Here is a 144179-nt window from a genome sequence, read left to right as displayed (position 1 = left end):
GGACTATTAAAATCAAATGACAACGGGTTAACTCAGATTTACCAAACGACCATTTAATTAAATAGAAAAACTGTTGTTTGAAAAGATTGTGTGGAAGTGTAGTGTAAAGAGTTGAAAAGTTAAAAAGCTATTTCTGAATGAGAAATTGAATGATTTACAAGTGAGGAAAATAAATTATACACAAAAGTCACGGTTACAATTACATTATGGGTATTCTAGAAAAGGGGGCCCACTGCATGACTGCCTAAGAGGGGGCCTCTCCAGTCATCCTTCAGTGATTACCTAAATAATTAACAAAATTTGGACCCCCTGTCACCTAAATCCATCTCTGAAAAAAATCAAGTTGCAATGCAATTTCACTGCCGATATGATATACTATGGCTAGAAACGTATGTGTTAACGGGCAATAAATTCTCACTGTTTGTTAAGTTGTCTGTAAGAGCTATGCACTTATCTTTTTTTTTTTTAAATTGTTATAAATGTTTTATGCAATTGACATCTAAATAAGATGTCAATTGCACGTCGGATCAACATTAGCTTGGAAACATACAAAAGGATGAAGATTTTCCTATGAAATATATGTATGGGTATAGGATCAATATATTTACGGACCCAAACCCGAACGTCTGCATCGCATGCCCCCCTAAAAAAATCACACAAAACACAAAAAGTGAGGTAATTTTGACACTGTGAAGCTCTCAGTACCTTCTTTAGAAAGGTTAAACTCGTAAAGAATTATTTTCATTTGCAATCCAAGTTGGCAAAAAAACTCCCATACTACACTTCAATAAACATCACATTACTCGCTGGCGACATAAATTGTTGAAGTTGTACATGGACTATATGACCTTGCATGGTTAATCTCCTTTATTAGCACTGCTTGTTTATCTTTCATTTAATACTGTTCAAGTGGGAATATTCCTTTTAGCAACAACTATTGGTACTTTGTAATGACCGGGGAGTGAAACGACTAAAATTGACCCAGTCACATCATTGACAGTATTCTTTGCCAAATAGGTAACCCGAATAATTCATTCGGTATATTCCGCTGATCTACAATTACTCCATTATTCCTCGCAAGAGAGATCGATTATGAGGAGGGACTGAATTATTCGGGTTACCACATAGGTCGGCAATTTATAATATACGTTTTAGCTACAACTCAATTTCCGGAGAAGTATAGGTATTTTACTTTGATCGTATTCAAATATAATAACATACCGATACATATTTGCCCGGGGGACAAATATGCGTCAGACAGAATGTCATGGGGTGTCGATATGGCACCAGTCGCGTGTCTTGTATCACACTACTTGTCAATAGAAATATATCGTGTCTATAAATCCGATTGTTTGTAACAAATTATTAGCAATTATCGCATTACGACTACAAATGAGCGTTTATAATTGAATGAAATTGACCACAACCCATGGTGTTGTAAGTGTGAAATAATTACTGCATTACAAAAGTCAACAAGTGATTAGAAATTAATTGGCAGCATCTTCATTTATGAGTCATAAAGAAAAATTTTACCGTTATGTAAATAAATGGATAGTCAATAAAGCAATTAAAATTGACGTTAACATATGTTACAAGGAATTTTACTCTTTTGTGTGCAAATAGTTTTAATGAACCATGCTAATCTCCAATACTATATGTAAAGATACGTTTTGATAACTGTATTTCAGTGTTTATCTAGGTCAATACTTGTACATAAAACTTATTTTTACTTTAGCTTGAAAGATTTCACGTATCTTTTGTTTTTAATTTATTACTATGTAACAGTTGCTTAAAATTGATTCATGAATTGGTGGCTGCTTAACGTCCAGTGGCAAATACTTCATACATGCTTAGGACGATAAAAAAATTGACAACCAATTGTAAGCTAAAATCCTATCGCCAAATGAAGAGTATGTACAACAAGCTTTTAATATAAAATGGTCCAGTGGCAAATATTTCATGCATGCTTAGGACGAAAAGCATGAGATACACGGGTTGCGCATTTGTATTTTGCAAATGAACTGAATACTGTCAGTAAAAAAGTACTACCAGAGCTTGTTGAACAGGTTGCATACTTGTATTTGATAATCGTGTATGTATATATTTGCCCTATATCGAATCTTATTATGTCCTTTTTTTTTACAGCGGATTCCATTGAGTGTGTATAGCAAAAGGTAATATCTTTGGTTAGTTGCTTGTTAGCTGAACCGTGAAGTCATTATAAGGTCAGGTATACTATCCTCCTTTCCAAGTAGCTTAGTCCAACAGACAGACTGGTTTTTTGTCGGACTAGTCTATTCTTAAAGTAGGGTAGTTTACCTAAGCTAACAATGACTTTACGGTTCAGCTAACAAGCAAGCTAACCAAAGATATTACCTTTGGCTACACACTCAGTAGAATCCGCTGTAAATGATAAGAAAAGTATATGACACTAACATATCATAATAATTTTTGTTCTTTCGATATAGACAGTCATCCGTCTGAAACAGTGATTGATTGCCGTTTTCTAAACATCCAGCGGCAAATATTTCACACATATTTATTACAACAGATTTACAAAAATGTGGAATTTACGAAGCAGATTATCGTTTCCACTTACAACGTTGAAACAAAAGCATCGCAATAATGTCCATGCACACAACAAATATTTTAATTCAAGTTCACTTAAAAATAGTATAGTAATACCATTATATAAATAAAATTAATTAAATAATTATGATTCTTTTTTAAATAATAAAAAAACCGAGATTTTTTTATACCTAATTGAATATGTTTGATTCAAGGCAGTTATTTGATATTTTATATTGGGACGCCGGTACACAATGAGGACTATTTTCATCGAAGGTGATTTATCGGGAAAATATATCACGATATATAATGTAACTTTGTTCATCTAACAATTAAAATTAATAAAATAGATTCATTAAAAGTCTTTGAAGTAATAACAAATGAAATTAGTAAGTAGACCAAAATATTAAAGGGAAAAGTCTAGTTATTGGAAAAAAAATGTATACAATAAAAACTTAATATTATTATCTAGATAATTTAAAAATAGATTTCTTATGATCTTAAACTTCCTTCTAATTTTGTTATCAATTTCCGTTTTAATTTAGTGATTTTTTTTTATAGTTTCAACAAGCTTCAACATCGCAAATTATTTATGGAATATAAAGATAACATAGCAGAAGACAAGAGCAATTACTAGCAATAAAATTGAGAATGGAAATGGAGAATGTGTCAAAGAGACAACAACCCAACCATAGAGAAGACAACAGCAGAAGGTCACCAACAGGTTTTCAATGTATTCATATATGTTATACTTTATACTTGGTCTTGTCTCACGATTGTGTTATTTTAGAGCAGGTCCCGTAAAATTATGACGGAATAAAGAAAACTAACTTAGTAACTTTTTGACTTTTACTTTGTCGTTTCGGGGCCTTTATTGCTGTCTATGCGGTATGCGCTTTGCTCATTGTTAAAGGCCGTACCGTGACCTATAGTTGTTAATTTCTGTGTCACTCGGGTCTCTTGTGGAGAGTCGCAATCATGCCACATCTTCTTATTTTTTATTTGTCTTTGGTATAAAGTGTAATTATAGTCTTATGTGTAAATGCAAGCCAAATGATTGCTGGTTGCCCGCCCGTTCGATTCTTCTATATTCTATATCCATATAGAAAAAGGACATGTAACTCATTTGTACATTTAAGATAAAACTTACCTGGTTAAGCTAGTGCCGGATTTCAATACATGTTTGGCCCCTATCAAATACAAATACAAATACAAATAATTTTATTTTGCAATGAGCGCCTCAAAGGAGCAGAAATATCAAATACAAGCACAAATTATACAAAACACAAAATTCAATATGGATTGGTACAATATTGATAATGTTATTTATATTGATATAAAATATAGCATTAGTTGATTGATAACCGTTTGCTTAACGTCCAGTGGCAAATAATTCATGTATGTTCACCTATCGTGACTGACTAGTTTTACATCGGATTTGTTTGAAATCTTTTGAAAACTGTGTCATAGATTAAATCCATATCTTACAATAACAGACAAAAGACTCTTCGAAACATTCCTATGTTGTACTCAAATTCCAAGCCCCCCCCCCCCCCTTAACCCTCATATAAAAATAGAGAGGACAGTTTGCTTTAATTTAGATTCACAATAGATATAAAAAGATGTGGTATGAGTGCCAATGAGATAAATCTCCATCCAAATTACAATTTGTAAACGTAAACCATTATAGGTCAAAGTATGGTCTTCAACAAATTAAGGAGTCTTGGCTCACACTGAACAGCAAGCTATAAAGGGCCCCCAAAACTACTTGTGTTAAACCATTCCTGATGCAGATCAATCTAGAAAGACAATTCGGACTCACCAAATCTATTAAATGTTATTTTCATTTGATAAAAACGGGGATAGTTTATGGTGCAGCTAGGATAATACATCAAGGATATTTTATAATATTTCTTTTAATGTGCATTTGGTGTCGAGGTGTCAAGGAACATTATTTCATCTTATTGCGATCATAAATAGCCGATACTCACGAGTCAATGACTAAACTCTTCATAAATGGGTGAATAGATTGGTCAAGACGGATGCAGAAATAATAAAAATAATACCTGCAAAATGTATCCGATAACAAATATTTCATATTCAGATTTCTGTCAAAAATTTTGAAAATAAAGTAAATTTAGCATTACTGGTTTTCTACAGTATTATGTTCGTTGCATTGTGTTGGGTTATCTGGGGTCAGGTGAAGAAAAGCTAATAAAGGTCGTAATTAAAGACGACGTGGACAAATTAAAGTGGACTTTGGTCATCTCAATCGCTACTGAGATCAGAGATGTTTCACTGGACATCATTAAAGTTGATTTATGATAAAAATTAATCAAATTAGAAATAACGTTAATGCTAGTTATCAACTCGATTACATGGTGATCAAAGAAGCTTTTCTCCCAGAAACTAATTGTTGGGCATGGATTTGTCATTATAATTATCAGAAAACCGTTAACAGTTTAAAGGAGTATATTTAATATGATACTTCAAATTCTTGAAATGAGGAAAAATATGCATGGAGTCAAAGTTTGAAGTTGTTTAATTTGTACAATTCGTAATTGTGGTATCCCCTGAGATCTTTTGATTATTCTGTAATTTTTATATAAGATTTATTGTTTATAAAATAATATATAAAATTTGACAAAATCCCCCAAAAAATTTAGCCATTGCATTAATAAAGCAATTCTAAACAAGTTATGAAATAACATACGGTTTTTATTTCAATTTGTTTTGGGTTTTGCTTTTCATTTCTTTCTTTTTTTTTTATATATTTATATATATATATACATATTTTAAAGGGGATATGGTTTTCATTCTTTATCATTGCATTATTCATATTTTTTCTATTATTAATAATATAAATTGTAGGCTATTTTTAGAAACTCTCTTTGGATATCTCGTTACACTTACTTTGCTGTGGAGTCAAATTTGTTATTTTACAGTTTAATAAGCAAAACTTTGTAACGATCTTTAAGTAATTAATAACGACCCAAAAATATTTGACCGTATCTATTATTTTGCAATTAATCAATGCCAAAATTATGACTATCACACTATGTAGTGCATAAACCACGAAGTCTTCTGTAAACCAAAATTAACAGCATATATGAAAATTGGTTCCGAGTTTCTCGTATATTCCCATATTTTGAACTATGTTTAAAATCTTATATTTTGTTTTTGACAGAAAGACAACAGTTTCTTTTAGACATCAACTGCACGAACAAAGTTTGGAAATTAATATGAGGCTCCAAGAAGCCCGAATCGTTCGCCTGGGCAAAAATGTACAACATTAAAAACATTCTCATCTTTCTGAGACGCTAAGTAAAAAAATAACCAGATTTTATCCAGATCCACACGACGAACATTAATATAATTGACAAAGCAGTCGATTGTCGTTTAAGATAAGAGGAACACCAACAACAACAAAACAACAAAAGGTTGCCAATTTCATTTTTAAACTGGAAAAAACTGGATGAGAAATCGATTCAAAATTTCAGTCATGTTGACATTTAAGGAGTCGGAAAATTAATTTAATAAGGTTTACTTTATATTTTACATCTTATATTGCTGATCATTTGTGTTGTTTACAGTTCTTATTTATCCATTTTATTTTTTCCGAGACAAAGGTACTGTACAATTCTCTTATAGTTCTTAAAAACATTTTTTGAAATGCAAAAGAGTATAGAATTTAGTCATTTATAGGCAATAACCATTTCTGTTCGTGATGTTTCACTTGTATATTTGGCTCTTTACCATCGATAAGTGCATGCCATGTCAGCGAAGTCACATGGTGTGGTAAACTAACATATCGAAGAAACAGTCGTATTCGAACATACCGCAAACCAGCGTTTCATAAACTGTTATTTTTTCTCCAAAATTTCTTTGTTCCAAATTCAAATGAAAGTGCAAGTACCTCTGTGATATATTCAAAACCGAAAAGGAATTTGTTTGTGTAAATCCTTTGGGACATTGTCGTGTTGTTTGCTGTTTTTAACAGATGGTCTTGTGACTGAGTCACGTGGTTTTCATACCCAATACATACTACGAACATACGTACCCTATTTCTTATGACGTGGAAAGCAACTGGATTCATACCGTGGGAACGCGTGCTATTTGTACGAAATTTGGCAGCGAATTAGATATGACAACTGAACAACAAAAACATCGTATGTTTAAGGATAAATACAAGTTGACCTAAAGTCAAATTGCTTAAATTTAGCCGAATATCTATAAGAACATGACAACATGCTATAATAGAGCATTAGACATTCTTGCTTATAAACATTTCATTCCTTGTTAACCTTTGTGTGATAGTATAAGTTAGTCTTTGGTACTGTGTGTATGCACGAGTGTCTTGCTATCATATTTTCTGACTCAAAGATTACACCCTCATATATATAACCATGTCACTGTGACCTATATTGAGGCCCCTCATGGGGGGGTCCTAGTAATCACATAATCACCATTTTTTTGCCAATATAATCACATAATCATTAAATATTTGCTTATCTTTAGTAATCAAATAATCATAAACTAAAAATACAGTCCTAGGTAATCAAATAATCATGAAATATTTGGCTTAATAATCAAATAATCATTAAAAAAACGGCCAAGTAATCACATAATCAAAAACCCCATGAGGGCCCTCTATATTTAGCAAGACACCCCATGACTTAAAAAAATCAAAGTTTAACCAAACGTTTTCTTTTTTGTGATGTTTTCCTTTGACATCTGGTTCTTTACAGATGAAACCGTGATAAGTGTATGCCAGGTGATCGATGCAAGTTGCATGGTTTGTTACAGGTAAACTAACATATCGAAGAAACAGTCGTATTCGAACAAACCGCAAACCAGCGTTTCATAAACCGTTGTTTTTTTCTCCAAGATTTCTTTGTTCCAAATCAAGTGAAAGTGCAAGCACCTCTGTGTTATTAAACCGAAAAGGAATGTGTTTGCGTAAATCCTTTGGGACGATGTCTTGTTGTCTGCTGTTTTAGATGGTCTTGTGACGTGAGTCACGTGGTGTGCATACGCAATACATACTACGATCATACCTCCAACACTTCTTATGATGTGGTAAGCAACTAGATTCATACCGTGGGAACGCCTGCTTCTAGTAGATAAATTTGTAAGAAATTTGGCTGCGAATCAGATGTGACAATTGAACAACGAAAACATCGTTAAACAGTGCACTCTATTTCTTGATGATCTTAGAATAGATGGGTACATACGATTGACGTTCTGTCGTAAAAAGACAAAATACACATGACGAACCTTAGTGTATAGTCTGCACGAGTGTACACGTCATAGTATTGAGAATTGAATTGATTTCTTGACATTATGTCCAGTGAAAAATGTTTCATGTAGTATTCAGGACAAAAGTGACTTAACAATAAATCAATGAAGTAGGTTCTGCAAGGTGGTTGGACCAGGCTGAACTCAAGGGCGGGAAAATACTACTGGAAAAAGATGTTGTGCTTTATAGTAAATGCAATATATGCCAACTATATTCCTATATAGATCCCTCGCCGAGTGTTTCAGCGGCAAGGGTTCTCTAACGAGAGGAACCTGTGCAGCAGACTATCAGACTTACCGTTTCAAGCATTGCAACAGGGCGTGGCTTCATTTTAATCCCCCCTACACAGTCATAAGGACGATGCCTTAATCAATTTCTAACTGGTGCAAGCATTATTATATTATGGGACTAAATTTTATTTTTAGAACCCACTTTATAGGCCTTACACTGTAAAAATTGTGCTTAGAAGTTAAACGTGTTCTAAGACTTATGTGCTTAGGAAAATGTTTAATTTCTAAACATAAAAAAATAAACATGTTTTGGCTCTCAGCACTTCGCAATAAACATGTTTTGGCTCTTAACATTTCACAATAAACGTGTTGCTGTGCTAAACATGTTTAGCTACTTCGTCAACTAAATGAAGCTAAACGTGTTTAGATTCTTAGCACTTTCAATATTTAGACACTTTCCTAAACACGTTTAGAATTACAACACATTTAGGCCGAAGACGGCATTCATATCACGTGATAATGTTTGAGCGGGAGGACAAAACAAAGAACACAAAGTCAAAGGCCACGCTGTTTACTGCTGACCATAATGACAATAACTTGACTGTTTTAGAAAGGTAAGGAGTTATGATTATACTGTCTTTTAATTTTTACTGCCAATTGTAAATGAATATTGACAATTCAAAACCTTATTTACAAGTACACTACCGTATAGCCAATGCAGGAGAAAAAAGGGGGTGGGGTACCATCTCACGAAACCTCGAAGTGCTTGTAGGAGCTTTAAGTGTTCAAACTATCTTGTGTAAAGATATTAGGAATTGTTTATTGTTCTATCGTGCAAGTTTTCACTTATATTTGATAAATGTGCTTGGAAAAGGAGTTGGTGAGGCTAATTTTCGTTCGGTACTCCTCGTCAGTTATATAATGTAACAGGAAGGGTAGCGGAATCTACAGATTCACACCGGGATGAGGTGCATCATTTGCAAATCCAGCGTCATTTCGAGTTCGTTGTTTTCATGAGCACTTCCAAAATGGAGAATAAGCACTTCAAAATATAAGAATTATGCTTGTTTAATTCAATAGATAAAAGAGGTTTTGCTTTTCTTATAATTTTATTTTCATGTGTTATGTGTTTTAGATTGGTAGAAAAGTGCAGAGGAAATCATCATCTGTCTTGACATGCTACAAGAGGAGATAAGAACAGTGACAAATCTGTTGCCAGGTAAGAATCAGAAGTGTATTTGATTTTTAAAATGCCAATATATATTTGAATATTAAGCATGAACAGAAGTTTTATATTAAAGAGTATATATCAATTGATACATCACTCAGTTAATTTATGGTTTTATACAACTTTGGTCTAAACATTGTTATATGGATCATAAATCCTGTTTTTGCTTTTTGGTGATGTAGTTCTTATACTTATGTTTTAAAATTTATTCTACTTAGTTACTTGTCATTTTTTTTCTATATTCCAGGTCAGTAACCAGCAGTTGGGTACTACGAAAGGAGAAGTTCAGTCCAGTAAAATGAAAATATGACAGTTTCAAATTGTTTTGTTGGAAGTGATTTAGAAGCAGGAGAGTTCATTGACAATATTTTACAATAAAGTATCTTGTTATGAATATATGTTTGATTGTGTTCTTTGATTAACTAGAAATAAATGATAACATAGATTCCTTTGTTTTATATGTTGTAATTTTGTTTTTAAAGCTAGGTATGGAAACCTGTTTTCTTGAGAGCTATCATAAGAGTTTGACTGTCTAGCCTTCCGGAAATTTAGTTAAATTAGGCCGAATGAAGTAACGGCTTTTCCACTCTAAATTATAAACATGTTTCTTCATGAACCTTTATGGTCTGAACATATTTAAATTCAAAACACTTCACAGCTAAACGTGTTTCCAGACAAAACACTTCACAGATAAACATGTTTCCATATAAAACACTTCATAGCTAAACATGTCAACAGTCTAAGCACTTTTCAGCTAAACACGTTTCTGGTCTAAACACTTTACAGTTAAACATGTTTACAGTCTTAGCACTTTAAAGATTGACACGTTTAGGCTGTTAGCACATTAAGTATTAAACATGTTCAGATTTTAAACATGTCAAAAATCGGTTTCATAAATGTGTTTAGAAAAGTGTTTATGCTCTAAACACAATTTTTAGAGTGTAACTGCATTGAACATCATTCAATAAAACCAAGTTAGTAAAACAGAGCTCTACTGTCGCGATATATACATGATATAGATATAGCATAGATACAATTACATATATAAATGAAAGAATGACAAACAATGCCGTATCAAGATATGCTCGCATATGCTGAAAGCCAGCTCAAAACACTTCACCTGTATGTTCATGTCAAATTACGCAGTACATTTTTCATACAGCATCGTTATATGTACACGTAAAATAGAACCACTGTAATGCCCAGAGCAAAACGAGCTGCTCCTAATTCCCTCGAACATGAATGAGAAATCTGACACTGGACGTTAAGCAACCAATGATCAATCATTCTTAATCACGTACTTTATTTCGATGCAGAAATACAAAAGGAACATAAATATGTCATGATTATCCGATTTTACCCCTATATGTGTCGTTCCAGTTTTTACTAGACGAAATTTTATTTCCTAATATGCAATGAATATTGAATGTGCCGGACGGAACACCATATATAAAAAGTTTCAAATGCACAAAAATGGACCGATTAAAACACATATGATTAAAATCAGATGTTAAATAATGAGCCAGCAAACAAACTATACAAAAAGCCATCGACTTCAACGCATAAACAACTTTAAATTCTTGGGTTTGAAAATGAAATCAATATAGTCACAATTGCTTCCTTTTTAGCTCACCTGGCCTAAAGGGTCAAGTGAGCTTTTCTCATCACTTGGCGTCCGTCCTCCGTCGTCGTTAACTTTTACAAAAATCCTCTCCTCTGAAACTACTGGGCCAAATTTAACCAAACTTGGCCACATTCATCATTGGGGTATCTAATTTAAAAATGGGTCCAGCGACCCAAGCAACCAACCAAGATGGCCGCCATGGCTAAAAATAGAACATAGGGGTAAAATATCGATTTTGGCATATATCCCTGAAACCAAAGCATTTAGAGTAAAATTGTTTATCAGGTCAAGATCTATCTGCCCTGAAATTTTCAGTTGAATCAGACCTGTTGTTGGGTTGCTACCCCTGAATTGGTAATTTTAATAAAATTTTGCAGCTTTTGGTTATTATCTTCAATATTATTATAGATAGAAATAAACTGTAAACAGCAATAATGTACAGCAAAGTAAGACCTACAAATAAGTCAACATGACCAAAATGGTCAATTGACCCCTAAAGGAGCTATTGCCCTTTATAGTCAATTTTTAACAATTTTCATAAATTTTGTAATTTTTTGTAAACTTTTACAAAATTATTTCCTCTGTAACTACTGGGCCAAGTTCAGGAAAAGTAAGATCTACAAACACCGTCATCACCATCACCAAGACACAATTTTGTCATGAATCCATCTATGTCCTTTGTTTAATATGCCCATAGACTAAGGCGAGCGGCACAGGTTCTTTATAGCCTCTAGTTTAAATACAATATCAGGGGCGGATCCAGCCATTTTAAAAAGGGGGGTTCCCACCCAGGACGAAGGGGGGTTTCCAACTATATGTCCCCATTCAAATGCATTCCATTCACTGAATTGGGCTTTCTGTTTGGTCCAGGCGTCATTTCCGGAAACAATGAAATTCACCAGGACGGAAGATTGCAATCGGCAATCCTCGGGTGACTCCGCTTCTCCCTATGTCTATGTCTATGGAGGTACGGAATCGGCCGAGTTGGTACGAATGGGAAGGTGCATGGTTTTCCTATTTTTTAATTGTTTTAAACAAACATTTTTACTTTGTATTCTCTATGTCTAGCGCAGATGTCTCCCGACAGCATTTCAAACTAGATAAAAAAAACTTTGGGCCATTTAATTGTTGCCAAATATTTAACCAGCAGAGTATTGGCACTGGCTTTCATGCAAAGAGGTTGTCTTTGGGGTGTAATACATTTCTGCTTTAATCATCAATTACATGTTACATTTCCTTTACTTTGTTAATATATCATTGTATATTGTTTATCACTTACGACAAATAGAATAAATGTTATTAACCTATAAATAAGTTTAATGTGTCTACCATATCAAAAGATGATAAGAATAAAATCAATATTATTATTATTATCAATATCTATAAAAACTAGATAAATATATAAGAATTCTCTTTGATGGTCACTGCTTGGTTTCTAGCCTGCATTGCTTTAACAGAAATAATAATAAAACAAAAGCATGTATTGATATATATATATATATATATATATATATATATAGACTTTTGTGGTAGCGATAAAAGTGGGTCTAGTTAGGCACATTTCGCCTTTTTTGTGTCAAAAAATGCGAAGTCGAAAATGCGAGACCGGAAAGAAAATGTTTTTGCGTTTTTGACTTTTCGATTTCGCTTGTTCGCACTATATAATATGAATGGCGAAAGCGCGAAATGGCCTTAATCGGCCACCATAAGTAGGTGATGAATAAATATAAATGACATTTGATTAGAACAGTTAAAATTCCCATCGTGTTTCAGTGGAATTCAAAACATGAAAAAATAGTACAAGCGTTTGTGTGAACGATATTTTCATGCGATGCTGATAATTACGGCCTGAAATGATTAAGCATATTATACTTACATTATCAAACCGATTATTATTTAGATACTTTCATCTTTTTGTTCACATTATTAAACAATACTGATCTGTTGAAACTATTTCAAGAAGATTTAAGCCTCAGATCTCTAATAAGGATTAATATTATTTTGAAATTTATTATACAATATTTCGTACATAAACGACACCATAAGCCTCAAAGCAGTTAGTATACATGTTTATTGACATATATGTGTATGTTTAAACCTGTAGTGTATATATAAAAAGAAGATGCATGTGGTATGATTTCCCGAATGAGACAACTCTCTACAAGAGACCAAAATGATACAGAAATTAACAACTATTGGTCAACGTACGGTCTTCAACAATGAGCAAAGCCCATACCGCATTATCAGCTATAAAAAGCCCTGAAATAACAATGTAAAACAGTATTTCATGAACATGTACCAAGTTGTACTTTAAAAAAAAATATCTATTTTTACTGATGCGACCTAGAAGAAGAAAAGTATATATGGAAAATATATTTAATCAATAAATAAATTTTTATTAATGCAGGATGTCATGTATATTAAATTTTGGTATACTATAACGGTAATAAAATAAATATAAAAAAAAAAACACATAAAATTTATTTGCATTTTTTTTGTAACATTCTTTTTTGATTTATTAGAGAAGATAAAAATTTAATGCACATTTAAAAAAACAACACGAAACATGACATGCACATTTTGATACTTATCAAGGGCGATAATTTGTCGTGTGATTGAAATAATTATAATCGGTTGATTGTCATTTTATTATCATGACACACGTCAGCAGTTAGTGGTTGATCATTATCTTTATCGCTCATTAAAATTGTCAGCGTTATAATTAAGAGTACCGTTAGACGAGATATGTTCGGACAGATGACCATCTTGTATTGTCCACTATTGTCTTGTAGAAGTCTTTGATCATATTAATATTAAAACCAAAGAAACATTTATGCATTTTGTTATATTATAAAGTGACCTCTTAAACGATATCCATGAAGTGACAAGGGCCCGTGTCCTCTCCGTGTCCTAAATCAAAATATGACTTGACCTTAGGTCATTTGTATGGTGTAAATCTAGGCTTTATGGAAGATACGGCAGGTCCGTCTGATATCGATATTAAATGCCATATTAGAGAGAGTTGCTATTCCAATATAAGCATGGAGGGTAACACTTACCCCTACTATATAGAATATTGAAATGCACCCCTTTCCTACCTCGAAATCATGTGTGCATGGAATGTGTTTAACGAATTTGATGGGGAAAAATCTACATACATGTACACATACATTCATGTCGATGTATTGAATTTTTCTTTAAATATAGATGTTTAATGTGTCTTTGAATATGATCAAGGATTTGTATAGTGTCACTATACAAATCCTTGATATGATTTATATTGTCTTCTTTTATCTTTAAATAGCTATATAATTCCAATTCCAAACAGGTCCGTATCTAAATCAATTATATGTCACCAGAGAACGGTTAAACCATCATAAATAAGTTAAATGTCAGACTACTTATAAAGTATTATTTTTTTAACCCAGCTTCTGTGGATTTCCACTGTTGCATCTCAATCTGTGTATAACGTGGCATTTCTTATGTATATGGAAAACCCTGTACATTAGTTGACCAGCGAACCATGAATTTACTGATTTATTTATTCAGGTACTGACGCAATTATCGCCCCTTGGTGTGGTTAATATTATAAGTATTAAGATATATCTAACAGTTACAAATCACTATTTAATTGATGAATTATTTGATCGATAAAATGACAGCTTCTGGTGATCTTCACAGGGAATATAAGAGATGAAAAGACCCTGCATCAATTAAATCATTATTGGTCTTAAGTAAGCAATCATTATTATCTAATCTTACAATCATATAGAAATAAACAACTGTTTGTACACAAAATAAACTAATAATATTGATCTCTCCGCTATCATCTGTACTATATTATAATACATCGGAAAGCTTAATCACTAATTTAGCATCTCTTTTCAGACTTTCAGGTGCAGACGGTTGCAGGTGCGGGAAATCATTGGACCGTAAGATGCTTCTTCAAAATGTGCAAAACAGTTATGAGTAATATGTACTATGCTTTTAATGATTGTCCTCTTTTGAAGCCAACTAAAAATAAGGGATAATCCGTGCACTTTTGCAGAAACAAACAAATTTCCATTTTAACGAAAATCCATTATTCCATCAGCCCAATGGAAAAGCTTAAATTAAAAAGTGCAAACTCATTTGCGCACGCATCATTTTCTTTCTTATGAATTAAGGAAGTCTACATTTATAGACTGTGGTTGCATTTGCTTATTCAAAATACATTACCATTATGCATTTTTCATTGTTGTTTTTAAAAATAGAACGCCATAAAAGTTCAAAACCCATAATGATTTCTTTTTTGAATAAACTTTATTCTTTCGATGAACTCTAGTTGCTTACATACAGGTGTTTTGGAAATCATATCAACTCTAATTATCTTTATATTAAAAGAACATTTTAAAAACCAAATCAAAATAACAGCGAAAGAGAAGAAACACAGAAGACGACGGGGAAACAACAGCAAATGTATAGATGTCATGATGCTCAACTGCTAAAAACTTCATTTTTGAAACTCAACTGAAAAATTTTATGAAAACGTTTATAATCAGATGTAGATTCGGGTGTGAGCATGAGATGGCGTATCCCTTTGAACAGAAAAAAGTTTGGCATAACATCGCTCAAATTATTTTCTGGCTGTCCGCTCGTCGGTATTCCGTTTTATGGAATAACGTCCCCTTCCAAATTATGGATCCGCGGCGCCTCTGAAAATTAATAACATGTAGCATAATTCTGTTTGATGTTAGAGACGAGTTTTCGTTATTTTCAATTTTAAACTGTTATAGCTATTGCGTAAAAGTTCTATTTGTCATTATACCTAAAGGGACTATAGTACTTATTCACTTTCATTATATTTTTTTCGTTCGCACTGGACTATGTAGGTGAATATACTACAAAGTCGGTGATGATAGTACCTCAAACTGATGTGCATGGAATTCGACAAAGTTAACTAACTGTTACGTAAATAATATGCAAGGGTCCAAACTTGCATCGACACTAAAATGTAGGGTAATTTAATAACTGGAACCTACCCCAAAATATGTCTTCGTGTCTTGTTTCATTATTGGAGATCACATGTATTGAGCATTCTTCATTCACAAAACTGTTTGAATGAAGACAGTGACTCTTATTTATGTATGTATGTAAACGAATATGTACTCTGCATAAATAAAAAATAAATTTCATTATAATAATTGCAGGGGCGGATGCAGGAATTTTCGAAAGGGGGGTGCTAAGGGTGCTAACCCAGGGCAAAGGGGGGGGGGGGTGCAAAACATATGTCCCGATACAAATGCATTGATCGGCAAAAATAAAGGGGGGGGTGCGCACCCCCGGACCCCCCCCCTGGATCCGCCACTGAATTGATGTCACAAACCATAATCATATTTTTGGCTAGTAGAAAAATTCTTGAGCTATCCGCCATGTCAAAGAAAAACCCCGTCCTTTTAAAATTTTCTTTAAAAATAATACCAAGACACCGACATTTTTTTGGGGGTGTGAGGTTGTTTAAGTTTTACATAAAGAAAAAATTCGCCAAAAAAAGTCGGGAAACAATATGATGATCCAAACATAAATTCAATATTTGTATAATATTGGGAAAAAAGGAAAAAAATTATTTCAAAACAGAAAAGAAACCATTTGTTCCTGTTGCATTTTTTTTTTTTAGACAACATTGATTTGGAAAAAAAACTTCATCCTTATCTTAAAAATTAATAGCGTAGTTCAGTGGTGCCTAATCAAATGGTTGAGAAAGAACACGGGTACTGTTTCAGCGGTCGACTCGATTTATATCTCCAGTACAATCCAAGGCCGTAACTAGGCATCTTATTTTAGTGAGGCAAAATAATTGAGCCGAGCGAAGCGAGGCGAAAATTGTTTTTTTGGAGGGAATGAAATGAATGGTGCAAAATCCTGCATTCTAGGCATTTTTAGAGAGTTTGATAATGTTTTGAATTTGGACACTTTTTATATAAATTTTTCATATTCTAAGACTTTTACTAACACCAAATTTTTAAAAACTTTATTTAAATTTATAATGTAAGATAATCATCCAAATATCACTGATTTGAGTCTGCTGCCAGAACATAGAACAAACATCGATTCAGTAGAGTTTGCCAAATTTTTCTATGGCCGGTTCAGTCAAATCGTTTCAGAATCATTACTTGTTCTGCTGATATTCTTATCGCGATGAACATGGCAATCCCGCACAATCTCTCGCCACTCATACATGCTCTTTTCCAAGTTTTCAGTCGTTTCAGGGCAGTCTGTGTTTCTAAAGGTAGCATATTATCATCAACACAATGATCAATGTCTTCTTCCAATTCCTTCCATCAGCAATTCGGTAGCAGCATCGGTAGTAACATTTTTGTTTGCAAAAGGGAATTAAGCTTTCCTGTAAGCACCATCATACAGTTGCAGTTACAAAATATTAAACTCGCTTTTATACTGACAAAGAGTAGACAAACTAGGGATAGAATGAGATAAGATAAATGTATATGATTCTATCTATAGAGTGTATATGATATGGGTACAAGGGAATTGGAATGGAGTTTTTGACGTTTACATGTAGGTCCATAATTTCAAATTATTTCTGGAAATAGTTGGTGGTATTTTAGTTCCAGAATCTATAAATTTAGGGGTTAGGGGTATGGGGTGTCCGATTCCGAAACCCCGAATATAAAGAAACTAAATTCCGTAGTCTCGAATAAGTAAAGACAAAATCCTGTGTTAAAGGTTCTACCATTCCTCAATAATATCAAATTGGAATATGGGATATTCTTTCAATTTTTAAGGTTAAAGAAACTTTTAAGGTTAAAGAAACATGAATAGAAACTAATCCATGCATGTTTCATATTATTTATATTTTATTTATCTGTAAAGAGAAAGATTAAAGTTCGTGAAATGAATACGCAGACAGGACTGCCCCCTTGCGATGACTTTATTTGTCAAAAGTTAGTTAAACGGAGAAATGAATACGCAGACAGGACTGTCCCCTTCCGAAGACCAGTACTTGATTTGTCAGTCTACTTATCGTTTTTGGATTGTTCTAATGAAGTTATATGCAATACTCAGACTCTGTTCACAAAAAAACTAGTTTACTAGAATTATTCCTTCTTTACCTTCGGTGTCGCTTTTCCTTTTCTGCAAGAGCCTGTGTTTAACTAGAGATCCATGATGACTATCGTCACTAGGTTAATGTTATCGAGAAACATCACCCGTTGAGATGCTGAGTTATATCCAGGAAGAATAGTTTAAAAGGAATGATGACAAGTTATATAGAAAGGTCGAGACAGAACAACAAATGACTATTATATTGATACATGTATAAAAAAAATAATCAGTGTGGAAATTTTAGTGAGGCAGTTGCCTCACTTGCCTCAAGGGTAGTTACGGCCTTGCAATCATCATTTTTGTAGCAATCCTGATAAACTAAGAAAGTATCCTTTAACTGCAAGGGAAATATATGACAAGATATTAAAATTCAATTTGTAAAGTTCTGATGTTGTCATGTCATTTATAACTTCCGATCAACCTGTTATCAGATGTGATATATTATTTTGACGTTCGTGTTATTTTCGCGGTAATTATCGGCTCTCTGAATGTTAATCAGACGACTGACACACTATCTTAGACAACTTGATATATGACAGTAAATGCTGTTGAAATTCACTCCATTTATATTAATGTCATGTTGTCATATCATCTACTTCATTTAAAAAACAAATAAATGTGTTTTTATCTTGTTTTTACTTTTTTTCCCGCGTATTTTATCAACGTTATCAAACGTTTTTTTTCCAGATAATATATCACTACACTTTCACACTTACTTTTTACTTTTATAGTTAAACTGTGTTATATTTTAGTGTTGCAATTGATCTTTAAACATCTTTTTTTCAAGGCTGAATTTAAACGCAACAGAGCGAAAGTGTAACATGTAGTGCTTTAAAAAGGGTGATCGATCTTCTATGGACCATTTCACTCGCTTGTGAACAAGCAATCAGCTGTGAAAAGTGTGGATCGAATTAAAGGATGAAATCATAAGTTTTGTAAATCTTAGTGTCAATATAATCACCGAGTGACCTCAGAACGAATTTCAACAAACGGTCTCATTGTAAACCTTTGACATTGGGGTTCTAATTGAATGACGAAAGTAAAATATATCCAAAATGCCATTAATCATGGTGTACTGTTTTGTGTGTATATATGTGTCATTCTACCCGTCAAGGGCCTTCAATTGGAACAATGATATCTTATTCTTATTAAATGAGCTGATGGCCTATCTAAAATCAAAGATGACAGCAACCAAAGCACCAACTAACATTTCAGATCCGCTTAAATTGCATTTAAACTCTGCTTTTGTTGATTTTTGCTTTGTTTTTATTCTATTTTTTCTTGGTATACGACTATAATGGGATAACGTTGCGTACATTTTTTTTGTTTGAACATGCATGGCTGATTAAAAGAGGGGCGAAAAATACAAGAGGGAAATTCAAACTCATTGATAAAAAATAAATAAACAACGCAATGTCTAAAAAAGATAAACCGAAAAACATGCAATAGTACACAAGACACAGCATAAACAACTAAAGACATAGCAACACAAACCCCATCAAAAACTGGGGATGATCTCAGGTGCTCCGGAAAGGTAAGCAGATTCAGCTCCACATGTGGCGCTTGTCGTGTTGCTCATGTCATGATTATGATAATAATTCTTTTATAAATAAGTATTTCATAGAAATGATTAAAACGGTTAAATTGGTACTGATCTGAATTCCAATATGGCTGCCATCTACATGTCATTGTATCATCTATTTGTACGGTAATGTGATAAAACCTCTCTATATATAAACAGGGCCCTTATTTGAACATACTTTAGCGCGTCGGACTATTTTAGATTTAGAATGTAAAAAAAGCTGAATGTTATATCACATATGACCTAAAAACATACTTGCAATTGTTCTTAAATTTGCTTGTAATGTATTTGCGACATTTAGTTCTGTGTCTATCAATAAAAAAATCAATTAATCAATTACCATTTCATGCGACCGACACTAGCACCAATATTGATCCATGCAGTTTTATTGCTAGACCGCATTTTTGTATAACTGCCTTTTAACTCGACGAATCAAGGACTAAAATTACATCTGCATTACAATAAGATATTTATCGTTAAACTTAATAGTCACATGTATTATTCAAAAAAATTGAAATGTGCTATAGTTCACAATTATTCTGTACGCCGGAAATGTAGTGCGTCTGCTCTTAATATATAGATATAGAAATTTCCGGAATAAATATTCCATGATAAATTTCAAATGAGCTTGGTCAATTCATTATATTATTGACAACAATATGTGTAGCGAACATTCGCCTGATGATGATGCGGACCCTTCCCCTTTCGAATAATATGGGGACCATGATTTCGGACTTGAATATTTGAAAGCATGTTATCAAAAGTTGAATAAATTTTCAAAATTCCTCTCTACTGTCAGACTTGATGCCATCATTAATGTCATTCCGATTCTTTGCCAAGTCGCGATATATATAAATTGCACACCATCATTCTTTCATTAATTAGCATTCCTTCATTAACTTAATTAATTTTTGATACATAGTGTAGTTTGATTTTGGTTTGTTAATTTTCAAACTTGTTAAAAAAATGTATCAAAATCGTTTTCGACGGAATAGAGGGAGGTTTATCATTCTTTTTACTGCATTTTTTGTTTTGTCGTTTATATGTTGTTTTTTTTTTAACGAATTAAAAATGATGGGACTATTCATACGCCGGCATGCATACAATCATGTCCATAAAATTTAATAAATTGCTAGATTGACTACTCTGAAAAACATGTATTTTGAAAAGTTGACAAACTTTATGCATTTTTTTTCCAACCCTTTGTATAAATTTCCCCTTAGATTTAACAAATTATTTTTGCACAGAAACTTTACTAGTATATCCGAAAACGGGACATTATAACCAATATGGGTAATTGGTTTCAACCAGCTACATATGTTTTGTCATTATACTGCAATCTAAAAAAAAACATTTTAAATTGTTGTTTAATGTGTTAATTTTATTATTTGATTTAGATATTGGGAAACTCCCCCTTTTATAAAAAGGCCTCATATCATGCAGGCGGAGAAATGTGCAACACAATGAAATGTACATTTCCTGATGAAACCCTTAATCGATGGCGAAGGAATTGTTTGAGATGAACTAAAATATCAACAATAAGCATAAAACATAATGATTTAAGTGAAATATTTTTTTTCTAAAAATTGTAAAAGAAATAAGTTTGAGTCGCTGTATACATTGGAGACAAGAACAGGTTGAATAGGTCGTATGAATTATTAATTACAATTTCGGCAATCTCTATTTAAATATTCATAAGGAAAAGTGATATCGCGTCAGTGAATGTGTACGATATAGAAATATACAGTCAACGCATTTTGACTGCTCAAATAGAACGAGTGCAGTATAAATCTGTTTATCCTTTTTATACACCGAAGCTGTAATAATCACACATTAAAAAGGAGAGTTCTAATGACTCCCACCACATCAAATATTTTATTTCGTCAAATACATAACTCCGATCCTGATTTTTTTTTTAAACGTAAAAAATAATACGAAAAGAAATATCAGTGTCCATGATCTCAAATTAGATAATAATAATAATAATTTTATTTGCAAAATACACCCATATGGGTCAAGCAAACACAAATACAACATTTAATACAGACAGTGAAGAATTACAAATATAAACATAAAAAAAAACATAGTTATAAATGGTAATTAATGTAAAGGAAACAGATATAAAATTTTATATATAGAAAGAGACCAGAGGCCTTTTTAAGAAATGTATACTATAAATTTGGTTGAAGATATTATAATTTCAGTGGCGGATCCAGAAATTTTCATAAGTGGGGGCCCACTGACTGACCTAAGAGGGGGCCCGCTCCAGTCACGCTTCAGTGATTCCCTATATAAGCAACCAAATTTTTTCCAAAAAAGGGGGGCCCGGGCCCCCTGCCCCCCCCCTAAATCCGCCTCTGAATTTGTTGTCCAGCATACAATGATTGTAGAGAGATATTTTTCAAAGAGATAAACAATATTTGACATACCTTTTAAAATGTTTCAAAAAATCTTGCGCTAAAATGGGTTATACTTTGGCGTAAAACGTCATATTTTTTCGCTAAAATGTCCTCCGCCACTCAAATATGGAATTTGTTTGGTTTTTAATATTATGAAATTTTGTCGTCACAAAGTATTTAGGGATTGACGAGGATTATTGTAACAATTTTATGGTTCTGGACCTGTCTAAAATAAAATGTACATGATTTGTATAAGGGAAAGATATATTTGCAAGTTTATAACTATATGATATAAACATTAAATATTTCATTTCAGTGTAAGGAACGTCAATGATGCATTCGAAACCCGCAATGAAGAATAAACAGTGCAAACAAATTTTGGACGGACAGACGGACGGACGGACTGAAAACTGGCTATTGGGTTGCAAAGCTGTTACTTTATCAAATAGATTACATATACTTTCAGTACTATATATATACAGGCGCGGATCCAGCCATTTTAAAAGGGGGTCCCAACCCTAGATAAAGGGGAGTGATAGGGATTCCAAACACATGTCCCCATTCAAATGCCTTGATCGTCCAAAAAAAAAGGGGTTCCAACCCCCGGACACCCCCCCCCCCCCCTGGATCCGCTACTGATATAGACTAATTCTTACGATTTGTATATATAAATAGACCGAAACATTTTCACAACTCAATTGTTTGCCTTTTTAACTGTTTGTATTTCCTTTGCCAATGACTCTCATGTTTATTTATATACATTATATTTCCTGTTATTTTCACGCTTAAGCATCAAACACTTGCGTGTAAGATATATATATATATATATCTTACAGTCGATAAGTAGAATACTAATCCTATCTCAATGAAGGAACCAGTATAAAATGACCACAACATTTATAGAGCAAGTATATATCAAGTGTAATTAATATTTTAAACCTAATACTTTGTTTATGAGTTTGGTCCTTTTAAAGCTGCTATATATTTATGTGGTATCGGTTTATCTCATTGTTGAAGGCCATAAAGATGACGTATATCTAGTTGTTTGGTCAAGTGGAGAATTGTCTCAGTGACAATCGTATTCAACATTTAAAGAAAATTATTCTCATATAGTTTTATATGTTGTTTTTTTTTAACTTATCTGTAGAGACCCCTCCTGAAGACATCACCTCTTTATTCCGTCTGCTTTTTGTGTCATAATTAATACACTTCCCTGGTGCCCTTTGGCCAAAGTCAATATAAACATCAGGTGAAAATTTTATGATTTTTGGAGAAAATAAAAAACGTTGGCACCAAATTGGATCAATGAAAAAATAGTTCAATTCGCGCAGTGCTGTGCTAATCACCACAGTTTAATTTTGGATGCACAAATGAGTTTAATTTTGGATGCACAAATGAGTTTAATTTTGGATGCACAAATACACAGCCTCTGTTGTACATTATTAGAGATGAGTGAACCTATAAATTTGAGAATTCGGTTCGGGTTTTTAATTTGTATTGAAATCAAGATTGTTTTAATCAAATAAGAACAGATTGATAAGATTATACTGATGAAGGATAAATTTTATCCGACTGATATATATCTATATAAAGTATTTAAAAATGAAGACCGGAATGGGGATATAATAATAAAAAGATGGTATGAAACACAATAGTTCGGCTTGCTTCATATTTTGGAAACCTTTATTCCACATACATGAAGCCCTTGAGTGCCTGACCGGCCATTTGATATTCTGAGGAGGGAAAATATTTTGAAATTTACTTTACTGGCAAAAATATAATTTTTAAAGGACGCTTGAAAATAATATGTTTACCCACAAAATGTTGGGTTTAGTAGCAAGGAAAAAATATTCATGTGGCAAAAATAAGTTATTGTTCATATTTTGGGGAGTTTATTCGAACGGAAATTAGTCCCTCCCGCAAAATATCAAATCTACATCCCATCAGTACCAGGAACATATATATTAGATATACTGTTCCCAGATCAGTACCAATGATTGACATATTCTAGATGTTATAAAGATTCTCTATGATGATTTTAATATCGTGACACAAAAAAAATGTTTCGGTTCTCTTTTTCATTTCAGTAATGGGAGGCGCTACGATTTCCAAAATCAATATTCCAGTGTTCGTCAAGTTTGAACCATAGAGATCATATATAGGGAACCAATAATTTGCGTTCGTAAACTCGACAGAATGGTCTTTAAACTCTGTCCCTGCTCGTTATTTTTTTTTTTCAAGCTTCATTATCTACTTGTACATTCACGTAGAAACGTGCAAGTTCGATCTTCTTTCGTGTACAAGCATGTGTAATCATGCTCCAGTTTCTTAACCTGTCTGCAAAGCTTTGCAAAGTCATGTACTAAACGTAATCTCCAAATATCGGGTCAAGGAAAATCAATAAACTTTGATTTTAAAAAAGATATATCATAACAAAAACATTGTGCTTCTTTCATATCTCAATATCATATCAATATATGTAGATGAGTAACGGGTCACCGGGTCATATTTCTAAAATATACTTTTGTCGTGTCCTATTTCGTGTCCGATACATATCTATTTCTCTTCTTTGTTTTTACATTTAATCACATCTGCATTGCATAATATTTCAAAGTGAAGGACTAAACCAAAGGTACACGAAAAATGTCTTCTGTTCTGGAGTCTGCCCTGGAGGTTGATGAAATCTACATCATTTTCTTATGTAAATTAGAAATCGATGGTTATACACTCTGTGCGACGTTTCTACCTTTTTTAAACCAATACACGAATGACTAAGTTACTATTTTAAGTTGTTGGACCAGTGCCAAGTGTGTTGGTTTTATTTTAGGTCTGTAGATTTGTTTACATTATCTGTAGTCAATGGGTCACCGGAAAATAAATTAACAACAATAATTCATATATTCACCTGGCTGATATAAGTAAATTAATGTTATGATGTAACTATATAACTGTCTCATTTCAACCGCAATCTTTTCATAGTCATTCATCTAGATAATTAGTCACAGACATATAGATTGATTCAATGGGCTGAGAGAATATAATCATTATCTCTTTTCTAAATTTATTTACATTCAAATAAACAATAAAGTATATTTAAAATATACATAATTACATACATTTATTTTTAGTAAAACTAAAAAGAAACGATATGGAAACAGAGGTCGCTGAGCTGGAATGTCACTCCATCAAATGGTCAGATAAAATCCAAAATCATATATTTGTTTTCAATAAATAATATATATTTAGAAAGTCAAAGAAAAACTATATCTACGTGTATGAAAATATTATTTTAGACAAAATGAAAGAACAGAAAGAAAGAAAAGAAATTATTCTAATGCACCAAATTAATGCTGATTAAATCATTACCCCTTTTCAAATATAAATATACAATTGTTAAAATAAAATCTGAGATCATTTGAAAACTGATTTACATTAAATGTAAATAAATCATTATTTTCAGAACAAGAAAAACACATTAATAACAATAATATTTTAAACATGATTGAAAATTATGCCTTCTTTTATATGGTATGTCATACCATATCAATTAGTAAAAGACATGAAAAAGGCATAGATTTTAAATCGTAAATGGTTAGTAATAAAAAATCAAATAAAAGCACTTAAGTGACCACCAAGAATATATGAGATCGCGGGCTTGGCCCCCATCTTGAGCAATCAATCTTGTGGTCTGATTTTTGCATAGCACCAAACTTCCGGATGACGGCAAACATCCTATTATATAGTCATGTAAAACATCGGAAAATTGTCACAAAAAGTATCCGAACATTGTCAAAAAAAATATCCAAAATTGTCATGTATGTAAACACCCGAACACATCCGAACACTGTTAATAAAAGGCATTGTATCAATTTTCTGATGGGTTGGTAGGACTAGGCGTGAATAATTGTCGTAAACTGTCCCAGAAGCCGCCGAATCTCCAAGTTCCAGGGAAAGATCCCGGATGTGGTCGTATCATGATTCTTGCCTGAAAATATAAGAATAATATATCTATTAAAAACAAGTTTAAATAAATTTCAGTGTCTATAAAAAGTAACACAAAGAAACACACACAAATTTTCTGTGATCAGGCAAGTGAAAAAAGAATAGCAAATGACCTTCGTTTGACAATGGAGAAGATAACGCACACTTCAGAAATTAAACCGTTTTACAAATTAAACTTAATAGATCTAAACTGGAAACTATTCTATTTTAGGCCAAAATTAACGTCTCGTATCACAGGCACTTGTCTCAGAAAATTTTTTCCTATATACCTTAATATCCTTAATTAAGGTATATAGGAAATTTTTTTTCTGAGACAAGTGCCTGTGTCTCGTATGTCCCATTTGTAAATTGACGTCTGCATCAATTCATATAGGATGCAGTAATGTTTTATGTATATATGCTATTTAATGAGAATTTAAATTTCAAAATATCAAATATTTATCTCGATATGTTAATTTTTGGTTATTTAAAGCACTTCCGTATCATTAAAGTTCTTGAAGATTACGTAATGTAAATAAGACTTAACTGAAAATGAGAGTTGCTACAAAAAGGGTCAAGCGATAATTTACAAAAAAAAAAAAAAAAAAAAAAAAATCAAAATTAAAAATTCAGGGAGCACACCCACTCTTAATTGGCTTTTCTCCAATTGGCAACATATACATCGATATAAAGACATGTTCATAAATACTTAAGTACAACTATAAAACTATAAAAAAAACATCTTCTGTGTTTGTTTACTTTATCACAAGTGCTTATTAATTTCAAAAAGGATTACAAAGGCAACATGTACTGAGTGTATCTTTCCACTTAATTAATTTCATCGAAAATGCACTAATACCAACATCGGGCATCACATATACCTTTATTTGTGGTTTAGATCATAAGCCGTTCAATAGTTGCCAATAATGTACTTTGTAACCTTTTCTAGCCTTGACGAGTGACAATGTATTTATTAGTAACAATATAATTATACTGTCAACAAGCAAAGTGCACGTAACATACCATGCACTTTTTAATTTTAATCACAACTGGCACTTTTCCAAAACTTTTACTACAACCGAGACATCGGGGTCAGGTAGTAACCGACCCGACCTCAATCTGTCAAATCAGACGAAACACATCAGTTGTAAAATATACAACAAAGAACCTAAAAGAGTTTCAAAACACGACACAGTTACTTACATTTAGGATAATTGTTTTCTAAATATCACAAAAGAGCGTACCTGTCTCGGAGTGTGGTAGGAGAAATGAAACTCGTCGCTGATGCGTCGAAGCTCTTTGCCAACCTCCGTTTCTTGGGCTTCCCTCAATGCAGGCACATCTGGCAGTGAAATGGAACGGTCTCTTCCCCTGGCCATGGGTACCAAATCTGGGAGGGGTTCGTGGGGAACATAGTCATCTGAATTATGACGGAGTCTATTGTGTACCGTACCTATAAAGAAAAGAAAAAGAAAATGAAATAAAACTTTTGATGTCTGTTATTTATTTGACGGATGATAATGAAATTTTTTTTAAATAACTTGAACTTGCATCCATGATAGCACGTATATGATTTTCGTATATGGACAATCATAACAAGTGTTACAAATCCTTTTGTATAGTATACAAATCCTTGGTCATAATATTGGGACACACACACATAAATCAAAACAAAAATAGGGAAATGGAAACTGCACCTTTTAAACCACAAGCCAAGGTTCAGGAGAGTAAATAATGATATTACAAATTAAACGTAAATTTTATAATAAATACATGTAGATAGAAAACTTGACATACTGAAATATAATTCTTTTAGTTTGTTTTCGTCTTAATTAATTTAAAAATGGTGTCAAAACTTATTTACTTATATATTGAACTTTGATCCTTCATCCTTGATCAATGTCAACAGGGAAAAAATGACATCAATGAGAATTTGTAATATCTATATATAAAAACATCACCTGTATATATTTATGTAAGTAATTATAATTGTTTGCATGTACTTGTGGTGCTGTTTCCGATTTCTCAGTCATGCATGTAATTATGAAAGGGAACAGTTTCGCTGTCTATTAAAGGGGCAATACTTGTTTATATAATAGGTGTATTTGAGTACGACATCCCAATTACCCCCCCCCCCGCCCCCACAAAAAAAAAAAAAAAACCCAAAGTATTTTCTCATAGCAGTTAATAAAAAAAAAGTAGAAATGAATGAACAGAAATAATTCGAATTAAAGAAAAATTGAATATAGAAAAATAATATTTCTCATTAATTGCAAATTAAATGGCCAATTTACAGAAAATAAACAAACATGCAGATAAGAGCACACGCGAATCAGACAGACATTATTAGAGCACATACGAAAAATATCAGAAGAAATGACCATCAAAATTGTAAATCTACACAATTATTCAAGTACAATTTAATTACTCCATCTCACCATCAAGGACGTATATTAGTTATAAATCCTTGATCTCATTATAATTGTTTACATATGTATTATCGCTAAATGTATATATGTCACGTTTAAAAGAATGGATGATGCAACAATAATAAGAATAACTCACCTCTTGCCAACGGTGCATCATAAGGATGGAATCTATCAGACAATGTATTTACAGCCTGCTGAAGAATCTGGCTATTTTGATGAGGAGTCTGGGTACTTATTGTTCTCTGACCAATAGGTCTAAAATGACGTCTTTTATAATGATGACTTGATGACCTTAATGGTGATCCTCTATTGAAACTATATGCTGTGAAATGTAGAGTTTCGGAAATGCATTCTAAATTTCCTGGAACGTCATTGTCTAACTGGGGTGCAGGAGCACTTGGACGGACTAATATTGGAATAGGCACTGATCTAATGTTTTCTAACGACATAGCACATTCTACTTCTTTATCCGTATTTTCTGACATTTCCTCGGCATCATAAAAACAATCATCAGAAAGTTCTCCGCTATCCTCGAATTTATTAAACTTTGCACTATGGCTTATAGAATTTTCTTCACTAACTATATCCTCGTCGAAATTAAATTGAAGATTGTTATTTGGTGTAGCTGGCGTCGCTGGTGAATTTGTCAAATATCCACTGTCACGTTTCTTATCATATAAATGAAAGGCAGAAGAATTATCCTTGGGAATTTTCAGTCCATCCGATTTGCTCGATTCCATTTTATTTTTCATAGGTGACATGTGACTAATCCATTGTTCACAAAGGTGTTTTTCTATATATTGCTTTTGTAATCTACAACAATAAAACAATAAAAGTTTTGAAAAAGTATACATAGTAATACTAGAAAACAAAATACATCAAAATAAATTATTAATTATAAAGTGACTTCGATTTCGTAACACTTATTTATAGCAAAAATCACTATGGATAAAAATATTGACTTCCAAAATAAATTTACATTATTTTTTTTATTGACAACTTATTTTGTAAGAAATAAAACATACTTAGAAAAAAGTTAAACAAAATCCACAACATGAATTTATATAATCGTAAAAAAGGTACTCAACACTTACCGTCTTGTGTGTATCACTTTTCCCGCAAAATAAATCTACTACACTAAAGATTATAGTAAAATACGCGTGCCACTGTTTTGATACATTGCGTCACAGTCATAATAAGGAAACAACCAATCATTTTACAGCCAATATTAAAAACTTGTTTAGACTTGTTAATCATCACATTTTAAAGCCACGCCTATAAACGGTTGAAATGTTTCTTCGTCATATATTCGGAAGAAAAAATAGCTTTACAGTGATAAAAACATTGTAACATTGAACAAAATGAGTTTGAACAGCTGTTAAATAAAAAGATATGGGCACTTTATATAGATTATACCATAAAATAATTTAAAGGTAGGCGGGGCTTTAAATGACTGTCAAATCCGTCTTTTATTCATGCGTGTTGACGGAAATCAATCAAAGGGAGACAACTCTACACGAGAAGGCGCGATAAACAAACTACAAATTATTTATATTCCCCTGTTTAACTTTTTAATGTTATTGTATGGCTTTTAGCTCAAATATTTGGTGAGATCATATTCAAAAGATTTACTTCACAAACACTGCATTCACATAGATTAGACACACAAGGCAAAAAAATGTATTCGACCATTTCTCAAATTTGCTTTTGAATCACAGGCACTTGTTTTCTATCCATGACAAGATCTACTATCCCTACTATAATATATTACGATATAGGGAAATTAGATCTTGTCATCGATAGAAAACAAGTGCATGTTTTTTTAATCCCTCTTTCAGTTTCACTGTATACTTGTTGATAACATCATTTTCGCTCATTTCCAGGTACAAAAGACTGAAAGAAAAAGTTAAATGTCTACAATTTAATTTGTTTTCAATGACCTGACTAATATGAGGCAGGCATTACCTGTAAATGAGGACGAAGTCTGTATGAATTATTTTTTTGTAACTTAAATATTTGTTTGAAAAAAGAATGGAAAAACCGTAACGTTTCCAATTTTGGTTCTGTTGTTAGGGATTTTAGTTGTACGTTATTTAAGTTATGACGTCATATGCAATATAAACAAAGAAACGCTATCATCGGGTAACGTTTTTTTATATCAAGGAATTATTAAAAATGAATTTGGTATTGCATTCCTTCCTATATATATTCCTAATATATATTTTACTCAAAGTTTCATACAAACGAGACCGGTAAAAGGAAGTACATTGTAGATTTCTTTGCAGATGCGGGAATTCTAAACATGACATCAAAAAAATTGAGCGATTTTGAGTTTATTAGTACAATAAAAAATTCGGGAAAATTTTCCCGATTTTTTTTTTTTTTTATTGATTTTTCTACTGTTATTGGGGACTTTGTCCCCATATCAAAGTGTTTAATTTTGAGGGTATTGTGTCTGTTCCACTGTCTGTTTGCCCTCTTAATTTACATGTTTGCCCTGGGTCCCTTCACCCTGAGACTGGGTTCATTTGACAATATAGTATGACAATATAGTACATGTATGTTCTCCCAGGGTTTGTTTTCCCAAATTTTATTAAAAATGTTAATATGGATTGTATCAAAGTTTTCAAACTTATTCAAATATGAAGAATAGATGGTATAAATTCTTGAAATTCATGGCAATATTTTAAATAGAAGCAAATAAAGGCATGTTTTGGAGCGTGCAATTGTTTATAATGATAATTCTTATATACTGATTGTTGTAATAATTGTCTTTGATAGATTAATACAAGAAACAACATTTTGTTTTTATAAACTAGTTGGCTTGGAATGAAAAAAAAACTGATGGTGTATGAATTGAAAAACATAAAAGGATTTATAAGTTTATTTATTATTATACTATATAAATTGATGGACTAGAATAATTAAAATAAGGTAAATTGTTGTATTCCAGTACTATCCAAATTAAAGAAAAATGATTATCAGGTTGCTGAAATACAAATATTCAACAAATTTTTCAACAAACTTTTAACATACTCTGTTCAAATAATAAACATTATGCAACTAGACAGCAATAATAAAAAAATCAAATCAGAGTGAACTGAACCTGGATTCATTATTTGAGAAATGTATTATAAGCAAACAAGTGTAACCTTTTTAACTAACTTCTAATTGCCAATTATTTTACAATGTGGTACCTTTTAGGGATGACATCAAAAGTATAATGTAGGATAAAAAACTTAATTCACATAGTTTTTTCACTGACCCCCACACTCCCCCCCCTCTTAACTTAATTTGGGAAAAATTGATCTACCAATAGAGATATATGTAAAAATCAATTTTAGATATACAAAGCTTGGAGAATTTTAACCCCCCACCCCAAACTATTTGATTTAAGTTTTTTATCCTACATTGATCTTTTGATATCGTCCCTTAATAGAACTTTAATTCCTTTGCACATCATCACTGGAATTTTCTGTGTTATTTGTTAGGTGAAATGTTGCAGAATTACAGTGTTCTGACCACTGCAGAACATGAATGCTTTATTTCTGGCTGTAGAAAAGTTTCCCTTAGCCTTAGGTCTTATTTTATAACTAAATAAGGTCACCAGGTCACTTTTAAACAAAGTACAAAATGTATCCGCTATTGTCTGATCTGATTCTCAATTTTGAACATTTTAATGTTCGCAAAAGGTAAATATATAGAATACCCACCAAATTAAGATGGAAATGTAACTGATATGCATGTGAAAAATACAGAAAATTGAACAAAAACAAAAAAAGAATACTTGTGTATGTTACATACATGTGGATGTTAAAATAATAGGATGTGGTATGATTGCCAATGAGAACTCTTCAATAAAGACCACAAGATGTAGACATTTACCACAATGATACTGTACAGCCTTCATAAATAAGTAAAACTCAAAACACATAGCAAGCTATGAAAGCCCAAAAATGACAGATGTAAAACAATTCAAACAGAGACTAATGGCACGACTTGAGTACAAAACATTTAACCAAAAAAAATATGATATACAGCAACTAACAGCAATCAACGTACGTGCTCTTGACATTGGACATGAACATACAGAATGTGGCAGGGGTTAAAATGTTTGAAGCCACAAGAAAAAATCAATGCATTAGACGAAACGCGCGTCTGGCATATATACAAAATTTAGTCCTGATATCTATGATGAGTTTATTTACAACCACTGGGTTGATGCCACTGCTGGTGGAGATTTATTTCCCCGAGGGTATCACCAGCCCAGTAGTAAGCACTTTTTGTGCGGACATGAATTATCATTTATATGGTTATATTTATAAATTCATTGTTTACAAAATTTAGAATTTTTGAAATACTAAGGTTTTTCTACCTTTGGCATAGATTACCTTAGCTGGATTTGGCAAAACTTTTAGGAATTTTGGTCCTCAATGCTCTTCAACTTCGTACTTTATTTGACCTTTTTAACTTTTTTGGAATCGAGCGTCACTGATTTGTCTTTTGTAGACGAAACGTGCGTCTGGCGTAGATACAAAATTTAGTCCTGATATCTATGATGAGTTTATTTAGAGACAAGGTATGAATTTGTAGTCATTTATTTAGTTTTCTTCTCTTTTATAGGTCTAATGGGCAGATAAGGTCAGTAAAACCACCCAGAATACATCTGTCATCTTACCTGACTGGCGGTTTAAAGAAGTTATACAGCCATTTAAAAAATGACTGCCTCAGTCTTCCAGTGTACAGTTAGTCAATCTAGTATTTTACAGTAAAAATGTGTTTTTATAAATGAACATTTATATTAATGAAAAAAGAAAATGGAACGAATTATATTAAATTATACATTTTCCTTTCAAATTTATCCTTGTAGCACTCTAATTATTCAGAATTGCAGGAAGAGCATTTAATTGCTGATATATTTTCAAGTTTTCTCTAAAACTGCTAAGCCAAATTTATATTTTTATCACCAAAACAAATATGATAGGCATGACCCTACAGCAAACGCTGAACTTCAGGCTCCCGACTTTGGACAGGCACAGTAAGAATGTGGTAGGATAAAATATGTTTGAGGGTGCCAACACTGACTATATATAGGGAAATATCTTTTACTTCTTATAGTGCTGAACTAAAAATGTTTATAAATTGTGTAAGGAAATATTAATATATATTTTATTAGCCATATCTTTTATCTTCTAAGATGTTTCAAATGTAAATAATGTAAATAAATGATTCTTTTCCAGGGAAAGGTCAATTTACAAATGATGAAGGTCACTTTTACATTAGTGGATCCTGTGTTATGGCCTCTAGATATAGGATAATAGACCTAATAAGTGAGAAAGGCCAGTCAGGTGTGTTGTTAAAGGCAGAGGTAAGAATCCTCCAAACCTGCCCAAGACAGGGGAGATAATTTAGAATATTCAAACAAATGAACTTGAGGCTGATTCATTTAGGCATATAATATGGTACCAAGATAATGAGATAACCACATGTAATTTTAGAGCTTTTTTTACATTTTTACTGTACAAAAAAGTAAATTGACACCCATTCATACTTGATTATTATGGACTCCTGAACAATCCTAAACCTCAGAAATAATAAAAGTTGAAAGACGAAATAACTGACCATTAAGCTAGCTGTGTTCACTCACTTTTCATTTGCTACCAGAATATGCATGAAATTTTTGCACTGGATGTTTATCTGAGACTAAAGATGGTCACAATAAACTTAATGCGTGTTACACCCCATTCTTGCATCCTTTATCAAGTTAAAACTTTTTGTTAAGGAAGTTTACTATGAAGTTGTGGTCATATTAACTTGAAACTTGGTGCACATGTTTTATATGATATAACCTTTTTTTTTTATATCAAATTAGGATTTTGACCCAGATCAAGTCATTCACTGAACATGCACATGTGATTGTGCAAATGGGTCATGGTGTCCTGTTTACACATATTTTTGTTATCTTCCTAAATGCTTGTGTATTGATATGAGATTATTTTTTCTAATTTTATGTGTGCAGTTCAATGACCAATAGCAATGACCGACCATGCGAGGGATGTATATCCAGTCAAGGTCATTAAAAACTTCCATTTGTACCAATAGCAATGGCCGACTGTGCCAGGGATGTATATCCAGTCAAGGTCATAAAAACTTTCCATTTATACCGATAGCAAATGGCCTATAATTTTATGCTAAAAAATGCTTTAAATGAACGATAAATAACATGGATAAATAAATGGAATAAAGTAGTAAAATCTGTATATAAGGATTTAACTAGAAACTTCAAGTGTAATAAGCAAACTAGATTTGACAGGAAATCGCACATGATAGTCATGTGCTTTTCAGGAAGGCTTATGCAAGGGTGGGAACCAGTTTAAATGTACTAAGAATTTAAAGAAATATAATAAATTTCAATACTTCTATTGTTGATAAGTCATGTACTCTTTTATTTTTGGAGATTTTATCAATACACGTTACTACGAAATAATCACATTTTTTCTTCATTTTTTCATTTTTTTCATTCAACATGTTTAAATTTTAACATGATGTTTTGTCCATTTTTCTACATTATATCTTTTTTTTCTTACACCCCATATGAATAAATGGTGTTGGTATTTAAAATCTGTTTACAAGTAACCAATTCTTCTGAGAAAAAAGTATAACTTTTCAAAGTTTATCTGACCAGACTTACAGTACATTTTGTATATGCCAGAACTTTGCAAGTTCTATATCTCCGCATTGTTTCTGTTCAAAAGGAGAGGATTGGTATTGTTCAATAAGACATCCACCCAAAGGCACAAAAAATCATAAAACATTTATCTTTTTAGATTTTTCACTTTTTTAATCTTTCATAAGGGGAGATAACTGTATCATATTAATGAACATTCATGTCCTGTTGTTTATGATAATGTCAAAATGATAAGATCTAATAACAGGACACAAACATTTAATTATAGAAAATTCTATAAAATATTCTATTGAATCAGTTACAATAGAAATGTTTTGTTTTTCCTAAAATGAAAATAAGGGCCTTTATGACTGAGTGGTCTTAGTTTCACTAGCCTGTCAACAATGAGGTGTTGAATTAAAAAAAATTGCAATTAACCAAGATTGTCAGCCATCCTGCAAAAGATCTTGGTTCTCTCCAGGCACTCCAAGCTTCCTCCATTAATAATAACTAATTATTGACCACCAAGAAATGGCATATAGAGCTGGAAGTGGCATTAAAGAGTAGACCAATCAATCAATTGATAAAATGAAACTGGAGACGAATAATTTTTAGTCAAGTTGTCTGTTCCAATTACAAAGTCATTTAAAGTTTTTACCATATTATAACTTCTGTTATGTGGTTTGTAATAATACTGTTAGGTTGCTATCTCATTGACATTTACTACATTTTTATTAGTTAAGGAAGTTTTTTTAAAATTAAGGCTAATCTCATTGTTTTAGCCCATAAAATGACCTTAGTCACGTTCAACTATTTGATTATATTTTTACTTGCTTGTAATTTAATATTGTCTAGCGTTTACAGGGCATTTTGTTTTATTTACAATTGCACTTATTTACTTTTATATACTCTTTCTCTGGGTGCACAATGACATAGACATCACACTCAGTGACAGAGATGTTGCAATGTATTTAAAAATAGGTACATTTGAAGAAAGAATACATTTCAAAGCAACAAAGAAAACATAAAAGAGAATGGCCGTTTTCATTAAGAATTGTTAAAAAAAGGATGAGATTAAATCTTATTTTAATAGACTAGATTAACCTTCCATGTCACGGTGACAGTAGCCCCAGGGGTAACATTATGAGTTGTTGTACTTATTAAATTTAAAGCTTAAACTGTTATTTTTAAATCTTTAAATGTATTTATCTGATCTGTTACTTTGCCAAAGGTGATAGTCTAACGTCCTATGATGCACATTTATATTATTACGATGTGTTAACGATGAATATTGCGTTGACATTTATGTCCCTGCTGTGCATTATGTCACACCTGAGTAGTTTTTGTGGTTAATTAGTGACAAATTTGAAAAATTAACCGCAGACTTTTTTTTATGTTTGATTTTGAAAAAAAAGATGATACAGATTTAGGACATGATGTAAAGTTTATCTTTATCGAAGAGGTCATGACCATTTTTGTTAAAATATGATTCATGGGTATGAGTAGGACTGGGTGGGGGTAAGCTTGCTTACTATTTCTGGTAGTGTGTAATGCAAAATTTTGCTTGAAGGCTTTCTGGTGTAATTATCTTCTATAAAAAAAATTCTTAAGCAAATACTATTTTAGTAACAGATTATGTATGGAACAATCATCATTATCTCTTTCTAAACTTTTTTAAGCTCACCTATCCATTTAATTTTACATTTTAATCTTTTGTGAAATGAATTTTGTCAAATCAGTGTTATTAAAAGAACAAACTGATACTTCCTAAAAAGCATCTAGTACCTACAATTGTGACCCAGCTTTGTATCTTTACCCAACAGTGACCTGAAAATATTGGTCAGAAAAGACACAGGTTTGCAATTACATTACCTGTTTGTACCCATCTTGGCAGATATAATGTACATCTTGTATGGACACTGTTTATATTTTTTTTAGGCCCCACCTATGATAGTAGAGGGACATTATGTTTTGGTCTGTGCCTCCGTTCGTTTGTTCGTCCGTCCGTGCATCCGTTCGCCAGTCTTCAGGTTAAAGTTTTTGGTCAAGGTAGTTTTTGATGAACCTGAAGTCCAATCAACTTAAAACTACGTACACTGGTTGCTTATGATATGATCTTTCTAATTTTAAAGCCAAATTAGACTTTTGACCCCAATTTCACGGTCCACTGAACATAGAAAATGAAAGTGGGAGTTTCAGGTCAAAGTTTTTGGTCAATGTATTTTTTGATGAAGTTGAAGACCAAACAACTTGAAACTTAGTACACATGTTCCCTTTATGGTATTATGATCTTTCTAATTTTAATGCCAAATTAGATTTTTTGAACATGGAAAATGATAGTGCGAGTGGGGCATCCGTGTACTTAGGACACATTCTTGTTCCATCTGATTTCAATTGGGTTGAAAACATGACTGCTAAAAGGCAATTTCGGATTTTGATTGACAATTTTCAATTCATATTTGCAGAAACTACAAATTAAATCAACATTTTTTCTAACTTGTATCTATTTGTCAGCATATACGTGTAGACTAATTTTGGTACCACATTCATAATAGAACCCTGTTGAAGCTTAAGGAAAAGTCAATGTACATTTTTTCTTCTAAATTAATTACTGTCAATTAAGAAATTACTGCGATGTCTTTATTATTGCAAAAAATGTGACAGGGTTATAATCGCAAAAATTGAAACTCATATTTTGAAATATTTTATATGATTTAAACAGGATTTTTCTAAATATTGCAAAAATAAAAATCGCATTTTAGTCTGAAATTACAAAATCGCTATAATAAATGCAAGCAATAATTTCTGAATTTACAGTAGTTATTTTAGATCATTCTTGGAAGTGATAAATGGGTGTCATATAAAAATCCTTTATTTTATTCTATTTTTTTAAAGTTTGAAAATAAATAGTTCTGACTGACTGGCCGAAAACTTATAGTCAATTTATGAATAGCTTCCAGATTTTTAATTAATTCTGGTCTAATCTCACTTACCAAAAGTTATGAAACTATAAAATTCCAATGCTGACACTGCATTTTTAATAGTTTACAAAGTTTGACATGAAAGATGTTATCATGACCTAAATTTGATTAAATAATTGCATAATTTGGATAAATATTCTGGAACCATTTGTCATGAAACCTAAGATTTGAATGTCTATATCTTTCTTATTTAATTAATTTTATTTTAGTATCTAAAATCCTTAATATTTTTTTACTTCAAAATATTAAAATAAATTAATAATAAAATTAATTTTATAATAATTTAAAAATTAAAAATTCTTTAAAATCTTAAATGAACAAATCTCTCCATTTTAGGAGTAATGATTAAAATGATTTAATAATAATATTTATTTTATGATAATTTATCTTAAAAAAATTTAAGGAGCATATTAAATCTTTCCATTCTATGAGTGATTATTATGATAAAACTTGTGTGCGGTATATGATGACAACTTTTACATAACATTGTACTGAATGACCCCCATAACCATTCATCATCTTGAGATGAAAAATAATAAAATAAAACTTGTTTGACACTCATGCTAAATTTTCTGTGGTGAATTTGAAAAAAAAAAATTGTAATTAATTCTTTGTCATGTTTGTGCAAATGCATGTCAACAAACAATATCTCAGCTTAGAATAGATCATCTTATTTTGTGGTTGGGTGTCATGTCAGCAGTAGGTCGATGTGACCTGTTTTTCATGCTTCTGTCACTTAAACTACATATGATCACTAGGTTTTGACAAAGTTGTCTCCCTTTTAAAGATGTAATGTCGTTTCTATTGCAAAGTAAAACAAGTGTAATATTTCTTTGAATAAATGTATATCAAAATTCTGAATTGTAAGTTCTATTCTATAATTCTTACACGATTTATCCTTCTGTTGACCTGTTGATTATTTTTGTTTGATCTCAGTTCTTCATTTAATTTAGTCAAAATGGTTATTTCAAATTTTCTTGCTTTCTTCTGAATTTAAAAAAAAAAGCGACCACAGCGGAAGATGTCACATAGAAAGAACACATCTTTTTGCAGATCATTTAAAATTCATTAGAGAAATTTATTCCACCATCATATTTCTGCAATACAATATATATCCACTCTCAATGGTTAAATTTTAAATATTTAACCGTCTTGAGTGGATAAATATTGTATCATACTTCATTAGGTGGTAAAATCTATTCTATATTTATAATTTTCCTCATTAATATTTTCAATTTGCTGAAAAAAAAATCAATTGTCATCTATTCACAAATAGATAAAGCTACCCAATTATGCATTTTAGGGTATAAACAAAATATTAAGTTGACGGAAAGGGAAATAACTCTTGGAATTATGAAAAATAGTAAAGTTCAATCTATTTTGTTGTTTCAAAACGATCCTACATTTCAATTTTTTCTTGTGTTCGTTTAGGTACACTGTAAGGCAAACGTTTTTGTATAGACATCAACAACTTTATCAAAGCTTCATGAAAATTTTACCAAACTTGCACAGAAACCTTTTTAAGATCAAGAAATAGCATCTGATGTGTTTCCACCCAAAAAACAATTTTTCATTACCTTTTGATAATTTGTTACTATGAAAATGATATTGCTTAGTAAGCCTGGTAGAGATCTGTAGGTGACTTTTTTTAACACAAAATTACTGCACCTATCAGTGATATTGTTTGCCTTAAATTACTGGAGAATAAAGGCTTTTCCCCCTGGTGAAGAATCACAATTTGGAGAAAAAAAATGGTTTAAAATTATTCCCAAAAAGACAACTCTTTTCCCAAATAGTGCAGTCTCAATAGTAATTGTGCATGAATGCAAACTGAAAAACACTTATTTATACATTTTTCATGCCTACAATGACTATATGTGTAGATTTGAGGGTCTATTTATGTATCATCACTGACCATAAGGGGTTTTGTTCCAAAGCAGGGTTTGACTCTTGAAAGGGGGTCTGCAAATTGAAGTTTCAGTCAAATTCATGGTTTATTATAAATTTCCCAATTTGATAAAAATGACACATATTTTCCCAATAAAAAAGGGTACAGGTAGTTTTGAAAAAACCCAACAATATCACTGCCTACATAACATTGGATGATTCCCCATTTTGCTAATGACAATTTAAATCCCCCTTTTTTAAAATTATCCATTGATCAACTTTGCAGAACCTTTTTATTGATATTATTGTTTTTTGTCCTGTATGTGCATCCACTATTTGCCACTGCCAGTAAGCAATTTTTTTCATTTATGCAATGTAGGTCACTAGAAGAGTTTTGTATAATTTTTTTTTAAAACTTTTATGATGGAAAATATTCAAAAGTTTTCCTGCGTAAATAACTAGGGATAGGTCTGTTGTTAAACTTTATCTGTCCAAGTCTTATCTCAAGACTACTTTGGCTGAACCTTTGAAATTTTAGCACAATTTTCTGACAGAAATCGAGGAGATCGTACAAATGTTAAGACCTTGGCTTTTACAATAAAATGCCTTTCGGCACGTTCCGTTTCAAAGGTTCTGTTTATAGTTTTTGACTCTCACACAATCATTAAGCATGTAAGGTGAATGTCTTGTTTAAAAGCTGCAGTCCATTCTTAAAAAGAATTATAAAAAAGCTTAAGATATAATAATAATAGCCTAATTAGGTTATGTTACTTTATGATTGAAAATATACTTAATCCTTTACTATAATACGGATTAAAGATCATGACCAGGAGCCCAGTTTTTCTTATCAAAGTTTAACAACCTTGTGATCACATTAATGGATAAGTATTGGTAATTTTCTCTGTGTGTAGGCATTTAACCACAAATTACTTGTGTATTATTATTTATTTAGTTTATTTAGAGTAGAGCTTAGTAATGTAACAAAACAAAGTCAGTGTCCTCACTAAAAAATTAAATAAGGCCACATAAGATATTAATCTTTCAGATTCTGTTTCCTGCTTCAAAAATTATTTATAAAATGCGGGGGCAGTTAAAAAAATATTCAGATTTTTTTTTATTTTAAATTTTTTTAAGAAAATGTGTTATCGAAAAAGAATAAGAATTTTTGTTATTCCAACAAAGTGCCCTTGATGGGCAGCATGACATGTATACAATCAAATCAATACATTGTGACTTATAACAGAAAAATATAGAAATGAAATATTAAAGATTCATATACATATTATCCTGATAGAGCTACATATATTTCTTCTTTTTATATAAACAGTGGCAGATCCAGAACATTTTCTAAGGGGGGCCCACTGACTGACCTAAGGGGGGCCCGCTCCAGTCATGCTTCAATGATTCCCTATAAAATCAACCAAATTTTTCCCATGAAAGGGGGGGGGGCCTGGCCCCCCCCCCCCCCCCCAGAGCCCCCTGGATCTGCCTATGATAAATCAGGTACATTTAATTCCAGACAGGACCAGAACCATAAAATCATTACAATAATTATATATTAATAAATTTAAATTTCTGAAGTGAAAGAAAGAGTCAAAAAAGGGATGATTTGAAAATCAGATAAAAAATTCCATGTAGCCTTAAAAAATGAAGTGCAGTATAACTGTACCACCATTTTTATTATGATAACAGATTAGTGTTTTATAAATGCTTGTCAATGAGATGGAAGAATTTTTTCATAATGGAAAAGAATGTTATTTCTTTCCAGCTCAAAGGAACTCTGATAGGATAAACAAGACATTATCATATTATTTACATTATATCGTCACACGACTTGTTATGATAATGTATTTTTGGGATATTGACAGATTTTAGTCCAAAGTATGTTACATTGACCTTATTGGTACACTTAATGCTTCATTGAATAAGGTTAGGTAGTATTTATGGTTGAGTTGAGTTCAAGATATTTTGTGTCCAATCTAGTCATGAAAATTTGAGCTCATTCAGGAAGCATGCAGAAATGCCTGACAATGAAATGAAAGTTGACCACCCCTAAATAAATTAGACACTATATACCGTAGTCGCCATTGGGGTTTCTGTTGGTTTGCTCATCCATCCATTTGTTTGTCCTTCCATCCATTGGTTTTTCTTTCTTCATCCATTCCTTTGTCCTTCCATCCACTGGTTTGTCTTTCTGCATCCATTCCTTTGTCCTTCTATCCAACTTTATAGCCACTTTCCCGCTTAACCCTTTATTGGAATTTAATGAAACTTTTTCTCCTTACAATTACTATAAATGGGATTATGCACGTTTTATTTTTTGTTCTTTGACCTAAATTATTTGGGGGTTTAACTTAGCGAATCATGGAATTTACCATTGCTTATCTAGGATGTACCCAATTTGTATTCGAAACTCCTCCTGAATCTTATATTAGAATTTATTGTAACTTATTCCTATTTAGTTTCTATATGTCTGTTTATAATTAAGACAGGTGGATTATGGTATACTAATGTGCGTCTGCCCTTCCGTCTGTCACCACTTCACACTCATATATGACTTTAACACAATATAAGAATTGATAGCAGATATCTTCTTATCAATTTAAAAAAAAAATATTTGTCACTCCAGAATTACAGAACTTTGACCCTTAGATTTAAGTTTTGCATAAACTGTGCTCTGGCTCAAGTATTCATCAAATACATTTCATCAGAATTTTATATTATTGTGAGGATTTATGAATGGAAACTTTCATGTGATTTTTGTCCTACCTGCGATGAAAGTCACAGTACACAAGACATAGATATTACCGAGGAGGTTATATGAGAAGGAGAGTGAACACTCTGCTTGATACAAAATTAGCATCACCAGTATAGCAGTTCGATCAGAGAAAAATGATAATAATATAAAGAAACCGACATGTTTATCACCTACTTGACTAGAACCTCTGATGTACCGGGCTGTTACCGCGAGCAGTTTGGGCTATTAGATAAATCGCATATGTCACATGATTTTTATCAGTGACTGGGTCATTAAAGTTCAGGTGTATTTTCGGTAACAATGCAGGGTATAGGTGTTTATGATATGGAAAAAGATCGGACACACAAAATCAATCGTCTGTCCAGGCCTCTACAATAATTTTTTTTTCAACTTGTCCAGTAGGACAAGTACATACCAAAACTTACTTGTCCGAATGAAATTGTTACTTGTCCAAATTTTGTTTAACTAAAAATAACCTTTTTACATTTTAAGTTGATTAAAGGAACAAACTGAATTTAAATAATAGAATAGAATTTGATGAATTTCTTTTGAAATACTTTTCAAAAATATGAGTCAAGTACAACTGAATCTAGTCATGTCACAGGACTTAGGTTCTAGTTTTCACCAATGCCAGTCTCATCATAATCTAAACATTATGCACCATCTGATAGGCCTGTACACTCATTGGATTTGTATCCTGTTTTTTCAGTTGAAAAAAGTTTTATTCAAATGCAATCAATTTTACACAGAGTACACAAATTTTTATTGTACAATCAAACTTACTATCAATATTGATTTATTTTGCAGGATATGTTTAGAGAAGATACAATTGTAGTGATAAAAGTTCTCCATACAACATTTTCACAACTTGGCATTCAGGAAACTCTCTGTTTACAACAACTTCGCACTGTAGATCCTGATAATATCTCACATACACTCAGGCTTTTGGTAAGTTTTGATATGTGTTGTTTGTGGAGTCTGATAAAATTTAAAAACACCTCTTAAACCCTTGTAGAACACATGAGTGTTTTTGGTTGGGTTCTTGGCTACTTTGTATCCTAACTTAGTTTTGCAATTTCTGAAGCAATGAATAGACTTTTTCGTCTAGTTATATTTTTATCATGGAGGAGTAAATTCAAGAAATTATGTCCTCAAATTGTTATCTTTCACATTACATCAACTTTTAAGAGGACTTACCGGCTTAATTTCCAAATAAAATATGAATGTAAAAATAAAAGAGTTTAATTACATTTTTTTTGCTGTTTTTATATAAATTGGAAAATGTGCATGCAAAATAAGATATGGTCCATCAATCTTTTAACTTTTCTGAGTAAAATTTTGCAGACATGTTGCATGCAGACAACATTTTTTTCTTTTGCATAATTAGTTGTTGCATAACTCTATAATTAAAACTTATTAAGTGAAGTAATATATTTGGCAATAAAATGAAAAATTGATGCTATGCATTCCAAAGAAAATCTTTTTAAGTATAGTGTTATATTTGGCACTATACTGAAAAATTGATGCTAATAGCATACCAAAGAAAATCTTTTAAAGTATAGTGTTATGGTTGGTGATTATATGAAAAATTGATGCTAAGCATACCATTAATTGGAATTTTTTGCTTTTTATTTAAAAGCTTTAAGCCGACAATGGACATGCAGTAAGTTATAACATGCACATTTTTCTATTATCCTAAGAATCACATCCTAGAATTATTTAACAGCACATGGTTCAGTTCAGTTCAGAATGATTAAAACCGATCAGGAACAATTAACATTGCATAATGAAAAAACTACATACATATAAAGTGTAATGTTACAAGCTTACTTCAATCTTCATTTTTTTTTTGATGTATGGATCTGATAAATGTGAAGATATGCTTAAATAGCCACTGTTAAAATTTTATTATTTAGTGTCCAGTTGAGAGTAATACACTAAATCATGTATATTTGGTGTGTATGATATTATACAATGAACACATCTATGTTGCACATTTCATCTGACCTTGACCTCATTTTCATGTAAAGTTTAGAAGATAGGTCTGTTTTTTCAGATACTATACACACAAGTGATTTTGATGAATTTCACTTTTGTACATTTAATAAGAGTGAAGGTCCTTGATTTGTGAAATAAATCTGCTTCATCTTGTTATTCTTCTTTAACTCAGAAACTTTTTAACCAATTATTATACAAATGTTGATATCTTTTTCATGTCAAAATGAAGGTCAAGTTTGATATTAATGATATTCCTTATGCTTATTAGGAGTTAGGACCCTTAATTAATTTAACATGATACTAGTATGTGAAAGGAAAATCTGGTTTGCTTTGACTGCCTCTTGTTTAATTTTTTTACTGTAAATTGCTTGCACAATTTAACTGCAAAATGGATGATTAATACTTTATAATTGAAAATATCAAAGCAACTTTGATGTAAATTGTTAAGTAACTTCACTTTAGGAAACAAAATTAAAATCTAATAAATTTAATTTTCTTTACTTATGTCACAAAAATGATTTTGTTAAATTTCATCAAAGATATTTTTGTAAATATAGCTCTTTCATGCAGTAGAAAACTTCTCCTTAAGGGAACAATTACCTTGCTGCTATATTTCCCCATAAGATCAAACCCTTTGTGAAACATACATGTTTAGAAGATAAAAGTGCAAACACTTGATGACTTAATGATAAAATCTTTTAATTATGGTGATGATGTAATTAATTTATATTTCGGAAAACCATGTAATTAGTTCATGGTTGTGTTTTTTTTATTGTTTATTTGCAGAATATTTTCACATTTGATGATCATTACTGCATGGTATTTGAAGCTTTATATCCAGAACCGATCAATCGGATATTTCATCAAATTTCAAGAGATAAGGTAAAAAAAATATATTGTATCATATTCAAGCTATTATGATTCAATAATGTGAACAAAAAATATATTTTCTATCTTCAGTATGAAAACAGACTCCAATTTGGTTCATTTTATCAAAAAGAAGTGTTGCCGAAAAAAAAGAATCAGTTGAGTCATTTAAATTTTAAATGATGAACAGATGTTTTTTACAAAATGGCGGGATTTATAAATTTTAGGTATAATATTAATAGGAATTAAAATAAAAAGGCAAAGTAAGAGGTTTTGCCATTCATTAGTTATTGTGATTGACGAAAAAGAGAGATTAATTATTTCAAATTGTGGAAATGCTCCATCAAAATAATTCAACAAAATATAAAGCATGCATTTGTATTACTGCAGATTCATTGTTTTTCGCTGGATACCAATTTTTGTGGGTTTTGCAGGTACAGATGAACCATGAATTCAAATGTTCCACAAACTAAAATGCTCAACAAATTACAAATTTTCTATAGGCTTTGTATGAACTGATTAGCAAAACCACAAAATCAAATATACACGAAAAACTTAAGTTTTCCTTAACTAGCAAAAATTGTTACCCATGAATCCACAGTATTGTGAAACAGATCGAAATTTCTGTTTATCAATTCTTATGCCTCATTCACACGGACATTTAATTCGAATTGAATTCGAATTGAATTCGAATCGAATTCGAATCGAATTCGCTAATTGGTTCACACACTCTTCTTTTTTAATTCGAATTGATTCGAATTGGCTAATTCGAATTATCCAATTCGCATTAGAAATACGCTTTTGTCAATGCGAATTTAATGTTAACATCATTTGGACAGTAAATTGAGTTTGACGCGCATTGTAATTCGAATTAAAATTGACGTAAAACGTTTCGAATGCGAATTAAACTAATTCGAATTAGTTAATGCGAATCAAATTCGAATTACGTGTGAACTCAGCATTAGTAACACATAAACAAAAAGGCTGTGTTTGAAATTTCCTTTGCATTTTTGTCAAGAACTAAAAACGAAGGTGCCCTGAAATTTTGATCATAGGTTCAAATGAGATATTAATGTTTTCATTAGTGATGGGTTATCATATTCATCACTTAAAATTTCAGGTATAATTGGTGAGCAATGGGTTCAAAGTTTTTGATCGAAAGAATTTGATTTAGATGTGAAATTGCTATTGGGTTCTTTTTTACCTCCAATGTTTACCAAAGTTTTTACAATAATTCACCATAAGAGAATACTGTTGTTTAAAGGCATAGGTCAAATATTACTTTGGGAAATGTTTGTTGGTGTTAAAAACATGTCACCACTGACGTCTAATCCTCACTAAATTTGAAACAACTTTTTCCTTTGAGAATAAGATAAACCACCATGTATATGAAACAAAATCATAGATCGAAGGTCAAGGTCACCACTCACCAGGTAGGTCTATGAAGAGACATTGTTGTAAAAAAGGATCTGGGCAACTTGTCACTGTAGAGATCATTTGTAGTTGCTACAAGGTCATTACTTACATGTGATCTTCACACAAAGTTTTTAAACACAAATAGGGCCAAATAAAAAAGTATGTGCGGTTCCAGTTGCATCTGAAAAAAAGTTAGGGTAGGTAGGTAGGGATTTTTTATTTTATGTTTTTTTTTTACATTGAGTCTATTGGAGCAACATTCTGACTTTAACAGTGCTTAATGAAAAATGACAATAAAATCTTAAGGGTAGGCTATTTTTAAGCCGAAAAAGTAGGGACGGTAGGGTTACTGGAACCACACATATATCATTATTTGGCCTAGTCCATCTGGTACAATGTATTCTGTAAATATCGTTATGTAATTTATTAATTCTATACTGTAAAATCGTAAAAAGTCTTTTCGATATCGTTTGATTTATATATATCTGAATGTTCTTATGATGTACTTAAATGTCATTTGTACAGCTTAAAGGAAATTACTATTTTATTATGTAATTATCTAGAACTAATGAGTCTGGTTAGTGTGGTAGGTTCAAAATATATTCTACTTTTTACAAATTGTACTAGACATCCATCTGTTCACCAAATGTATACTATTATCATATTGAATATGTATTTATTATTTATGTAAGTTTGATATTTTTGCCCTATTTTATTTAATGTTTTCATGTATTTTTCTTTTCGTAACACTTACTGTGAAAGAACATATCATATACATTGAAAAATATGACCTTGAACTAGACTTGATACAATGAATGTCAATGAGGAGATGATGAAGTCTATTTGGTATCAAGGTCAGAGTTCAAAGACAAGGGTCACCTGATAATATTTTGGAAAAAACTTATTCATTGTAAAAGCTATGCCTGTTGCATTCAGTTTTCATAATGCTTAGTACAATTGTGTCTATTTAGTTACAATGAACCTTTTTTGATGTGAAGGTTACAGGTTAAAGGTCAAGAACGTTATGGCAAAAAACCCAAATATTTGATTGATGTTGAATTTTATAGGGATGCACAGCTTTTGCTGTGCCCTTATAAAGTTAAGAAGATGTGGTATAATTGCAAATGCCAATGAGACAAAGCTTTACTAAAGATTAATTGACATAGAAATTTTGTAACATGTATTTGTAGTTTGTTTTAAACAAAGTCATAGGTAAATATAACTTTCACATGTAAAAACAAGATATAAATAAATGTCATTGTACATATATCAGGGGCGGATCCAGCCATTTTAAAAAGGGGGGGGTTTCCCAACCCAGGACAAAGGGGGGGGGGTTCCAACTATGTGTCCCCATTCAAATGCATTGATCCGCCAAAAAAAGGGTGGGTTCCAACCCCCGGATCCCCCCCTGGATCCGCCATTGTATATATGCAGCTTATATTTGAAATTGAAGTTGCATGTACATTTAAACATTTGCTAGAATGAAACTACAGGTAAATTTTAAAGGAGCATAATAAAAGAATTACATATTTTTTTGCAGTTAATACCAAGCATTAGGAAGGTAGCCATCAGACTGTTGACAATTCTTGGTTTTCTACAACAACAAAATGTTATCCACGCTGATTTGAAACCTGATAATATTTTATTAAGGAAAAGTAAGTTGCTGTTGATTCATTTTTATGCCCCACCTACGATAGTAGAGGGGCATTATGTTTTCTGGTCTGTGGCTCCGTTCGTTCGTCCGTTCGTTCGTTCGTCCCGCATCAGGTTGAAGTTTTTGGTCAAGGTAATTTTTGATGAAATTGAAGTCCAATCAACTTGAAACTTAGTACACATTTTCCCTATAGTATAATCTTTCTAATTTTAATGCCAAATTAGATATTTACCCAATTTCAAAGTTCATGGAACATGGAAAATGATAGTGCGAGTGGGCCATCCGTGTACTTTGGACACATTCTTGTTATTCATTGGAAACTTAATTTTCATGGATTCATAGTTCCTGGGAACCACAAATTCCAATGCCCAACGAGATACAAATTGTAAGAATTTATGCAAAATCTGCAAAACCACAAAAAAAAAAAATCCACAAAAGTGTAATTTTTCTGTAATCCACCAAATTTGGTACTTATGAAAATAAACGAATACACAGTTTCATGTTTCCCGTTTGAATGGTTTTACACTAGTAATTTTGGGGCCCTTTATAGCTTGTTGTTCGATGTGAGCCAAGGCTCTGTGTTGAAGGCCGTACATTGACCTATAATTGTTTTGTTTTTTTTAAATTGTTATTTGGATGGAGAGTTGTCTCATTGGCACTCACACCACATCTTCCTATATCTATTAAAACCTTTTAAGCTAACAGTACATCAGAGATATTTTATTAGCCAACATAAATAAGGCAATGCAAAAATTGATCATAACTACAATGAAATTGGCGTAGCATACAGGAATGGTAAATAGAAAGTTAATGAGGCTTAATAGAATACACCATAAATAACCCAAATTATTCAGGCATTACAAAAAAGTATCTAATATGGTCATTATGACAATAATTTAGGCACAGCAAAAACAAAAGAATTAGGCATAGTAAAAATAATTTATACATGTATTTTCATGAATGTTAATGGAGATTGCTTAAAGTCATTAGGTATAGTTCAAGGTTCCAAATGAATGTTTTAATTTCTCATATTTAAAAAAGTAAGATCACAAAAATACTGAACTTAGAGGAAAATCAATTCGGAAAGTCCATTATCACATGGCAAAATCAAATAACAAAACGCATCAAAAACGAATGGACAAGAACTGTCATATTCCTGACTTGGTACAGGCATTTTCAAATGTAGAAAATAGTAGATTAAACCTGGTTTTATAGCGCTAACCCTCTCACTTTGATGACAGTCTCATCAAAAGATTTAAGGTTGGTAGTTCTCTTTTCTCAATGGTTTTCCTCAGCCAATGAAAACTGACAGCCATGATATAGTCAATAGTGCTTTAGGTGGCATTAATTATAGTATACCGGTAGGTCCATTTTGAATGTATACATCCTCTGCATTTTCCATTATTTACATGAGGGTCTGAATGGGGGGGGGGGGGGGGGCTGTTATTCTGTAAATATTTAATTTTCACCCTTTTTTTCTCTAATCATTAAGAAATTAACTTCTTTTTTTCTCTAATCTTCAAAAAATTAACCTCTTTTTTTCTCTAATCTTCAAAAAATTAACGCCTTTTTTCTCTAATCTTCTCTTTTTTTGCCTGTTATTCTCTAATCTTCAGTTTTTAGGGCATTATTCTTCAATCATTTAACCCCATCTAAATCCTCTTACATACTGTCTGTTGGAATATGGAGATGCTTTTTCTGTTAAAATTCAAACTCAACATGCATGAAATACTTGCCACTGGATGTTAAGCAACCAAAAATCAATCAATCTATGTTATAAACAAATTCAAGGACGTAACAACTACTTGTATAAATTTTGAAATTATTGCGAGATTATTGCGTCGCAAATAATGCGACTGGGTGAGTATCATAATTATATATACAAATGTACTACCATTATAATACTTGATACATATTGTTGTATACAGATTTCCCCAAAACCTTAAACTGATTGCGTGAGACCTTCATGGGTAGTCAAGTTTGTTAAACACCCCCTACTAAATCATGAAAAATTAATCATGCAGTTTTATCTTGATTTTTAAAAAACGCAATAGTAAATGCACGCAATAATTTTTGACTTTACAGTAATAACTATTATTATAGCTATATCAAGGTTATGTTTTGTTATTTTGTCCCTTTAAAAAAGTTTAATTATAGATTCTTGATGAAAAATTATTTCCTTGTTATTGTTTCAGAGAGTTAAGTGACTAGATAACAATTATTTTAAAAATATCAGTTACTGCTTTGTTCGTGTATATTATTAAACTGACCATTTAAATGTTTTATATTGTTGAAAATTGCTATGTCATTGCTTCGAAAAAGGGTGGTTTGTTAAACGGAAAAGATGTGCATTAAATTGACCAGTTGCGGTTTATTTAATTGTTTAAAAGTAGGTCGTTCGTTACTCACTCTAAAAAACTCAACAATGAATTGCATATTGAATTAATTTTTCTTGTAGAAAAATTGCTTTGTCATTTTATTGTTTTAAAGCTGGGTTTTAAACGAAAAATTTAAAATCTGAAAATGATTTGTTAGAAGTCTATTTGATTTACTGATTGTAACAAAATCAAAAAGGTTTATATTGTAAAATTGAGGAAAATAGTTATCAAAGGTACCAGGCTTATAATTTGATACACTAGACGTTCATTTCATCTGTTTTTAAGACTCATCAGTGACGCTCAGATCAAAATAGTTAAAAAGTTTAGAGCATTGTTGACCCAAAATTCCAAAAAAAAGTTGTGCTAAATATGGCTATGGTAATCTTCACAGCTACTTTTGCACAGGTACTAATTCTGTACCAAAAATATGTATTACTGGAAATCTACTTTTAATACTCAGTACTATTTTGTTACTTAGGCCTGGATTTTTTAATTTGTTGGTTTACGGATCCGCAGACCTGATTTTGCCGATTTGCAGAATAAAAATAAAATTGACTTTTCATGCTTTTTTTTTATTCCCGCCGACCCTAACAAAAACATTTTCGCAAAAAAAAATAAATAAAATTTCTTTTTTTTTTTTTATGAAATGAAATGCATTAACCACTAACGGAATTGATAATACTTTAATCTGGTCTGAAAACTAAAACTTTCAATTTATGTATCTAAAAATAGACAAATCAATCATAACTGACCTTGAAATGTCGTTTGTGCAAATAATTTTTCGGAGTTTGTTTTCCGTATTTGTCATCATTCCGTAAGATAGAAACATGGAAAATGAACTTGTCCAACAGTGGAAGAAGTCTGACAAGTTGAAGAAATTAATTAAAACAAATCATTTGGAATTTTCTTCAGACTTGTATCATTGACAATAATTTTTTTTTTTACTCCATTTGGATATAAAAAAACGGTTATGCATGACAACTGTTGAATCCGATTTCCTTTTTCAAGTGGACGAATGTTTTTGACATGTATGTTGAGACTTATTTTCGTACGACGTTTTTTCTTTTTTTTCTTTATCAGTTTTCGTGTTTGAAGATCATTATGACCAAGTTTCCTGAAATTTATTTAGGGCTACGTTTGTGAAATGACCATTTAACTTCGTCTTTGTCCGTGGACACAAACCCCCTTTTTCACAGAAAATTATTAGACGATGTCATGCGATGTTTATGGCAGCTATAAGCAATAATATTTCATCGAACTAATATATAAGAAATGATGATCAAATAGCAAACCAATATTGTTAGAAAGGTGAAATATATATTTTTTTGCATAATTTTTTTGTTTTGAGACATATATTTTTTTCTTTTTTTTTCCGACAGACCGATCCGACTTTTTCATGGAGAAAATCCGTAAACCAACAAATTAAAAAACTCTGACCTTAAGAATTATTGTAATATTTAGGTACCTGTATTTTACAGTACTTGATTTGTACTTGAAATTTAAGGACTACAGATTTTTGGTTGCACAGTTACATTTTCAGCATTTTAAAAGTTTGTCTATTTCAATTCTCTCAAAGTTCTGATGTTCAAACATGGAATACTGTGATCATTTTTATGGCCCCACAATGAAGTTGTCGGTGCCATATAGTTTTACCCTTGTCCGAAATTCTGTAATTCCGAAATTCTGTAATTATGAATTCCATTGTTCTTTATTTGATTAAATTTATTCTTTTGCTAACAGTAGATTTATGGAAATGACCATTTGTCAACATGGAAGAAAAAAAAGATGAAAAGTTAATAGATAAATTTTTGAAAGTATATTTGACTAGCTGATTGTAAGAAAAACAAGAAAGGTTATATTGTAAAATTGGGGGGGGGGGGGGGGGGGGGAGATAAAAAAAAACTATGATCCTGTAATAAAAATCTTCAGTTAACTGGCAATAAGAGGTGGTTAAAATATCAATATTTTTTAATACATATGATTTAAGTACATGGGGCAATGTCATTGGTACCTCTTGTTTTTTCATTCCACTTGATTAATTAATTTAATATTTAAGTATTTTAGCACTGTCTTAATAATAATTTTGAATGGAGAGAAATTATGGGTTGATTAGGGTAGTCCCCTACCATTTCATAAAACATTTAAATCTATTATAGCAATAAATATGATAATAAAACTGATATTGTTATTGATATAAAAGATTTAAAATTTTCTGTTTTAAAAGCCTCTGGGGGTCAAGTTTTGTTAATTACTTTTGTTGTGCGAATGCACTTTAAAGATCTTTATTGTTGACACTTTTAAAACCAATGGGATCAAATTTGCTGAACAGATTTTCAGTCATATGATAGTTTGTTGGTACCTTATTAAAGAATATGATCCAATTTACTATTTGAATTGACACATTTGTTTTAAAAATAAAATTTTTAAATATATTAATTATGCAATCATATTATAATATTTGGTTTTGCAGTGGTACCAAAGTTTACAGAAAAATATTTTTTTGGTGATATTTGAGATTCGATTTACGATTTAAATGTACACATTTAAAAAAAAAGAATTTTTAATTAATCCTTCAAAATATCCAGGGTTTTTCTTCTTGAAAGAAGACATAAGTTTTTGCATCTAATAAAACATGCTATAAGATTACCTAAAACTGAAGACTGATAACATATATTATAGTACAAAGAAGTGAAAAATTGGATTTTAAATATTATTTAATAACAATCTCAGATTACGTCATTGGTCAATAAGTTTTGTGGTTGGACCATAGTTTTTAGATAAAGTTAAATGGATTGGAGACTAAGATTAAGATTACAATTTAGTAAGACATGTTTGTTTTATATTGCAACTTTTTTTTACTGTGGAGTCATAATTTTCCCCACTTTTTCCAGTTGAAAGTAGACTGAAGTTTCTGTGCCAGACTTTGTTTTCAATAAAATGTTGTAAGGATTACATAAAACCTTGAAACTGCTAACAAAGAAGGAAAAATATTCTGAATTTTAGATAGTATTTGATAACAAATTATGGATTTTTTCATTGGTCAATATGAGTGTACTGTTTTACTTTTTTGGTAGAAATTATTTTATGTCAGTTGTATAACTTGTAATTCCAAAGTGATTTTAAATTCAGTATAAAACTTGTGATTTATAAGAGGAAGTATTCTCAAAAACATGTTTTCATCCTAGGTATGCCTGTAATATTTGTCACTGAACATTAAATTTCCATTCGTCCATTACAAAAAGTTGGTGGTCTAGGTATTGAGTCAGCTTTTAAAAAAAGTAAATAAAACATTATGTAAGTTGCAACTGGTCAAAAGAAATAATGTCAAAAGTACAAGTTTAAATGGTCAATAATAACATTAGAAGTAAAAACATATTGTTCTCATGTATAGTCAAGGTTGTTAAACAACCCTGTAATTAGAGTTCATTAAAAGTTGGGTGGTCAGACTGTCAGAGTATTAAGTGGGTGTCTAGGTTAAATAGTAGACTGCATAAATAAAGTCAATGGTCAAGATTAAATATTCGGCAATAAATCAAAAATTAAAAAGTAGTTTTTTATAAGTCAGTGATCTTAGTATTACGCTAGCTTTAAAATAAATTCATATTGTATGGTTTTAAATTCAGTTGGTCTGCAGGTTCAGAAGCACATTAGGAAATACTGCAATATTTGACCCCACACACCATATAAGAGTTACCTTTCAACAAAAAAGTAGCAGTGTTATACCAAGTGCCTTAACACCTTTCTTTATTTGGTAATGGTGCCAACTGAATAGGTCTAATGATGAATTTTTAGAGAAACTGTCAAACTGATATCAAATCCCAAATAACTATTTGAAAATATTGATGAGAACACTTCTGTGTGCCATGACATAGCACTTGTGCTAAAAGTCGTGTTAAAAATTTCTTGGTGATTTTGTCTTGTCTTGAATATGCATGAAATACTTGCCACTGGATATTCTGGGAACAATAATCAATCTGGTACTTATTATAAACTGTTTAAATCATCATTTTCAGACAGAACTCATTTAAATCATAAGTTAATATTTAAATAGATCTGCCTTCAAAAAAATCAAATCAAATCTGAATAATTGATATTGTAAAATGGTTAACTCAGATATTAGTGGTTATTTAATATGTTAAAGGTAATAATACTATAAAAAAATAATTTCATGGTCTGTGTATTGAGTCAGTTTCTAAATAAAAAGTTTAAATGGATATGTAATACATTACCGTAATTTACAGAAACTGCAATAGGGAAGACGGAGTTAATAGCAAAATAACGGAATTAAATGACCAACAATAATACCAGACGTAAAATAGGTAGCGACAAGTTGTCACATAAAGACAAATTAACTTTGATCTATAACAAATCCTGGGTAATTTACATCGCTTTCTAATCTAGTTTTAAAATGGATTTTAACAATTTACAGTCAATTGTTACATATAAATCGGTGTTATTTCATCTGAACCGATACAGATCAGCGAGATTACGCGTAATATCATCTGATTCAGTGAATTTGATGGGTTTTAATAACCTCATATTGCACAATACCGTACGAGGATAATCAATTTATCTTTTATCTCGTCTCTGCATCGGTAACTTAATTCCGCAAGACCATTAGAAGAAAATAGTCTTGATGGTGAAAATCATTTATTTTATTTGATTTAAAACAAATTCATTGTCTTTGCACAGTGGACATAAAATTTTATTCGATTTTTATAATTGTATAAGGGAGCTACCATTTAATTTTTATGGGGGGGCTAGGATGAAATTTGAAAAAAATAGGCAGGACAGCAGTTTTGAGTAAAAAAAAAAGGCAGGATGAGACACTTGCAAAAAAAAAAGTCAGGACGACAATTTAGGTAATAAAAAGTCAGGATAAACTAAAAAAAAAAAAAGCAGGACCAAACAGAGTGAAAAATAAAAAGGCAGGACAGAGATTACAGCTAAAAAAAGATGCAGGACAAAATTTTTCATCCTAGCCCCCCCATAAAAATCAAATGGTAGCTCCCTAACTTGGGAATTTGTCAATAAAGTTTAAGATGTTTATTTGTCACATAAGGAAAATAAATGTCAACTTGTGATATAGTTATTCTTTATTATCGGGAAAAGCCAATCTGATACTGTCACAGTGTTTCTGAGTATCATTTGTTTTATCTGTTTACAGAGCTCGGTGAATAATTTTGCTTTTAAATATCCATTCAGCATGTACATGATTGATTGGACTGTTGGGGATTAGCTACACTTTTTAAATTTGTGTGTTTAATAATAAGGAAAAACCAGAATACCTGAAAAATATTGTGGAAAAAAAGTCCAAACTAAACCAGGTACTGGGGGTTCATTTATTTTTGTGGGAACTAATTTTTCTTGGATTGAGGAAAAATTGTATTTTCATGGTTAAAATAAAATCTGCATTTCAAATCAATTAGAAAATTGGTGTACTTAGTAAAAGTCTTAATTTGTTGTTAACTCACGGACTCATGAAAATTAATATCCAACAAACAATCCACATTATTTTAAATATATCAGACACACAAACAGAATTATATGAATTTTAGGAGTGTTGTAAAAAGAAGGAAATATTCAATAAAAATAAATAAATAAGGAAATAAAAAGAATGACTAAATTATTTTATTTATTGAAATATTTTTGAAATTCCTGTTTCTTTGTTTCTACATGTATATGTCCTTGTGAAATATCTTTCTTACTGGTTATAATTAGACATATTGTTAGTGTATCCTATATTTCAAATTGATTTTTCTATTAAGCTGTGCTGGAATTATTTAAGTTATAATATCGTCCTGAATATGCATGAACTAAGTACCTGCCCTCTGTCTGTTAAGGATGTTTGCTGATCTGAGTTTTGACTTTTTGTCAGATACTCAGAATCCTCTGGTTTTATCCATGTAGTGCCTATAAAAATTTTGCCTGCTAACCCTTTTTTTCTTTTCATTGTTTTATTTCTTATACAATGTAGTTTAAAAAATCCATTTTTGAAAATCTAATAAAAACCTTGTGAGTTTTGAAAGAAAGAAGATTCCTATGTTTAATGTAAGAAAAATCCAGAGAGAATCATTTCCCAGCCTAATTTCCAATGACAAAATACAAGTTGACAATTATAATTGCATATATTTTCAATTTGAGTTGCCATCTTTGAAATATGGTTGTGTTTGAGGACCTTGTTCTGAACATGGATCAAACTCAGATCACATCAATGCATTTTGGTTATTGTAATGGTTGAAAAATTGGTGACTGAAAAACTGCTTGCTCAATGTTTAAACATCCATCAAAGCCTGTGCCCTTTTCAAAACCTCAAAGGACAAGGTTCACTAATGGCACAAAATGGCCTAAAATATCAACTTTATCATAAAACACCAAAAAGATCTCAATTTAGTTCTTAAATGGGTCTATTTCAAAAGTATAAATGCTAAATATATCAGTTCTTTTCATAAGAGTACAAGATATTCGCCAAAAGTATTAAAGCCTATTTTGGACATTTTGTCAAAATATGATGATTTTGTGCATTTTTCAGACCTAAAAGCTTTTGAAACACATTGGCCGCCACTTACGATCCAAAATGTGTTGTAACCAAAAGATTCAAATTTTGATATAGATTTCATCAATATAAAAACTTTTTGGATCGTAGATGGAGGCCAAGGTTAATTTTGCCATAAACGATTGAAATTATGGACAAAAAGTACCAAAATTGACCTTTTAATACAAATTATGCTCATTTAAGGGGTTATTGCTCCATAAATAGTAAAGGAAAGTGCCAGAAAAAATATTTTTGTCTTAGTAATATTATCACAAGTATTTCTATGTGAAATTTGTAATTTTTTGGCCTGATTTAAAAAACATAAAAAATTCAGGACCAATTTTAACCCTGCATGAACCTTCTCCTTTGCAAATGATGATGAACATAGAAGACAAAGATGTAATGATAAAACAAAATAATACCTCTTTGTGATATTAGCAAAAGGTTTTATTTCACTTGTATAATCTTTATTTCCAGAGGATGACCTTGGATCATTGAAGGTCATAGATTTTGGAAATGCCATCCATCATATACATAAAGAGGTTTCTCTTTACTATGAAGATTTTGAGGTTCAAACACCACTCTATAGAGCACCTGAGGTAAGGAATTTATATTTATGTTCTACTTCAATTCGTTCATAAAAATATAAAACATTTTTGAAAGACTAATCAACAACCAGTTTTATTTCTCATATGCAATTTTAGACATTCCTTGATAGTGATCTACTCAATATACAGTAACATGCATGTGAGTCTGGATTGGGTTTCCAAATAGAAAATAATGGACCAAAATGTGCAGAATAAGTAAAAAAAGATTAAAGAATGTAGAAAATCAGGGCAAAAACATAATGCATAGAGAAAGTTGAGGTGCTGGACTATAAGAATAGAGAATAGGGCAGAACTATAAAAATAACAAAAATAACCCCAAAAATTAAAGAATACATGTACTACAATGAAGCACCCCCATCGAGTCCCTCGTGCATCTACTAAATAACTGACAAAGTGTAAGAAATAAGCCATTATACTTAAAAATGCAAAATTTGTTGATAATCTACCTGGCAAACTAGTTTGGTGTAAACTAAACTCAATAAATGGAAAAGGCGGGAAAACCACCTTTTGTAGTTGAAGATCAAACTAAAAATGCACTTACAAATTACATAAGCTGTATTCAAAATGTCATTCATTTTAAACAGCAGAAACTATTCATGTTGTAAACAATTTTGGTGCAAAAAGGCAATTTTGCTGTTGGGTGTTGTTACCTTAGTTTTAGTAAAATTACATAAATCATGAACTGGAAAATATCTAATAAGATACATCATTTTAAATCCTATGCCAGTAATAAAAACACTAGCTGCTGAGGAGATGTTACCCTTAGTATTGATGGTCTACTACTGCAGGAGAACAGAGCATGTTGTAATATAAAGGGAATGATACATGTACTGATTATAGTAACAATAATTGACTTTTATTATTACAGGTAATTTTTGGAATTCCATTTGGATCAGAAATAGATATTTGGTCAGTTGGATGTATCTTGGCAGAATTGTATGCTGGTAAACCACTGTTTCTTGGTGGTGATGAGAAATCCATTGTAAAAAAGGTAACTAGGTAGTCAAAAATAATCTGTCTGGCTTTTCAATTTGATTTGAAGTAAATGACAGTTAGATATCTGATAAAAGGTATAATGTACATGCACAAATATACTATTGTTGTTCTTCAATCCATGAAAATTTGTATCCACAAAAAAATTGACGAATCTACGGTACATAAATGACAGCAACCCAACAACACCAAACAAAAAGTAGAACTAGAGGCCAACTTGTGGTTTTCAACAAAAGATTTGTGTCAATACAATTTGCCAAGCATACACATTATTTTTATACGACCGCAAAAAAATTTTTGGGGATCGTATGATGTGGATGTTGTCGTTGTTGTTATTGTCATCGTCCTCATCCGAAGACACATTTGGTTTCCAGACAATTACTTCAGTTAAAGTGAATAATCTCTATAAATTATTGTTAGGAATGTCCAATACCACCAAATTATTACATTAGATGTATGTTTCATTATAATACTTTATTCTGATTGGCTAACCACACATCACGTGTTATTCCGTAAGCAATTGCATCACTCAATAAAACTTTTCATTCATGATAGCACGTGGTCCAACAATAAAGTGCACAGGTGAATAAAATAAAAAAATTATAAAATTCGTGTTTTCATGATCATAGCTAAAAAATGTAATTATAAGTATTGAATGCTTCTTTTTGTAACTTCATAGGGTTGTAAAAGCGTTGACCGTGCGCACCTTTTTAGAATGAACTTTGGTCAACGCTTTTACACCCCAATGAATTTACAAAAAGAAGCATTCAATTCTTAAATAAAGTTTAGGTTTGATTTAGGGGACGATGGTTCCAACCGTTTAGGAATTAAGGGCCTAAAAGGGGCCCAAAACAAGCATTTTTCTAGTTTCAGGATAATAACTTGTGTATCAGTATTTCGATAGTTCTGAAATTGAATCATAATGTTAAATATCAAAAGTAGAAATATGGGTTTCATTTTGGGGGTTATGGTGCCAAGAGTTAAGGAATTATGGGCCAAATAAGGGGCCAAAAATAAGCATTTTTGTAGTTTCCTGACAATATTTTTTGTGTAAATGAATGATTCCCTCTGACATTGCACCACAAGGTTCCATATCACAAAGGGAAGCCTGGGATTGAACTTGGGGGTAATTGCCCCTAACATGCAGGAATTAGGGACCCAAAAAAGGACCAAAAACAAGCATTTATCTAGTTTCCAGACAATAACTTGTGTTTAAGTTTACGTTTCCAGACAATAACTTGTGTTTAAGTGTATGATCCATACTACAAAGGAAAGTCTGGGATTGAGTTTAGGGTTAATTGCTCCCAGGGGGGATTTAAAAAGTTGAGGGTGGGGTGGGGTTAAGGGGTTCATATTTTTTTTTCAAAATTTTTCAAATTTCATTTTGTTTTTAAAGTTTTGACTTTTAGGAAGAAATCGCCGATTGCACAGTTTTGAGGAAGAAATTTATAAGATCTTTGACAATTTTTTTTCTGTCAAAAATTTGATCACAATCCAAATTTAGACAGTATCAAGCTTGAATATTGTGTTAAAATTTGCTCCAACTGTTCAGGGTTCAACTTCTGCAGTCGTATCTGGCTGCGCTCAGCGAATCATTTTATTCTTCTTTAATATTTTTTAGATGACTGAGGTCTTAGGATTACTACCTACTCATGTTTTCCAGAAAGGGAAATTTTACAGCGAGTTGAAGAGTTTCACTGGAACAAACACACAGGAAAATGGTAAAAACAAATGTAAATTAACTGAATTATTCCATGTCACATGATGATGTATTATCCAATCAAATTGTTGACCATATATGTAAGGTTTGGTAATATCTATTGTTCACCTTGCACCAAATGTATGAAAAAAAACTAAGTAATAGTAATACATGTAATATGTTTTGGTGAAATTTGTCTATTTGATAAAGCATAGTTGTTGCTATCTTGTATATTAACTCTGTAACAATGAAATTCAAGTGTGAAGATCAATTACTTCACGGATGTAAAAAATTTCAGCGGGCATTTGATAAAAAATGCAATAGATATTATGTTCAGTATGAATCTTAATTTAATAGTCCAAAAATGAATTTATTAGACCTAATTCATGATATGTGGCGCAGAGCTTCATCTGGTTGTGCCAAAACTTGTGACCCCGTCTCAGTTCCTCCCATTTTTTACTTCCTATTTGCTGAAAAATTATATATTTAAAATGTCATATGTGAATATATATGAAAATTTTGTATTTAGATACTGTACAATGTTGACAACATTGAGGAGGGTTTGTTATGATTAGTGATCAATAGCTCACAGTACATATGTTCTTGTTTTTATTCCAGTCTGTCATGATTTAATGGATCACCTGAAGTGTAGAGACTATAAGTTTTGTTCTTTTTTGGCTGGTTGTTTGCAATATAACCCAGGTAAGGAGTTATTCTACAAGTTTGTTCTTTTTTGGCTAGTTGTTTGCAGTATAATCCAGGTAGTATGCAGTATAACTCAGGTAACAATTTATATTTCATGTATTTTTCTTTTTTGTCTGGCATTATAACCTAACCAAGGTACAGATTCATTCTTCGTTTATTTATACTTCAGACAAAAATTTTCATTATATGTTTATTTTGTAGATGTATCATTATTTACTAGTATATGGTTTCACCAATTTAATTTTGAATCCATATGGAATCATAGAAAAATTGGTCTAAACTGACCTCCAAACCATCAACGATTCTGAAATGAAGAGTACCCAAATTGCATCCATGCTTAAATTCGCATCTTCAAAAGTCTTATAACAGAGCTTTTGTTCCATATGGATATTAGTCCATGCTTACTCTTCATTTTTATGCCCCATCTACGATAGTAGAGGGGCATTATGTTTTCTGGTCTGTGCCTCCGTTCGTCCGTCCGCTTCAGGTTAAAGTTTTTGGTCAAGGTAGTTTTTGAAGAAGTTGAAGTCCAATCAACTTGAAACTTAGTACACTTGTTCCCCATGATATGATCTTTCTAATTTTAATGCCAAATTATAGTTTTGACCCCAATTTCATGGTTAACTGAACATAGAAAATGATAGTGCGAAGTTCAGGTTAAAGTTTTTGGTCAAGGTAGTTTTTGATGAAGGTAAAGTTACATCAACTTGAAACTTAGTACACATGTTCCCTATGATATGATCTTTCTAATTTTAATTCCAAATTAAAGTTTTGACCCCAATTTCACGGTCCACTGAACATAGAAAATGATAGTGCGAGTGGGGCATTCGTGTACTATGGACACATTCTTGTTTAAGAAAAAGATGCTTGTAACATATACACCTTATCGCTATTTGTCCGCCATTACTGGATATCACACAGGTTCCCATAAAATATTGACGTCATAAAGCAAAATATCTGACGCCACAATGGAAAAGTGATTGTTGTATGTGTCAAAAGTTCAAGCGTCCGGGTCAGCCATGATTAGCGATAAGGTGTATTGTATTTGCTCATTTTAAAAAGATGACGTTTTGATGACGTCGCATGGTGACGTTTCAGTACATTTTGCTTTTTCAGTAAACACTTCATCCGTTGATAAATACTGTGAACGTTTTGTGCATATCTAAATATTTTTACCTATGTTGAAAGAAGTGCATAGTATCAAATCATAAAAATACAAATTGTTTAGTCTCTAGGAAATCTTGTAAGATTTCCGCTGCTATTTTTGCTAAATAGGTGCAATTTGGGTACTCCATGCAATTTGGGTACCGTTACGTTAACAAATAATATTCATTCATAATCAAACCAAATGTCATTTAAAAAAAGAGGGGTACATGAACTCGTTTTCAAGTTAAATCCGTTTGAATTGTAAAAACAGTCGAATGATGCATCTTTTCCTGACAAGTCACAGTTGATGTCGTGAAAATAACATCTAACGTAAGCAACAACAGAACTTCCCTAGCAACTATTGTATGCCCTTCACTTCTTCACTGGATACATCATCAGTTGATATATAATGTGACTGTTTTGAGTATATTTAAACATATTTAGCTTTGTTTAAAGACCTGCATATACTAGCAATTATAAATTACAAATTATTTAATTTCTAAGAAAACTTGTAAGATTTCTACTGCTTTTGCAAAATGGGTGCAAATTGGGTACTCAGTGATGTTAGTCTTTTAACCTCATAAAATTATCTGGAAATGTCACTTTGACAATCAAACACACTTAGCTGAGTAAGAAATTAATAAACATGAATAAAATAAAAAATCATTTAATTTAATTTAATTTCTTCAATTTTTTGCTAAGGAAATCAATTTTAAGCTGTTTGATTTCACTTTGATAATCAAACATGCTTGGCTGAGTGAGAAATTACTTAATATGAATGAAACAAAATGATACTTAATATATTAGATAGTTTGATAAGAAATCAATTTAAACTGTCTGGTTTCTAGATGAGCAAATGAGCCTATTTGAAGTCAATAGCTCAGCTGCATTAATTAAGATTTTTAAAGGCATGATTGAATTTCGTGTTTCTTCAGTACTGTAAATTTAGAAATTATTGCGTTGTTTTTATTATTGCGAAAATTGCAATAGGGTTATAATCGCAGTGATTTAAACTCACATTATTTTTTTTTTATGGATTAGACAGGATTTTTCTGAAATCTCATTTTATTCTAAAATGACAATATCGCAATAATAAATGCATGCATTAATTTCTGAATTTACAGTAATTGAAATTGAAAAATAATATTTTAATTTCAGATAAAAGATTTAAACCAAGAGAAGCAGCCTTACATCCATTTTTAGCATCTGAGCTTCCCATAGGATTTCTAATGGGGTCCAATACAGGTACTTATATATAAATTACATATTGGTTGTTTTGTGCACAACCTGTCATTGATTGATTGATTAATTAGTGTTTAACCCCTTATTTAGAACTTTGGCTATTTCCTGGTGGCCAATTTTTATAAGCTGAGGAAGATGGAGTTACTGACCTTCACTGGAATCCTAGTCAATTAAGATTGGAATAAAAGACATCAAAACATTAAATACAGGGTAGCAAGACTTTTCTGTCTTTTAGTAAAACTCTTTCTAAAGAGTCATATCTTCCAAGTGGGAAATACAGAAACTAATATAAAAAAGAAGATGTGGTATGATTGCCAATGAGACAACTATCCACAAAAGACCAAAATGACACAGACATTAACAACTATAGGTCACCGTACGGCCTTCAACAATGAGCAAAGCCCATACCGCATAGTGAGCTATAAAAGGCCCCGATAAGACAGTGTAAAACAATTCAAACAAGAAAACTAACAGCCTTATTTATGTAAAAAAATGAAACCATTTTAGTAATTGGGCTTAAATTAAAATATTGTTTGTTTGCAGTTTACCGACCGACCCTTGAAAATCCTCCCGACTGTGAAAATTTTATTGCTTTATATTTGAAGAAATTTTTTTTAATACTTCTAATGACGCGATCCGGAACTTTGGGTCCTTTCCGGAAATGATTTAAAGTCTGGGTCAATTACGCATTTCAAGTTCGGTTTTTCTTAGCTTCCCGTCAGGCGTTCATGTGACCATTAAATGATAAAGCACATGGAAATTGTTTACAGGTATCCATGAAGTCACGGAGGAGTACTTTACGCTGTCGTCTCGTGTCAATTTTAAGACAAATAACAAACAAAAAAGTTTACTAGTAAACTGTTTATACAGATTCATGTGTGATGATATCATTGACGATGATGCAGCGTATATTCATAACTGACACGATAACCATTCTATCTCAAACAAATCGGGTACAGAATCTGTGGAGCCTGACTTTATGGAACCAATTTCAGTGGTTAAATAATTCGACAGCAGCTTAAAGTATGGCATATTTTCTACAAATCGTTGTGAAGACGACAAAGATGAAACCACTCCTCCGTGAGTTAAATCTTCATGGATATCTGTCAACACGCCTGTACGGAGGAAGGGCTTATTTGAAATGTTAATGGATATAGATCATTCCAAATCAATAAGAAGCAACCCTAACTACACAAAGATGTAGAGAAAATGAATGGTTAGCTTGAAAAAAAAATATACTCTCTCTATATTAAATCTATCTTCGATTGCAATGAGTATGCTCCTTTAGGATAAGGGGGGCTGCCCCACTCATTGCAATTATTCTCTTTCTTACAATATTAAATATACCCAAACTGTGTGACCTGTGTGAATTCAATTAAAACATGTCCTTAGGAGCTATGCTGCCAATTTTTTTTATGCATTAAAAACATTTCAGTACAGACCATTTACTTTCACCCCAAACTTTAGATTTCTTTGGCAAAAATATAACCTTATCACATATAATTAAATATTGTTAGAAATATGAAAACAGTTGAATGTCTTAATACTTTTTTTTTGTATTGCCTTTTTTACAATTGAGGAAGATTCAATGGTTATTTTTTTTATTAAAAATACACTCTTTAATACATTGTCTTATAAATCTTTAATATCTACATTTTTCTCTAATAGAAAATACTCTAATCATGAAGACATTCTAGTCATAATGACATTCCTTGTTTATAAGTGTTCCAGTATTTAATAATTATACCATATTTTATGTCATAAATTGGATAATGACACTACATTTTGTATGTTAAAGTTTCAGTTTTGGTAAAAAAGTTTTTTATCTGAAAATGCCTGTTCATTTGATGTTGGTTTTCAGCATGTCCAGTGTTTGCTGTTTTAAAATGTTTTTTTTTCTTCACAAGAAACTTGGTTTAGTGTAACTGCTTGTTTAAACTGTATTTTGGCTGATAAAATAAAATATTTTTCCTACCTACCGACCCTTCAGTCTGAATGTACAGTCGGAAAACTGCAAACAAACATATTTTTAAGGTTGGCCTTGTCCATGGATTTGGTGTGTGTCAGTTTGCAATCAAAAGACTTCATTCAAATTAGTAGGCATAATACAAAGATCATTTGAAATATATTATTTCGAAGTATTCTCCCCAGAATTTTGAATTAGCACCATGGAAATTAACATAGCACTGTCTTCCAAAAATTAAAGCACCATGGCCCCTAGACATACTATTATAAAATCATCCAAGATAGCACCATAGAAGAAATATAGCACGAAGTTACCCCAGTGCTTTAAGGGACTGAGGAGAACAATGAATTAACTATCATTAGTCTACTTTCAAAGATCTGTTGAAATACTTTTAAAAGCAATATCATCTTTTTAGCTCACCTGGCCCGAAGGGCCAAGTGAGCTTTTCTCATCACTTGGCGTCCGTCGTTGTCGTCTGGCGTCGTCGTCGTCGTTAACTTTTTAACCGGATTTTTGTGACAAAAATGTCGGTTATTGATTTGGGGATGTACGGCGGGCGGCCGGGCGGTCGGGCGGGCGGGCGGGTGGCAATCAAATGTTGTCCGTGCATTAACTCATGAACCGTTCAACCAAAGCTTTTAAAATTTTAATATGTCATAACTGACAACTAAATGAAGGTCAAGTTCAATAATGGCGATTTTGACTTTTACCGTTCAGGAGTTATGGTTCTTGAAAGATTGAAAAATGGAGTTTCCAGTCGTGTCCGTGCATTTACGCATGAACTGTTCTTCCAAAGCTTCCCAAATTTTAATATATTGTTACTGATGACAGAATGGAGGTCAAGTTTAATAATGACGATTTTGACTTGTACCGTTCAGGAGTTATGGTTCTTGAAAGATTGAAAAATGGAGTTTCCAGTCGTGTCCGTGCATTTATGCATGAACTGTTCTATCAAAGCTTCCGAAATTTTAATATGCTGTTACTGATGACAAAATGGAGGTCAAGTTCAATAATGACGATTTTGACTTTTACCGTTTAGGAGTTATGGTTCTTGAAAGATTGAAAAATGGTGTTTCCCGTCGTGTCCGTGCATTTTCTCATGAACCATTCAACCAAAGCGTTTGAAATTTTAATATGTTGTTACTGATGACAAAATAGAGGTCAAGTTCAATAATGACGATTTTGACTTTTACCGTTCAGGAGTTATGGTTCTTGAAAGATCGTAAAATGGCGTTTCTGTTCACGTTGTTGCATTTACTCATGAACCATTCAATCTAAGCTTTTCAAATTTTAATATGTTGATACTGATGACAAAATGGAGGTCAAATTTGATATTGACGATTTTCACTTTCACCATTCATCAGTAATGGTTCTTGTGATATTGCCAGGACACAAATAAATGTTAATAAATCCGGTTTGCTGTCGTTGTGACAGCCTCTTGTTACATTTTGAACTTCTTCTAGAGAACCACTGAATGGAATGAAACCAAACATGACATGAATGTTTCTTATGAGGTGCTGACCAAGTGTTGTTACTTTGTAGCCGATCCATCATCCAAATTGGCCGCCAGCGGGGGACTTAGTTTAACATAGGACCCTATGGGAAATGCATACAAATGACTTCTTCTAGAGAACCACTGAATGGAATGAAACCAAACATGGCATGAATGTTCCTTATGAGGTGCTGACCAAGTGTTGTTACTTTGTAGCCGATCCATCATCCAAAATGGCCGCCAGCGGGGGACTTAGTTTAACATAGGACCCTATGGGAAATGCATACAAATGACTTCTTCTAGAGAACCACTGAATGGAATGAAACCAAACATGACATGAATGTTCCTTATGAGGTGCTGACCAAGTGTTGTTACTTTGTAGCCGATCCATCATCCAAGATGGCTGCCAGCGGGGGACTTAGTTTAACATAGGACCCTATGGGAAATGCATGCAAATGACTTCTGCTAGAGAACCACTGATTGGAATGAAACCAAGCATGACATGAATGTTCCTTATGAGGTGCTGACCAAGTGTTGTTACTTTGTAGCCGATCCATCATCCGAGATGGCCGCCAGCGGGGGACTTAGTTTAACATAGGACCCTATAGGAAATGCATACAAATGACTTCTTCTAGAGAACCACTGAATGGAATGAAACCAAACATGACATGAATGTTCCTTATGAGGTACTGACCAAGTGTTGTTACTTTGTAGCCAATCCATAATCCAAGATGGTTGCCAGCGGGGGACTTAGTTTAACATAGGACCCTATGGGAAATGCATGCAAATGACTTCTTCTAGAGAACCACTGATTGGAATGAAACCAAACATGACATGAATGTTCCTTATGAGTTGCTGACCAAGTGTTGTTACTTTGTAGCCGATCCATCATCCAAGATGGCCTCCAGCGGGGGACTTAGTTTAACATAGGACCCTATCGGAAATTCATATACAAATGACTTCTTTTAGAGAACCACTGAATGGAATGAAACCAAACATGGCATAAATGTTCCTTATGAGATGCTGACCTAGTGTTGTTACTTTGTCTCCGATCCATCATCCAAGATGGCTGCGAGCAGGGGGCTTAGTTTAACATAGGACCCTATGGGAAATGCATACAAAAGTCTTCTTCTAGAGAACCACGGAATTGAATGAAATCAAACATAGCATGAATAGTCCTTTCTTTATGAGGTGCTGACCAATTGGTGTTACTTTGTAGCCAAATTTTATCTGTTTTTATATGATTTCAAAAACCCAAGTAGAGTCAGGTGAGCGATACAGGCTCTTGAGAGCCTCTAGTTTTGAATAATCATCAGTTTCCCACTTATGATTTCCGAACCAAGGTTAGTGTTATCTACAGGTACTTGGGCTTCCTACACCATTAGTTTAAGCATATTTATTTATAGTGGGTTGGGAAACAAGTTTTTCAACTTATATTAATCCCTTTCCACTTTGCGGGTGCGAATACTGCCTTGTAGCCGCATTAGCCTGCTCTTTTTAGAAATCCACAAGGGTGTCTTTAACATGCAAGAGATATGCTCTCTCTTAACACGGGTCAGCCATTTATCGTCCCCTTCAGACGGACTATCATCGTTTCCTCAAGACCATACTCGCAAATGGTGTCAAAGGAGAGCCGAAAATTAAGTCCCTGAAATTTTCATCCCAGACGGGAATAGAACCAGGAACCTTTGTGTTAGTAGTCCGATGCAATAACCACTACACCACGGCTCTCACCATTAAAAATGGGTGCCATAATACACCTAAGAATACTGAAAGTAGCATTAAACACTGAAAATCAATCAAACACTCAAAATAAACGTTTAGATATGAGGGGAGTAATACATTGAAATGTCAGACAAAATGCAGATGTCAAGGTCATACAACTATGTGAATGTTTACCATTAATTAATTCAGACAACCATTTCTTATGTTCACAGTCAAAGGATGACAGAAAAACTATATTTTACAATTAAAAAAAGTTGCTTATTTGTACAGTTTTTTGTACTAAAATGGACTTTGATTAACACCTGTGTATTATTTAGTTTCACCCTTATGAATTCAGGTATAATTTCAGTCTGCCATCCTTGCTTAACATTGCTAGAGATATTCATGCATACATTAATGAAAAGGCTATGATTAACTATGTCAATTTACATATATATGTTAAAAACAGAATAAATTATAAAAAAGTCATAATTATTACAAAAGTAGATATTAACTCTATAATTGGAAAAGACAACACATAACTTGGTTCATTGATCCTCATTCTCAATAATCAGTCCATCTGTACTGCATACATAAAAAGAAGTTGGTTAATGAGTAAATTGATGTCAAAAATGTATGGGAATTTTGTTAAAACCTGATGTTTACATATGTTGGCAAAATTTATGACAGTTTCTAAAAAATTAACCTGAAATATTCTTTATATCGAAACAGTTTCTTTATGGGTACTCCTGCAACTATAAAACTGGCAGTCATGATATAATCAAGTGTACTATAAGTGGCATCAAACACCAACTATGGTTCATTCAATCTTGATACAAATTATTAACAGATAAATAAATGTCGTTCAGACTATAGAAATAAAGGGCAGACAACTCTTTCAATGTTCACCATACTTGGATCAAACAACCCTTTCTGATATTCCAAGTTTGAGGTGAATAGTCAAACAGATAAAGGGTACTTTTATGTTCAAGTATATACTAAGCAGTCTCATTCAATCATTGTACTCGTTTTGAATAAGAGGATGACTCGCTTCAATTTTCAAATTTAAACCCAAAGGCTGGGGACTTATATAACCAGTGCATATAATCACAATGAAGAGAAACTTTTGTTTAGTTTAGAAGATAAATTTTATTGATGGACAAATAAATTAATATTAGAGTTCAGGTTAGAACATGGTAAATTTGATAAACAACTGAACCACAACAAAACCAAAAGACAAGTCTAGTTTGAGTACATGTATGTCTAGTACAAACACTGTTTTTGGTCTTTTTTTACCACTTCAAAAGAGAAATCGTATTCATAATGTCATGTTGAGTCAAATGTTGTGCGGTTTGTGGCCTGAGTAAAAGATTACACAAACAATATAATAAATACATTTTCAAATTTTATACTTCATAATTTTTTGTACTTCCCTTTTTATACACTGTACTATCAAACATAACCTATGTGTACTTGGATTATCAAACATAACTTACATGAATGATTTTAATTAAATAACACACCTGTTTCCTCAATAGATATATATTTTTCACAGCTGGAAGACCTATATTAGTTTCACACTTATGAAATCAGATATAATTTGAGTCTACCATTCTTTTCTTATATTGCTGGAGACATACTCATGATTAAATATGTTGATTCACATAGATATGGTTTAAAAAAAAAAATTTAGAACAAGACCTCACATTCTTAAATGTCTTACTTGTTCTACTGACCATTAATTTAATGTTGAAAGTCTTAAAAATAAATGTTTTACTACAAGTATCACATAAACTTTTTAACATTTTTAAGATCCATCACAATGAGGTCAAGGTTAAATAAATTCTGTCAGACCGACATTTTCCTTTCAATTGTTCCATTTCTTTGGTCAGTGTTCAGTTTTTGTGTTTTGGTCAGTTTTCAAAAACTTTAAACAGTAGGTTGTCTTTATTAGGTGAATAAAATGATTGTAAGGTGTAAATGTTTGTCCCAAAGGTATCATCTGACCGTGACCTCATTTTCATGGTTTGTTGGTCAATGTTAAATTGTGTGTTTTTGGTCTGTTTTTCAAATACTGTAACCAATAGGTAAACTATATTTAGTTTATTTAATGATTGTAAGGTGTATTGTCTGCCTAGAAGGAATAATCTGACCCTGACCTCATTTTCATGGATCATTGGTCAATGTTAAGTTTTTGTGTTTTGGTTTCTTTTTCAATTACCATAAGCAAATGGTCAACTATATTTGATGAAAATGTCTGTCTGGCAGGTATTATGTGACCTTGACCTTATTCTCATAAATCTGTAAACAATTTATGCGATACTTGTTCTCAAATTTTTACCTTGAAGACTTTCAACATCAAATTAATGGTCAGTAAACAGAAAGATATTTCAGTGTGTATGTGCACTATTATTTACTGAATATCATTTATCATATTATTATATGCAAGTATTACACTGAAAAAATAGTCCATTTGTTTTGATGCCAATATTTTAAGCTCAACAGGTCTGAAAGATGATTAAACTCATTTTTATAGAGGGATTATATTTTCTTGAAATTTTCTGGTTATTAATGTATTGACTTCTAATCTGCTAATTTCTTTTAATGGAATCCCTTTTCTCTTTCAGACCAGATTTATCCCTCAGTGTATGTGCCACATTACAGCCACAGTCCTCATGTGGCATCAGATATACAGAGAAGTCAGCCTTCCTCAATGGATTTACTGAAATTAGGTACAACTGTCCTGGATACAGATAAAAGTGATACATCAAGTCACAGTTCAGGATGTAGAGTGGCGATAGTAGATCCTTTAAAAAGTAATGAGGAATGTCAAGAATTTAATGAAATACAAGAAGAAAATTTGATACAAGACTCTAGGAGAAACAACAATAGAAGGAGGAGGTCATCTGATATGGAAAATATGAGCTCTAGAAATAATTATCTAAAAAAGTTAAATGTGAATGACCAAAATAGAAAATGGGACAATCACCACAATGAAATTATTCACCTTTCTACTGTTTTCAACAAAAGAAGTCCATTATTTAGAACATCAGATGGGAGAGAAAGGCATCATAACCCTGTGGCATTTGATACAAACCTACAAAAGGCAAAAAGTCCTAACATTAATGTTCCACTTAATAGACAAAACACACCAAAACTGTATTCAGGTATACTCAATAGAATAAGGAGTGACGAAAAACTGAATCAAGAAAAAAACAAAGAAGTAAATAAAGCTGGTCCCTTCTCTGATGAAAAAGTTTCAAATAGTCCCAAGTTAGAGGAATCAGTCAAGCGTGAAAATTTTGGAAACAATCTGACAAGAACACACCCAGGAGTCAAAAGGAAATTCATAAAAGAACATATTGTGTCCAATGAACTAATTAGCATGACGAATTGGCCAAGATCGCCAGATGTTTCAAGAACTGGAAGTCAGCAGACTATGTATAAAGAATCATTTGACAATGAAGAACTTTTATATAAAACTAAGTTAAAACAAGAGAAGCTCATTATAAAAAATCAGGATCAAATAGCTTCAAGTCGAGGTCATGTTGATGTTTCTTCTAAGGAGTTGAGTTCTGAGGTCATTTTAAAACCCCAAGATGGTGATATACACACAAAACTGACAGAAGATCTTAAAAGATGTGGAACATTGCCATCAAGAAAAAGGGGAACCACAGATTCAGATAGGTTAGAGGAGAAAAGAAGACGATATTTAAAACATACTTTCAAACGTTCAGAAATAGCAGACGATCAAGTAATGTCAGACACAAATGATTCTTCTGGTAATGAGTCTGGACCTGCTCAAGAGAGACTTCAGCCTGAGTTGGAGAAAACAGTCAGTAGAGATTTTAAATATAGACCCATGCCTGAGGATAGGGAGTCTTCAAACAGCAAAATAATAACTAAAAGACCAGGGTCTAAGATGTATGAATTGTCAAATGGAAGAAACAAGGGCAGACAAAAGACTTTGGATATAGCAGAACAAAGTGGATATGAAACAAAAGAACTTGATGAAACGTACACTGTTAGAAGGAACAGTTTGGGTAATGAATTTGTCAGCGATAAATGCATGACGGAACTTTCTCATCAAATTGGTATTAAAAGAGGTAAATACAGGAAATCTTTGGGTAATGATATTAAAAAAAAGAAGGAAGGTTTTAATCGTTTAAATCCCATGGTTGATAAAAATTGTGATAATGGCAATGTCAACAAACTACAACAGAAGATCGTGCAGTCAACGTCTGATGAAACTGAAAGATTAACTTCATATGAAACTGGTCAAACAACGTCTGACAAAACTGGTAGATTATTATTTGTTCAAGAAGGAAGAACATCATCAGCTTCTGCAAAGAAAGCAAAATTTGCTAACAAGACATCTGAAGGGGATGTCAGATGGAGTGTTGAATTTATAACTCTAGAAAGGAGGGAGAATTGTATTAAAACAGGGGAAGCAGATGTAAATAGAAATTTATACATTGAAGGTAAAAGATCTTTAGAAAACAGTGCAAAGGAAAAAGCAAGAAAGAAACTTAAGTTTCCTGGGACTTTAAAACCAACAAAAACTACTGCTTCACTTCACAAAGAAAGAGGGATTATTAGAAAGAAGAAAAAGTTTTTTCGTGGTTACAAAAAACCAGCTGATGAAGATTTTATAAGAGACAGCAAACCAGTTGATAAAAATTGTAGAGGCAATAAAATACAAGTTGCGGATAGTTATATTACAGAAGATGATACAAATTCAGTTGATCCTTATGAGTATGAAATAACTCCAGATGAAAAGAGGGGTTTTATCAACATACAAATAAGCGAGGAAAGAAAAAGTGTGAGATTGGCTTCTAAAAAGGATGAGTTGACAGCTAGTTTGACAAAAACATCTAGACCTGACCGAACTGTTAGTAAGATATCAGACACTAATCAGACGGTCAGTAGAAAACCAGGGACATTTGACAGTAGTTTTGATCATTTTGTCAATGAATCACCTTCTGTAGGAAATAAACATTTCTTATCAAGTCTATCAGACACAACAGAAAGAAGTAAAAGCAAAGACAGTGGCATGAAAGCTTATTTTAAAAAGTCTGACATTAGAAGCAGTCAGACTGACAATGAAAACTTTGGACGTAGAAAATCAGAAATATTTGGTTTGGATAAAATGGCAAATGAAACCTTTTCACCAGAAAATAAACACTTCATGTCAAGTCCTGATGGTGCAAAAGACAAAAATAAGACAAGCAATAGCAACTGCTTGGAAGATGTAAAAGATAGGGTAAGATTGAACAGAGTTACCCCACAAAATAGATCTAGAGAAGTAATTATCAAAAGCGACATCAGAAACAGGGGAAACACAGCTATATCTCTCTTTGGTGAAACCGTTGTACAGCAAGAAAGTTGTGAATTATCCCCTCTTCAAAGCTTCAATTTACAGAAATCAAATAGACTATCTACAAATAAAAAGCATGGAGCAATTGAATCACCATTACATTTGCAACAGAATAGTAGGAAACAGGAGAGAAATTCATCCCCGTCTGATGAATTGTCCATTGCCGATCAAAAAGTTGTATTCAGCAGTCGACACAAATCAAGTGGGAAACCAATCATATTGCCTAAAAAATTCACATCTTTGAACACAGAATTTGTTGAAAAAGTAGAAGACCAAAATTTATTGAGACGTTATTCTCCTTTCAACCAGAAACTTAATGGACCTCCACGGTCAACTGATCAAAGCAGTTCATCAAGGAAGAAGTTTAAATTGATAAGTCCAGCACGACCACATAGACCGAGAAAGATTTTCTCTCCTGTCTCTAGATCAGGTGTTCTATCACCTAGCAGTGATTGTGTTAATTTGATAATGGTTGAAGATGAATTAAAGGTAATACCATAATATTTTTATATGTGGCATTTCTATGTAGATGTAATGATTTTTATTCCATTTAAAACTAATCAATAATAGGGAAAAGGGGTGGCATCAAAGCCCCTTTTTTGGACTATGTTTGATCAAGACTTTGAGAACTATTTCAATTTTGCACATTATGTTTTGAAATGTTTATGGTCAAGAAATATAAATCAGTTGCACAAGATTTTTAATTTTTTGAGGTCTAAATTACGTCATTATAAGAATCAAGAAAATGATTCATATTTCAAGTTTCAAAACATCTAACACAGCCAAGAAACAAAAAGATAATTTCAAAAGAGCTATATCAAAGTTAGTTGTTGATTGGGTTGCACACATACTTTTCCAATGCAAAATATACTTAAAAGATAGTGCTACTCATTGAAAATAATATATAATAATTCTTTCCTTTTGAAACAAAAATTCAGTTGAATAATCTACTTGGATTTTATTTTAGGGAAATTAGTGTAAAAATGTATGGCAGAATATATTTATTGATGTAATGAAACCTTGAAATAAAAGAAAACAACCGAATTATAATAAGATATTAATTTCTACTTAATTCCAGTCTGTATTTATTGTTTTAGGCTGCTTATGGAAATTCTGATTCAGATGAGGTAGGTAAAAAAAAATATGGTGAGGGTCTAAACCTGACCTAATGACCTTAAATACTAGATTAGAAAAAAACTACAAAGAGCCATGCAACAGTGTATGAATGCTATTTGTTGTATTTGGATGTAACACAAAAAAATGTATGGACCAGAGGAAGAGATCTAGAGTGCTTTTAGAATAGTTCTATAGGTAGTGGGAGCATCACTCATCATATATTACATTTAAAAAAAAATGTCTCCACCTATCCATTACTAAACCCCACCGAAAAGACTTAACAACTTACAAGTTGTAATATTTTCAATGTGTTTTAAAAAAAATTGGTACATGAAGTTAAGCCTCATAATAAGTTGGACCATTATATCAGCATCACTAAGACTGACTTTCATCCCCTCATCTTTGATAACTTCAATAATATTAAAATTCTGTTTCAAAAAAGTGGCTGAAGAAACCATAGAGAAACAAAAACTTAATCATGACAAAAAACAAAATATGACGAAAAGACAAACTATGGTCTACAAAACACTACACAAAACACTACACAAAACGCTATACAAAACACTACATAAAACACTACACAAAACACTACATAAAACACTACATAAAAAAAAGATAAAGACATATGTTATTTGATTAGTTTTCAGTATGTCTAATTATAAGAATATCAAAGAAATAAATGCAGATTCAATTGAAAATATAGCAAGGGTCAAAAAGGGCATCAGCATTCATATGGTTTAAACTCCCAAAATCTGGATTCAATTTGATTTTTAGGTATAAAAAAATCAGAAAATTTAGAAAAATTTGTGTTAAAATATTGTTGTTTAATATTCCTCACTGTTTTTTTTAATTTTTTTTTTTATTTTCAGGAAGTGATGTTGCTAAGTATTTGAATTGAATATATATACAGAGGCAGTTTCCAAGGAAACCCAAATAACTTATTTTGTTAATAACTTATACTGTGTCGTGTGCAGCTGACAGCTTCAAGCTGGGTTCATGAATGATTATACAAGTGTTGGGAGCAGATTGTAAAATCTAGAAACCATGAACTCCATGCTTAAATTAACCTAGTTTTAACTCTAGGCAGGAAAAAATTGGTTGATTAAGAGCATCTGTAAGCTCATCAGAATAATTTGACCTTTTTTCACTCTACTTGTACCATTTTGTCTTGATGACTAAATTACAGAGCAGATTTATTGATATCAGTTTTTTGCTATTTGATAACTGGGCTGTTGCTAGATTTTCTAAGATTATTCTATTATGAACCTCATTTTTTATTGTTACATGCTAATTTAAAATGCAATGCCAATTTTAACTGTCATCTGATATTTTACTCCAAGCATTGTTATGTTCTCAGGATCAATTCAATATTTATAGTGTATATCGTAAATGTATTTATTACCTATTTTTGTTATCAATATGTTTGCTATTTGACTTGATGTTATTGTTGAATATTATGACTTTTCTATTACATGACAATTAAAATATATATATAAAACAAATAAAAAGGATGTATTGAATACTGGACAGAATAATTTATTTTTTTAGGAAATCCCAGGGTATTAAATATCACATTGTTTTATATCTTTTCCAGTGTCAGCAGACTCAAAGCTGAATTTTAGTTCAATTCTTTTGGCCTTTAGTGATTTTTACAACCCTGGGCTGGTTGGCCTGTGGTTGAAGGGAAAGACTTCTTTTCCCTAGTTTTCTTGGACCAGACAGAGGACTTTATGACTATGTTTTTATAGTTTTCATCTCATACAAGCCATAACTTTTAATAACTTTTGACGCTAGCGGTTGTTATCTTTACCTGATATTTTGCAACATGTGCAGTTTTGCTTTAATATCCCACATACTAAAAGCAAGAGGTATGATACAACAACTTAAATATCCAATAATAATGATGATGGTGATAGTTGTGGTGTTTTTAACATCCAGTGTCAACTATTATATGCATATTACTATGATAAGAACATGTAAATTATAAATACAAACCCTGCATTGTACTAGCCCTGATTTGTTGAGCTTATTTTTGAAAGTCCTAGTCCACTAGGTAACAGTCTGCTGGAAGACATGTCACTCTACCCAGGCCAATATTCTGACTCTTTGGGTCTTTCTTTCTAATTACTCCCTTATGCCCTATGCTTAGCAGAAAAAAGAAAATACTATTTTTCAAGTCTGGTTGACCTAGAGAAAGGTTAAACCCTTGACCTCTTGGGTAGAGTTCACTGGAACATCTCAAGTTAACCTGTCTTATCCCAGTTCCAACCCTCACCAAGCCAGGGTTAAAACTTGAAAGTCCTTGAATGATTAAACCAATCAGATTATTTCATATTTTTTATGCTTGGTCAGGGCCTTACCCTAGTCTTAGTTAGGATTGTTCTGAATTGTAACTCCAGTGCATTCACATGATACTCACAAAACTCTGAAGTCCAACTAGTTTGAAGTGAACTTGACCTGTAATAGTTTACTTTTACAAATTGTGACTTGGAGGGAGAGTTGTCTCATTGACACTCATACCACATGTTCTTATATCTATTGGCATTGCAGTCGATGTATGCACTAAACCCCCAAGGTAGATAAAGATGGTGTCATTTCACTGCATGTAATTCTGATCAATTGATTATTTGATATAATTCATAAGTCTATGTTTTCTTTAATATTTAACAACAATATGGCAGCTGTTTATTTGTTTGTGATGGATATCATGTTAATGTGTGTCCCATAAACTTGACAATACAAATGAAATGTACTTTTAAGTTAAGTCTCCAATGGGTACTACGGGGCACTGAGTTACAATTGTTGAGTAGTTTGAGTCTGTGGCAAATTCAGGGAGGGGTATGTATTGCCTCTGATGGGGAAAATATATCATCTTTAGCATGAAATTATCAATGCTTGTAAGCTTGGCAAGCAATATTTCTTTCATTTCATGGAATTGTGCGCCCCCCCCCCCCCCCCCCCTTTTGAAAAAAAAACAATCCACTCCTGGGAGTTTTCATTTTTACTTTAAAGGTTAACCCAACTACTAGTTATTAAATATGTATTGTGTGTCAAAGTTGTAAATTTATTTAGTACTATTGTTATTGATTATAATATGGTAGCTATTTTTTTAATGATATTGTTAAATATTTATAATTTTGTAAATCAATGAGTCTTTTTAACTGTTGACTGTGTATTAAATGTAGAATTGCATGTGTAATTTTGGTGTAGCATCACACATGACAATTAACAGTTATGTGAAATTGGTGCTGTATATATAGAATATGATGAACAGAATTAAAAATTCGTAAGGGTTCCACGGAACCCAGTGTCTCGCCTACTTTTGCTGTTAATCGCAGACTCAACAAAAATGAAGAAAACATCAATAAAAATTTCCCTCTCTATACTGTCTTTTGATTGAAAGAAGCTTCCAAGTTTGGTAAAAAATCCAGGATAGTTTATGAATCTAATAAATGTTTTATAAACTTTAACTGCAGACTGTATGTAATGTTAACTGGAAGAAAAACTAAGTCCATTTCTAAGTAAAATACGGAAAAAGTGAATTTTTTTTTTACAAAATTTACTTCTGAATAATATCTTATGATCAGAAACAAGCTTTTGTCTAAGTTTGGTAGAAATCCAGGATAGTTTAAGAACATTATAAAAATTTTCAAAAACTTAAACCACAGAGTGAATGTTTTGTTTCTGGCAAAAAAACTAAGTCCATTTATAAGTAAAATACGGAAAAGTGGAAATTTATTTTTACAAAATTTTCTTCTTGATACTATCTTATGATCATAAACAAGTTTCTGTCCAAGTTTGGTACAAATCAAGGATAGTTTATGAAAGTTATTAAAATTTTAAAAACTTTAACCACAGAGTGAATGGAATGTTTCCTCGCAGAAAAACTAAGTCCATTTATAAGTAAAATACGGAAAAAATGGAATTTTATTTTTACAAAATTTACTTCTGGATACTTTCTAATGATCATAAACAAGCTTCTGTCCAAGATTGGTAGAAATTCAGTATAGTTTAAGAAAGTTATTAAAATTTCAAAAACTTTAACCACAGAGTGAATATTTGTGGACGCCGCCGACGACGACGACGCCGACGACGACGGAATGTAGGATCGCTTAGTCTCGCTTTTTCGACTAAAGTCGAAGGCTCGACAAAAATGAAAATATTACCTGTTTTAGTGTTCATCTGCATTAATTTTCACATGGCATAAGTAATAGTATTTGTATGCCCTGCAATAGTCAACAGGGGTATTTTGTGCTACCCTTGACCATTTTTCCAACCCATTTTCATTTCTGCACTCTAACTGAAGTTTGCCTGATTCAAATTTATGAAACAATTCTAAGAACCACAACAAGCAGCATCCCCATTTGAAGCATCACAGGATAAAGGTGGTTTTTCCCTTCAATCTGTGAATTATGAAGTTTTTGTTTGTTCCCTAATGACAACAATTTTAAATGGATAAAGTTGTGATGTTGTCCACTGAAAGGGTCTGTAGTCTAGAAGACTTGCATGAGGATAACCTTCTGTGTATTGATATTGCATAAATATTCCTTTAAAAGTCCCATAAACTCAGAAACTAAATCGAAAGGATTCTTTCAAAATCAAAAGCAATCCAACATTCACCAATCCTGACAACAATTTGTTCCAATAACTCTGGAATGACAAAATTGGAAATAGTTGCAATCAAAGGGGAGCTTTTCTCTTCAAAACTTGTGTTGTGTTTAACATTTCATGTGAATTGGTTCAAACAAATTCATGACAAACTATACTGTAATACCATTAGTCATAGATGTATAAAAACTAAAAAAAAATCTTAATACTTTTATTTTTATATTTCACTCTTCAACAGGCAGTGCTTTATAAAAAGTGGCAACACATTATAAAAATCATTGAATAACAAACAAATGTATAATGAGAACTTTGATTACTCTGAGATCACAATAGTTAATAAGGGTCGGATTCAAAAAGCAAACATCTTGGAATGTATGTTCCATTTGTAGAATGTCAAATAAATCATCATTGAAACTTTAACAGTTTAATTCTTTAAAATCAGAGAACTCAGGAATAGTGATTCCCATGACATTGGGGGCTCGTCCGGGATAACTATGATTACTCTGAGATCACAATAGTTAATCAGGGACGGATTCAAAAAGCAAACGTCTTGGAATGTATGTTCCATTTGTAGAATATCAAATAAATCATCATTGAATCTTTAACGGTTTGATTCTTTAAAATCAGAGAACTAAGGGAAATAGTGATTCCCATGACATTGTGGGCTCGTCCGGGATAACTATGATTACTCTGAGATCACAATAGTTAATCAGGGACGGATTCAAAAAGCGAACTTCTTGGAATGTATCTAGTTTATAACCCCCCTCCTAATGATAGACTTAATTCAACTGAGATTGGAGTACCCACTTGAGGTTGTGCAAAATCACAATCTTAAGTATAGAAGAGTAATCGTTATTTATGGCTAGAAGAGTAACCTTTATTTATGACTAATTCCATATAAACATGCATAAGGCAGCAACCATTTGATTTTCTGGGGGGGGCTATGGTTTTTTTTTCTGTGCAAACTTTTTTTTTCGCCTGCGGCGAAAAACAATCTATTTTTTTCGCGACAAGTCGAAAACAATTTTTTTCTTCCAATTTTAGTATTACATATAGTGGCAGCTGAGGGTGAAACAAACAATTTTTTTTTCTCAGAATCAAAAACAAATTATTTTTTTCTCCAAAAACTGGAAACAAACTTTTTTTTCCAAAAAAAACCATAGCCCCCCCCAGAAAATCAAATGGTTGCTGCCTAAGCCATATTTTGATTGATCCAATGTCATTAAGAGGTAACCAAATACAGTTCTGGCTGTACCCATGGCTAAAAAAAAATTGTTAGCCTTCAAACTTCGTTATTCTTTGGTTTCAGATGAACTCAGTCTTTTAAGTCCGAAATCTAGCTGCCAAAACACACATTTCATGTGTTGTTGACACAGCGCAAGGACTGAACATAATTCTTTTCGACTGGAATGTATGTAAGAAGTATGCATTAACATATTGTGTCAATACTGTTAGTTTTCCAAGTTTATATGAAGTTTGTCAAAATCCATATCTCAATACACAAGATAGACATTTGTTTCTATGACAACAAGCACCATGATTCCACCAATTACAAAATCTTCACAAGCAGTCGTAGACATGACATGATTTCTCATTGTCATAGGTTGGAAAGTATGAGTAAATGAAGTATTAATTATTTCGACTGGTCTCCTTCGTCTCTGGTATTGGCTAGATGGTGATTTTCATTGTTGTTTTGTATTGCTGAACACACATCTAGATGAGTTATTTATCCTTGTAAAGTCTTAATTTTCCATCAAGTGTAGCTGTTACAAGCTGAAAAAGATATGTAGAAATTACACATCAGCAAAAAAAATGGTCGTGATAAGAATTAATGTTTTATTTCTAGACTACTAAAGTTGATACAAAAGAAAAAAGATGAATACGCAATTCACTGTCCCCTCATTTCTCTATCTTTCATCATATCTGGGTTTTTTTATTTTGAAAGATATAAATGACAGCAAGACAAAAATTATAATTTTAAATCTAAAGTAAATGATTGTGGTCATTGTTTAATCTAATTGTTTAGATCACCATTAAAACTGACTACTTTAAATTGTACAAATTCAAAAAAAATGAGTAGACAATCTAAGGTGTCTTTCTTGCTTTACAGTGGCGGATCCAGAACTTTTCCTAAGGGGGGGGGGCCTGCTCCAGTCATGCTTCAATGATTCCCTATATAATCAACCAAATTTTTTCCACGAAAGGGGGGCCAGGGCCCCCCTGGATCCGCCTATGCTTTAATTGATGTTGATAATGTCTTTTTGATTAAGATGTTACGATAGATATCTCTGACATAAACTAAAAAAAATTTCAAGATCTGTGAACATATGGTCAATGTTAATCAAGCCTGCAAGACAGACATATACACCTTACAATCATTACCCACATACAAAAAAATACCTCTGTAAGTGTTTATAGTATCAAATAAAATGATGACCCTCACAAACTTAATGTTCACCAATGAACTATGAAAATGATATCAAGGTCAAACTAAGCCTTTAAGACGGACATTAACAACTTTCATTTATTCAATAAGCCAAACATAGTTGACCTACTGCTTCTATTTTCTGAAAAATTGACCTAATTACAAAAACTTAATATTGTCCACTAAGCCATGAAAATGAGGTCACATTCAGATGAATTCTGCCAGACAGTCACTTTCAGAAACAGACCAAATCACCAAAACTTTAACATTGATTACTGATCCATGAAATGAGGTCAAGGTAATGTGAGCCCTATCTGATGGACATCTTTACCATGCAATGAATGTAAATATCAATCTATTAAATTAAAAACTGATCTCTCATCAATCCTGTTTCTGATATGTCACGTGGGAGATATAACAAAACTCGCTTTGAGGTCACATGTGAGTGACCTCGTAGGTGTGTCTTTTTCGACCAATGAAATTGAGTCTTCCACGATCTTGAAAGTTTAACGTAAGGTAAAGGGATGTAACTCATTTTATTTATGATGAAATCGTCAGTCAAAATAATTCATAAACTTTTTTGATTGGCTTATAAATAGGTCGTCAACTCATTTGCATATCATTATAAATTCATAACTTTTAGTTCACTCACATGTGACCTGAAAGCCGGTATCCCACGCGACATATCAGAAAACGGGAGCGATGAGAGATCGGTTTTTAATTAGATTGTGTAAATATCAAAATTGAATTTTCGTGGTTATTTGATTTCATAGTTTGGACCAAGTGAACATACACACTTGAAGAAAATTTGTATTTCGTTGAACATTGAGGGTATTTGTGGTTCACCTGTATCCACGAATTCCACAAAAAAATTGATGTTCAACAAAATAATAATGATTTCACAGTATCCCAAGTTCTATTTTATGCAACAAACAGCTTTAAGCAAAGAAGTAACACTGCCACCATGGATTAGCATTCTTATCTCTAGCATTCTGCAACATCCCTCAACACATGTTCAGTATCATATACATATACTCTATTCTGAACCAGTTCATGTCACATAGTGACATAGTGACACATATACATTATTTCAAAACTAGAGCAACACATGTACATATATATACCTTTTTTTTAAAAACTAGAACATCACATGTTCAATGCATATGTCTTATACATATACTCTAATTTGAACAAGAGCAACACATGTGTGCCCATTCACGAGGTAAACGTCAAATATCAACCTACTTTGAACTAGATCAACACGTGTGCCCATTCACGAGGTAAAAGTCAAATATCAATCTACTTACACATGTGTGCCCATTCACGAGGTAAAAGTCAAATATCAACCTACTTTGAACTAGATCAACACATGTGTGCCCATTCACGAGGTAAAAGTCAAATATCAATCTACCTTGAACTAGATCAACACATGTGTGCCCATTCACGAGGTAAAAGTCAAATATCAACCTACTTTGAACTAGATCAACACATGTGTGCCCATTCACGAGGTAAAAGTCAAATATCAACCTACTTTGAACTAGATCAACACATGTGTGCCCATTCACGAGGTAAAAGTCAAATATCAACCTACTTTGAACTAGATCAACACATGTGTGCCCATTCACGAGGTAAAATATTAACAATCTCCACACTATTTAGTCTTAAGAAGGCTATGTTTTTGCTGCTAAATAATATATCTCAACTGAAGAAAAAACAAATAACATTTTAAAGTCCGATTTCTACAAGGCAAAAATTAAACTTTGACCTCCCAAACTTGAGGCAAGCATGCCACCCTAGAACCATGGAAGTGGTAAGGGAGCAACAATTTAACTTCAAGTGGAGGAAGGTGTAATGGTTTCTGAGTCAGAATTTTTTACGCGCAAAGCATTGACAATATTTTTAGTTTTTCAATGCTAAACTTTTTTTTTCTTCAAAATTTAACACTAAGATATGTGGTAAATCTGGATTCAGAATTTCTTTTTGGTCATCTACTTGACCACAATATTTTCTTTTATCAATTTGGGGATAAGAAATATTTTTTTTAAGGAAAAAACATAACCACTGACCCCACTAGCTCCTACCCCCTTTTAGTTAAAAGATCATTCCCTTTGAGTGATTGTAAACCAACCTGTGGATATAATGGATGAAATGCTACATCTGACACGGTATCATTGTGTCCACCTAGCTTACTGCAGTAGGTTCCAGCTCTTAGATCAAAGATGTAGGCCTGAAAATAAAAATAACAATTCTCACAATCAATATGGTAACTATTAGAAGAAGGACAGCTATAGTAGCATTGTTCCTTTCCTTTTTGTGTGTTGTTTAATTTAATCTGCATGTACTGATTTTGTGTCAAGGATGGATACCAGATATATCGTTTGTTTTTCTATTGTATGAATATATTTGCAAAAATCAACAGCATTACACATGCAATACATTTGAAAAATAATGTACATACAGTTTTATCTTCAGATCCAGTAGCAAGGTATCTACCACAAGGACTTAGATCTAAGCCACAAGTATAGGCTCTGTTCTGGTGGCCTTCATATCTTCTGACACACCTGCAAAAAAATAATAAAAGAGGTCACCAGGTCAATCAATAAACAGCTGCGCCATGAGCGCATGATACGCCCGACGTCTTGTGTGGAAGTTTTATGCAATAATCATAAATAGTTTCTGAGAAAGTTTTATGCAATAACCATATATTGTTTTTGAGACACAGGGGAACATGTGAAACCCCCCGCCCTGTTTTTTTTTTTACAAAAACCTAAATATCACTAAAATAAAATTTTGAATCAAAACCAAAAAGTATACAGATCTTAAGATTAATATAACAAAGAAGTGTGTAAAGTTCAAAGCAATAATCATAAATTATTTTTGAGATACGGCGCAACATGTAAAAAAACCCTCCCCTGTTTTACAAAATACTCAATAACTCAAAAATGAAATTTTGAATAATCACCAAAAAGTATACAGATCTTAAGATTAATATAACAAAGAAGTGTGTAAAGTTTTAAGCAATAATCATAAATTGTTTTTGAGATACGGCACAACATGTCAAAAACCCCTCCCTCTTTTTTACAAAATACTCAATAACTCAAAAATGAAATTTTGAATCATCACCAAAAAGTATACAGATATTAAGATTAATATAACTAAGAAGTGTTTAAAGTTTTAAGCCATAATCAAGAATCGTTTTTGAGCAGAACACCTATCTATATCTATGATATAAACAAATACACCTGCATCAGTGGTACTTCAGATGTATTATGTTTTCTCTCTTATTTTCTTTTTTTCACTTCCTTTTGTTTATACTTACAATAAAATCAGTGAAAGCAGGTGTTTTTAATTGAATTTTCCAAAATGTAACCTCAAATAGACTTCATTACTCACAATCAGTCACATTTCATCTTTTCATGAGCAAAAATCACAAGACTATTCAAATTATTTACACAACTCAGTCAATGGAAAAGTAATATAATTGACTCCACATACTGGTAATTTCTTAATCTTGTTATTTGCATGATTTCTTACACAAATGTATGAAATCAAAGCAATTGACCTACAACTTTTTATTCTATATTAAGAGAAGGGTATTTTTCAATTATTAGTCCTAAAACATATTTTCAAATAGTCATAATGGTTGTCAGTGACCATGTTGGCATTTTTTAAGCACATGATCCATTGCAATCTCTTTCGAACTGGTTACCTGTCTGCTCTGAGATCCCATAGTTTAATACAGTCCCCAGCTGCAGCTGTCACAAACAAATCATAGGCGCTGGATGGATGTGACACAAATGTTGATCCCTGAAAAAGGAAAAACTATTCTAGCAACCAAAACCACACATGTGTTAGCTTAAAACAAGCAATATTCTTTCAATTGAACAGTTCAATTTGAATTTTAGCAACAGCTATATATAATTTTACGGTATTGCAAAATAACTGTTCAAGTGGAACAGCTTGGTTCAGGTTACTTTTAACACAATGCTGTTTGCTTAATGTTAAGTAGCAAATATATTATGCATATTTAAGACTATCATGGTTATGACAAATTCTGTTGAAGCTTTAACGAAATTTCTATTTTATTGAATATTTTATTTGTGGTCACCAAATCTATTAATAATAATGTATCTAATGTAATAACAGAATCAAATGATATGTATTTTCCCCAATAATTTTTCATAAACAGAGTTAATAAATTTATAAAAACCACAAACCCAAACCAAAGATATTTCCCATGAGCAACAAAGCCTTCAATCCAGAAATAAAAGTATTTTCATAGCAGATAAAAAAATTTATTGTTAATAGCCTGTCATTTAACCTGGTGCTAATTTTTTCTCAATTATAATTGCATAATGTTTTTTATGCTACAAATCATTGAACTAAACCGATTTTATTTCTATTTTACAAAAGTCAATCAATAAATAATTTGACACTCTGATATGACAGATATAAAATTGAGAATGGAAATGGGGCATGTGTCAAACAGACAACATGACCATAGAACAGACAACAGCAGAAGGTCACCAACATGTCTTCAATGCAGCGAGAAATTCCCACACCCAGAGGCGTCCTTCAGCTGGCCCCTAAACAAATATATATACTAGTTCAGTGATAATGAACGCCATACTAAACTCCAAATTGTACACAAGTAACTCAAATTAAAAATAATACAAGACTAACAAAGGCAAGAGGCTCCTGACTTGGGACAGTCACAAAAATATGTATAGATTCTACCACAGCATCAAATGTCACCATGAGGCAGGTAAATATCCACAAAAATATATTTTTCTTGAAAATTGGCATTCATGATAATAAAAAAACACCTTAGTATTACATTTCCATATTCAGTGGACCACTAAATCTTGAAAATAAACTGTTATACAGAGATATGTTTTGCTTTTTGTAATTTTGAGAGGAAAATGCAAATGTTGAAGTTAAATGGTTAAACCTCTTAACTATGAAAAACATTCAAAGTCCATGTAGGTGCACGGCAAAATAATCTCCAAGGAAATGCCAATGCTCAAACAAGAGTGCACACGCTGAAATGTCTCGCCTTCTTTACTAATCATTGATAGTATTTTGATATTCCTCAATATAAAGCTTTATTACAACTGTCACATTAACCAAGAAAACTAAACATTGACCAATGAACCATGAAAATGAGGTCAAGGTCAAATGAACCATACCAGACAGACATGTACAGCTAACAATTCTTCCATACAACAAATATAGTTGACCTATTGCTTATAGTTTAAGAAGAACAGACCAAAACACCAAAACTTAACACTGAGCAATGAACCGTGAAAATGAGGTCAAGTTCAAATAAAACCTGCACGACTAACATATACTGGTAGATCACAAAATATTTCTATACACCAAATATAGTTGACCTATTGCATATAGAATTAGAAAAAAAGACCAAAATTCAAAAACTTGACTTTGACCACTGAACCATGAAAATGTGGTCTAGGTTAGATGACACCTGCCAGCTAGAGTAGTTAGAGTCCTAGACATGTACACCTTACAATCATTCTATATACCAAATATAGTAGACCTATTGCATACAGTATAAGAAAAACAGATCAAAACACAAAAATTCAACTATAACCACTGAACCATGAAAATGAGGTCAAGGTCAAAGTCACAGGCTCAACAAAAACTGCATACCAAATACCATTGACCTATCATAATTAATTATCTTTTAACTAACCTAAACACAAACTTTAACTAGTAAACTATGCAATTTTTTTTATAAAGTCAATAAGCGATGACAATATGGTGGGGCCATTTAATCTACATGGAAATGAGACTTACACATGCTTGTACAACTACATACTTAATATCATTGACTTAACATTAAACTGATCTTATCCCTGACATTAACATGTTAACTTCCTGTAAGCATAAGTTTCAAGGTCAATACACCATGACTGAGAGGAGAGCAAAATAATGGAATTGAGATGCTCCAATGCCAATACAACTGCATACCAAATATCACTGACCTACCACTAGTGATTCCACAAGCTGACCTATTTAATCACAAACTAATACAATTGTTGATGCCACGGCTGGCAACATCCCACCTAAGTATGGCTTTTTCAACATTGACAAGAAAAGAAAAAAACAACAACAATATCATACACAGCTTATACTACAAAAATATAACAATTTCATATTCAACAAACCATGCAACCTGGGTAATACAAACCCTTATTTGGTATTAAGGTGGTACCCAACACTTTCACTAAAATTAATTTGGCTCATTTAATTTTCATAAAATTTTGTCAAAGTATTTACTTTGACTTTTGTCACATAAACAAAAATTAAAAAATTAAATTTTTTTTGAAGCAACCGTTTTGTCAGAAAAATTACACTGGTTATATAGCAATTTGACAAACACCAATTTTGATCATTGAAGGCTTAATATTTCTTTTACAACACAACGTAATTAAAACGTTTAGCTGACTTTACAGAGTTATCTCCCTGTAGTGTTAGGTACCACCTTAACATCAAACTGTTTGTGTCATAGTAAACATGTGTACTAACTTTCAAATTAATGTGCCAAGAAACTGTCTTAAACCTAAACAGTAATCTACCATGAATGAAAACTTAAACTGGATTTATGATGAGCTAATGGACACACAGACTCAAAAACACAATGCCCTCTTCTATAGTAGGTTAAAAGTAGGTCAATAGGCATGAGAACATAAAAAATAAAAACAATATTTATTCAAACTAACCTTATTTTGACAAATGACATGAGCTGGTCTGGTATGAACGTCAGCCATTATTCTGACATTCCTTCCCACATTCATGTCAAACACAGTAACAGATTTATTTGTCCCAGCACACATTACAATATCTTATAAAATATGTAAGGAATTCATCCATTTGCACCATATTTGTTTACACTTCTGTTGCACACATTCTTTCATAACATTTTTTAAGTACTTTTAATCATCATTGCAAAATAGCTGTGCATAATTACAAATCAATATCATGTTTCAAGTTTCACATCAGCGATCAAATATTTATCTTTTTCATATATTTTTAGCCTTAAAATATTGATTCTGACTTTTGACAAACATATTTATCGTTTTCAATAGGGATAATTATTAGTAATCGGCAGATCAATTTACATACAACTGGACCAAAATATTCGTTATTATTAATTATGAAAAAGTTATTATTCATAATTAGTTTTAATTTCATCTTTACGCACATAGATATGACATAAAAACAAAATAGAGTTAATAAGTGCAACAGCTATTGTGAAGGATACAAGAATAGAAGTCATTGACAGCTGATGCGGCCGTAATCTGCTGGGATTCAATGGCTAGTGACGTAACCTGCTTGTATTTACTAGTACTCAAGTACCTAAAAAATATAAATATTGGAAAACCAAGACTTTTATAAATAAATAAACACATGTGACATTTGGAATGTTTATCCATATCGTTAAAAAGACATTAACAATATTTCAACGTTTTTATTTATATCTATGTTTTATTTATAGAAAGGAGATAAATGTAACTCAGTGGCAGATCCGGAACTTTTCCTAAGGGGGCCTCCCTCCAGTCATGCTTCAATGATTCCCTAAATAATTAACCAAATTTTTCCCACGAAAGGCGGGCCCGGGCCCCCCTGGATCCGCCTATGTAACTTTAAGAAGTATATTTAACTACATTGATCAAGATACTGTAACCATTAAAAAAAATATGAATGACATAATGTCATTATTGATTATCTCTATTGTTGGAGGCCGTACAGTGACCAATAGCGGTTAATTTCTGTCTCATTTGTACAATTTTTCAAGTAAAATTTTGAAGATAAATATTATCTTTAACTTCCCAAAAAATAATAAAAGGCAAATAGCACCAATATCTTTTAGTCCTATAATATAAGACTTCAAAGGTTCATATCATTTACATTCAATGTTTTATATCGAATATTATTTTTTACTATCAATGTTGAGTTCTCTTATATTATAGCAGAGGCATTTAAGGGGGGTGGCCCGGGCCTTTTTCAGAAAAATTTTGGTTGGTTATATAGGGAATCATTGAAGCGTGACAGAATCGGACCCCCCTTAGGCAGTCAGTGGGCCCCCTCATATGAAAATTTCTAGATCAGCCACTGTATAGGACCATGATGCCTTTCAGATGTTCAAAAGTTTTGAGTTATTAACAACTTTGTGTATGGGAGATACAAAAAAAATACATGTGCATGTTCTCTTTAGATTCCTGAAAATTCATTATTGGAAATATTTCTCTACCAGCAACAAACAGTAGTTTAAAAAAAATCATGTTACCTAAACATTCCACATGTTCAAATACTTGTCTAGTTTAACAGCTTAAAGTTGTCTCCAATAATTTTTAAACAGAACTTTTGTTCTTAGTATGTAAATTTATTTGTGTTCATTGAAACTATAGATCTTGGCATTAACAAAGATGAAGTCATCAGATACAGACAAGCTGTCCCGTACAAACGTTTAAAAAATATGATTTTTTAAATTATAAACACAATTTCTCACACAAGCCAACATAGTTGTCTTTCTTGACCTCTAACACAGAAATTTAAACCTTTATGGTAGTAAACCTCCTTCATCTTTGCAGCATGAACTTTTCATATTTTCAGAGCACCTGAATTTGATCAACTTTTTGCTGAGGTTCATTTTCCCCAATCTTAAGTGTTTTCTGTGTTCCTCTTTTTCCTTTTTAGCTCACCTGGCCCAAAGGGCCAAGTGAGCTTTTCCCATCACTTGGCGTCCGTCGTCCGTCGTCTGTCATCCGTCGTCGTCCGGCGTCGTTAACTTTTACAAAAATCTTCTCCTCTGAAACTACTGGGCCAAATTAAACCAAACTTGGCCAAAATCATCATTGGGGTATCTAGTTTAAAAAATGTGTCCGGTGACCCGGCCAACCATCCAAGATGGCCACCATGGCTAAAAATAGAACATAGGGGTAAAATGCAGTTTTTGGCTTATAACTCAAAAACCAAAGCATTTAGAGCAAATCTGACGTGGGGTAAACTTGTGTAACAGGTCAAGATCTATCTGCCCTGAAATTTTCAGATAAATCGGATAACCTGTTGTTGGGTTGCTGCCCCTGAATTAGTAATTTTAAGGAAATTTTGCTGTTTTTGGTTATTATCTTGAATATTATTATAGATAGAGATAAACTGTAAACAGCAATAATGTTCAGCAAAGTAATATTTACAAATAAGTCAGCATTACCGAAATGGTCAGTTGACCCCTTTAGGAGTTATTGCCCTTTATAGTCAATTTTTAACCATTTTTCGTAAATCTTAGTAATCTTTTACAAAAATCTTCTCCTCTGAAACTACTTGGCCAAATCAATCCAAACTTGGCCACAACCATCTTTGGGGTATGTAGTTTGAAAAATGTGTCCAGTGACCCAGCCATCCAATCAAGATAGCCGCCATGACTAAAAATAGAACCTTGGGTAAAATGCAGTTTTTGGCTTATAACTCAAAAACCAAAGCATTTAGAGTAAATCTGACAGAGGTAAATTTGTTTATCAGGTCAAGATCTACCTGCCCTGAAATTTTCAGATGAATTGGACAACCCGGTTTTGGGTTGCTGCCCCAGAATAAGTAATTTTAATGAAATTTTGCTGTTTTTGGTTATTATCTTGAATATTATTATAGATAGAGATAAACTGTAAACAGCAATAATGTTCAGCAAAAAAAGATTTACAAATAAGTCAACATGACCGAAATGGTCAGTTGACCCCTTTAGGAGTTATTGCCCTTAATAGTCAATTTTTAACCATTTTTCGTAAATCTTAGTAATCTTTTACATCTTCTCCTCTGAAACTACTTGGCCAAATTACACCAAACTTGGCCAAAATCATCATTGGGGTATCTTGTTTAAAAAATGTGTCCGGTGACCCGGCCAACCATCCAAGATGGCCAGTTGACCCCTTTAGGAGTTATTGCCCTTAATAGTCAATTTTTAACCATTTTTCGTAAATCTTAGTAATCTTTTACATCTTCTCCTCTGAAACTACTTGGCCAAATTACACCAAACTTTGCCAAAATCATCATTGGGGTATCTTGTTTAAAAAATGTGTCCGGTGACCCGGCCAACCATCCAAGATGGCCGCCATGGCTAAAAATAGAACATAGGGGTAAAGTGCAGTTTTGGGCTTATAACTCAAAAACCAAAGCATTTAGAGCAAATCTGACAAGGGGTAAAATTGGGTAACAGGTCAAGATCCATCTGCCCTGAAATTTTCAGATAAATCGGATAACCTGTTGTTGGGTTGCTGCCCCTGAATTAGTAATTTTAAGGAAATTTTGCTGTTTTTGGTTATTATCTTGAATATTGTTATAGATAGAGATAACTTGTAAACAGCAATAATGTTCAGCTAAGTAGGATCTAGAAATAATTCAACATGACCAAAATCGTCAGTTGACCCCTTAAGGAGTTGTTGCCCATTTTATTCAATTTTTAACAATTTTCACTAATTTGGTAAATTTTTGTAAATTTTTACAAAATATTTTTCACTGTATCTAAAGGTCCAAGTTTATTATAGATAGAGAAAATTCTAAGTACCAAGAATGTTCAGTAAAGTAAGATCTACAAACACATCACTATCAGCAAAACACAATTTTGTCATGAATCCATCTGTGTCCTTTGTTTAATATGCACATAGACCAAGGTGAGCGACACAGGCTCTTTAGAGCCTCTAGTTATCAAGGTGTTGTCTTTCTTCAATCTATGGTTTTCGACATTCCCCTTTGTATCTGGTTCTTTTAATCTATCATTACTTCAGATAAATTCATATTTTTACCTTTTAATATCATCTTTAGTTTGTTCTAAGTGATATTTATACATGTATAAAGTATTTCCTGATGTCAATAATATAAACTTGTCCATGTAGTAAAATTGTGCAAAGTTAACTTCTTTTGGGAAGGCAACATTATCCTGCAACAGAGAGAGAAATCAAAATTAAAATATAAAAACTAGTCTTAAAATGTATGCTGAAAATGTTAATCTGTTCGATATCAAAACTTTGATAAAAAAAAAAATTACTATCTAGGGGAGAAAAGAAATGTATTACATGTAATGAGACCGTTGGTTTTCCCGTTTGAATGGTTTTACACTAGTAATTTTGGGGCCCTTTATAGCTTTTTGTTTGGTTTGAGCCAAGGCTTCGTGTTGAAGGCCGTACATTGACCTATAATGGTTTACTTTTATAAATTGTTATTTGGATGGAGAGTTGTCTCCTTGGCACTCACACTACATCTTCCTTTATCCCCGGCTTAGTATATATCTATGATTTTGATTGGTGTACGTACGTCGTTACAAAACCCATAGCCCCTGGGTGTTGCTAACCCATATCCCCGGATGTTGCTAACCATTATCCCGGGGAACTTCACGCAAGTTTTCCTTAGTTCCAAGATTGCTCCTTGTGAAATATTGAATTCTGTAGATTATCCATGATGTCTGTAATTAAGTATTTAATTCATTAACGATTTTGTCCTATTATGCAGATCATTTACACTCATTTCATTAAATGCATCACTTGACTGCCACATTTTCAAGGAATGGGACTACTAGCTATGCAAATGACCCACGTTGACGTCACACCATCTATGATGTAACTCTCACAACATTGAGCGCGAAATTTGACTCAATCCTGTTTCTCTGTCTCCTTATTTAAAACGTCTTATATTTGACTACCTGTAGGGTTCTACCAAAGCTAGTACCCTACACCCCGTAGAAACTATGTAAAATTTCCAAATTTCTATAAAACATTTTTAGATAATGAAAAAAACGTTGTTTTCACGTTACACTTTGTACCCGAAGTTCCATAAAGCCCGATTCGTACTAAGACTGGGGATAAATTTGTTATCTACGTTCATATTCGGTAGATATGGATATGAACGTAGATAACTTATAATATCTATTAGTTTCCAAAGAAAAGTTGTGAAAAAAGTGCATTATGATATTCAACCACCTCAGTAATAAACAGTCAAAAGTCGTAAGGATGCAGCATTACTATTATCCATTCTAAATTTATGTACCAAATCTATAATTATGTTCAAGCAAACATGAGTTACAGTACATGTGAACAAGTATTATTTTCTTGAGCAAAGGTAGGTAACTCTGGAATGATTTTAATAAAACTAAATATTTAAAGAAGATAACAGTTGGCTTGTGTTTGGTTTATCAGTCAGATGTTGAACATCTAAGAATTATGTGCCCAAATTAACTGACATGACATTTAGAAAGATTGCCAACCAACCCTTGTCATTGTACCTTTTTGGATGAACTGAAGTACTTGAAACTTGTCTCCCTTGAACCAAGGCTTCCAAAAAATATTTGAGCCAGCCGGACATTTTATATCTGATCCCGATTTTAATCCCTTAAATCAAAGTTACAAAAGGCAATAATGTTAATCAGATAGCAATCCCAGTGATTGACATTAGATAAAAAAAAATACGATATCAAACTTTATTTTGATATGAATTTGATGTTCTTAAGTAAACTGTTAAATTGGCAGTGCATCATTCGAAGTGTGCATATCAGCGTGCTCATATCTGCATTAGACTCTTTATTTGTGCAAAATGACGTTGTCAAAAACTTTACTTTTGTTTTCAAAATCCCATTCTTAAACCGGATGTTGACATGACAATGGTAAGCCATGGACCAGAAACGGATACGTAAAATCCGTGTATGTTTACAAAGCATGACTGAGTGAAGAAGCTCTTTCCCCGTTATTTCTTCAACAAAAAACTTGAAATGAACGTTAGATACAGGTATCAATGATAATTTTAGCATTTTTGAAGAAATGTAGGATGCAAAATTAAATTTCCCACCTGTGCACATGCGCACACGTGTTCTCGGTCATACAACGTAGTTCTGACGATTTTTCATTTAAAACTTTTTAAAAAAATTCATCAAATCATGTTTATAAACGTATTTCTTTTAATTTGAATCTGCTGGACTAAATAAATTAGATACAAACCGCTGAAATGTAAAAAAATAACTTTGAATAGACCGATTGATTTATACGATGTCCGTACTGAAAATAGTTTACCTGTCGCCTGAACAGGTAGATTTCAGTTGTCCAACAACTAATTAGCCTTGATTAAAATTATAAAGTATTGAAGTAGGGGTTGTTTTGATAGTAATTAATGATCATGTCACTTTTATGACCGGAAATGTGTGGCTGTTGAAGGCAAAATGTTTGTTCAAAAAGATCGCCAATTATGTTATTACAAATGACCCGTCTCTTAAGAAAGCCTTGAAAACAAAAAAGTATATGACCGTTTCATGCTTTGCCCAGCCGGACTTTTATCGGACATTATACAAATGTCCGGAATATATGACCGTTTTGGAAGCCTTGCCTTGAACCTATCTTTTCATTCTCACCTTATCCTTTTTCTGTGTATCTTTATCTGTAGACATGTTATGAAGAACTGTTTTGATACACATATTTGGGTCTGATTGTCCTTTACTCCATAAAAAAGCTGATTTATCATCTGAGGAGGTTAACAACCAGTTACCATCGTGACTCCAAGTTATACCATTTACATTGTTATTATGTCCTGAAAAAATAAAATATCATTCTGAATTCATTCTACCTATGTTTTTAATTTAATAATTTTTATGCCCCACCTACGATAGTAGAGGGGCATTATGATTTCTGGTCTGTATGGCCATCTGTCCGTCCGTCTGTGCGTCCCTTAGTCAGGATTCAGGTTAAAGTTTTTGGTCAAGGTAGTTTTTGATGAAGTTGAAGTCCAATCAACTTTAAACTTAGTACACATGTTCCCCATGATATGATCTTTATAATTTTAATGCCAAATTAAAGTTTTGATCCCCATTTCGCGGTCCACTGAACATACTAAATGATAGTGCGAAGTTCAGGTTAAAGTTTTTGGTCAATGTAGTTTTTGATGAAGTTGAAGTCCAATAAACATGAAACTAAGTACACATGTTCCCTGTGATATGATCTTTCTAATTTAAATGCCAAATTAGAATTTTGACCCCATTTCACGGTCCACTGAACATGGAAAATGATAGTGCGAGTGGGGCATCCGTGTACTATGGACACATTCTTGTTTTTATATTTCTTAAACATGTATTCAAAAGGATCAAAGTGAAACACCAAATCTTGCAACAGTCATTGAAAGACAAACTAGGTTTACTGAAATTTGTTTTAAAAAAAAAGATCAGTAGTAAAGTAAGTAAAGTAATGTGGATGTATAATTTTAACAATATATTTTTTTTTTAAACAAATAAGGCATAGAAAGCCACACCTTCAAAATGAAGAGCACACTGCAACAACTTACAAGATTATAGAAGCTGTTGGAAGCATTAATTCCTGTTTGAAACAAGCATTAATTCCATTCATATATTTTTATGTTTAATAGTTCTATTTGAAATACTGGTAGTGTATGGGCTCCACTATTTCAGCAATTATTCATATTTTCTTATGTGATTGGATCTTGATGAAACTTAACAGGGGCGGATCCAGCCATTTTGAAAAGGGGGGTTCCCAACCCAGAGTAAAAAGGGGGGTGTCCTGCTTTATGATCCCATTCAAAAGCATTGATCGTCCAAAAAAGGGGGGTACCAACCCCCGGAACCCCCCCCTCCCTGGATCTGCCAATGCTTAAGGATATTTAAACTAAATTCATCATTAATTACCTGTACAACTAAATCCTTTATTACCCAGAGGAAGTTTGAACACATGACCTGATTTATTTGATAAGGCTGTGGCAAGGTACTGGCCATCATCTAAAAAATATGAAGTATTGTTAAATTTTACACTTTAGTGAGGAACCACAACAACTTTTTACATATTCCTTATTCAGAGGTTTTCTTATTGAAGGACACTGAATGTTTTTTGTTTCTTTAAATAACAAACACTTTAATTTTAAAGATACTTTTTCATCATTGGAATTCAGCAAAAACACTATCCCACATGTTTAGTTCTTATCTGCATTTAAATTTTGTATAACCTTTTTTTCAATTTCAGGTAAAATAAAATTAAAAATAATTTTTTTTTTTTTAAATTTGAAATTTTCCCATAAACATATTTTATCCTTACCTGAGAATTGAATTCTGTTGATGGGTGTAGGTCTTTCTGCAACATCTATTTTACAGTGACATTCTGTAGGAGGATCACATTTCATTGGATAAGTTTTGTCCATTGATTTCCTTAAAAAAAGTATAAAATGGTCTTAAAAATCCAAACCTTTTTCACATTGAAGCCTGCAATAAATAATTAGAAAACTCTTCTTCATAAAGGTATACAGATGTAAAAGTGACTTTCAAATATCTCACTGGTGCTTTCAGTTTTGTTTAAAAGGGGGTCTCATTGGGGGGTGCCGATCCCGGATCCCGCTTACTTTTTTGTCACATTCCCGTTTCCCCCTTACACTATGTACATAAGCAATTCTCATTTTTTTGTCATTTCCCTGATCCCGCTAGACCTCATTTCCTGTTTTCACGACACAATAATTTGACTTTCACGTTTCACGCTTACAAAAAATCGGCAATCCCGCGTCACGCTTAGACCCCAATGAGACCCACTAAAAGAAGTTTCTTTTGACAAAAGGATCTGAAGAGTTTGGTTCATGTTATGACTTTTAACATTGTTCCCCTGAACAAATCTTGATAGACTAACCGATATATCATATAACATGTGATGCATATTTTTTTTTCCTTTGGTAGGAGTGATCAAATACCAATCAGCTTTATTGTAACACATCGTATATGTCTTATATCATAAGTGGAAAGTTTTTAGTGAAATGTAATTCTATGAACACTGTTATTGTGTTTTTATTGATGAAATATGAAAATGAAATTTATTGTACCCTAAACTTGATGATGAAGAACTGTGTGACATCAAACTGCTGCTGGATGCTGACTTGGAAAAGTTTGTCTGAGGTTTGAACATTGGAGTCTGTCTGTAATAAAAATAAAATGTTGATAAAAAGATTGAGCAATGATTTTCCAAATATACATTGCCACGAGTTCCCTTCTCAGACTAAAACTACAAACAAGACTGATGTGTGCTACAATAGAACAAGCAAAATATAATTTTTGCATACTGTTTTTCAATGAATTTTCATGAAAATTAAAATATAATCAACATCCTCAACCAATAAGATCATTTTCTATATGATGTCATATACACAAATGTTGATGTGGGTACAATTTTTTTTGAGTATGCCTGTTGTTCATGATTTAATTTTTCCAAAAAACTAAATGGAAAATCATAGTAAAGGTATTATAATTACATAACTGAAATATTTATATGTTTGCATTACAGTTAATAAGACCAAAATTTCTTAATTACTTTCTCAATTGAAGAGAATTTTGTTCAGGGAAATATGAATTACTCTGATGCCTCTGCAATGAAAATTTCCAAATTAATTTTTTTCAACGGAAAACCAATTAATTACCTTGGTGTCTCTGTATACCCTGAGGATTTCACTTTGTGATGAAATGTGATTGGCTGATCTTTCATCATCTGACCAGGCTTGTTCTTTGGTGTTGCTCCTGTTAAATGTTAAATTATAATATCAATGTACATGTACTCCTATCATACTCAAAGTGATAGTCAAGAGCTAGAAATTACTTAAAATCTTTTATTCTCAAAATAATTAAAAAAAAAATTGTTATAATTCTTTTGATAAATATATATTTATCAAATTAAGATATTTGCAGTGTTGTCCTAAGCAATAAAAAATCAAATCCTAAGACATCCTTTTCACTCCAAAATTGTGTATTAAAAAAAGTAAAGGATCCTAAATCTTTATTTTTCATCATTTCGATTTAAGTTACATGTATGTATTAAATTGAAATCATTTTCGGAAATGAAAAACACATTTTTGCAATGGTAATGATAAAGTCTATTATCCCTTTCCTCCATGGATACTTTTTTTTTAAATACTTGATTTGCATAGGATTTTTTCAATAAAAAAAAATCAGCAGGTTTAAATTATTAATGCATTGCCAAAAACCAATATTTCATCAATGAAATTCCAGTCATAGATTCTCATGAATATCCTTTTTATATTAGATACAACTTTTATTAAGTCTGATGAAGTTTTTTCATAGGTGAGACGTTTCAACTGAGGGACTACGCAGGCGTCAAAAGGCGTCATTATGGAGTAAAAGGGGTGGCGTCAAAAGGTGTCATTATGGAGGAAAGGGTTATATATCACCTCCTTTATTAAATATAAACCTAGATAAATCACAGTAATATTTGATTAAATTACCCTTTGTTTTTTTTGCTTTAGGATCTTCCTTCACCTTTTTAACCATTTCAGATCTGAGCGCTGAATTTGGCAGTAGTGGAGTACTAGGAACAGAAAGCATAAAAATTAGTAACACAACTGGCATTTAAATTTGCCACTTCAGAATATAAGAACATTATGACCCGGTAATTTCATTGTCTATTGATCAAAATAAAAATAATGCCACATTATTAAAAACTACATGTTACAGATGTAATCAATCTCTTTCCAAGTTTTGGCATCTACCTTAAAATTGATATTTTCAAGACTGCTATTGTTCTGTCAAGCACCCATGGGAATTAACCATTAATATAGAAACATCTTGATATAATTTTGAAATGAAGGAATATTTATGAAAAAAATTTAAACAATAATATTGTATTGAATTGACATAGTAACAAAATAAGAATAAGGCTAAGAAACTAGATAAACTGTTATCACAGAGATATGTCCCGCTTTTTTGTAATTTTGATAATGCAATTGTTGAAATCTAAATAGCAATACTTTAACATGTAAGTTATGCAAATATTCTGTCAAACTGACCTAATCACAAACTAATACATGTAAAGTAAGCAAACCATTCAAAGTCAATAGACCATGATTGAGGGAGTGGAGCTATATAATCTCAATGACAATGAGATTTGTCAGTGCCAATACATTTGCATACCAAATATCATTGACGTACCACCAGTGGATCCCCATAAACTGACCTAATCACAAACTAATACATGAAAAGTAAGCGAACAATTCAAAGTCAATAGACCATGACTGAGGGGGCGGAGTCAAATAATCTCCATGGCAATGAGATGTTCCAATGGTAATACATCTGCATACCAATTATCATTGACCAACCACTAGTGGTTCCCCAAAAAACTGAGCTAATCACAAACTAATACATTGTTGACGCCATCACCGTCTGCAGCAGCGCCGGAAACAGCATACCTATGTCTCGCTTTTTGACTCTGTCAAGGCGAGACAAAAAATGTGAGACTTGGCAGAATATTTTCTCAGTTTTATGCTTACTCTTTCTATTATTATTATTATGTCAAGTCAGTACACTGTTATTAACAGTCTTAATTAATGTACTTTTTAAAATTTTCAAAATATTTAGAAAGCTTGTTTAAGGTTTGATCTTGATCGAGTAAAATCTTTACATTTCAAAATGTGTGTATGTCAGATGAGCAGGGTACCTGATTTCAAAATTAGAATATCAACAATAAATGATAGTCTAAAACTTACTTTGATAAAACTGTAATCCCTTCAAAACTATTCCCTTCCTGAAGGCTGTCACCTTTGCCTCCCTCTGTACTTGACTGAGGTGTTACAGACACAGCAGACATGGCAGATGCTAGGTCAGGTTCATCCTTATGAATAGCTGCATGCTTCCACTGGAGAACATTTACTGTGTTTTGAAAGTGACTTCCCACAATGCACCAAATCTGAAAAGTAATAGAACTTTAGGATTTTTTATTTGTTTTGTCAGTTTACTGGAAAAAAAAGAGTAAATATTGGATTTTTAATGATTCTGAAAATTTATGAAGAATCAAAAGTGTTTAAGGAAAGCTACAACTACTGGATGATGAAAAGAAATTCAAGAAGGTACAAATGTCCAGAACATATCATTTTAAAGACTAATGACTGATATATTATTTGCATCTCTTTAGGTTATCTAAAATTAATCATGTGCTCTTCTGAATTGACTAGAAAAGTACCAAATGAATGGTCATGTTAATGGGCAATTGTTTAATGCAAGGACATTAATATTGTTTGCTATTAATTAATTGTTAATGACAGACACTGAATTTTTGCATTTTATAGGTTCTCTAAAGCATTTGGTATAGGTACTCTAAAGACATTCTAACTGATATAATCGATAATTTTGTTACCTGATCTGGTGAAGATCCTTGACTGAAATATACAGAGCCAGCTGCATTCAACACTACTGTTTCCATGTCAAGAATGTCAGTCAAAATATCGTCTGGAAATGAAATAAAACTTATAAAATATAAAGGTCATCATTAAACTCCATCACCACAAATTTCACAATATCAAATAGCAAAAATGTACCAATTTTACTTAGTTTTTCATTACATTTTGATGTCCTATGGAGAGATAAGAAAAAAGTAAAGCAAGCTTTTCTGGAAAGCTTATACTTATTGATACTTACCTTGAAGATCAAAGTATTTGTAAACATCCAAAGTTTTGGCATTGATTTGTAACAAGGAACCAGTTGTACCAATACATAACATAGGTGCAGCATCTAGTAAATCACTACAAACAGAAACCAGGTTAGTTGTTCATTACTTTGTCATTTGGTATCATTGGCAATCATACCACATCTTCTTTTTTTTTCTATATATATATATTAGCAATATAAAGATACACCTTTTTCATCATTATAAAGGGAGACAAGATGTAATGCTCATAAGGTTTGGCAAACAGGAAGTAAAAAATAAAAAAAATAACCCAAAACTCCTATCACATGGTATGGCAAAATCTGAGAAAGCACGGTTGTTATATAATTATGGCTTATAACTGCTGAAAAAAAATTACAAATTGAAGTGGGGTATAATAAAATAAATAGGGAATGTGGACACGGGACACAGATGATGCCCACGCTTGCTTATAAATTTATAAAGGGATATTACTGCAGAACAATAAATGTGAAGCTACCCAAATTTGTACTTGATCAGAGTTTTGTAGTAATAAGCATTGTGTATAAGTTTCATAAACCTTTGGTTTTAGAAAAACTTAACTGTGAGAATGGGATCGAAAAATTCAGTAATTTTACATTTGTAAAGAGGCATAACTCTAGAAAAGTTAATGTGACACCACCAAAATTTAATATTTATCTGTGTTTTGTAGTAATTAGCATAGTGTATAAGTTTCATAACTTTTGGTTGAGGCAAACTAAAATTAGAGAACAGAAACCAACTATGGGATGTATGGACATACAGACAAACAAGGGTAAAACTTAAAGGCATACAATACAGTTTTGATCCCATATTGAGATTTTGCTGACAATTTGCATATCAGCTATTTTTTGCCTGATCAAATTAAATATGTAAGAAAAAATATACCTCATGTGCTACTTTTTTGAGAACAATGAGGTCAAAATTTTTTATATTTGGATAAAATTCGGATTTGTGGATGTATTTTTCCTTTCGACAGAGATACATTACTTTTTTGTTTTAAAAGATAAACACAATCTGTTTTTTGTTAAAATTATTTGTGAATTCTAATTTATATAGATGTCCTTTAAATTTGGGCATTTTTTTTCTTCAAATAACTCATATTTATCAAACCATCATGAATGTAGAAAAAAACATTATTTTTTGCTGTATATTTATCAAATAAAAAAAAAAATTGCATTATTTACATTTTCATGAAAATTGGCTTATGTAATGAAATCAAATGGCATTTTATAAAGAGTGGTCCATGAACTCGTTTTCAAGTTTAATAAGTTTGAATGATAAAAATCAGTTATAAACTGAACCTTTTCCCCATAAGTCATACTTTGACATCGCGAAAATAACTATTTACGTTAGTTAGCAACGTCATTACCTCCCCTGTAACTGTATCATATGCCCTTAATGCCTCCTCTCCTACAGGGTAAAATTTTAAACTTTAAACTATTGGTTTTAGTTTGAGTTTATTTGAGAATTACCAATAATTACAGATTCTAGTCTCATATCACTTACTTCAGTAATGTGTTTTCATGACGTAGAAATGAAGGAGTTGATGATGATGAATTTGATGATTTATTCTGAGATCCGTAAGTAAAATGTAGTCCTAATATTGCACTTCCTGTTTCTATTTCATCTTCTGCACTGACTATTTCAACTTCTTCTGATTGGTCAGGTCTTTTCCATGAGGGTCTGCTGCTTATTTTTACTGGGCCTACAAATTAAACAGTATGTCACGAAAACTGAATATTCATATTTGGACATTATTGTGGATTTATTACTATTATAGTGAATACCAATTTTCATGGATTATGTGGTTACAGGGGGTGGGGGCGAAGTTTAAGATGTTAAATGTAGTTCAATTTATCAAAATCAGCTAAACGTTTTAATTACGTTGTGTCGTTGAGGAAATATTAAGCTTCTCAATGATCAAAATTAGTATTTGTCAAACTGCTATATAACCAGTGTAATTTTTCTGATAAAATGGTTGGTTCAAATTTTTTGATATTTTTTTATTTTTGTCAAATGGTCAAAGAAAATTCTTTTTCAAAATTTTATGAAAATTAAAGGAGCCAAATTAATTTTAGTGAAGGTGTTAGGTACCACCTTAAATATCCATGAAAATACATTTTTTTCTGAATCGAAATCAATTAAAATTTGGTATCTGCCAATGTTAATGGATCCACAGTAATTAAACATGCATCTTCAGAAACATCAAACAATTTAAATCCATTTTTTACCTTGACTTGGCTGTGGTTCAATAAATTTCTTTTCTTTCTGTTTTCTAACTATTTTCTCTACATCAAGCTGATGTAGGCATCTAAATCCATTTCCATCTGTTAAGTCATAAACTCTTACCTTCAAATAAAATTATTTTAATCAATATGTGGCTCTATTTCATAGTAAGGCCACAATTAAAAATTTGGTTTGCCCAAACCCTACCCAAAGGTTGAGACAGTGGGGAGGGAGGTAGGTAGGCATTTTCTTTTTTTTTTTTTTTTTGAAAAAGAGAAATTGAAGTATCGGGTGTTTATTAGTCTTCATGCCTATCTATTTAAAAAAAAAACTTTTTCAAATCGGGACAATAAAAGAATTTGAGTAGGCAGCTTTTTTCTGGGTAGGTAGCGTTTGGGCAAACAAACCTATTCTTTTTTATGGCCTAAGCATGTATTTGATGAAAGCAATAGACAGAACTTCAATTGTTATATTCATTTTGTTATACATGTAAAGACAGATAATAGAATTGAAATGAAACTTGTGATGACTGAATTAATCTGGGAAATAATTCTCTGTAATAACTTTGAACATATGATACAAAATTAAAAATTATGCAAGCTCAAAGCTAGGAAGGTTTTCACTATCCTTCAAAGAATACATGTACATCTTATTAGGCTCTTTAAAAATGTGGAATTGTCAGATTACAAACCCATTCAAAAGTACAGAAAATAAACCCGATCCTATACATGTATTACTCACTTGACAAGTCAAACATACCTGACCATCAGCTGTTCCAATAGCCACCTGAGGTTTTTCTATGTTCATTGACATGCTTATAAATGGTGAGGCTGTGATGATCTGGGATTGGTATACCAAACTGAAATCACTAATATCCCATACCTAAAATATTAGTAGAAACTGTGACCAATTGCAAACAGCACATCAACTTATGAAACGGTATGGAGCATGAATTAAGTATTAATGTTGTTGGGGCATGCATTGAATTTGATATTTGAATTTTTTGGTAATTTATTTTTTATTGCATTGGAGCTGGGATTTTGATGGAAAAAAGTAGATTATACAAAGAACAAGGCATTTTTCATTTTGTACTGATGCAACATCATCGAAATGTCTTGACATCACTTATTGTTGTATGAGGTCAGAGGAGTGAAATTTTCTGACTTATTTCACATGAGAAATTATTGGTTTATTCTTAACTGAAAAATCACAGTATTTTATTGTAACCAATGTAATACATGTAGTGCTAAATATTTTCTGATTTCAATTTAACTGCAAAATTATAAATAACAATATTTGATATTACCTTAAATGTTCTGTCTTCAGATATTGTAACCAGAGTTGATGTATAGTGTGGACAAAATTCTGCACCTGTTAATCTTGCAGTGTGACCTTCCACTGTAGCTAGTACCTTTTCATTCTATAAGGATGTATACATTTTTTTTTAAATCCAGATATTTCAATTTATCACAATATCATCAGTGATTTTACATGTCCTTCATATTTTATTGAACGTATATTTGCATATATAAAGTTTTCAGTTTTTAATGCTGACATCATGTGATAATTCTTTAGACCCGATTTTTAGAACTAGGTATATATATTGCAGTATCACTTTGGTAATCATGCAGAAAGAGCCTGTTCAAGTCAATAAACTTGTGAGTGTTTAGAGCTTGACTAATTGTGAAGATACCTGTTTATTACTGAAAACTGTGTGTTTCCCTTAAAATGTTTTCGGTTATATGCTTCGATTCCAGTCTCTTTGATGTATACACCAAATCTATGTTACAAATTCACATCAATTCAAAGTTCAGACATGCCGGGTTTTTTTTTGTGGTGCTAAATACATGTATGCAGAAAATGGCAAACAGTTTTGTTAATAAATCTTCAAGATATGGTGGAGTTATAAATAAAATAAATATATATATAGCAACATTCATAAAGAAAATATAAACCTTAATTTCAAGAATGATGACATCATTTTCACAACAAGCAGCCACCAGTTTGTCATCAGGGCTGAATGAACAATACTGTATACATCCTAATGTTGTTCCTATCACTTTACCTTTCACTTGATTACCTGTTAACAGAAAATGCATTTCTTTATAATTTGTAAACCATCAAATACACATTGTTTCCAAGTGGAAACCTATAAAGACTTATGCAAGAATTTGAAATGTTAAACAAAATAACAAACATACTGTGAATTCATTTATTATCGTGGACCAAGGAAAGATTGTATTTTCATGCATATATGATTTTGTGGGAATACAAAATGTACAAGCCTTAAAATATTTGGGTACATGTACTTAGTTGAACATTTAAATTGCAGTTCAGAAGTACCAGCAGAATCCACACAAATTAGTATCCCAGGCACAATAATGAATCTACTAGTATGTACATTGTTATTTTTCCTCTACATTAAATTGAATTTGCCCCAGCACATTGTTCTGCAGCACTCTGTTATGCCTCGAAAACTTTGGGTTTTTTTTGCTGGATATTGAATAATCAACAATCAATCAATCCATGAAAATTATCTAAGCACCAAATGTATGAAGACATGAGTTTTTTCTGTATGTTGGACCAATCACTGATTCTATAGTCTATACCTCTACCAGAAAAAAAGTACATTTTCAGTCTAATTTCAATAATTTTGTACACAATTTACATGAAATAAAGGTCTGGAGCCAGTTTTATGAAAAAAACTTACAACTGAGGTTGATTAATAGTCATGAACTATTCAGTATACATGTACGTACAATCAATGTTAGATGTTAGTATCTTGGTGAAACAGACTCTTAAACTTAATTCTTACTGCTAGGTCTAATTTTGGTCATTGCAAAGATGGGAAGGTACAATATACTCTTATTTTAAGGAGTTATCTTACTACATTCAGGTTATGTGGTTTAATCTGGATATTAAAATTTGCTCAACCATCAATGTATCAACAATTTTATATAAATAGAAAATTTTAATGTGTAACAAATTATGCTTATATATGTACCTTTACTGACTGCTTGTCTGGCAAGATGTATATTCCAAACAATAACATAATCGTCTGCAGCTGTACATATGTACTTTGGCTGTGATCCATGTCCAAAACACATGCATCTCAGAGTTTTCCTATGACCTTCAAGTTCCAATGGCTATAAGTAAAATATATAAATGACAATGCATCCTCACTATAGTTCAATTAACTACATGTAACAACTATGTACATTTACAAATCATTTTATCGTCATCCACCAAAAATTAACGTTAACGTCAAATGGCAAGATATTTCACTGTTATTTGTTATGAAGGTACCCCCATTTAGACCCTCATCTCATCATAGTTTTCTAATCCAAACCACAAAGTGCCCCACAAGAGACTCGTCCAAAAGATGGACTACTACCGAATACGTGGAGTAACACTCAAGTGAATACAAATAAAGGCAACAGTAGTATACCGATGTTCAAAACTCATAAATCGATAGACATAAACAAATCCGGGTCATAAACCAAAACCGAGGGAAACGCATTGAATACAAAAAAATGACGACACAACATTAAAATGTAACACACACAGAAACCAACTAAGCATTAGACAAAATCTGATGCGAATAACAAATATAACATCAAAACTAAATACATGAATTAGGGATCGAAAAGTACCGTGACACGTCTTATAATAATGTGAATTCACACTCAAATATAAGAGGAAACAAACGACACAAAAGAAACACAACATTAAAATGTTATACACACAGAAACGAACTATAATATAACAATGACCATATTCCTGACTTGGTACAGGATATTTTTTAAAGAAAAAAATGGTGGGTTGAACATGGTTTTGTGGCATGCCTACTATTTTGTTTTCAAATATCAAAATATAGAGCTGTGCCGCATATTTTCAACATTTATATGCCTGGAACTTTGAAGAGTTTTAACTTGCACTAATATTCTGTACTACAATGTACATACCATGTACGCTTACCTCTAGCTAAAGGTTTTCTGTAAGAGATAACTTTGTCCTGGTAAAATATGTCAGGGCAGAAATACATTACTAGTAGAAAAAGTCCCTAGAGTGTTTAAATTTTTGTGTGAAAGAAGAAGAAGAAGAAGGGCTTGGCTGTCACAGAATATAGAAGTTCCTTCATAATATAAGTTCAAAAAGGAAAAAATATTCTGGAATATTATTTCCACAGGAATAAATATTACAGTATATGTCACTAATGGAATAAAATTAAATGGTACAGAATATTTGTTCCAACAGGAAAAGATATTATGACAATGTTTATAACAAAGTTTCCAGTGATATGTGGAACAAATATACGTTGACATGTGTCATGAAATTAATCAAGCCCCTTATTATTTACAAATTACCTTGAATGACAAATCTTGCAAACTCCACACACCTGCAGTTGTACGAGTCAATGGAAGAGCTAAGAAAGTTCCATCAAGTGCTATCTGAATATGAGCAGGATTGAAGGCAGTTCTAATGTTTTTCAAATACTGAAGTTCCATTTTAATCAGATCGTCTTTGAATCACCAGTCGTTGACATTGATAAGATATAATTTTTGTTGAGTATTGTATGTCTTTTATGATCTTTTTTAAAATGTAAACATATACACATTCCTGTTCCATGAATTAAAGATGTTAATCTGTTAATTCCTAATAGTATAAAATTATCCAACTCATAAGAATTTTTGCCAAAAATAAATGATGTCATTCCAGGTTTTACATTTACTTGAAGGCTCCATGTGTTTTCTGAAGGTTCTTCAGGAATTTTACCTACGAAAACCGTTTTGAAATTATGTCTTTCGTATCTTTTAATAATTTTACAGAACACATTTCGAATTCTGAAAAAGCGTCACAATTTCCATAGTGCCCTGAAGAACTCTTACAAGGGAGGCAATCTGATTTTCTATGAAGATTTACCCAAATATCGGCGTTTTCGGAAAGTTAAGGACAACAATGGACGATTTATGAAATATATATCGTTACAATAATTAATTTCATAGTTAAACATAACATTTTTAAGCAATAGGGTACATTTGAATAATTTTTAAAACATTTCAAATACGTATACCCAATAATTTTGTGTATCAGGTGTATTATATTTTCTTTTATAAGAATAATACATAATTTGCAAAAATGTATAATTCCTGCGCTTTTGCTACATGACCTTCATGAATAAAAAAAGTTTAAAAATGCACTAATAATTTTTGGTGTGCAATCCCCATTCAAAGACATGTTTAGGACTGTTGCAAAGATCAAGATTTATGTAATATTTGCTACTGGACTATGTCACTTTAAACAAAACAACAATCAATCCTGATGCCATTCAATGATCTAGCAAGTATGATTTCATTAATAATTAAATCAATATATATTTTAAAATCAATTTTAAAGCAATAATTATATGCTTTATATATGTTTTATATAGTAATTATAAAACCTCCAATAGCGAAGAAGGTGCTCTCGGCTCAATTCTAACTTGAAATTGACTAGAATTGTCAATTATCCTACTGATGATTTCTACTGATGATCAGCGGTTCTCAGGATAGTCAGTTTTCCTACTGAAGGTCAGTAGTTCTCAGGATTATTAGTTTTTCTACTGAAGGTTGGTCAGTTTTCTAAGGATTGTCAGTTTTCCTACTGAAGGTCAGTGGTTCACAAGACTGTCAGTTTTTCCTACTGAAGGTCAGTTGTTCTCAGGATTGTCAGTTTTCTCTACTGAAGGTTGGTCAGTGGTTCTCAGGATTGTCAGTTTTCTCTACTGAAGGTTGGTCAGTGGTTCTCAGGATTGTCAGTTTTTCTACCGAAGGTTGTTCTCAGGATTGTCAGTTTTGCTACTGAAGGTCAGTGTTTCTAAGGATTGTCAGTTTTCCCTACTGAAGGTCAGCTGTTCTCAGGATTATTAGTTTTTTTTACTGAAGGTTGGTCAGTTGTTCTCAGGATTGTCAGTTTTCCCTACTGAAGGTCAGTTGTTCTCAGGATTGTCAGTTTTTCTACTGAAGGTTGGTCAGTGGTTCTCAGGATTGTCAGTTTATCTACTAAAGGTTGGTCAGTGGTTCTCAGGATTGTCAGTTTTTCAACTGAAGGTTGGTCAGTTGTTCCCAGGATTGTCAGTTTTTCTACTGAAGGTTGGTCAGTTGTTCTCAGGATTGTCAGTTTTCTACTGAAGGTTGGTCAGTTGTTCTCAGGATTGTCAGTCTTTCTACTGAAGGTTGGTCAGTTGTTCTCAGGATTGTCAGTTTTCCCTACTGAAGGTCAGTGGTTTTCAGGATTGTTAGTTTTCCCTACTGAAGGTCAGTTGTTCTCAGGATTGTTTTTTTTAATGAAGGTTGGTCAGTTGTTCTAGGGATGTCAGTTTTCCCTACTGAAGGTCAGTTGTTCTCAGGATTGTCAGTTTTTCTACTGAAGGTTGGTCAGTGGTTCTCAGGGTTGTCAGTTTTTCTTCTAAAGGTTGGTCAGTGGTTCTCAGGATTGTCATTTTTTCTACTGAAGGTTGGTCAGTTGTTCTCAGGATTGTCAGTTTTCCCTACTGAAGGTCAGTTGTTCTCAGGATTGTCAGTTTTTCTACTGAAGGTTGGTCAGTGGTTCTCAGGATTGTCAGTTTTTCTACTAAAGGTTGGTCGGTGGTTCTCAGGATTGTCAGTTTTTCTACTGAAGGTTGGTCAGTTGTTCTCAGGATTGTCAGTTTTTCTACTGAAGGTTGGTCAGTTGTTCTCAGGATTGTCAGTTTTCCCTACTGAAGGTCAGTGGTTTTCCCTACTGAAGGTCAGTTGTTCTCAGGATTGTTAGTTTTTCTACTGAAGGTTGGTCAGTTGTTCTCAGGATTGTCAGTTTTCCCTACTGAAGGTCAGTGGTTTTCAGGATTGTTAGTTTTCCCTACTGAAGGTCAGTTGTTTTCAGGATTGTTAGTTTTTTTTACTGAAGGTTGGTCAGTTGTTCTCAGGATTGTCAGTTTTCCCTACTGAAGGTCAGTTGTTCTCAGGATTGTCAGTTTTTCTACTGAAGGTTGGTCAGTGGTTCTCAGGATTGTCAGTTTTTCTACTAAAGGTTGGTCAGTTCTTCTCAGGATTTTCAGTCTTTCTACTGAAGGTTGGTCAGTTGTTCTCAGGATTGTCAGTTTTCCCTACTGAAGGTCAGTGGTTTTCAGGATTGTTAGTTTTCCCTACTGAAGGTCAGTTGTTCTCAGGATTGTCAGTTTTCCCTACTGAAGGTTGGTCAGTTCTTCTCAGGATTGTCAGTCTTTCTACTGAAGGTTGGTCAGTTGTTCTCAGGATTGTCAGTTTTCTACTGAAGGTTGGTCAGTTCTTCTCAGGATTGTCAGTCTTTCTACTGAAGGTTGGTCAGTTGTTCTGAGGATTGTCAGTTTTCCCTACTGAAGGTCAGTGGTTTTCAGGATTGTTAGTTTTCCCTACTGAAGGTCAGTTGTTCTCAGGATTGTCAGTTTTTCTACTGAAGGTTGGTCAGTTGTTCTCAGGATTGTCAGTTTTCCCTACTGAAGGTCAGTGGTTCTCAGGATTGTCATTTTTCTACTGAAGGTTGGTCAGTTCTTCTCAGGATTGTCAGTCTTTCTACTGAAGGTTGGTCAGTTGTTCTCAGGATTGTCAGTTTTCTACTGAAGGTTGGTCAGTTCTTCTCAGGATTGTCAGTCTTTCTACTGAAGGTTGGTCAGTTGTTCTCAGGATTGTCAGTTTTCCCTACTGAAGGTCAGTGGTTTTCAGGATTGTTAGTTTTCCTTACTGAAGGTCAGTTGTTCTCAGGATTGTCAGTTTTTCTACTGAAGGTTGGTGAGTGGTTCTCAGGATTGTCAGTTTTCGTACTGAAGGTCAGTGGCTTAGTGTTGTCAGTTATCGTACTGAAGGCTGTGTGAGTGAAAGTCAGTGGTTCTCAGGATTATCAGTTTTCCTCGGAGGGTCAATGATTCTCATTAATGTCAGTTTTCGTGAAGATCAATTTACTCCAGGTACGTCAGCATCCTCAACCAATATAAACTGACCACCATGATTGATTGATTGATTGTTGTTTTCTTTACATCCAGTGACAAGTATTTCATGCATCTTGATGATTTTTGACTGACATGAAATGGCACAAAAGTACTGAAAGTGGCATTAAACACTCATCTATCCAATAGTAAATTTCCCTTGTTCAATGAATAGTTAAGTATATGTATGTATCATATGCTTGGGATATTCACTGCATATTTTGTTGGTACTGAATGGCACGTATCAAAATTATATGACATAAAAAAATAAATTAAAAGGTCCCAGTGAAGAAACTACACAAATAACAATAGATTTTGTATTTTTTCAATGGGACAATAGAACTGACACAAGTTTAAATACCTTGACTAAGAAGAGATGAATGTGTGGAAATGTTTCAATGGCAAAATTAAAAAGTCAAACACATCAAATGAAATTGAAATCAACTTTCATATTCCTGACTTGGTACAAACATTTACTTATGTAGAAAATGGTGAATTAAACCTGGTTTTGTCGCTAGGTAGTAAAGTATTGTTTTATTTCTTTCTTTCTGTTTTTCCGTTGACGATATTCTGCAATTATTGTGACGCTGGTACTGAGACAGCAATAATGAGTTAAAATTGGCTACTGTTAATTCAGCAATTATTGCGGTATTGGTATTTTAGACTAAAATGAAATTTTAACATTTGCAATATCGCTATTAATCCTATTTATTTCATATAAAAAAAAAAATGTGAGTTAAAAATATTGCGATTATAACCCTGTTGCATTTTTCGCAATAATTTCTGAATGTACAGTATAATCTCAGTCAATAGATGTAGAGCAGCTCCTACAGCTCAAATACACTTCACAGTGGCCATGCAAGTTAAAAAATACATATTTTTCATCTTTATTTTTCTATATGAAGTCAAAAATATATAATGAAAATATTATATAACAAATACATACAAAAAGCTTTCAACAATTGCTAAAACAATCTGGTTATTTAAAGGGCAAAACATTCCATAGGACCTTAAGACAATGAATTACAAATCTATATGTTATGTATACGCGTAATGCAACCTGGATTGAAAAGTTAAAACTTAAAAGTTAAAACAAATGGAATATTTCAGAGTAAAACTAACGGTATTTTTTTCATTAGAACTACATATATTACCACTAAACCAAATGTGTTAATATTAATATGTATCTTTTAAATAATGAGGAGAAATATACGGCACGCTAATGGGAAAATTTTGTTATGCATTGCAAAGGACAATTTCTTGAGACTTTCCAAATATAATTGTGAAAAGTTAAAAAAAAAAATAAGACAAAAGTCTTGAATTTCAATTTTCTACTTGTCATTAAACTAAAATGTCATAGGGAATGTTTGGAGAGAACAATAAATATTAACATGTAAGAAAAAAATCCAAATAGGGGTAAAATATGAATCTTTTAAAATGATAGTAATAGAGAAAAATACTGTCAGGCAATTTTTCAGAGAACTACTAAAAGTAACTCACGAAGAGTATAAGTGAAATGTGAAACATAATAACAGCAAACATCCATACATTCTGAATTTGCAGTACATCAAAATGTCAGCAATGGTGCCTAAATGGGGAGAGACTTAAATTCTGTTCCGTGAGCCAATGCTCTGTGTTGAAGGCTATACTTTGACCTATAACTTTTTACACATTGTAGCTTGGTTGCAGAGTTGTCTCATTAGCACCCATCCCACATCTTCTTATTTCTGTGCAAGAACTATAGAATCAAATGCAAATTTAAAATCTGGCCAAATGCTGTTTTGATATTTATCTTTTAAAATTAAAAAAAGATGAAATAAAGGATTACTGGAAGAATTTTCACTTCAATACTTAAGAAAATTCCTGAGGATTAATAAAGTGTAAAAAAATGGATATGTTATAAATGGATATCTTTACTTCTGAACATTGGTTGTGGTATAATGATAATGTTTGTGAAACGCAATAACATACCCTTCATCCATCTGTGAAAAAATAAATTTTTATGTGTGCTAATATTCCTTGATGTCATGGTTCTATCAAATCACAAAATTTATACTATTTCTTTTTATAGATATTCATTTATTCAGTTGTTGTTTTTTTTTTAGTAAAAATACAATCCTTTCATAATCAACAAAATACTAAATATAATACAATCTGAAACAAAGTACCACCAACAATAACCGGCGTTTTCACACCATGATCAAGTGCAAAACATAACATTCAGTATTTTTACAAAGCTTTTATCAAAAGTAATAAGCTTTAAGCCTGTCTGGAATTTTATTAACAAAACAATAATTGTTTCTGGATATTTACTATCAAACATTCAGAAAAAAAACTAAATATGTCCGCTAAAAGTACTTTTTAAAGATATGTGGTTTCTTGCTTTACTACATCCTTTCTAGTTATTGGTTTTGTAACAGTCCCTGGTTTTGGTTTAGAAGAAGATTCTTTTTCTCCTTTTGTTTTAGGAGATTTATTTTCTTCTTTTGTTTTAGATGAAGATTCTTCATCTTCTTTAGTTACAGAAAGAAGTGTCTTAGTTGTGTTAGTTTCCATGTCCTTTTCAGAACCCTCCCCATCACTGACTTCCATTTTCTTTTCCACTAGAGATTTATTTTCCAAAATGTCTTCTGTCTTTGTGTCGTCTGAAGATTTATTCATGGAGTCAACTTCCATTTCTTTCTCATTCAAAGATTTGTTTTGAATAGAATCTTGCATTTTCTCATCTTTAGAAGCTTTATTTTCTGACTGGATTTCCATTTTATTATCAATCACAGTTTTATTTTCATGAGAAACATTTTCTATTTTATCCTCTGGAGGCTTATTTTCCAAGTCATTCACATCCATAACTTTTTCATTCATGATTTTCATTTCATTGTCCTTTTTCAGTTTTTTAGTTTTTATAACATCTTCATTTTCACATGTATTTTGACCTAAAGTTGAGACTTTGTCGTCCTTTTCTGATACCGTGTTAGATCTATCTACAAATAAGTATAAAAAAATTACATATTTCCATATGACAAAGTTTATTTCTGCTCTTTTAATATTTAGAATTTAATTTGATTATTTTATTACACACTTTTAAAACAAGTTGTTTCCCTTTATTAGTTTTAGACTGGTTCTTACCCAGATAAAATGAGGAGCTGTGTGTGCAATGCATGATAGTTGAAAGTGATATATATATGAGTGTCTTAAACAATTTTTATTATAAAAATAACACAAAAGCTGAGAGGGTGATAGACCAGATTGTTACCCTGAGAAAACATTGTCAACCCTGTCGAAGCCAAGGTTAACAATGCCAGGGGTACCAATCTCCTCTATTAGATTTAGTGACTTTTTGTTTTGTGACTTACTCACTATTAAAAAGAAACAAATATTACATAATTTCAGCACAGATGAATTTGCTCCTTCTATTAGCTCTGCATTGTTAGTGACAATTTATGGGAAACAACTCATAATAATGGGTCTTTTATAACAGTAATAATTACGGTACATGTATCAGCAAATAGACTTTTCCAACACAATCAACTTAGACAGGCTGTTCTGATCATCAAAAAGTCACTCAATTTTATTTATTTTAAGTTTCTTTTTTAATTTGAAATGAAATAAACAGGTACCAATATAATAATCTAAAAAAAGAGGAAGAGGAAGGAAAGTTTATGTCCTTAAAACTATTTATCCACATCAATTGTTTTGGGGTTTACACTTCCACTTTAACCCCCAAAAATGTATCATACCTGTGCAAGGTCAAATTTATTTAGAGGCAATATAGGAAAGGTATACTGACATAAGTGGTCTCTAAACACATTAACTCCAAATGGAGCTTTCGTTAGTAGAAGCCATATTAACTATGTGAATCAGTGAGAAAAATGTAAAGGCATAAAAATATAAAATATATACCAATACACATAATTAACAGCGCCTGGTGATGTTTCATAGCCTGAACGGTTTCGGTCCAAAAAGGACCTTCATCAGAGGCAGAATGGTGGATTAATGTTTGCACCCTATATATATAGATATGGTAACTGGCAGTTGAGTTAACCTGCAGTTCAGATTTAACCGGAGGTTCCGATTTAACTGGCGGCTGAGTTAACCAGCTGTTCAGATTTAACCAGCGGTTCAGATTTAACAGGCTGATCAAAGTTATCCAGTGGATAAATATGTATCTGGTTGATATCTAAAGAGGTTCAATTATCCTTTCTGTGAAAAATCCCAGTGGGATTTTCCATGGTTAAAGTTATCTATATTTAGCTAATGTACATGTTACAGTAAGCTTTTTGACATGTTACGGTAAACATTTTGACATTATACGGTAAACATGTGACCTGATGATATAACCAGATTTGGGCTTTAGCATTGGGTAAAGGGTGTTTTAATAATTTAAGAAGTACATGTTAATCATTTAGTCTTGATCTTTGGCTTATGATACACCTAAAGATCAAGTCTTAGAAAAGTATTTCATAGTAGTCAAATTTATTTAGAGTCCGTATATAAACAAAACATTATAGCATAAGCTCATCAGAGATATAAATAGATATTACACATATATACAAATTTATCATGCAAAGTACTGATAAACATATACAGATAAAAACATACATATGTAAGGCCATGGTTTTTTAATTTGTTGGTTTACGGATCCGCTGACCCGATTTTGCCGATTTTCAGAATAAAAATAAAATTGAATTTTCATGCTTTTTTATTCCCGCCGACCCTAACAAATGCATTATCCCTGAAAAAAAATTAAAATATACTTTTTTTATGAAATGAAATGCATTAATCACTAACAAAATTGATAACACTTTCTGTTGTGATAAAATAGAACTTCCAGTTTACGTTTCTAAAAATAGACAAATCAATTATAACTGACCTTGAAATGTCGTTTGCGCAAATAATTTTGCGGAACAAAACCTGTGTTTAAAACCACTTACACAATAAGTTTGTTTCCCTTATTTGTCATCAGTCCGTAAGATGCATCATCTCATAGGAATAGACTTGTCCAAATGTGATATCAAGTTAAAATACTGAATATTAACAAATCATTTGGAATTTTCTTGTTTCATAGATACAAAAAAAAGTATCGGCCATTTGCATAAAAAATGGGAATGCATGACAACAGATTAACCCAATCTTCTAGTTTTTCCAGTGGACGAGTCTATTACCTTTTTTGACACGTGTGTTGAACTTATTTTCGTACGAATTTTTTACATTATTTTCTTTATCAGTTTTTCGTGCTTTAAGATCATTATTCACCAAGTTTTCTGGACTTGATTAAGAGGTACGCGAATCTGTTTTTCTTGTTTGGAAATGACGATTTAATTTCGTCTTTGTCCGTGCACCACCTTTTTACGGGAAATTATTAAATGCAATGTTTATGAAAGCTGAGCAATAATATTTCATCGAACTAAAATTTAAGAAATGATGACAAAATAACATGTAAGAAAGGTGAAATATATTTTTATTTTGCATATTTTTCTGTCTTGAAAGATATTTTTTTTCTTTTTTTCCCCGACCGGCCGACCCAACTTTTTTATTGGGAAAATCCGTAAACCAACAAATTAAAAAACTGTGGCCTAATACACAAGTCATTACATGTAAAAAGTACAAAAAAGCAAATATTATTGATATGCATTAAGCTAAACCAATACAGTAAAACAATATATTCATGCATTTAGCTTATGCAATTAAATATGATATAAATGCACTATGCTAAAGCAGTAAAATCTAAGTTATGTATAGTAAGCTTTAGCAATAAAACAAATATTCATGCATCAACTTAAAGCACCAAAACATTATATTCATTCACTAGGCTGAATCAGTTTAACACATGCATTAAGCTAAAGCAATAAATTATTATATTCATGCATTCACTTAAAGCACCAAAACATTATTAGTATACACTACCGGTAAGCAAAAGCAGTAAAAGCTATTAGACATGCATTTAGCTAAAGCAATAAAACATTATATTCAATCATGCATATTTTAAAGCACTGAAGCATTATATCTATGCACTAAGCAAAAGCAGTAAAAGCTATTAGACATGCATTTAGCTAAAGCAATAAAACAATATATTCATGTATTAAACTAAAGCACCAAACCATTATCTTTATGCATTAAGGTGGTACCTAACACTACAGGGAGATAACTCTGTAAAATCATCTAAACGTTTTAATAACATTGAGTCAATGATCAAAATTAGTGTTTTTCAAACTGCTATATAACCAGTGTAATTTTTCTGATAAAATGGTTGGTTCAAATTTTTTGAAATTTTTATATTTTTGTCAAAGGGTCAAAGTAAATACTTTGTCAAAATTTTATGAAAATTAAACGAGCCAAATTAATTTTAGCGAAGGTGTTGGGTACCACCTTAAGCTAAGGCAATAAAAAGTATGATTCCTGCATTAACACAAAAACAATATAACAAGCACAGATAATTTGAGTACATAAAACAATAAAACAGTAAATTACTAAATCATGCATCTGGAAAATATTTGTTTAACAGTAAGCATTGCAATAGCATGAGTTGCCATCTCATGTGTTTTAAAAAAATTTAATTAGCCAAAGGTATTGAGGGTGACAGTACATGTATGACTAAATTTCAATTGTTGTAAAGTAGTCTGTCAACTTATTCCTTTTTTAGCAGCCACATCAAATTTGTTGTTTTTGAAAAAAAATAGAAACATACATCAATGAGACAGCAACTCAATAACATGTGGTACTGTGATTCCTTAAGGGGGTAGACCTTGGTTCAGGGAGATAACTCTTTAAATCAGTTAAGTGTTTGTAAAAGTCAAGTTCATCAATGTATTTTAAGCATTTACCTGAAACAGATTGAAAATAATCTCTGTAACCTAGAAGCTTAGAATATGTTTTTGGAAATGTACTGATGATTTTAAGAGTTATTTTCCTTAACCTAGGTCTACCTCCTTAATATTTGTTGGATACCAATTTTCATGGATTTCGTGAGAACAAGGGAGCTGCAAATTTAAATGTTCCAACAAAATACTAATTTTCTGATTGAATATTTGCAGCCTTTGCCAAAACCACAAAATTCAATATCCATGATTATGCAAGTTTCCCTCTATCCACGAAAATTGGTGTCAAAGAAAATATTTGAATCCACATTATGTCATTGTTTTACCAATAAATCTATCAAGCAAACATAAAATATGCCTACTCCAATGCTTACAGTTGAAAAACACAAGCACACATAGGATTTAAGCACAAATATTTGTTTTTCTAATTAGCATTTTAGCAATGTGCCATAAAGTATTCCATACCACTATCATCTGATTCTATAGGAAAGTAATGTTGCATAAGTTCTTCATAAATATCCACATCTTTTTGTAAAAATAAACAAAAGATTACTCTTTCTATCTGCAAGTAGAAAATAAAAAGTTAAGCAACAATATAATAATATATCTGTTTGTAAATATAATATAAAAACTTCTGATACACTTGGTAGGAGTTTTTTCTTCACTAAAATTTGAAAAGATATATGAATATGATATAAAAATCCTACACCGATTGCATGAGTCATGACTCAATATATATACTTATTTTGTGACTTAAACTTTTTTAAATGTCAATTTCTCTGACTAACTTTATGGTATTTCATCACTAACTGAAGACCTACCAATTGAATACAGCTGAATATTACTGTTTATTTACAAAATGGACTGCAAAAACAGGCTGATAACATCACTACAAAGGCTCAAATGAAGACAGCAATTTGGAACATATGAACAAATATATCCTTAGAATTCATAATGATTTTTATCCAAGACGTTTAAGGTAAGTGATAAGGACAAAAAGAAACATCATCAAGTATCAGATAAGTTCAAATCATTTTATACTACAAAGGTTGAAAAGTGTTAGATACTTGACAACTGTATATGGCAGCCATCTTGGAATTATCTTCACTTTTGGCACGAGTCAGTACATCTCCCACTGCTAAATAGACTTTCCATCAGCAAGGATCTTACTCACAGATGGAAGAATGTTGATATAATTTAATTGGAGACAAACTATTTTTGCAATAACCTTTTTTCAGTATTTTTTATTCAGTACAATGTTATGGCAACAATACTGGTATTCATTTAAATCCCTTGTATGGCTGTTTTAGATTTTAGAATGCCGTTTATAGACTATATTTGAAATGTACCTTTTCTCCTAATTCTTTATCCTCCAGGAATTTTCTAACAGTTTCAATTGCCACTGGAGCAGCTTTTTCACTGGAATAGCCTAAATTCAAAATTAAAATATTTAAATACTAAAAATGTTTTAGGACATACAGTGGCAGATCCAGCCATTTTAAAGGGGGGGGGGGGGGTTTCCAACCCAGGACAAAGGGGGGTTCCAACTATATGTCCCATTCAAATGCATTGGTCGGTCAAAAAAAGGGGGGGTTCCAACCCCCGGAACCCTCCCCCCCCCTAGATCACCACTGACTTACTTTGGATTCATTTATTTTTCCTAGGTACCAATGTGTGAGGATTGAGAAAAACTAGCATTTTCTTATTTGGATATTTGATTTCGTTGTTTGGTTAAAGTCTACATGTACGCCTATAGAAAATTTGTACTTTGTTAGTCATTTAAATTCATGTTTCACTGCTACCTACAATTGCTCTTCGTCCTTTCTGATCATAGAATATAACAATTGTATAGAAAAATGTATTTACTTTCCAAATGACACAGGCCTCTAAAGTAACCTTCATCAAGCACCTCCAGATCAATTATAGTTTAGTCAGCAAAAACAATAAATATGATGACTTTTTAACTTCATATTTCAATTTTTTCATTTTTTTTTTTAATAAAATTTTTTTTCAGACTTATCAATAAAATCATTTTTTTTCTATTAGAGAAGGGAAAAAATCTATATGTTCTATAAAGAGGAAGACTTCACTAAAGGGAACTAACTCAGTACATTTGCATCTTACATTTTTAGGTACCAGTCTTGTATTACAACTCCAGTTTCCGGTGCATGTCAAAACATGGAGGGAAACAAAATAGTGCATTTTTTTCTGAATTTTTTTCTGAACTCAATTTTTTCTGTTTGATTATAGGTTTATGCTGAATTGAAACATATATATAGACTTTAAAAAAATTGGAAGGATATCATGTTTACTGGACGTGGCCATGGTGCGGCCTAGTAAAAATAGCAAACAGAAAGTAGAAAAAAAAATGTTTTGACTTCAGGATTGTGTAACTTTTTATTCTTCGTGGCATGACCCCCTTTTTTTTCTCGATTAAATCACAATTTTACATTAGTACATACATGATATGAACATGAAATTTTTTTTCTATGTAGCATTTTTTATTTTTTTATTTTCAGAGATCAGCTGTTTTGCATGTAAGCCTATGAAGCAGTCAATTACAAGACTGCAACCTTTATAAGCATATTCTAAGCATCTAAGCAACACTGATTATTGTTATCAGGTTGCACAAAAATGCTTAAAAGGAAAGATGAAACTGTGTCTATTACAAACACATTACTGATTAAAAATTAATACTGGAACTCACCATAAATACCGGTTGATATGCAAGGAAAAGCCTAAAAAAGAAAATGCTTACTTGTTAAAATTTTCATCGAAATATTCAATTGTACGTAAACAAACTTTTTTCAGATCAACCTACCCGGTAACTGTATATAATGTGCAAAATATAAAATGTGTCCCTCTGCCCCTAAATTCTAGCTCAAACACTGTATTTGAAGAAATATACTATCTATCTCAATTTCTTTTCAAAAAGATCAAATTCATGTGAATCTATGTTTTTCTGAATCTCAGCATCAAACGCTTTAAATTATGCCTTGTTAAATAGATCAATGGATCACATAGATCAATGGATCACCTCCAGTGGGAAATAGTACAAAAATATAATGAGGACACATTTATGTGTCCAGAAAATGACCCCTGCTTTGTAAACAATTGATATGCAGAACTGGGTTTTTAACAAACTTGTTCAAAGGGTACCAGTCTGCAGAAATACATACAACACTCCCTGAACACTCATAAATGTTGAAAAGCAGATAATACCAATTTTCTTGTCTTTGATTTGGTACCTAACACTACAGGGAGATAACTCTGTAAAATCAGCTAAACATTTTAATTACGTTGTGTTGTTGAGGGAATATTAAGCTTCTCAATGATCAAAAATTAGTGTTTGTCAAATTGCTATATAAGCAGTGTAATATTTCTGACAAAACGGTTGGTTCAAAATTTTTGAAATTTTTATATTTTTGTAAGGGGGTCAAAGTAAGTACATTGTCAAAATTTTATAAAAATTAAACAAGCCAAATTAATTTTAGTGAAAGTGTTGGGTACCACCTTAAAAGACTTTATAAACCAATTAAAATGTTTTGGTTATTGTTTTGAAATACATAACCAAGAATGTCTTAAAAACTGAAACGGTAAATTGTTCAAATTGAAGACAACTTAAATACACTTATACACTTACCACAGAAACCAATTCATTGTCGTTTACTAGTTTCAGACACCAAACATAGGCACTTTTTAACATCTCCTTCTGTTCACCTATTGGGCCAACTGTGTGTATTACATCTAAAAAGTAAATCTGTCCTTTGGTCAAGAAGAATTAATTATATTTCCTGTGTAACGTTAGTTATTTTGGAATTTTATGGATTCCTTATTATTTGTAGGATACAAACTTTTGAGGATTTTGTAGGTAAAGGTGAACCAGGAATTTAATTGTTCAGGAAAGAACGAAATTTTATATTGACTTGTATGTAGACTTTGGCACATCTTCGCTAGCCAAGGGTTACGATCCACTCCCGCTCTCTTCACCCTTGGCAGATTGAGCCAACATTTGTGATATCAATGTTGCGCCATCTATCGGAAGATTAAAGTCACACCCATTCCGAATACATTATTCTTGACCAATGGTAGCACTTGAACTCTTCAATTTGGAGGTAAAAACACGGTAGTGTCTAGATTCAACCCACTTGGTAAAGCCGGAAACGAAAATATACGTCAACATCCATGCATTTGTGCATGAAACATACACAGGAACTTCTATTTGTTGATTAAAACATTCAAGTTGTCACTAAATATAGTCGTATGTTTAGTGATGTAAAGACTTGTTGCACAATAAACACGTGGAAATTGTTTACAAACACTTTCTACATTTACACGTGATCATGTTATAGGCGCTTTTTGATTGGATGCAGCGAGTTTCTACTGCAACCAATAAAAATCCTTACCTTGTGTCTCCGAAATATTATCTCAATCTGCCAAGGGTGAAGAGAGCGGGAGTGGATCGTAACCCTTGGCTAGTGAAGATGACTTTGGCAATACCATGAGATAAAAAATCCAGGAAAATACTTTTTTTGCTCAATCCAAGAAAATTGTTACCACCAAAAAATAGATAAATTCACATTACAAGTATTTGTATGTTATACTAGATATGGTAACTTTGACAAACTAATTTATAATATAAGATCAAGATTTGTTATTTTTTTTAAGTATGAAATACCGGTACAAGATATTTTTTTCTTATCCACAATACAACATTGAAATCAATAACAAATAGTTGTAAATACATAATACTCATTATTTAGATCTGAACCCTTTCACTGCCATTTTACATGTATACAATTTCAACTGACAGCATACAATGAAAGCAACCCATGGAGGAACCATAATTTGATAAGAATGTGAATAAATCAACATTTGGTTGACAATTGCAGCAATCATATCATTTTCTGAATTTTCTTTAGACCGAAACTTAACCAATTTCCAGATTTCTGTAAAATAACTCTCAAAATACCAATACATATAACAGCAGACACATCATGTTTGGAAATTCCAGTCTGTGTTGATATGAAGCTGCTTTAACATGTCTAATGCACTATATGATTCAAACTTTCTATTGACTAACAAGACTTATCTCCCTTCAAGCATCATGGGACCCTTTAGAAACCAGTTTAAAAGACTCTGTTTAAGATAAGACTTGATGTTCAATTTATACTTACATTTAGCTGGTAATTTGTAACCTAAAAAATAAAACTTTCATTAAATATTTCACAAATTTATGTAAAATGTAGAGGTCTTTTTTCGTTTTTTTTTTATTTGTTGTGTTGATAGTTCAATGATTTATGCTGGTACCCCCACTTCCTCTTTCTTTCATTCATGTCTATAGACTGAAATTTCTTCTGATAGTTATATTGAATTCCAAACTGCCCAGCCTTTATCATTGCTTTTTGCACTCTTGGACATAATTTGTCAGTTTTGAAATTAATTCTAGTTTTCAACCCACATTTCGGCAATAAAAAAATGTATGCTATATATTTTAAAAGTTAATATGTTGAATTAACCTTCATCAAGGGAGTTTCATTCACAAAATTTGAAAACAGAGGGTATATACAATACTAAATAAGATTTCTAAAAAGAAATAGACAAATCAATGTAAGATCAACACTGCCTGAGGGAGTTGGAAGCTTAGTTTATTTAATATGGTGCATGTATAATTAATTTGTCAAAAAATGAATGTATATCCTATAAGCTGTACTTGCTTTTGGAATAAAGTATTATTATTATTACAATTTCAAAAGGGCAGGGTGCATTAAAATGCAAAATTGAAAACAAATAGTTTTTATTTACTCATAATGTCACAAAACGGCCTCTTTATGTGTTTTCAGGACACATTACTATTCCATTTGTCATTTCTGAACAAAACAATTCAAGGTACCACCAATATAGTATGAACAAGCTAAACATGCACAATAGGAAGCATTTAATGAATTTTACTGAAGATGTTTTCCGAGGCAGAGATCTGGGGGAAATGTATTGGAGCATGAAGCAAAAACTATGACAAGCTATACTGATATCGAGGATCATGTCTATATTTTCTTAATCTACAATCCAACACTTGTCTACATGTGGTTTCTTCCATAAACTTACCTCCAGTGATCTTTGCATGGCCAGTTCTACAACCTTTATGTGTAGCACATTCTTCTACAAGTTTTTTCCCTGCTGCCCGATGTATAGCTCCATCCACTAAGATAAAAAAAAAAAAAAGTACATAGCCTGATATAATATTGTCATTCAAATTTTATCATCAAACCTAATAATGTGACTATAATGATGAATTTTGCTCATTGCTGAAGGCCATAGGGTGACCTGTAGTCGTTTGCATCTCTGATGTTTATATGTGTATGAATGGTTGTCTCATTAGCAATTATAAAGTACTTAAAAGCTAATAAAAAAAATGTTTGTGCTGCTTTTTCTTCAAGAAATATTATTATTTTAATTTTAAAAGTTCACATTTCAAAACTATAAAAACAAATTGCTTGACTCCTATGTAAATGTGAGAGATACTGAAAACAGATTGACGGACAGACAGGGTTAAAACAATATACCCCCAAACTTTCATTTGCAGGGGCAAAAAAAATGCCAAATTGTAATGCCCCCTCCCCCTCACCTTACAGTTACACGAAAATAAGCTTTGATGGTTTCTTCTGTATATATATCTTACCTCCTCCACCTCCTAGCAAGGATTCATTAGCAGCATTGACAATGGCATCAATCTCCAGTGTGGTAATATCCCCTCTCCATAGGGACACCTTCTTGTTTAGATCTGGTCTTACATCTCTTCTCTCACCATGACTCTTTCCTAAATTACTCTTCTTTGCTGAAAACATTGTTTACTTGTTAAGACATTACAAAATACAAAATAAATAGAGAATATGTTTTACTTCAGCAGTTTTTGAGTATGAAACATGTACTTTTGTCTATTTAAAGACCATTGAAGACTAATATATTTTAGGTAAAAAAAATCAATGAGTGATAGATTTCTCTTAGAAAAAATCAAAAGGTCCCAGTGAATAAACTACATAGAGAACATAGTTAGTGTATTTATTCAATGGGACAAAAGAACTTACGAAAGTTAAAAAAAGTTCGACCAAAAGGAAATGACTTTGTGGAAAAGTTTTATTTGGTTCACAATAATAAGTTTGTTGAAAGTGAGTCATTTTGTCTGTCAAGGGTCAAAGACAGGTTTGACCTTATTCTCAGACCTAATTTAGGCTTTCAACTTTTGATTACTGGTAATGAAATCTATAAAGTTGGTCTAATTTTATCATTATTTATATCTTTTGTTTATGTTGATGATGATCTGTTTTGTCTTTTGCTTTGATCTAAGTTTTACCATAAAAAATCAAAAACAATCATCCTATTTTTGGTTCTTTTTTCCGATGATTAATTATTTTTAATCCTGAATGTAAAAAATGCTTTACTTTTAAAGAGAAGGAAATTGTGTACTGTACCAATGTTTAATAAACTAAAATTAAAAATGATGCAAAAACTGAAACTGAAACAAAGAATCTAAATGAGTCATTTCCCACTGATTTATTTTTCCTACTACAGTGAAACCTGATTAAACCGAACCCTGAATAAACCGGAAACCTGTCTAATCCAAACTTGTTCTGAAGACCAATCATATCACATGTTATGCATTGTGAACCTGGTGAAACCGAACACCTGCCAAAACCGAACGAAATCTCAAGTCCCGAAAGGGTTCGGTTTAGTCAGGTTTCACTGTATCATGACTATCAATGACTCTAGTGTGTGACAAGATTTTGTGAGTGAGTTTGATGGCTCTCATACCATGATTCACTTAAACACACGTACATGTATAACCACTGAATTAATCAGAATTAGATTTTTTGAAGCATTTTAAGAAATGATTTTTCTATGTAAATATGATTTTCTTTAAAAATAAATCAACATATTAATAAGGTGAAAATGTATAATTTAGTGAATATTTTTGTTGAATGATGTTTGAAACCCAAACTTTATATTGTTTTAAATACTCTTATGAAAGATAAGAATAATATGCAAATTCAGATATATAAGTTGTTGTAATTCTAGCAAAATATTGGTTGTAGACTCGCAGTTCAGAGGTATTTTCTGTGTTTTCTCCTTACCAAATTATACCTCATCACTTATCCTTATATAGACTGGTAATTGTTATTGAATCTTATGCAATTCAACTTGAGGAAAATTAACCTTAAACTGAATACCCGTTTAAAATGTTCCTGGATGTATTAAGAAACCTTAGTCATATGAAACCTCAAATAAAAAAAAATGATGCATATGATTTTCATAACTAAATGGATAGTTTTCATTAAAAAACTTATGGACATATACTTTTTTCTGAAGAAACTCTTTAATTTGTCCACATTCAGAAGAAAGTTTATTTTATTTTAATTGCTTGCTTCCAGGAAGCAATTTCTCCGACATATTTTCTGTATATGCAAGTGACCTTAGCATGACCCGACTCATAAAAATCAGGTGATTGCAATACGCATGAATCTGTCAATAAAATAAACAATTATCTGATTGTATATGTTAAACACGTTCTCAATATCCATGCTTTTTGTTGATTGTTTACTACAAGGTGACAATTGGTAAACTACAGCTTCAAAACACAGCAATTAATGAATTGCCATATTTGTTAAATCATAACAGACAGAGAGAAATAAAATTGACGATTATACAATATCTTAACGTAAACAAGAATGTGTCCATAGTACATGGATGCCCCACTCGCACTATCATTTTCTGTGTTAAGTGGACCGTGAAATTGGGGTAAAAACTCTAATTTGGCATTCAAATCAGAAAGACCATATCACAGGGAACATGTATACTAAGTTTCAAGTTGATTGGACTTCAACTTCATCAAAAACTACCTTGACCAAAAACTTCAACCTGAAATTTGCACTATCATTTTCTCAGGGAATGGTGAAATTGGGGTCATAACACTAATTTGGCATTAAAATTAGAAATATCATATCATAGGGCACATGTGTACTGAGTTTCAAGTTGATTGGACTTCAACTTCATCATAAACTACCTTGACCAAAATTTTTTAACCTGAAGCGGGACGAACTGATGGAGTGACAGACGGACGGACAGACGCACAGACCAGAAAACATAATGCCACTCTACTATCGTTTTGTAGGTGGGGCATAAAAATGATAAAATCATGCACAGAAGACTAAGTTTATGATATATACATGATATACATGCAGGAGCCTCTGCCCTTTGTAGTCTTGTATTATTTTAACTTTTAGTTTCTTGTGTACAATTTGGAGTTTAGTATGGCGTTCATTATCACTGAACTACAATGTAGTATATATTTGTTTAGGGGCCAGCTGAAGGATGCCTCCGGGTGTGGGAATTTCTCGTTGCATTGACGACCTGTTGGTGACCTTCTGCTGTTGTCTGCTCTATGGTCGGGTTGTTGTCTCTATTTGGCATATTCCCCATTTCCATTCTCAAGTTTAGTGGTTCAAGAATTGGTTAAACGTTATTTTTCCACAGCAACTCGTTTCATATGACTTTAAGGGAGTGCTAAAAATGGTCTTTTAATACAGGTTCACTCTGTACAAAGTACACAACAGTTAATGGTCTTAATACACAGGCTTTTGTTTAATATTAGTGATACATGTACATTATCTAGCAGGTTTGACATTTTGTATTTCTATTGAATATCCAGTGATAAATAACTTGATCATCCGAAATACAGTGTGATAAATTGCTTCGCTCATTGCAGCCTGAAACCACTGCAGAGGTCAAACCTGAACAGTTGGGGCAAATTTAAACACAAGTTTTTGACATAATACATGTAGGGGTTTCTGACACAAAATAAAGTGGTCAATGATCTTACAAATCTAATGCGCAATACTGTGCAGTTGAAGATTTCTTCTTGAAACTTTTAAAAATTTGAAATTTGAAAATTTTGAGAAAATAAAATATGAACCCCTTAAAAAAATTGACCCCCCCTTGGAGCACGCAATAACCATCAAACTCAATCCCAGTCTTTCCTTTGTAGTTATGGAAACTTGTATTACAATTTTAGAGAGATCAATTCTTTAAACACAAGTTACACAATGTATTGTCTGGAAACTACAATGTACATGTATTGAAATTTTTTCAACTGTCAGTTCTTTAGGTTTGAATATCTTTATACAGACAGAATATATATGTACATTGTACAGTACTGTGAAAATACTCACCAACTTTCTTAATTAATTTAACTTTGTTTTCACTATAATATTCCTCCCATGTCTGTACCTCTTCCAGTGTATTGTATTTATTTCTACATTTATAAATTTGCCTCTTTTCTTCTAATGGCATATGCAGAAATTTATCTGCAAGAAATGTAAAAGATTATAAGAGGATTGTATTAACTGTAGGATTCATTAATTTTTGTTCGGTTCCAATTCATGCATTAATAAGGAAAAGATTTATTTTTGTAGATATTACATGTACATGTATGTACATTGTAAATGTACATTGTAAGCCTACAAATGTATATAAAATTTGTCTTTGGTCGGGTTGTTGTCTCTTTGACACATTCCCCATTTTCTCAATTTTTATTTCTTGTACATCTAAATTCATACTTTGTTGTACATTTAGATCTGTGATTCAATTGGTATTCCAAGGGTAATAATGAATCCACAGTACCTTCCAATGTAACTCATAACAGGGTTCTCACTAAGGATTTTTGAAGGACTCATCATTTTTGGTCATGATGAGTCCAACAGTAAGATTAAGAAGATATTTTTTTGCATTATGATTCATAATTTGAGTCTCTGTTACCTTATAGAGCAATGAAATTGTGGTCAGACTTGTCATACAAATTACTGCTTTTAAGCACATTTCAAATTTATTTATTTTTCTGCTAAAGGAACTATTAAACAGTTGAAATTGATAAGAGGTATAGTCATGTATCCACATTGTACATATTCAACATAATTACCCCCCCCCCCCCCTTTTTCTGCGTTTTATTCCTATCAAGTTAGTACTAGGAACAACTATTTAAAACAAATGTTCATTCACCCTTTTGTTCTTTTATTTTGGTACTATACTTTTGTCGAGTTATAGGCTCATTTTGTGGTGTTTCTTTATTTCTTTCCATGCCAACCGAAACCAAAAGTGGAAAGCCAAGAATATTCCTATTTTTCTTGCTGCTGTTTGTAATAAAAGCTGTTGACAACGTTCTTTCTGGTGTTTTAAATGTTCGTAAAATTCGTTTCGTTTGAGTGAAGTATACGTAAAGCGAATGGAATCTCTTCATAATAAGAAAACTTCAAACAGAAACATATCTTGCTTCCTTTCAACCTCCAAATTATCAGCGGAAGTTTAACAATAATTACAAAGTCGGGAACAAGGACGGTTCAGATAATATTATCCGGTGCGCTGACACTATTTTTATGATCTTTTATATATTTTAAAACCTAGTAAGTTTTTCTCCCGTTTTTCAAGGTTTTGTAAAGCTCGTTTTTTTTAAAATTTGGTGAGAGGATACGTCCTTAATAGTAGAGACATAACACATTTGCTGCAATAAAATCATCTCAAAATGTGCAGTTGAAATTATTTCCAAAATCAGTCACACAGTCAAATGACCTCAAAGTCCTCAAATGGATGTATGTATAAAAAAAAAATTTTTTTTAACTGTTTGTTGTAAACAAATGAAAGTTAAAAGTCTGATTGCATCATAAATTTGATAAAACATTTCACACTTAAACAAAATCAATCACATAGCTTCAAAAATAATATAGCTTTTGCTTTTGCCATGATAGTCAGTTCTTAGAAGTGCAAAATTGTAAATTAATAAAGAACTTCCGCTGAGTTTTTAACTCGGCTTCCACTTACCTAGACCCGACAAAATAGCCATTGCCTATAGATAAAACACTTGCATATTATGATGAATAAGCAACATGTATAAATCAAACCATTCAAGCTTAACACATTTAATATTTAACAGTGGTCAGCAAAGAGACAAAAACACTCATGAATAGATAAGTTACAATAATACCAAACAATAAACAGATCACTGAGTGACTACTAGAATACTTCAGCTGTGGGACGACAAAGTTAAAGTCTAAATAAGCTAAAGAAGCATGCCGAAATGAAACGTATGATCTGTCCAAAACTAGAGATTCTCGGTGCATGCAGAGTTATAGGTAGGGATTTCACCAAATTTTCCTACCTCAATCCAAAACCTCTTTTTGCCATACTTTGTACTCCTGGGTCGGGGTAAATAAAATGTGTGTGAGATTATATCTGAAATTATATGAATGATCTGTAAAATTTAACATATTGTGAAAGGACTGTAAGAACTCAGGCCAGTTTTTTGTCTTTATTTTGTATGTTTATAATGCCATAGTTCTCATTCGTCTGATTTAAAGTGTTTGAAGTCAGTAAGATTGTTTAAGTTATTGTTCGAATGTGTTGTTGTGGTAGTCTTTCTAAGTGAATCGGGGAGCTCTTTCTTGTAGTTTTCCACGAATTTTTTTTATAAAAATTAGGAGATGCGGTACGATTACCAATCATCGGAGACAACTATAGCCACCAAAGTTCAAATGAATTGTATGTAAGCAATTATAGGCAACTGAACGACCTTCAATAACGAGCAAAACACATGCCGTATTGTAGGCCATGAAAGGCCCTGACATGAAAATATGAAAAACAATCTATTGAGAAAACTAACGGCCTAATGTATAACAACACAATTTACTAAAAACAAGTATGACAGACATGAACCAGCAACATCCACTGAAATACAGGCACCTGATTTGGAACATGCACATACAGTATGTGGCGGGGTTTAACTCTAATTCAATCTTTATAGTTTACAGTCTATCGCTGATTTTGGTTGTTATCTTTCCTTTCCTTTACGAGATACTAGTACGTGTGTTTTATTATCCTTTATCGACGATTTTGATATGGTTTTGAAAGAAACCCGTCCTTTAGTAGTCATCTTCTCCGCCTTTTTTTGACGGCTCTTAAATTGCTGCGACACTTATCCAAATTTGAGTCGTGTTTATTCGTTTTTTATATGTCCATCTGTTCCGGGTTTTCGGTGGTGACTATGTGAAATGGACAACCTGTTGAGTTTAAGCGCCTTAACCTTTAGCATTAGCCTCGAAAAAAGTCCTTAAATAGATATAAGGCAAAAGCCGAATTAAGCCGATTTTGTGTGTGTATTTGTGTATTTATACTAGATATATATGGAGCCCAAATCGGCAATGAAATTGTCTCTTGAATTCTTTTTGGCCTATCGGTAATTTTTTTTATTATACTGTTGTGGTTTTTTTTTTTTTTTTTTTTTTATCTAAAAGGTCGACGGTTGAGATCTCAAACACCAAGTTTAAACAGACAACAGCTCATTTGTTTATCAGAAAAGACCAATCTCGTCAGTGGTTGAAATATCGGATGACAACACGGGATGTCTAAATTGCTCTTAATTGCTCCGAATCTAAACATGCTTCTAATGGCTTAAACAGAGACTATTCATCTGTCGTCTAGACCAAATTCTTCAAAGGACACAACATTGAACAGAATAAAGCCATTTGCAATTTTCCTGACCGACAAATGCGTAGATTTTCATTGGGATTATCCACTTTTCACTTAATTTTAAAAGACACAAAGTACCTTAATAAAAACACACTCGCAGTTACAAAATGCTAGTTGAAGCTAAATTAAATACTAAAAATAAAATAGAACAGATTCTTCAAGGCTGAATAATAATAAATTTGGCTTTTTATTAAGAAAATGAAACCTTGAAAAAAAAATAAAAGAATAACAACAGTTCATCATATCAACACACATCATTGCTTTTCTTCTGCCCTTTGATACATGATAAGGATCGAAAGAATCCACTGATTCTTGCAGCAAATGTGGGCTTCTTTCCAGCATTGTTGGTACTAATTTCAATGTCTTTTGCGTCTTTTTGGTGATTTTCTTCTCTTTCATTCTTTTCGATGACACCACAGTTTATTTTCTTTTCTTTATTCATCCCTGTCTCTTTCTTTGTCTCTTCTAAATCATTTTGTTTTTCCCCATCAACATTGATAGTTTGATCCTTTTTCTTGTTTTCGCCTTCATTTTTCTCTGTCTCCTCATTTGTTTTGACTATTTTTAAATCATTTTGATTTTCCTGAACAACATCAATAGCTTGGACTTGTTTCTTCTTTTCGTCCTTTAATCTTTCTTTCTCGATCTTCTTTATTTCTGTAAAAATAAAAAGATACCGGTAGATGTAGAAATTCAATGTTTTCAAACAAGTTTTTTAATTCAGTGCAATCTTTTTTTTTCAGTGTTAATCCGAAAATTAGTCTCTCTTAATTATAATAAAAAAATTAGTCTCTCTTAATTATAATAAAAAATATCAAGTTATACCAAATAAATTGCAAAATGTAAGACAAACTATTCCTGAATTTTATAAGTGCTTGTAAATCAGAATTAACTAATTAATTTCTATAAACTATATCATAAAAATGTGAAATATGATAATTGAATAAGAAATTTAATTGATTTTTTCCATTATTGACACGTGAATGTTGAATTCAGAACGTCAATGGCAACCAACAACATTCCTTAAGTCACAGAAAGACTGAAGATAGTGGACATAGTTATGAAATACCTTTTTCCAACATCTTTTGTGCCATCTTTTTCATCTTTATATTCGTCTTTTCTTTCTTCATCCATTTTGACTTGACATCCTTTGAGTACTTTTTAATACTCTTGTCGATTGCTTTATACTGTGCTTTAACTTTCTTTTCCTCTTCTTGAGCTTTCTTTTCCAGTATTTCTTCTTTTTTCATCATTTCTCTTTTCCTTTTCTTTTCGTCTTTCGTCGTTTCTTTGTCATTAATCAATCCTTTCGATTCAGAATTCTGGACTGGATCCTATATAACAATTGTATGTACATGTATATATCAAATTATACAACATAAGTAAATTAAATATCGAAAACGTTGCTAAGAATAAGGAAATCACTAGCAATTACCATACGTTTGTTAATTTAGAGTTCACTAAAGCGCAAGGCCAACTTTAAAATTACATAAGACGTCCGTAACTTTTTGATCAAAACTAAGCAGACTGTCCGTAACTTTATTTTCAGATGTGGGTAACTTTTGTTTTAAAATTTTAGGAGTTATAATTTCAACAATTACAGAACAATTAACATCATAAAACCCCTTATTTGTAACTTACACGGCCAGCCGTGTATACTGCTCATTCACCACCAAATATGATTTTATTAACGCAACATACTTACACAACGAAAGTTTTATGTGGGGTTTGTGATTTAAGATTTATTTCAAAATACAGTTGAAAACGAAGAGCTTAATAATATTTTTTATCAAAAAGTCAAAAAAAGCTGTTTTTAATTTGAAACTAGTTGTTAATGTAATCAAGATTGATGACATATATAAAATTCAAATGATTTCTGGCCTTGATGTCAATTGTGAGTACATTGACCCACTGGCTTTCATCTCACTGTGAATCATGATGAAGAACAGCAATTAAAGAACGGTTCCGTTAATAGTATAACATTGGACCAGGGGCGGATCCATCCATTTTAAAAAGGGGGTTCCAACAATAATTATGTTCCCATTCAAATGCCTTGATCGTCCAAATACAAGGGGGTTCCAACCATCGGATCCGCAACTGTTGGATAATTATTAGATTATATCTTTAACATTTACCCCATACTAATATCCCCTTAATTTCTATTGTACCTTATAGACATATACGACGGCATTCTTCAATGGGTTCTCTCCAATTCTCTGCACGTGGATCTTTCTTATTTTCAATTCTATAAAGAATAAAATATTCACATTACTGACTTTTTCTCTCGGCATTTCGTTTTATTAGTTCCAGCAGTTATAACAACGAACTTAGATTTAAAAATAAAAACTTTCATCTTAGATTATATGATACCGTTTCTCCTTAGTATCATCCAGAATTGTCATTTTCAGTGGAGAAAATTTGTTAAACTTTCATTATAGATATACACTGACCATGCTGACTAAGCGGTATGGAGTTAACTCATTATTAAAGACCGTACGTGACAAACAGTTTTAACTTTTATGCAATTTGGTCTCTTGTTGAGAGTCGTCTCAATGGCAATCATACTACATCTTCTTATATTTATATACAACCAGATAAACTTTTATAAAAAGATATATACAACCAGTAAAAAGTTATATCTTGGCAAAAATATCAACAACAAAATTACCCCGTCTTTTCTCTGTTGATAAATCCACACCCATTTCTGGTTTCTTTTCTTCTATTTTCATACTTTCGTCGTTTTCTGATCTCTTTTCTTCTATATTCATACTTTCATCGTTTTCTGATCTCTTTTCTTCTATATTCATACTTTCATCGTTTTCTGATCTCTTTTCTTCTATATTCATACTTTCATCGTTTTCTGACCTCTTTTCTTCTATATTCATACTTTCATCTTTTTCTGATCTCTTCTCTTCCTTATTTTCTCTTTCTGTGAAAATAAATCCACTGAATATTTAAATGAGGAATTAAAAGAATAAAAATCAATTTTGAAAATGTTAAACGAAAAAATTAAGATGTACCATATATTCCCAATTATATATATTTTTCGCGAATTTGAGCGACACATATTCGTGATATTGTATACGACCCTTGTCTGCTATTGAAGGTCGTATGTTGACCTCTAGATGTTTGCAGGTTTTTCAGTCATGGTGACATTTTCAGTTTAAATTTGAAAAAAAACACTATCAAACGTAGTCAAACACTACAGGAAACACTTAACAAAACAGAGAAAAAAGAATGGACAGAATTTTAAAAAAACCTATATTTATTGAATAATTGACCTGCTTGTCCACATTAGATTAGAAACTGATATGACATACTTATTTCCATTTTCCATACTGTCCTCTTTGCCTCAGCGGCCTTCTTGTCTAGTATGTCTTCAAGCCGACACTCAAATTCAGCTGTACATAATATGGCCTCACAAAAGCCATACACAGAGAAGCTTTCCTTTTCTTTTTCTTGATTGGACATTATAAACCTATTAATTGTTGAACCAATTGTTAGTTAATGTAACATGAAATTTCTTTGTAACATTCATCTCCCTTTTTTTCCCTTTTTTTTTTTAAATTTCGGAATCTGCTGGATTATGCAATCAAGGATGATTTTTCTTTTATACATTCATGGCATAAACACCTGAAATCATGTATATCATACATTGAAGAGGTTTTTTTTAAATGGTATTAAATCGTTGGATCGCTAATGCAATTCATTATTCGAAGTGATCGTTCTGTTATTCAGTTTTCGGTCATTTCGATTTTTGTTCTTTCAACGTTTTATATTAAAAAAAAATTTGCATGTAGTAATAACGCTATTATCAAAACACATTTAGCTAATTTAGCGTTTTCAAAAAGCCCGGTAATAACCTGTATCTAAAGGCCAACAGTAACAAAAATAATATATAAGCACCAGTGATAAAATATATTGTCAGATCATACCACGATTTTTTTAATACGGGTTTTTAGTTTCAAAGTTGTCATTTTAATAAATAACTGGATGAAAATAAATACGTGACTTAAAATAAGTGAAACAAAGAGTACTCACCAGACTTATCTTTCGATATTTCGGATCTTCCAAAAAGCTGAATAGAATTAGTTTTTAGTCTTCAGAAAATTAAACACCGCTGCAGTGTATTGCCGATACTTCGACAATAACGTTGGCATTAGAGATATTTATGACGTCGAAGTATGACAGCAGCGCCGCCCCATAGCTTCTCCGATTCTCTGCTATCCTTTTCTGTGTGATGACGGCCAATAAGTTGTAACGTATTTGCCAGTAAGTTGTCAACAGCGTTTTATCATTTGTTGTGTTAGAAGAATGTTGTTATATGAAGAACAGCAACCAAGACACACACACAAAACTTGGCAGTTGGTTCCTTGCCCGGCAGAAAGGGGGGTTCCAACCCTCGGAACTTCCCCTCCCTAATCTGCCACTGAGGTAGACAGCATTCTTGAATCGAGGTCTTGGGATAAGTTGGAGTTGAAGAATCAAGTTACCAAATTAATTTATGATTTTTTTTTTTAAATTTAATTTTTTTTTATTTTTTTTTTACAATTAACTTTTTGGTTTCTTACAATTTATTAACCCCAATTTAACAGTTTAATTGGTAGTTGTACTTTTAACTTTCAACCAAACATCAGACAAAATATTATTGAGTAAACTTATTGAAGATTTCAGCTGTATAATTTTTTTATACGCCTGTGTTTTCAGACAGAACAAACAATGGTGTACCGTTATCTGGTCGTCGGTCTGTCGTCAGCAGGTCGTACAATAACTACATCATGATGTCACCATTTCACATACAAACTTTGGTGAAATGTTCATGAATAAATATCTATTCTCTGATTATTATAGAAATTTCAGATTAAATGTATTGGATAAAAAATTGGGTGTTTTCAGACAATAGCTCAAAAACACTTTCACCTATTTCCTATGAAACTTTGGTGAATAGTTTAAATCTATTGATGTATTAAAGGTTCATCTGATATTTATAAACTTCCGATTTTAGTTCTGAATCATTTATTGGACTTATATAAATTCATAAAAAAGAAGATTTCCACGTAATCGACATATAGCTCAGTGTCCTTTTAATCTTACTAGGAGATGCCGGTTCCAACCATATGTCCCTTTCAAATGTATTGATCTTTCAAAAAAGGGGGTACAAAAAAGGAAGTTTCAACCCCAAACCCCCTCTATGATCCGCGACTGGGGTGGACACGATTCTGGGAATGAGTGGGAGTTCGGTTGGAGGGAATTAAGAGACGGGCAGGAACCAGGTAATGAGGGTAGTAAAAAAAGGATAATTTATGCTTCATAAAAAATAATAATAATAAGGAGGGAATTGGGAAAAACCCAATGTTCATCCTCTCATTGACAGGAACGGGAACCAGATGAAGAGGATAGAAAACAAGGGATAATTTATGCTTCACCGAAAAAAAGAAGGTCACTCAAAATAAGGAGGAACAAATCACTACAAGATTTATATTTCTTACTAAAAATTCCAACTTTGTATGGTTTCAGAAGATTTGCGCTCAATGGAATTGTTCTCTTCCTTTAGAAGTGTAGATCGCATGTCATATTATCACAACATTGATATCGACAGAAGAAAGTCTCTTTCGATTTGAAAAAAAAATGTCAGTTTTGCCTGTGAAAACAAGACTGTTTCAAAGATACATTTAGGAAGTACAAAACACTACGATTATACGTCATATCATAAATATTTTTGACTTTTTTTTTGTATGGTATCAGAAGTGTTCAATGAAATCGGTCTCTCCCTTAGAGTATAGTTTAGACCTTATTAAATTAACACGACTTGCTTATATGAACGCTTAGACATGTCAGCCGTTATCATCAGAAAATTGATCACATATTATTTGAATATAAATCCAATTGATATTGATATTGAAACCGTCCTTTTGTTTTGTTGTAATAATGAAACAGTACTATTCCATAAGAGGGTAGTAATGGGGGATACCTTCATGACGAATAACGGTAAAAAATCTTGCCAAATGACGTTAACAGTAATTTTGGGTGCATGACGATAAAATTTACACTTCCTTTTAGACGATGAAGAAATCGACTGATTTTGACACATCACTTTATCCCCCCCCCCCCCCCCAATAAAATGACGCTAACAATAATTATTTGAGACCTTTGACGATTAACGATAAGGATATTTTGACGAATCACGATAAAATTTTAACCAATTAGAAGCAAACGGTAACCGAAAATGACCGTTTGACGCCTGACGGTAAGGGGCATTCTACCTTCCTATAAGCCCTGCAACCACATTTACAGGAAGCCGTACCTGCAATACCATGAAATTCTGATACATTATTAGAGATATTTTCCTACTGCATGTAGGTCAAAGGTTTGGTTAGTTTGCTTTTTTTGTTAGATTAAATGTTTGCTCAAGCATCCAATAACATTAGACTAGCTGAAGCCTCACTTATATCTATTAATTGCAATTGTAAAACTTGGCTACAATGCTTGAGCAAACAGTTATACATACATATCAAGCAAACAAAGCCAACCTTCAAACTACCTGCAGTAGGAAAATAGCTCTAAGATAAATAGTCATCACTGCAGTGCATTGGCGCAAACTAATAATTTACTGTTAACAATGAATTTAACTTAACAAAATCAACTATTTGCAATTTTTATATTTGCTTTAGATATGCATGATATATTTGAGACTGTACATTAAGCAATCAACCACCAAGATGTAATGTATGTGTTGCAAATGATTTTGTTTAATATAAACAACTGACTTTGAAAAAAAACAATGATAGGAAATTACCACTGAATCAATTGTCAGAGAACTGAGAAAAATTGCACTAGTCTATTAAAAACTAGCCGAACAAAACTAAATGTATAATATTTGTGAAATACCTTCATCTAAAATTTTAACTTTAATAATCATATTGATGAAAAATAAATAAAGAGCTCTCGCAAGTGAAGATATTTTTTTCTTGAGATATTCTTTTTTATGCCCTCCTCCCCATCGGCCGTAAAGGAGGGGTATTAAAATTTACCATTATCCGTTCGTATGTCCCAAAATTGGTTCCGTTCTATTACAAATGTTATGAAACTTAATCACAATGCTTATTAATATAAAATACAGATTACGTTGGAATTCTGGTAGCGTCATTTTTACCATTCTAGAGTTATGCCCCTTTATAAATGGAAAAATTGCTGTTTTTTTAGTCTCCTATCTCTAACTTTAGTCTCCATCAAACAAATGTTATGTCACTTTTACTGCTTTAAAGTTATGCTTTTTACAAATGGGTAAATTGACGAATTTTTCAATTTTTTTCTCTAGCCTAGTAAATTCGCCTCAAGCAAATTTTATGAAACTTATAAACAATGCTTATTACCACAACACACAGATTAAGCACAAAATTGGGTAGTGTCAATCTTACCGTTCTTGAGTTATGTTCCTTTATAATCGTATAGGCAAGCAGGGTTATCATCTTTGTCCCATGGACACATATCTCAAGTGAGGGCCCTCATGGGGTTTTTGATTATGTGATTACTTGGCCGTTTTTTTAATGATTATTTGATTATTAAGCCAAATATTTGATGATTATTTGATTATCTAGGACTGTATTTTTAGTTTATGATTATTTGATTACTAAAGATAAGCAAATATTTAATGATTATGTGATTATATTGGCAAAAAAATGGTGATTATGTGATTACTAGGAAACCCCCCCCCCCCATGAGGGGCCTCTTATCTGGTGTCCGTTAACCAATCTATATGTCGTTAACATTTGAACATAAATATTGAGGACATATTTGAGCTTAAAGTTTTTATTAAATGGACAAGTGTTTGGCCAATAACATGGAAATTAACACCACAAAGGTACACAAATAGAACGATGCAAATATGACATGCTTGTGGGTTCTCGGATGCCATCTCGCACACTAAAACCACATCATGCAGAAATGCACCATATGTGATCCTCTTATTTTGAGCCTTTCCTGCTATCCGAAATAAAAATTGTGGAACATATTTTATTGGAATCATTTAACAAAACTTGCAATCTTCTGATTCTTTACTTAAATCTCTGCAGGTTTTGGGCCCACTCAGCTAGCTGTGTTCCATTAAAGAGTCATTGTTAAAAATGTGAACGTATTCAAACAGAAGTTATTCCAAATGTTGAAAGAAAATTCCCGAATGGAAACTTGGACATGCACAAAATTCAATTACAGGAATGTACATACTATATACACGAAGCAGTCATAGTCTGTTGGCCAATATGCAAATTTGATATTAATAGAAATTTATCAAAATAAAATATATCAACGCTTTATGAACGTTTGCCGTTTGGCACTGATTTAAATTAATGTCTCCTTCATGACAGTCTTGCTCATTTAAACTGAATATTAAATAAAAGACACTGCTATTTTTTAGTGTTTGGTTCAGGTTGGCTGTCACTGGGCACCGCAGTTCAACATAGAAACCTATTGGGGGGAAAAACGGAGAACTCTTTATGTCAGAAAACACTGTCAAACCTCCAAATATACTATCCACACTGATCTGTGTCCACACTTGTAGCCATATAATTGTATTATGGAGAACTTTAACAACGTTAAAATTAGAAAAAACAGCTGTTAATCATGAGGAAAATTTCACCTTTCTGTTTATATTTACTTTTTACTAAAGGAACATGTTTACATCTATAACATTATCAAATGCATTGTCAATCCAATACTAAGATAAAATAATTACACCATAAGAACTAATATTATCTAAAAACTTAGCCTCAGAAAGTTTATCCTGTAGAGTACCATTAATGTTCAAATTTAATTGACAATGATGAAAATACTTCTCGATGTATCATAATCAGCATCAGAATGCATATCGGCTAATATTTCAAACCGGGACCCATTCAATCTAATTCAAAACCAATCTCTCATCGCTCCCGTTTTCTGATATGTCGCGTGGGCTCCCATGCACATGCACATACTTTGGAAAATGTTTGCATCCTTTAGCTTAGGATAATTTTTTCTAACTTTTCCCTCTGTTGACGTAGCATGAATTGAGCAACAATCGGCCGTGACTTGGTAGTTATAGGCTTTCTGTACTGATTTTGTAATTGTACCTTCTTATATTTATAGGGTCAATGGTTGAGATCTCACAAACCAAACTTAAGCTGGCAATATCTCATTTGTTTATCAGAAAAGACGAATCTTGCCAGTGGTTAATATGTCACAGGACAACACGGAAAGTCTAAATTGCTCTGATGAAACTCGTCAGTGGTTATTATGTCACATGACAACACGGAAAGTCTAAATTGCTCTGATGAATCTCGTCAGTAGTTAATATGTCACATGACAACACGGAAAGTCTAAATTGCTCTGATGAATCTCGTCAATGGTTACTATGTCACATGGCAACACGGAAAGTCTAAATTGCTCTGATGAATCTCGTCAGTGGTTAATATGTCACAGGACAACACGGAAAGTCTAAATTGCTCTGATGAATCTCGTCAGTGGTGAATATGTCACATTACAACACGGAAAGTCTAAATTGCTCTGATGAATCTTGTCAGTGGTTAATATGTCACATTACAACACGGAAAGTCTAAATTGCTCTGATGAATCTCGTCAGTGGTTAATATGTCAGTGGTTAATAATAATATGTCACATGACAACACGGAAAGTCTAAATTGCTCTGATGAATCTCGTCAGTGGTTAATATGTCAGTGGTTAATAATAATATGTCACATGACAACACGGAAAGTCTAAATTGCTCTGATGAATCTCGTCAGTGGTTAATATGTCACAGGACAACACGGAAAGTCTAAATTGCTCTAAACTGCTCCGAATCTAAACATGCTTCTTATGGCTTAAACGGAGAATATTTATCTGTCGTCTGGACCAAATTCTTCGGTCAAAGGACACATCACATGCACCGAACATAATAAAGCCACTAACAATGTTCCTGACCGATTGATACATTTATTACATTGCATAGACTTTTTGGTTGCAATGATTAACGTTTATTTCCCAGTGAAATAAAAACCGTCAATTTCACACGTGAAATAGACGGCACACAAACTGTCATTCATCGGGATTATCCACTTATACCTTACTAAGAGAACTAGTTGTTACTAACAGATCATCCATAACTAAATTACTTCCAGTAATAAACTCTTGATCTTGGCTTCTCATTTAGAAAAAAAAATACAAACAGTGATAAGACGTCATTTGATAAATAAAAAACATGTTAATCAACAGAAGACAGCTTGGAAAGGGATTGACTTTTAAGGTCAACGAGAACAGCAAAAAACTAGCAAAACAAAACAAAAAAGACACAAAGTACCGAAATAAGTGTATATTCGCAGTTCTAGACCAAAGCTCAATTTATGTCGGTTAATAAAACAGGTTTTTTCAAGGCTAAAAACATTGATTTTGTTTTTTTATTATGAAAACAACGAAAATACAATAAAATTGATTTATGAAAACAACGAAAGTAAATTAAAATTGAATAACAACAGTTCATCAACACACATCTTTGCTTTTCTTTTGTCTTTTGATACACGACAAGGATCGGAAGAATCCACTGATTCTTGCAGCAAATGTAGTTTTCTTTCCGACATTATTGGTATTCATTTCAATGTCTTTTGCGTCTTTTTTGCCGTTTTCTTTTCTTTCATTCATTTCAATGACATCGCAGCTAGTTCTCTTTTCTTTAATCAACCCTGCCTCTGTCTGTTTCTTCTGTGAATCATTTTGTGTTTCCCCATCAACATTGATAGTTTGGTCCGTTTTCTTGTTTTCTTCTCCATTTTTCTCTGTCTCCTCATTTGTAATAACTATTTTCAAATCATTTTGTTTTTCCTGAGCATCATCAATAGCTTGGATTAGTTTCTTCTTTTCGTCTTTTGATCTTTCTTTTTCGATCTTCCTCATTTCTGTAAGCATAAACATAGATGTAGAAGGTTTTTTAATTCAATGCAATCTTTCTTTTTGCAGTGTTGATTCGAAATTTGTGTATTAACACTTTGAAGCTTTTTGCTCTCTTTTAACCAAAAATATCAAGTCATACCAAATAAATTGCATTTTTTAATGTAAGACAAACTCTTCCTGAATTTTATAAGTGCTTGTTAATCAGAATTAACCAAATAATTTCTATAAATAAGATCCTAAAAATGTGAAATATAATAATTGAATAAGTTTGTTCAATTCTCTTATTGTTTTTCATCATTGCACGTGTTGGTTGATTCCAGAACGTCACTGACAACCATACATATTCGTTAAGGAAGTCAGGAAAAGACTGAAGAAGGTGGACATATTACAGCCGATATCATTAAGTGTGTAGGCAAAGATAATATCTTTGCTGAGCTTGCAGGCCAACCGAACCGTGAAGTCATTAGGTTAGGTAAACTACCCTCCTTAAATAGTAGACTAGTCCAACAGATGACCAATCTATCTGTCTG

General features: G+C 32.2%; 6 protein-coding genes and 1 long non-coding RNA gene across 10 annotated transcripts in view; 2 read left to right on the top strand and 5 right to left on the bottom strand.

Annotated features, from left to right (window-relative positions):
- Nucleotides 1-8554: 8554 nt before the first annotated feature.
- Nucleotides 8555-9770, top strand: LOC143066607 (uncharacterized). Its single transcript, XR_012975698.1, has 3 exons — nt 8555-8711; nt 9233-9316; nt 9573-9770. It is a non-coding gene; the product is annotated as an uncharacterized LOC143066607 (long non-coding RNA).
- A 15305-nt stretch (nt 9771-25075) lies between these two features.
- LOC143069170 (uncharacterized) lies at nt 25076-29763 on the bottom strand. The gene is made up of 4 exons (XM_076243660.1): nt 29536-29763; nt 28578-29254; nt 27257-27465; nt 25076-26016 (listed from the first exon to the last, which is right to left on the bottom strand). The coding sequence occupies exons 2-4, from the start codon at nt 29200-29202 to the stop codon at nt 25897-25899; spliced, it is 954 nt and encodes a 317-aa protein (XP_076099775.1). The 5' UTR covers nt 29203-29254; nt 29536-29763; the 3' UTR covers nt 25076-25896.
- Nucleotides 29764-29916: 153 nt separating this feature from the next.
- Nucleotides 29917-78914, top strand: LOC143069168 (uncharacterized). Its single transcript, XM_076243657.1, has 14 exons — nt 29917-30048; nt 33065-33186; nt 33682-33809; nt 43542-43682; nt 45519-45614; nt 48556-48670; nt 58060-58181; nt 59059-59181; nt 60805-60904; nt 61501-61584; nt 63892-63978; nt 71765-75003; nt 75612-75641; nt 76500-78914. The coding sequence occupies exons 1-14, from the start codon at nt 30026-30028 to the stop codon at nt 76521-76523; spliced, it is 4434 nt and encodes a 1477-aa protein (XP_076099772.1). The 5' UTR covers nt 29917-30025; the 3' UTR covers nt 76524-78914.
- Nucleotides 78915-81437: 2523 nt separating this feature from the next.
- Nucleotides 81438-109260, bottom strand: LOC143069169 (WD repeat-containing protein 27-like). 2 transcript variants are annotated; one of them, XM_076243658.1, is made up of 23 exons: nt 108738-109258; nt 107375-107516; nt 106326-106450; nt 105677-105790; nt 105130-105252; nt 104376-104493; nt 103651-103849; nt 102117-102220; nt 101836-101927; nt 101189-101388; nt 99932-100014; nt 99113-99209; nt 98522-98614; nt 97753-97862; nt 97350-97439; nt 96069-96244; nt 93481-93614; nt 89949-90043; nt 89407-89528; nt 86373-86470; nt 85122-85224; nt 84792-84890; nt 81438-82011 (listed from the first exon to the last, which is right to left on the bottom strand). In XM_076243658.1, exons 1-23 carry the CDS (start codon nt 108876-108878, stop codon nt 81961-81963), a joined length of 2709 nt encoding a protein of 902 aa, XP_076099773.1. In that variant the 5' UTR covers nt 108879-109258; the 3' UTR covers nt 81438-81960. The 2 variants fall into 2 exon arrangements, with proteins under 2 accessions (XP_076099773.1, XP_076099774.1); XM_076243659.1 differs by lacking the exon at nt 84792-84890 and having other exon boundaries at nt 108738-109260.
- Nucleotides 109261-113226: 3966 nt separating this feature from the next.
- Nucleotides 113227-130491, bottom strand: LOC143069166 (ADP-ribose glycohydrolase MACROD2-like). 2 transcript variants are annotated; one of them, XM_076243655.1, is made up of 10 exons: nt 130216-130491; nt 129390-129524; nt 125846-126001; nt 125272-125367; nt 124344-124364; nt 122810-122913; nt 121874-121904; nt 120516-120595; nt 119632-119728; nt 113227-115332 (listed from the first exon to the last, which is right to left on the bottom strand). In XM_076243655.1, the coding sequence occupies exons 1-10, from the start codon at nt 130451-130453 to the stop codon at nt 114713-114715; spliced, it is 1578 nt and encodes a 525-aa protein (XP_076099770.1). In that variant the 5' UTR covers nt 130454-130491; the 3' UTR covers nt 113227-114712. The 2 variants fall into 2 exon arrangements, with proteins under 2 accessions (XP_076099770.1, XP_076099771.1); XM_076243656.1 differs by having other exon boundaries at nt 130245-130491.
- Nucleotides 130492-132903: 2412 nt separating this feature from the next.
- LOC143066606 (uncharacterized) lies at nt 132904-136881 on the bottom strand. 2 transcript variants are annotated; one of them, XM_076239473.1, is made up of 6 exons: nt 136777-136881; nt 136056-136213; nt 135404-135664; nt 134904-134980; nt 133805-134069; nt 132904-133392 (listed from the first exon to the last, which is right to left on the bottom strand). In XM_076239473.1, the coding sequence occupies exons 2-6, from the start codon at nt 136204-136206 to the stop codon at nt 132980-132982; spliced, it is 1167 nt and encodes a 388-aa protein (XP_076095588.1). In that variant the 5' UTR covers nt 136207-136213; nt 136777-136881; the 3' UTR covers nt 132904-132979. The 2 variants fall into 2 exon arrangements, with proteins under 2 accessions (XP_076095588.1, XP_076095589.1); XM_076239474.1 differs by lacking the exon at nt 136056-136213 and having other exon boundaries at nt 136777-136875.
- A 6360-nt stretch (nt 136882-143241) lies between these two features.
- Nucleotides 143242-144179, bottom strand: part of LOC143066833 (uncharacterized) — a 3937-nt gene continuing 2999 nt past the window's right edge. Inside the window, exon 6 of the mRNA XM_076239644.1 lies at nt 143242-143654. Coding sequence (XP_076095759.1) covers nt 143242-143654 — 413 coding nt within the window. The remainder of the gene's footprint in view (nt 143655-144179) is intronic.

Source organism: Mytilus galloprovincialis, chromosome 3, assembly GCF_965363235.1.
Source record: "Mytilus galloprovincialis chromosome 3, xbMytGall1.hap1.1, whole genome shotgun sequence".
Lineage (NCBI taxonomy): Eukaryota > Metazoa > Mollusca > Bivalvia > Mytilida > Mytilidae > Mytilus > Mytilus galloprovincialis.
The sequence above is the reverse complement of the archived record's forward strand: the minus strand, read 5'-3'. Positions and strand labels throughout refer to the sequence as shown.

Excerpts from the sequence above, each read along its gene's own strand:
- LOC143069168 (XM_076243657.1), top strand. The coding sequence starts at position 30,026 with ATGGCTTTTAGCTCAAATATTTG. Across the intron at positions 48,671-58,059 it reads TAATATTTTATTAAGGAAAA|AGGATGACCTTGGATCATTG; the intron begins GTAAGTTGCTGT and ends CTTTATTTCCAG. Across the intron at positions 75,004-75,611 it reads TGGTTGAAGATGAATTAAAG|GCTGCTTATGGAAATTCTGA; the intron begins GTAATACCATAA and ends TTATTGTTTTAG.
- LOC143069170 (XM_076243660.1), bottom strand. The coding sequence starts at position 29,202 with ATGTCACCTATGAAAAATAAAATGGAATCGAGCAAATCGGATGGACTG. Across the intron at positions 27,466-28,577 it reads TGATGCACCGTTGGCAAGAG|GTACGGTACACAATAGACTC; the intron begins GTGAGTTATTCT and ends TTTTCTTTATAG. Across the intron at positions 26,017-27,256 it reads CCTACCACACTCCGAGACAG|GCAAGAATCATGATACGACC; the intron begins GTACGCTCTTTT and ends TTATATTTTCAG.
- LOC143069169 (XM_076243658.1), bottom strand. The coding sequence starts at position 108,878 with ATGGAACTTCAGTATTTGAAAAACATTAGAACTGCCTTCAATCCTGCT. Across the intron at positions 106,451-107,374 it reads CAGACAAGCAGTCAGTAAAG|GTAATCAAGTGAAAGGTAAA; the intron begins GTACATATATAA and ends TTCTGTTAACAG. Across the intron at positions 105,791-106,325 it reads TCATCATTCTTGAAATTAAG|AATGAAAAGGTACTAGCTAC; the intron begins GTTTATATTTTC and ends ACATCCTTATAG.
- LOC143069166 (XM_076243655.1), bottom strand. The coding sequence starts at position 130,453 with ATGAAGAGATTCCATTCGCTTTACGTATACTTCACTCAAACGAAACGA. Across the intron at positions 122,914-124,343 it reads TTACAAATTACCAGCTAAAT|ATGTAATACACACAGTTGGC; the intron begins GTAAGTATAAAT and ends TTTACTTTTTAG. Across the intron at positions 115,333-119,631 it reads TATAGAATCAGATGATAGTG|ATAGATCTAACACGGTATCA; the intron begins GTATGGAATACT and ends ACTTATTTGTAG.
- LOC143066606 (XM_076239473.1), bottom strand. The coding sequence starts at position 136,206 with ATGTCCAATCAAGAAAAAGAAAAGGAAAGCTTCTCTGTGTATGGCTTT. Across the intron at positions 135,665-136,055 it reads AGTATGGAAAATGGAAATAA|AAAGAGAAAATAAGGAAGAG; the intron begins GTATGTCATATC and ends TTATTTTCACAG. Across the intron at positions 134,070-134,903 it reads CCGTCGTATATGTCTATAAG|GATCCAGTCCAGAATTCTGA; the intron begins GTACAATAGAAA and ends ATTGTTATATAG.